Source organism: Numenius arquata, chromosome 8, assembly GCF_964106895.1.
Source record: "Numenius arquata chromosome 8, bNumArq3.hap1.1, whole genome shotgun sequence".
NCBI classification, from domain to species: domain Eukaryota; kingdom Metazoa; phylum Chordata; class Aves; order Charadriiformes; family Scolopacidae; genus Numenius; species Numenius arquata.
Window position 1 is genome coordinate 24,031,110 of NC_133583.1, and position 144,179 is coordinate 24,175,288.

General features: G+C 44.0%; 1 protein-coding gene across 3 annotated transcripts; it reads right to left on the bottom strand.

Moving 5' to 3' along the window:
* Positions 1 to 10,296: 10,296 nt before the first annotated feature.
* BICD2 (BICD cargo adaptor 2) lies at positions 10,297 to 113,515 on the bottom strand. 3 transcript variants are annotated; one of them, XM_074152860.1, is made up of 8 exons: positions 112,949 to 113,515; positions 58,962 to 59,174; positions 34,992 to 35,144; positions 32,035 to 32,487; positions 30,025 to 31,044; positions 28,776 to 28,927; positions 15,654 to 15,864; positions 10,297 to 12,435 (listed from the first exon to the last, which is right to left on the bottom strand). In XM_074152860.1, the coding sequence occupies exons 1-8, from the start codon at positions 113,186 to 113,188 to the stop codon at positions 12,430 to 12,432; spliced, it is 2,448 nt and encodes an 815-aa protein (XP_074008961.1). In that variant the 5' UTR covers positions 113,189 to 113,515; the 3' UTR covers positions 10,297 to 12,429. The 3 variants fall into 3 exon arrangements, with proteins under 3 accessions (XP_074008961.1, XP_074008962.1, XP_074008960.1); XM_074152861.1 differs by having other exon boundaries at positions 10,303 to 12,435; positions 15,699 to 15,864; positions 112,949 to 113,405; XM_074152859.1 differs by lacking the exon at positions 10,297 to 12,435 and having other exon boundaries at positions 15,558 to 15,864; positions 112,949 to 113,389.
* Positions 113,516 to 144,179: the final 30,664 nt, after the last annotated feature.

The window sequence follows — 144,179 nt, forward strand, 5'->3', positions numbered from 1 at the left end:
GCTCCTGTCCTGCAATGACGTGCCTGTTTTCTGTCACACGGAAGATCTTGTGCAGCACCTGTCCCCAGGAGGGCAGGGGAGTAAACCCTGTCTGTTGGCATCTCCTCTCTTCAAGGAGTCGGATGGCAAACCCTCCCAGAGAATGTATTGGGTTGGCTGAATCTTATGTGACCTCTTCAAAAACAGTTTTTAAAATCTAATCTAATTGATATACTTGTAAAAGTCTGTATTTCTGTGAAAGTCAAAATCTGCAAGTGGCTTTTTAGCCAAAGGACTTTTATTCCTAGATCTTTATCTACTGAATTATATAGCAGATGTAATTTTTACCTGCTGCATACATTTTGGATATACTTAATAGGTAAGAGATGTTAGACTGTTTTTCTTTATACCTATATTTTCTTAGATGTCACTGTAATGAGAGAAGTCAGGCTTTAAGGAGCACAGTCTTTATTAGGGATCCATTTGTGAGGCTTAAATACACCAACTATTCTGCCACATGGCTTTACCCATGAGGGAAAAAATACAATTGAAGATGAACTGCAGACCCAAGAGTGGAGTTTCTGGTGGAGTTTCTTTAAATCTCTGAAAGAAATCAAGTCTTTCCTGGAGTGCTATTAGCCTTTAACTGTTGATTAGATAATAGAATTATTTACTACTTTTGATGCAGTAGGTCCATCTCCTGTTAAAAAATGACACTGATTTTAGCAGGTGTGCCACTGGAATTAATTACTGCAGTTTCTACATTAGCATTACGCAGCAAAACTTCATAAACCAATGAAACCAATGAAACTAGGCTTTTCATTTCCATATTTAGCAGTCACCTAGACCTCAATTTGCTCAACATTGTTTTTCTTCCCATTATTATTAATAACTGAGTAACCTATCTCAGACTTTTCTCCACCAGTGTCCAGAACGGAATAAAACATGTCTTGTGTAAATCCTTACTGCAAATGAGGGGAAGACTCCACCTCTGTGAAGACTGAACCATTAAAAAAGGAGAAGGTGGCAGCATTAGCACAAGCCATTAAATTTAGGTCCTTTATGTGTATTTATCAAATTCCCTTGAAACATTCTTGGGCAAATTTTTGCCAACATCTCTATGGACATCCACATCTTACCATGATTCAGTAGGAAAGTTCCGTCCTCTTTTTCTTGCCTTGATACCTTAATGCTCCCCACTGAAGTCCATGTTTTTCCTTCAGTCTTATCACAAAGACGGGCTGTTTGGCACCGGGGGTTGTTTTTTACCAGATGGCAAGAGAAACGATGTGATAGATGCTTTTATGTGAAGAGTGATAGTAACCAAAAAGGTGCAGCATGAATTCAGGTCCAGTGCAGAAGATGGCAATCAGCTACACACATCTTTCTTCATAACTTTTCAGACCAGTTGATCATGTTGTGACCAGACACCGGATTTTCCTGCAGTCATTGAAAGAAGAGGAAAAAATTATGTGTAAGTCAGGAAATTGCCACTGAACACATAATGAGTAGGATGCACAACCAAAACCAAAGCACATAACATCACATAGGCAAAGCTCTCCTATCTCTGAATGAGTGCATGGCAAAGCCCTGAGCTGACGGGAACACCTTGCCCGAAACCTATGTTGAAGCAAGCTACAACAGAAACAGCAAGAAATGACCAATGAGGAGACCAGAGACACAGGAATTCACCACTGCTCCTTAATGGAAAGTAGCTTGGGGGTGGCAGGAAGCCCAACGTACTTCTCCCATCAGGTCTAAATCTTTTCCTGATCAGTTGCACAGCAAGAGCAGATTCCTGGTTCTCTGACTCCTAAAAATAGCGTGAGATCCCAAACAGTGATGGCATGACAGGGAAGAGCGCCAAAGCATGACAGCTTTGATAAAATTCTATATTTAATTGTCTTCTATCTGCCATGCATGTGTGGCCATGCTATCCATTAGGTAATGAGATCTATGATTTATTTCAATAGTTTTAGCTTTGTTCCTCTCTATACCATGGGACTCGACATCTGCTGCAAGACCTTCTGCAGCGCTTGCCCGGCTTCTTACTTTTCACAGAGCCTCTGCACAAACCGGTAACGCCAGCGAGTGGTGAGCTGAAAATACATACGAGTGCTCACTTACTTGCAACCGCCTCCCCCAGAACGGGCCAGAAGCTGCTGTACTCACCCGGGATGAAATCTTGGCCGTGCTGTTGTGAAACAGTGCTCTCGGACTCTGGGTTAAGGACATGCAAAGTGGAAGACGCCAGCTGAGCTCTTGGTGGTTGACAACCACTGTCAAGCCCATTGGCCTAGTGTGCAGCTGGACACGGCTTTTGCTGGTCCACAACCCGCTCCTACTGGGCATTAAAATTAGCAGGCAGAGCAGGTTCCTGGTCACAGCAGGTCCAGCACAAGCCTAAATTTATGTGGTGTGCTGACAAACGGCAAAGACTGACCAAGCTGAGTTACTAGAGGGATCAAAAAAAAAAAAGTAGAAAATGTCTTTGCACTTGTGGTTCCATTTATTGTCTCTCACGTGATTCTTCGGGTAATCAGGTGCAGCGATGGGAGCCATTCCTAAAGCTCTGTGTTCCGAACCTGCCCAGGGAGCAACTGCTCAGAAGAGCAAGAAATAAATGCAAGCTGAGCCCTGAGAAGCCCCGGGGCACACGGGCAAAGCTGACCAGGGGAAGAAACGGGGCGAGGGGGCGCGGAGGGGAGGAGAATTCTTGAGGCAAAAGTCCAATCATTCAGCGTGGAAGAAACGGGCCAATCTTTGCCTTGCTCTCAGCTCCCCGCTTCCCCGTGGGCAGCCAAGGAGGCTGCGCGCAGCCTGCGCCGCGGAACGCGCTGTGTCGCGCTGCCATCTCCCGTTTGCTTGGCAGAACTGCTCCAAAATCACACCGTCCATGACTTGCCAGCAGTGATATTGCATGTTCAAGCGCAGCGAGTGTATCCCTTTGACCTTCTTCACCATTTAGTTATGAATGGAAGTATGTCACATAGAACTGCGAACTGGATACAAAGCTTTTAAAGCGCTCATTGCAGGAATGCACCCGTAACCTGGAATTAAAGAGTTACCAAGGATGAAACAACCCTTTACAACACTGCAGAAAGCCAGAGAGAAGGAAAGAATTACCAGGACATCCAGTCTTTTCCCAGCGAGCTTCAGTGAACTTATTCATGGTTTGCCTTTTATAATATTTTAATGTTCTATAGGCAAGACCGCAAAACCAGCCACTGGCACTAAATTTAAGCAATGCCATTTGGGCTTCTATAGTTTTTTATTGTTGTTTTGTTCTGTACCTCAATATCTGAAAAAAAAAAAAAAAGTTTTTGGAAAGATGGGAAGAAGATTTATTTCCCATCCTGGATTCTCCTCCCTTTGCTTAGACCACAGCCAATCTCATTTTCACAGAACTAAGATTACAACGAGGGCTGTTCCAGACATTTAGCAGTTCTGCAGTTAGCATGAGGGGGCTGAACTGGAAATTTGGTGCTTTCAGCACAAATGCCATGTAGAAGTAAAAAGAGTTCTGATCTTCAGTGGTGGTCGGATTTGTAAAGAATATGATTTAATAGGCACCTTCATATTGGCCAGATCCTCCAGCCATGCTGCATAGACTGATCTGCTAGTTCAAATTTTAACTAATCTGTCCAAAATTATGCCTTGATTTGTTGGGCACTGGGAATGAAAAACAGAGCCAGCAAAGGCCAAAGGACAAGCATTCCTGTCAGGTCTCCAACAGGCAGGTGTCCTGCCCAGCAAGGACTCGCTCTCTTGTCTCCCCTTTAGTCTCTTGAAGCTCACTTGAAAAAATTTCTCCACACTTAGACCAGTTTTAGACTGTGCAGTATAAACCACTATGCACCAGGATAGCCGTATTTGTGTCAGGAGCTCCAGTAGTCTGTCATCACACGAACCCCGGAACCGTTCTTTGTAAGAAGACCACCCCAACAGATGTACAACAGCGTCTGCAACGAACGTGGGTCAAGGAGAGACTTCCAGCAAGGATCTTCCAGGCTCTAAATGAGTACGGCAGAGCTGGGCAGTACGTGGCTATCACAGCTGTGAATATTAAGTTCTAAAACACTCAGGGACTGACTGCCATGTCACCTGTACCAACCCTGTGGCTCCCTCTCCACAGACCTGTCCTGCGCTGCCCGGCTTTCTTGCCTCTCTGCCTAATTGCCCTTCTGTTTCTCTCTGTCCGTGACTTTCTGCACCATTTCCAGAGGGTACTGAAGGCACAGAGCCCCCAAGCCTCCCCAGAATGTCCATCACTAGGTAAGGTATCACACTGCTTCGGCTGTTTTACCTTTGGAAGCTGGTAGGGACACAGACACTGAATTGGCTGGTAGCTTTCCATGGGCAGCAACCTTAGTTATCTTAATAAAACAACATAGAAATGAATTTAGTTAAAACCATGTTTAAAAGCAACCTAACCTGAGCCTAGGCAAATGTACCTGCTCACACTTGATACTGACATTAAGTACAGCTGTATTGAGACTGACTCAGATATTAATTGGAAAAAATATCTTGATATTCTTTGATAGGAAATCATTCTATGAACTGAAGCTTAAAGAAAGAGGATTGCAGCAACCCAGGAGACTGGCATGAGGCATTCTGAAACCACACACAGAACCATTCAAGTATGCCAGGGAACACAGTCCTCTCCCACGTCCTCCTTTTCTTGCACCGCTCCTTCTTTCTGTAGTCACATGTGCCACTTCCTGGCCCCCAATGGCTAATAAATGTGTTAGCTGATCCCTTTAAGATGGAGAAATGCACACTATGCAGTCTGTACTGCCAGACTACACTAAATTACCAGCTGCTTTTTTGGAACTGAGTTGTTCCTGGGCTTTATGCCAAACAATCCCCGCTCAGAGCAGATCCAGCTGCTCCAAGTTGCTCAGCAGTTCATCCCAACCCATTGCTGCCATTTTTTCCTTGCTGCCTCTTTTCATGTTCTTGCATACCTACTTCTTGTTTTTCACTGTTCTTTTTTTTTTTTTTTTTTTTTTTTTAAATCTGCCTTATGCTTACACACTTCCCCTCCCCCCTTTCCTGTTTCTTCTCCTGCCATTGCTGGGGCAGTAGGCTCCGGGGAGACCTTAGAGCCCCTTCCAGTCCCTCAAGGGGCTCCAGGAAAGCTGGGGAGGAACTCTGGATCAGGGAGGGGAGCCATGGGATGAGAGGGAAGGGTTTGACACTGAAAGAGGGGAGATGGAGATGAGATGTGGGGAAGAACTTCTTTGCTGTGAGGGTGGTGAGAGCCTGGCCCAGGTTGCCCAGAGAAGCTGTGGCTGCCCCATCCCTGGAGGGGTTCAAGGCCAGGTTGGAGGGGGCTTGGAGCAACCTGGTCTGGTGGGAGGTGTCCCTGCCCAGGGCAGGGGGTGGCACTGGATGGGCTTTAAGGTCCCTTCTAACCCAAACTATTCTATGATTCCCCTTCTCCTCACCCCCACAGAAACACATCCATTTTTCTATGAATAGGTATTTGGGATTGGACCAGTGGTTGCTTTGCTAGCTTTTTTTCTGCCTCCGTGGTAGTAACACCCCTTCTGAAACAGGACACTGGTGAAAATTGGCCTTCAGAGGAATGAAAGAAGTAGCAATAGCAATTTTCCTCCTACAAATGATACAGCGATGGAAAAAGATATATTTGTTGCCCTTTTGCTAGCAGATGTTCTGTCAGGTTTCTTGAGTCCTGAGCTCCACAGACACAAGGAAGCAGGAAAAGTGAGTCTCACTTTACACCTCTGGGCAGAGCCTTCCAGATGAGAATAAAGAATCACTCCTGAGAAGAATGAAGAGTCCAAACTCAAGTCAGAAGAGGAATCAGGAAAGCTCATGATAACAATGACTCTAAGGGTAATAAGAAACAAAGGGGAGGCGAAAAAGGCGTGTATTCATGCCATACTTTCCACTGCCCAACCAGCTTCTGCAACTGGATTAGAAAGGCAGAACACAAAGAGCATCCTTAGCTCTCAGCCCTTCTCAGCTGTAATTCCAGTTCTGCTGTGGACTGTTGATAACTTAGGGGGGTTGTGAGCATCACCAAGAGCTTAACAGCATATCTCACCAAGTCGATGAAATACTCTTTAGGCTCTGCATAACTGAACTCTTAGAAGTGTTCTCAGCTCTTCCACGTCCTCATTGTTCCAAGTAAAGGCTGAACAAACTTTTAGCAAACTTTTTTTTTTTTGCAGAAAGTAAACATTCAATCAGAAAAAATATATATATTCCTGTGTTACATAAAAATATATCATAGAATCATAGAATCATTCAGGTTGGAAAAGACCCTTGGGATCATCGAGTCCAACCATCTACCCTACACTACAAAGTTCTCCCCTATATCATATCCCCCAACACCACATCTAAACGGATCTTAAACACATCCAGGGATGGTGACTCAACCACCTCCCTGGGCAGCCTGTTCCAGTGTCTGATCACTCTTACTGTGAAGAACTTCTTCCTAATGTCTAGTCTAAACCTACCCTGTTGCAGCTTGAAGCCATTCCCTTTTGTTCTATCGCTATTTGCTTGTAAGAAGAGACCAGCACCAACCTCTCTACAGTGTCCTTTCAAGTAGTTGTAGAGAGTGATGAGGTCTCCCCTCAGCCTCCTCTTCCTCAAACTAAACAGTCCCAGCTCCCTCAATCGTTCTTTGTACGATTTATTCTCCAGGCCCTTCACCAGCTTCGTTGCCCTCCTCTGCACTCGCTCCAGCACCTCGATATCTCTCTTGTATTGAGGTGCCCAAAACTGGACACAATACTCGAGGTGTGGCCTCACCAGTGCTGAGTACAGGGGCACAATCACCTCCCTACTTCTGCTGGTCATGCTATTTCTAATACAAGCCAGGATGCCATTGGTTTTCTTGGCCACCTGGGCACACTGCCGGCTCATATTCAGCCTCTTGTCAATTAGAACCCCCAAGTCCTTTTCCGCCAGGCAGCTCCAGCCACACTTCCCCAAGCCTGTACTGATGCATGGGGTTGTTGTGGCCCAAGTGCCGGACCTGGCACTTGGTCCTGTTGAAGTTCATACCATTAATGTAGGCCCATCGATCCAACCTATCTAGGTCTCTCTGCAGAGCCTCCCCGTCCTCATGCAGATCAACACTCCTGCTTAACTTGGTGTCATCTGCGAACCTACAGATGATACACTCTATGTCATTATCAAGATCATCAATGAAGATGTTAAACAGAAATGGTCCCAACACTGAGCCCTGGGGAACACCGCTTGTGACCGGCCGCCAGCTGGATTTAACTCCATTGAGCACCACTCTTTGGGACTGTCCAGACAGCCAGTGCTTGATCCAGCAGATTGTATGCTCGCCCAGGCCATGTGCAGCTAGTTTTTCCACTAGAATTATATATATATATATACCCAGGCTTTCATCCATGTACTACAGTGGAAAAAAAGTAGAAGTCAAAGATGCAAACTTTTTCTCTTCCCCTACCATTCTAGTATTGTAGCTAAAATCGGTAACTGAAGAAAACCACAAACCCTAAAAACCACTATCAGTGATGCAAAGTCAGGCATGTAGTCTCATTGGCAGCCTATAGGAAGGTGCAATTCAGAGACATCTAGAAGGTGCCACCATCTCTGATGAATTGTCAGCTGCATGACAGAAGGTGGCAGCCACAGTGAACTGCCCTGTAGAACAGCTAGCAGGTCCTGCTAAGTAAGATAGCTTTGTTTCTGCAACTAAAAGCCAAATTACATGGTGCCTGAAAATTGGATTCGTTCTTGTTCCAGCTGGTTCCTAACGTAATGTCAGCAAGGACCAAAACTAATGGCTGCTCAGCAGCTTCCACAAACCCACAGCAGGACAAGAACCTGCAAGAGAAAAGCAGTGCTCTCGTTCATGGCGAGACATGAAGGCATCATATCTGAAGGCCAAAGACTACCTTGTAATGGAGAACACATGGAAGGCGCGAAGCTTGGTCTAATAATTAACAGCAGTGGCACAGTTTTCTTCTGACCCAGCTCTTGGTGCACAGTCAGATGCATTACTGTTTCTCCAGCTGACGTAGGCAGCTGCTTCATCCTGCAACACAACAGAACCTTCAGATACGCTGACAACGATACGCACACTATGCCGAGTCTGCCCAGTTAACCTGGTTTGTTATTCAGGTTAAAGCAGCTGGAGTCAGGAAAGAGTAAACACCAACTTTTTGCTGACAGAGTCGGAGCGCAGGGACCTTCTGGGAGGTCACGCCGTGGGGAGCGACTCTTGGTGCCAAACCAGCAGTACCTGCAGCTGAAACCCTGCAGATGACTCAGGACTGGCTCCTGGGCTTTGGCTCTTCTGGTCATGCTTGAGCTTTCTGCTGTTTGACTCAAGTGTTTGCACTAACCAAAAAAACCCCAAGCCTTAACACCCTAAGCACGAAAAGCACGCGTATACTGGTCATAGCTGATAGCCGGGAATCCTGTCCTATGGAGAACGGGAAAACCACAAGGAACTTGCTTTTATAAAACCTAATCTTATTTTTGAGAGCTGCTACTAAATAACCACATGACTACCAGCTAAAAAGAATTAATGCTTTCCCCTTCCCAATAAAGGCACAAGCTAGACCTATTCTTTAGATCCAGGTAAGAGCAAAAAAAAACCTCTTCCCCAAGCTGTCAACAGCACCAGCTTGTTAACCTGACAGCGATGTTGGTGTCCTAAATGGAGATATTAATGCTCGGTCTCTAAGACTTCGCTAATTGGCTTAATAAAGGCTCATTGTTCATTTGCCGGTAACAGGAAGCTAATGTTCTATTGCTGGATCAAATACTTTACTCTTTATCCCTTGATAAAGCCTTGAACTGCATTAATTTGAATTCCAGGGCAGAAGCCATACACGAAAATAAGATAATAACGTTTGAGATTAGTAGAAGCTACCTGAATGTTTACTTAATATAATTTGTAATAAGGACACAAACTGTCCTAGTTAGGAACAGTCTCATCACTGGAAATTAAGGGGAAAATATTTGTGATTATGAAATTGCCAAATTGAGTGTTTTTCTTAGTTTTGAGTTAGCATGCACCTGGATACTGGGATGCTGTTTTAACCTAAACCACGCCCCAGCCTCACAGGGTTGGACAAGGTAAGACTGGCTGATGCAGATTCAACATACAAGACCAGGTCTCAGATCACCTTGGAGACACCATCCTCCATACACAGAGGGAAAAAAGTTCCCTCTGCAGCTGCAAACCCTGCTCCTTTACTGGGAAAGGACATCAACTGTCTTGGAAGAAAAGAAAGGAATAGGATGAGATCATCTTCTGAGTAGCTTCTGTACAAATGTTTTTCCCAGCAACCACTAAGGAATATTTGTTTGAAGCTTTTATATATAATACTCAAATACAATACACAAAATACTCAGTACAATACTCAACCACATACTCAAAATAATATCAACTGGCTGCTTTGCTTGTTTTTGAGCTCACAGAAGTGATCTTTATAGTTTTTCATGGTTTTTTCTAAGTCCTTGGGTGGAAAAATACCTTTTTCTGCTTTATCACCCTGCAGATAAAGCTTCCGTTACAGCAAATGCAAAACCATACAATCAGGGCAAGTGTCCCAGCAAATACGTTCTGCTGGTTTATTGCACACAATTCAATAAGTATTTTCAATGCCTAAGTAAAAATTATCATATCGCTCTCCAATTCTAATATAAATTGATTAGCTGGTGTAATGCAACTGACTGCTACCAGGTATATAAATGAGCAGCAGAATAGCTCTAGGAATCCAACCTCGGGGTGTTAAAGAGCTGTTAAACTATAGTATAAAACCATATTTAATATTTCTAGAGCACAACATCAATGCATCAGTCCAAGAATCTGCTTGCATTGATGGGGCAAACCTTACCCTCACCCTCAGACTTTAAGCATATTCCTTCAGGGTTTTTTTTGAGAGTTTGTTAATTCTACTGGATAAACATCATCTTAACCCATTTTGGAGAGTGTATGAGAAATTAAGATGTAACTTCAGGAAGACTTGCAGCCACTGCCACCAAAAGACTTGGTCCCGGTCCCAGCCCTCCCCTTCCCTGTACTGGTCTGAGTGTTTGCTCTGTGGTGAGACAGATGAAACCAGTCCGACCGAGGTGAGAACCAACCCAGGAAAATCTCATGGAATGGCACAGAGGATGGTGCTCCCCAAATACAAGCACAAATAACAAATTTTCTGGTTCTGCAGCAAACATAGTTTTAAGTTTTCAGTTTCCCTCAGGTAAAAATGAATATTTACTTAGCCACCCAATTAAAATAGCTTAGGAAGACTAATTAAAATGGCGCCTTCTTAAAACACAAAAACAACAAGCAGAAAACGTTATTCCTTTTCTTTTTTATTGATACTGCCAATGTGACTACCTTTACGCAGGCAGATTGCTTTCCTACATTAGACACTTTTTTATTAATTTGGAAGTAATGTTTTGCTCTTTATGCCTCCTAAGGTTATCCAATTAACACATAGTTATACTTTTAAGAAGTTTCCACATTTTAAGATTTCCCCCCCCCAGATCTGTGTAAAGGTTACTTGGCAAGAGTACATGCATATGACATTAAATGGAGACCAATCCACCACTAAAAGGTAATGCACATAAAACATAATACAGTACTTTGACATCATTTCAAATAAATACCCACATACAAATGTAGTAATTTTAAATGCAACAATATTTCTTATGAATCAATACTGTAACAGAAGATGGAAATATAAGTCCCCACATCTAGGAATAATAATGCTTTTTTTTCCAGCAAACAGAAATCTTTTCCCCGCTGTCAATATTATTTCAATTTGTACTTTTTTTGAGGAGTGGGAAGGTTTCCCCCGAACAAGTACCAATTTAATCATTCGTGTGAGCCTCAACAAACAGTAGAGGTGGGTACAGCTTGTTGATGCCGTTCTCTGTTTCTGTTTCCTGAAATTACAATGGTTAGATACAACATGCAAGAGAAGATATCAATGTTCTGCTGCTCACATTTGCAAACAATACTATGGTTAACTGCATCCACCACCATACGAAGCTAAATAACAGCAATATTCCTGACACCTCCTCTGTAATGTTACCACAAATGCGTTCACACATCTTGCTCATTTGTCCAACTTGAGTCCATTTGGTTCCCAAAGTGTATTCAGGTTCGTTTAGGTTGGTTTTTGTTGTGTTTTGTTTTGTTGTTTTTTTTTTTTCTCTATACCCCTGAATTTGCAAGGCTTTGCATGATGAAATATCTTTGACTAACAGAATTTTTTACAATTCCTTGAATATATAAACTCTATAGTAAGACTACCCATTAAAAATGTGCGAAAGGGGAGTTCACTTTGCACTTATTGCTCCATGTCTTTACTAAATTCCAAAACAGCCATTCCATTTCTCCTAAGTTACAGGACTTAGACGAAGCTATTCTAAAAGTCTCCCTTAAAATGATTAAAGGCACTACTGGCAATAATTAATGACAGAAAGGCGCTGATATATAACACCCTATTACTGACAACTTTAGAATTTTTCTTTCTAACTGTACCATAATTTGGCACAATAAAATGAAAAAGTAACAAAACAATTCCAATTTGGAATTTAACTGGTATAGTTGTATAAAATTCTGTTAATCAATAATACTTCAACTTCCTAAAACCCAGGAATTCTGGAATTTATAGGTAATACTACTTATTTAATATTTTTCAAGTGCCTGTTACTGTTTTAACCAGAGCAAAGTCAAGTTTTCTTCTTGTTACATTGAACTATTCCTAAGAATAATAATACAATATGAAAAAAACCCCAGAATTTGAATACCCTGGATTTCTTAATGAATATGGCAGTTAAAAAAAAAATCAGTAATTTAACATATAAAGCTTAACATTTTATAATAATAAAAAAAAAGCTGCTGAAGCACAGCACACAGTTTAGCAGAGCTCCTGTTTTTTGCTGAAACTCTTTTCTAATCACCATCTAGAGCCCCCAAAAAACCTCTGCTACATGCTGATGTAGAATCCAAAAATCACAAGCCCAAATTGGAGAGACTATGAGCACAAACCACTGCATTTATATAAACTCTTCTACATAAGGAATTAAAGAAGCTAAAGAAAAATATCGAAATATCAAAAGTGCACAGGTTTAACAATGACATAAAAAAATGAGCATCTGCAATGAAATAAGAAATTCCCCCATCTGAACATTTCTAGTAGATCATAAACTAACGTGATCATTACATTTGAAGTAGGTTTCTTCAGCACTTGTAAGTTTTCTTACTGCAGCAGCACTTATAGGTAAAGCTCGTTTGTTTTATAGCTTCAGACATAAAAGGAAAATGTCAGGTAGTATATAGGAAAAGGTGTTTTCAAAAGTTAGGATCAGGTCAGTGGTTTCATTCTTTGTGCAATGGACTACCACTTCTAACCGAAATGAAAGAGGGTAAGAAATGCTGTTGCACTGTTGGAAAGGCCTTCTCCAGGGACTACTCTACAGCTGAAAAATGGAAAAATAAAATAGCATTAGAAAAAAAAATAATAATCAGTGTTTATTTCTCAATTAAAGAACTTAAAACAATGTGCTGCAAAAGCAGGTTAGTTGGTTGAGGGTGTCTGTTAGATTCCTGGGGTAGAAGCAGCCACCTTAGCTCACGGATGCTTTCCAAGCCGAGGAAACAATGCTTTACGGGTTCAGTCTGGAAGCAATAGCTTTGCAGAAAGGCTTCTTACAAGTACTGAATAAAGCTTTGCTGTTTGAGCACAAGTTAACAGCAACGAATGTGCAAGAAACATTTTCAGGGACGCTTTAGGTTCCTTGGAAACATGCAAGTCAGTAGATCATGCAGGCCAACGCAGAGAACAGCACTCAGAAGAGCCTGCTTGCAGAGGTAGGTGATGGCATAAGGAATTTTCCATGCTTTATCCCAACCCATTGAAAGTGATACGAAAGACTTACAGCAAATGTACGTTTCAAGAAATTGTTAATCGCCAAGAATTACAAGACTCAACCTGAAATATTATCTAAAAATATGAACAGCAGGATCATGTCACCTTACCACCATCCCTCATTTCTTTTTATAACGGGTGCTAAAAGAACCCTAATTTCTTTTTATAACGGGTGCTAAAAGAACTTAAACCATAACCTTGACACGCTCAAATAGCAGTCAGGCTTCTCAGCTTTTTGTTTTTTAAAGATCCACAGAAATGAACGAAGATGGAAAGGACTACTAAGACTACCGGGCAAAAATTGTTCATACTTGGAACTGAAAGTGTGAGGCAAGACTGATAGTAACAGTCACTGGCTGGTAACCGGGGCAGCTTTCTATAAAGTTCCAGTTAATTTGAAAAAAACCTAACAATGCATTCAATTAGTTTCTCCATTTTACCTTTTTCCCATTAGTAGTTTGCAAAAATACTGCCATTGGAGACACGGAAGCAGTGAAAACTGTATTAAAGCTCCCTACTAGAGTGGAAGCAAAATTGTAACTGTTTCTATTGGTGCAAAGAAAGTTCGCACTCAAATGACAGCTTTTACAAAGTATTTTTAAATTACACTTAATGCAGGAATGAGAAGAATAAAGGCCTTTTGGAAGATTGTGCAGCAAAGAAGAGAAAGCAGGATTGAAAAATGCTAAAAGATGTCTCGCTTCTAAAATATCAAACCTGCTATTTAGCAATATTAAAGCTCAAATTCAGGAGAATTCAGTGTTTTCTAAAAAAAGTAATAATAGACGCACAGGGCCTGGTTTCTAAAGCCAGAATTGCTCTTTGTTTAAACTTCTCAAGCAGTGACGTTTGAGCAACATATTAGACTTAAATCACTTGTGGATTTTTTTTTTTCCTCCTCTCAATATTGGTAAATGCAATTCTGGCATTGGACTGTGGCATTTTGATGTTTCCCAGCTTGGGAGGAAGGTTTCTACAATTCCATTTGTTTAAAGTCTTACTGTATGAATTTAGGAGTCTCCCCCTTCCCCCTAATATCTGGGAAGCCAAAATCCCCCGTGGTTTTCCTTCACTGGGAAAACAAGCTGTGCTCCTTATTACCTTATATTATATATCACTGTGCTCTCTCCTGACTACTTATAGGCAGAGCAGCAATGCGTGGGAAGCAAGCTGCTGGCCATCTATAAAAAATGGTAGCGAGATGAGGCAGTACCACACCAGGAATATTAGAATGGCTTTATAGAACATCACTGTCAAGCAGACAACTGTGCAGTCTCACATTGCTTTTTAGGCATACAAAATTATTTGAAAGAGTACAAAATGAACAGGGCTTTACATTAAAATAAAGTTTGAGGCTAGGCACTTTAAAACTCTGGTTTAAAGAAAAAAAAGTGTGCCTTCTTGTGCTCCACAAATTTTCCACAATTTTAGAAACAACATTTTCAATCTTTTTCTTTTATATAGGCACCAATTATGAAGTACACTTTTATATTATCAAACACGCTGTAATTAAGTGGCTAAAAAGGCCTCTTAAAAGTTCAAGAGCAGACAAAGGTTTGTTTTTAAAGATTAGTATGTATACTAACCTACTTCATAAGTAATTATTAGCAGGCTGATCCGGTTCAATTTCCTGTGCCTATAATGTAGAGCCCTGTGAAACGTGCTTGCATAAGGAATGCATTATCCTTTGTGTATTTAAAAAAAAAAGATCAGAGCTCTGAAATACTATTCTATTTAGATTAATACTGAAAGCTGAGAAAAACTGTTTTGTGACCGACAATACTAGACCACAGTCACATTAATTCTACACATATATGTTGTGTGGCTACAGTAATATCTAAAACAGATTCTTTTCAAAGTGTTATGCTTACAAGGAGCAACATGAGACCACAAAGATCCTTTCAGGACATGACACTTTTCCACAGCATAACTTCTCAAAGTGGAACTGTCTACCAGGTAGGATCCCAATTCTTAGAATTTTAAGTTATATCAGATGGGGTAAATATTGCATATTTTTAATATAAACGTGCAAGTTTCTTCTGGTTAATCCTCCGAAGGGAGGGAAGCAGAGTGTAAATAATGTACCCTACTGAGTTTTTTTCTAGCTTTTATAGCCTATAAAAGCTTTAGTACTTTGGTCAGTGGTGATGTGACAGCAACTCCTTAATACCTGCCAAAACAGGCAGATTAATTTTGGTTCCAGTTTCCAAATGCTCTGCATTTTAAAGACATACCTCTAATTTTAACATTTGCTTTTCACCACTTCTTAAGCCACAATAACAAGGAAGGTTTTCTGTTTGTTTCTGCCTGTGAAAGCATTTATTGAAGTATGCTGCAACCCTGGAGAAAGGATCACATCTGTGCTATACCAACTACAATTAATAGCACCAGATATACTATATCAGGTGTACTCTTTTAACACTTACCATAAACAGCAAAACCCATACATGTTAATTGTGGAAAAAGCTAATTCCTTTCCACTATTAACTTGTTAATAGCATCCCCATACTTATGAATGAGTTACAGTTAATACCACCATAATACAATTTGTATTACCTGGTTCAACAACATACTAGTACAAGTCAACTCACTGCGACATTAGATAGTGGGGATTTACGCTGATGTTTACAGCATAAAATAAGATGCATAATATGATTTTTCTACACACCTGTCCTAGTCACAATAGATTTTATATTTCTCACTACAAAAAACCTGGTTGTTAAGGACAGATCCTTCTGGCCTGTCTCCGCAGGACCGAATATGACTTACACTAGGGTTACTGCTCTTGGCTTTGGAAGCAGATTTTGTGCGCACCCTTTTGGACTGCTCGTGGTCCAGCTCCAAATGTTCCAGGCGCTGGGTCAGTGCCAGTTTCTGCTGGATAGCCATCCGGAGCAAGGAGTTCAGAGTCTTCTTCTCATCCTCAGCCGCTGCAAGCTGCCGCTGCATTTCATCCAACTGTGTGACATATTCGTCACATCTGCAATGAAATATATCAATCTTTAGCAATCCTGGTTCCATCTATAAAACATGAATCTCTTGTGTCCGGCCGATATTAGCAGAACGATAGCTCTGCAGCTGCTTGCATACACAGTCTTTTAAATAGGAACTTCAACCAAACCTGTAGAAAATCACAATTAATTTTTACTGGGGTTCTTACAATCCCACACTCAGCAGGTACGTTCATGCCTTTGACGATGTAGTATAACGGACAGCAAGCCTGCTATCAGAGTACTTGGGTCCAAAGATTAGCAAGATGTCCTTCCATGGTGAGGAGACACAATGCAGTCAAATTACTTTTGTCTGTGCTCACACAGAGACCACAACCTTCCTGAACTTTAGGGTGGAAAGAGACCCTGAGAGGAATAGCAAAAGAGCTGTGAAACAACCATTACTGAAACTCAATCGGTACTGCTGCTGGAGTGCCTGAACCTCATAGTTTGTTACTTTACACATGGAATCCAAATAACAAGTTTCCAGTGCTGACTGAAGAGCATTGTTAAAAATAAGCATCTTTCATAATTCTACTTTAATCTACTCTGATTCCTGATGTAAAAATTCTACAAATATTATTTTATTACTGTTTTCTCTACAGCAAGCGCCCTTTATATAATTGCTTTCACCATCAAAATTCATTTTAAAACAATTAAACAAAGGAACCAAGTGTCCCCCGCAGGGAAACCTGTAGGAATCTGTATGAATGCCTGCAAGCTGTTTCACCTACAGTCATCGTCACTGAGCTTGGAAGCTACTTAGCTTGCATGGTGCATCTTGAACAACTTAAAAAATTAACGTCTTTACATGTAGATGCATATCTACTGCACATAAAAGAGCGATTATGTGTATGGGTAGAAAAATAAGTATTCATAGGTACCAGCTGGAATTTACAATGCCACATCTGTAAAATACAGCTTCTTCATAAAAGCAAAAATATTAGCAAAGAAGTTCCTTTTAATGTCAAATTGAAAAGTCCCTGAATTTAAGGGACATTTATCATCACTAAGTAATATAAAGCAGACTGGAAAAAACCCACCACAGAACAAAACTGCAATCACATGCAGATTTATCAGCTGTGCTTATGCTAGTCCCGAATTCTGCTATTCCTGCCTTCCAATAGCAGGATTAGGCCTATATTCCTATTTATGTTTGCTTAGGAAGAGAGAAAGGGAAAGGAAAAAAATAGAATTTTATTTTTGAATAGACATGGAGATTAAGCACTAACCCAGAAATATTTATATATGTCAACTACAACCACAACGTATCTCAGCAAACCAGAAGGTTCTGAGTTCAGGGCCTCTCTGTGAGCAGGAACCTGTCCACCCCCCATCCCTCTGCACCCTGTGCTCGTGTCTCTCACAGTCTCTCTCACACCGTGGGGCGCAGGGAAGGCTAGGCGTGAGGGGTTCCTCTTTTTAAAAAACAAACCCAGGAACCTCCACCTTGCTGGAAGCCCAGCGCCTGCCCTGTCCGTGGCCAGATGGACCTCACAAGGCAAACCCCCTCCGTACACCTCTCCAGTGGAAGCAGGCCGAGAGAAACACAGAAGTATCTGCTCCATGTAGGGGTGGGAGCGGGGCAGGGACCCAGGGACCGCGGGGAGGCCTGACGGCTCTGGGGTCTCCCTACAGTTCTTAAACACACTCAAGACGTTCGGGTGAAAAGCGCAAGTCTGGTTCTACCACCACTTTACCCTTCTGCTTCCTTTTCTACCCATGCCCCAAACCTGATGCCTCCAAAGCCCCAGAAACGAGGGGAATGTCCAGAAAGTGTTACCAATTCCTTGAGGAATATAAGGCAATTGCTTCAGCCAAACACAATCTGGCATCGGAGCGACCTGTCCCCATTACCCTTGTTTCATTCTCAATATTACCCTGCCAAGAGATTTGGGCAAGGTGAAATTATGGGGAGGTTTTTTTCCCCTTTCCCAGTTCCTTTCTCGTGAAACAAAATGTGTCCACTTTTTTGGTACAGAACAGGAAGTTCTGTACTGTATGGAGGAATAACCCCCTGCACCAGTACAGGTTAGAGACTGACCTGCTGGAAAGCATCTCTGCAGAGAGGGACCTGGGAGTCCTGGTGGACAACAAGCTGCCCATGAGCCAGCAGTGTGCCCTTGTGGCCAGGAAGGCCAACAGTCCCCTGGGATGCATTAAAAAGAGTGTGGCCACAGGTCGAGGTAGGTCATTCTTCCCCTCTACTCTGCCCTGGTGAGGCCACAGCTGGAGCACAGTTCTGGGCTCCCCAGTTCCAGAAGGACAGGGAACTGCTGGAGAGGGGACAGCAGAGGCTAGGAGGACGATCAAGGGACCGGTGCATCTCTCTGCTGAGGAAAGGCTGAGAGCCCTGGGGCTGTTCAGCTGGAGAAGAGCAGACTGAGAGGGGACCTCATTGATGCTGAGCAGTATCTAAAGGGCGAGTGTCAAGAGGATGGGGTCAGACTCTTCTCAGTGGTGCCCAGGGACAGGACAAGGGGCAACGGGCACAAACTGGAACATGGGAAATTCCATCTCAACATACTGAAAAAAATATTTACTGTGAGGGTGCCAGAGCCCTCAAAGAGTCTGCCCAGAGAGGGTGTGGAGTCTCCTTCTCTGGAGATATTCAAAGCCACCTGGACACGTTCCTGTCCAACCCTCTCTGGGTGACCCTGCTTTGGCAGGGGGTTGGACTGGGTGATCTCCAGAGGTCCCTTCCAACTCCTGCCATTCTGGGATTCTTTGAAGATAATTTAGCCCTAAAATTTTCAGCCCAGTGAAGCCGTGTCAGGATTGCTATGTTCTGTCTACTCGTTTGGCTTCCACCAGAGAAGTGCCAGCCAAGTGGCAGATTTCTCTGCTTCCACGGCCCCATTTAGAAACTAAAGACATGATGGAAAGAAAACAAAACCATTGCAGTAAAGCAGAGTAGGAACTTCCCACAGAGTCTTGTTAGTGTCCCTTAATCCTCTTTTGTAGTTGTTTTTGGTGTTACTCAAATGCCTCTTCATCAAACGCAGCCAGTTGTGCCAAACCTGATAGCTGACTAGTAACACAGTCAATAACTTGTCAGAGTCTAAAAGGCAGTGAAGTCGTTTGCACATGAGCCAAGCTATAATTAAAGCTGTGATTTTTGACTCAAAAAGGTCATTGTAGCAAGTCATTATCTCACCAAGCTTTCTGTTAGCACAAAGGTTTAAAATATCAAATGAATGTCCTTAGAAATTACAAGGCATTCACTATTTCAAATATCTAAATTAGCTTTTTTTTTTTCTTCATAAGAGTCTATGCAGGGAATTTTTCCTTCCTTTCCAACAAAGAGGAAGGGTTATCAGTAGCATACATGCAGCAGCAGTTTTTCCTGTACTTGACTAACTGTTCTCTCGTCTATAGGAGAGGACACGTATACAGGAGAGGACTCGGGGGAAGCAGGACTGGTAGCTGCTATGACTGCAGGCAGTCATGCATCATGGACCTGTTTTCCTGATCTTTAAGTCAAATGAAATGCTATAGCTTCAAAACCAAACCTTCTCTTGGAGCAAGCCGGGCTGTCCGGCTCAGAGGAACCCCACACCATGCAACATACAGCAACTGTTCACTCCGAACTGGGGAGGGTTGGAAAGTTTGCCCAAAGTGGATGTAGGCGTTGCATGGATGAGTGGACTGGGATCTGCCCTACTTCTGTCCTTCATTCCTGCTGTTCACTGACTCCCAGTTTGATTTTCTCAAAAAAAAAAAAAAAAAAAAAAAAGTTAGCCTCCCTAAGCATGTAAAACAACACAGCCTCTAGCATTACTTTAGTGTAATGCAAAGCTAGTAATAGTAGCTATGGCAGCATATTTTTGTGGTATGAGTATTTATATTTTCGCTGCTTTGCAGATATAACAAGAAAAGATTATTCCCTTTTACAGCTTCATTTGCCACGTGCTGAGCTTCTTCCCAGCTGTATATTCAATGCAGAAATCATTAGAAGATCAGAAAACAAAATGTCTTTGTTTTAAAAAAATAAAACTTTTTTATTATTTTTTTATTATCTTTTAAAAAGATAATAATTGAGCTTTCATGCTTTAAAGAAGAATATGAAATTAGCATAAGCCTGTCATACATTTACACATTCGCAGTTTTAAGTGGATAGTGAACAGAAGGCTTTGATGTTGCCTTTCTTAGGACTGGTAATTAACAACAACAAAAAGAGGAGCTTAAGGAAACATCAACTAGAGTTTTTAAAATAACACCAGCTAAAACAAACATCTACACAGATGAAGTAATTATCCTAAATGTTAAATAGAATGATGAGAAATAAAAACTAAATTCTCTAAAACACTATCTGAAGCCAAATTATTGAAAAATATAACACTAGGTTGTCTCGTTTTCAAAAGCTGCGTACCACTGCTTCCCACAGATGCCAGTTGTGCCTTATTTCTGTGCACCATTTTTAGCGTGTACTTTATTTAATAACATTTATAGCTAAATTCACTACTGAATCAAGATGTGTTCCAGGGAAGAAAAAGTGATGTAACCAAATGCACCTGGGTGTAATTATACTTTTTCCCCCTCCTCTGCCATCAGTATGAGGACCGTATGACAGCTTCCAAGAAAGCAAGACAGATGTGACTGGAGGAGGCCTCAAGAGAAGCATCAACCACTTTAATTTCTACCTCAAGAGATTAAACTGTCAACCTACATAAGAAATTAAAATATGGAGGATTAAAATCACAATTTTTTGACACTATTAAGCCAGGAAACACATTAGCAGAGAAGCAGTTAAAATGATATGTAAATGAGCATTGACTGTGTTCGGCCACAAGGGATATTAGCCACCTGCTATTTCAAACAGAATCTTCATACTAGAGATTAGTATTAAAGACTGAATTTTAACACCTTCCCCCATCTTCCCTTTGCTCCAACCCCTGGTGAAAACCAGCTCATCTGCAGAGAAAGCAACAATTTTCTATACCAAAGGAGGACCATCAGGAAGAAAACTATGGCAGGAATAAAGGTACTGAATCTCTCTCACAAGGTGGACTTCCACTGTGCCACTGTGTCATGTGGCAAAGGCAGAGGAGCCCCCGACAGACCACAGAGCTGTGCTCCTCAGCACCAGGGTAAGAGTTAGAGACAGTCCATACACAATCTGGATTTTTAAGTGGAAGAATACTGATGGTTGTTGAAGGTCTGACAGCAGAAAACAGGCACGCCTTCAGAAACTAGACCATAACTATTGTCTCACCCAATCTGTCTGAGCTGGTCTCCTCCAGTGGAACTCACACTGTATAGTTTCATATATCCATAAAACCAAATATGTTTGTTTTTAAAAAGCCGTTGAAGTGGCAGTATTAAAAAGCTTTACCCCAGCTGCAGGCAGGCGCATTTGCCACATGGCCTGCGGAGCTCGTGCAGCCCTGGCCATGGGACGAAGCCCCAGTTCAGCATCCCCCAGGCTTTTGCAGAAAGCCATCTAAGCCCCTTTCTTCCCTTGGTTTGCACAGTAGTGAACTGCGCAGATCCAAACTCCAGTAATGTATTCTTCAAGAATCCCTGAAGCACAAAGCACAAATCCTGAAGAAGGCAGAAGAAAGAACACCCCAAATTTAGGTAGTTTAGGATTATAAAGTTCAAGGGAGAACCTAGGGAAACTTAAGCTAACTGCTAATTTGTAATTATTTCCTCAATACCTTGCACTGAAAACTCAGATGAGTTGTGTATTTGAAAGGAATAAATACTGTGGCCTTTATTTTGATAAATCATTACGATTTTCACTAAGAACAGAGAATAGTTTATAACTAGCTATAGTTTTCCAGAATGTTTATAATCAGCCAGGTGTAATTAATGTCCATTAATAAGAGATATTAAAGAAGGTAATCAGAGCACAAATCTCTCTCATAGTTTGAAACATATGGGAAGAATTATCTCCTGCACTGAGGGAACAATCAGCCCCATGCTGCTGGACACTACAGCTCTTCTAAATTTCCACCGATAAAAATTCTCAAGGAGAGATCATAAACTTTTTCAGCAAGTTCAAATTCAAAATTTTGAATTCCTAGAATTCAAAATAAAACTCTTTTTTTATAAATTGAAACTTTTTTAAAGGTTGAAATTAACAATCCTATGCCACTAGATTAGAAGTAATTCTAAAGCTGTCACACAGGCAGGACATTTTTCCCAGTTCTTCACTGAAGGGGGAAGCAAGGCGTGGAGGATCTAACTGTGAACTCTCCAGCCTCTCTACCCTAAGCCACCGCAGCTGTGCGCATGCTTTGGTTTTGGGCACTGACACTTCTTATTAATTGCCAAATGAAACCAAGACTTGTCTATCTAAAAGAATACAGATACAAGGAACTGCTGCTGCAGTAGTCTCCCATATGAGGTATTTTGAAGTAACTCACTTTCCATTTTGATTAAAAACAAAATGGGAGACAAGCTACATAAGCAGAACTGGTATTGTCTTTACTCTGAGTATTTCTATGGCCCCACTATGATATCACAGGAACATCTGTGCTTTACTCTCCTTACCAGGAGGCATTCAAACGAAGCACCAAGGCACACAGAATTGGTGTGGACATAGCTACTTTGAAAAACACCTGGCAGAAGAGCGTGAACTCATTGTTGCAACCCAGGTCCAGGTTCTATCTACAAGGGACACCTTCACCAAGGTTAACTTTCAATATTCCGGTGTTGTTTGTAGTAGATATGTTAACTGCCAGGCACATTTAGAGTCCAGAGCAGGCTCATCAGTGTTATAAGCATGACTATGCGCAAGACATTTCTGTGGCATGTCCGTAAGAGTCAAATGCACTCGTCCTGCCTGGACGTCTCCCTACTTCCACGTGGGTGCTGGCAGCCCAGCCATTTTTCTCTCCAGACATCATTCATCACCTCTAGATCTAGCACCAGGAATAGGAGGCAAATGCTGTTACTCCTGTCTGGAAATCCCATTCTGGAAATTTTCAAAGTCACATTTTCTGCGTCTGGCTCCTCTGAGCATTTATCCTATGGGATATTTTTAGAGAAGTTGAATACTTACACTGTGTGGGGTCCAGTATGAAGACCTTTTCGCTATAGTTCTCAATCCTGTAAGGACTACGCTGTTCTCTGCATAAATTTAAACTCCTTTATATTCTGCTGGCCTTTGATGTACATGAACACAAGAATATTTTTCCAAATGCTTTGGATACTTGGAAAACTGACAGAGCTTGTATGACCCTGAACTGACAAATGTATTAAATTGAAACACCTCTTCTCCATTAATGAATAACAGCTAGATGCTAGTTTCTTGTGTGTAATCATGGTTTTGTTTCTTTATCACAAGCACTATCTTGCAATTCAATCTCATCTTACAGGCCGTCAGTCTTTCCAGTATGTTCTAACACTGGCCACTTGTCCCCTTCCTGACTTGTAGAGTTTGCCTCTCTCTATTTACAAATACTGGAACATTGATGAAACACTGGAACAAATACTGGAACAGTGACGAAACGCTGGAACATAAGGATAGCCATGATTTACATCTAGGCATATTCGTTGTCTGCTTTTCAAAGCCTTCTGCTTCTGCCAGATTTCTTAATTACTGTTCTATCTTTATTTCAGAGGGATGAGAAATGTCCGTTCTCTTACTCTCCTTGCTTGTTCTCAGGCTTTGGAAAAGAGACCAAAAATACATGAGCAGCAAAGTTGAGAAACCTGTGTCTTTAATCATAGGAGCGCAGATGTACCCTAAGTCACATCTCAGAGCCAGTTTAAGTCTTGAAAGACTTATTAGGGTTTATTAGGACAAATGCAACTTCATATAATTGTTTGGCTTTGTTGCCTGACTCTGAGAAAATAAGGCAGCGAGGAGCCAGCTTGGCTGTTTTCAGCCTGCTTTACTGCCTCTGCTGCAGCAGTTTGGCTGTAAGCTCTCAGACAGGAAGCCATTCTGGAGAGAAGAGGTTACGGTGTCATCCCATGAGTGCACATAGTGCTTAACATGCAAGGTAAGGAGACAAGAAACTTGCAGGCTATGTCAAAAGACAGAAAACCAGCAGAAAAATAACACAGGTAAGAGAAAAGCGAAAAAACGTGTTGTAGTTTTATTGTGTATGGTTTCTGCCATTTTTTATATTTAGTAGAATTTTTGGAAGGATGCTTACTCAAATTCTAGCAAATCAAACTCAAGGAAAAGACTAGCATAACATAATAAAATAACCTTTGCTTTTTAAAATGCAAAATTGTGTTTAAACTCTCCTCCTGTACAATCCATGACAAGCTTTTCTCAGTGCATTCTTTTCCTGGCCGTGAAGCGATGGCCAGACTGGTGTCCTGTCTAACCCTCCTGTAAGGACTTCAACCTGAACTGCTAGTTGGTGAATCTGTGCACCTGTGCTTCATCACCACCTGCAGTGTACTCTGGAAATTGCAGATTCAGAGGTGTTCTCCAAGCAGCTAGCAGAAACCTACAGTTTTCTTGCTCCGTCCTTCCTTTCCAAAAAGTTAAGCTAAACAAGCCTCAAGCTTCAATTCCAAGCTGGATTTTTCTCATCTGTTTTGATACAGTACTTTTCTTCTTCTGTAGTCAGTTTTAAGAAACCTGAGCTCTAATGTGCTTGCAAGTCTGAATGACAAATTGCTTGGAGGCAATCTAGAAAAATACCATGACCTACAAGGCAAGGAAACCGTGCTCTACTCCCACTCAAACCACTAGAAAACAGGTCACATTTGCTTTGAGTTCCCTCAAAGCACTTTGGAGCAGCTCTTTTGTCTAGCAAAGAAAGGAGCCTGTCTTTCTCCTGATGATACTTTAGAGGAAGATTAATTCACGTATCTCAAATTTGCTACTAGCCTCCCCTCCTCACACTTAAGTAGGGATTTATATTGGTTTTTACATATTTATATATATATTTATTTTATTGTTTTATATATATTTATAGATATATATATATAAATAATTCCATTTTCTTACCCTACTAAATGAGAGTTTTAAAAAAAATTGAAGCCTACCATAAAATATTATTGGAGGTTAAATATTTTTGCCAGGAAAAAACAGTAGCAGGTCCTGGCTCTGTGCTCCCTATGCACCACTTTGAAGTGACCTGAATACCACCAGTGATACATACCTCTAGACTGGGAACTCCTGTTCTCACTCACTGCTTTTTCCTTACTTGGCGCTCTTAACATAGGGAGCTGGTCACATTAACCAAAAACCACTTTGAAAGTATCCCCTTGATTCATATATACTTGACCAAAGACCTGAGTGAAATGAGTTTACTGCAAATACGTGCTCTTTATACTTTTTTGTTAACGAGATGCAGTTAAAACTCAGAGACATTTCAAACTCTCTGAGAGTAAACATTGGGTTTTAAAGACTTATTCTGCCTTTTGGAAATTGCCATTGAAGATTTTATTTGAAAACAAACTAGTCATTAGTTTATAACTGTCCAAGAGAAAAATTCTAACATAAATGGTTTGTGTGAAGCCACATTTTCTTTTGCCAATTTGCAAAGATTTATTCTTTAAATTACAGAATTCACCCACCTATATTATTGTAGTACAGTGTTGCAAGTGAGCATTAAAAACAACTGCTTTCTTTACAATGTTCAATCTCATCATGTGAATACAAGCTACTCTGTTTTAAATCCTAATTCCCATGTAAATACATTCATAACTCCCTCAAAACAGTAACCACAGTAGTGCATTTTGTACGATGAATTTTGAGACAGATTATTTTGGGAAAATACACTTTCAAACAGCTGCTCTGGATAGCAGGTAAAACACAGGAGCCAGATGGTTTCCATAAAGAGAAAGAAGTACCACTTCAGATCTTGTAATAAAGCTGGAAGCGGCACCCTAATGAACATTTGCTGCATCATCCATCATCAGGCCTTGTTCATTTACATTTTGCAGCACCCAAGCTGCTCGTTAGCAAGTGCCTACCTACTGGCAAAGTAAAACAAAAAAGATGTTCAGCTTCTCTTTGGATGTTAAATGGAGAAGTGATTACATCTTTTTTTTTCTGTTGAAGAGAGTTTACTAATGAAGCATCAAAATGTTTGATTTTAATAAAGTGTTACGTAAGTACCTATCACAGTCAAATTAACCAGATAAATTCCATTTTCAGATATACGGGGCAGATTTTTATCTGGCTTCCAGCCTGTTTCTACATACAACAGTGATATGTGTGTTAAGAAAATCTGGACTTTAACAGGACAGCTATTGCATGTACGTCTATAATACACTATGCATATCTTGATTTATTCCTTTGTATGACAGCTTAATTTCAGGCGTACCGTGTTGCAGCAGCCCCAGTGCTGGAGGCTCTTAATCTGTGTTTCGCAAGCCTGCCTTTGTCTCCAGGCTGAGGCCTTATTATATTTTCATTACTTATTAAAAATAGCTGGTAGTATTGTCAAATTAGTGGGATTAACCTACTTTAAAAAGGAAATTAGGTCAGTTACTATATTCATGTCCAGCCTTCAGCTCTCATGCATGGTTCCAGCTCTCTTGTATCCTGCAAAACAGGCAGTTCCCTGTGGAAAGCGCAGCGCTGCGTGCAGCCGTCTACTTCATCCTGCACTCCGGCCCAACGCCGAAACAACCGTGGAGGGAAAGGCTCGTCATCAGTCTCTGCTGATACAAACCTCTCGGCCAGAGGAGAAACATCACTCCTTGTACAGAGGTGCTCCATTAGTAGGTTGCTTGCGATGATGAGGACAAATCGGGCTGTTACATACTTCTGATTTGAAACACACCTGAAAATCAGACTCCAAAAGATGTTTTGAGGTTATCTTCACCAAAGTACCTAGGATCACCCCTTCCAATCCTATCTTACCTGAAACAGAGACTGAGGTGGAGCAGTCAGCGTCAGGGCAACACGCTCAGCCAATCACCAAGCTGTGCGTCCCCTCTGGCCAGGGGATCGGGGAGGGGGACAGTACCCTACTGTCAAGGCCTACAGGTCTTGATAGTGATTGCGGCATCTGAAACACGTGGCACACAGGGAGAAAGAAGCAATTCTTCACACTGTGCAACTGCCGCAGGCTGGGTGTCAAATACAAGGCCCAGCTGCTTCTCTGCTGCGCCACGAGCAGGAACGCAAGTCCTCATGAGACGAAAGGCTCAGCGGAACATGTCTCCAACTCACTCCAAACTCAGCTTTTTGAGTCCTCTTGGCCCCTTATTTTTTTTTTTCACTACAGTTACTAAGTAAAGCATAAGTTCAGAAATTGCAATTGTGCATTTACGCAGGGGAGCTCACTCCTGCCAAAAACCCACAACTGCCCCAAGAGCTCCAGCACCGATCTCTTCCGTCTGCTGCTCTCAGAAAAGCATTTTTTCTGCCTCCATTCTCCCCATGCCAAGGAACCTTCATTATTGCCTTCCAGCAAGGACAAGATTGACCTCCAGATAATACCCCAAGAGAAAGGCAGAGAGAGGGTTACCCCTCTGATAATTCCTCCTCTCCAAACCAGTTCACAGTCACACTCTCGCTTTCTCACTGGGGCAGGAAAATCAACATGTAGGAAACCGTACTGCTGCTACGTGTAATTTAGACAGCTAGCTATCTGTATCTAGGAAAAATAACTGAAAGTTAATAGCATGCTTTTTGTCTTTCCTCTCAGCTTCAAGCTCACCTACAGCTAAAAAAGGGACTGCAATTTCTGTATATTAATTACAGTCTAGAAAAGGAGACAGAGAGGCAAGAAAGTAGGACAAATCTACACTGTACAGGGCATTCCTTTCTCTGGCATAATGAGCTGCCACAATTCAACCTTTAGCATTCCTTGGTATCCATTTCTCCTTTCCACGCTTACCCACATGCATAGTTATTGCTGAGAAAGGCTGAATCACCAGGAAGCTTAAGATTACTCAAGGAACATGAGAGTTGCTGCAGAACCATGCCCACAAATGACCATTCAGAAAAGCCTCAGGAATCCTCATAAGCACCCTCACGATTCCTTACCATGGTACTTTTCAGCAGATGACAGAAAGAAAACCTTTTCTGGGATTTTCTTTTTTTTTAAGGTGTCCAGAGCAGGCAGAGAACAAAGCAGCACACAGCACATCCAGACCATCCTGTCCCCTTGGGGTAGCTTAAAAGCAAGTGTCTAGGTTACATTAAACAGCATCCTTTACAGCCTCTGTTCTCCATCTTCTCTAAGCAATGCATGGAATATGCAGGAAAAGGAACATTGCCGGGGCGGCCCCAGTGAATCCCACCAGGCTGGGACTGACAAGTTCTATTTAAAGCTTTTTCTTTTCCTGTTTTCCAGCATCATCTCCACACAGGAGCCAACTGCACATTCCTTAGCTGTGCAGATCTGGATTTTCTAACACGACATTGCTTCGTCAACTTTCCCCAAAAGAAATGTGTAGCCTCAAAGAAGAAATCAATGGCAGCAGCAGTAAGCAACATGCAGATCAAAATAGCATTTATCACTTCTATAGCACGTGATGGTTTTTTGTTTGCTAACTCCACAAAACACAACCAAGAAGCAGAAGCAAGTTCCAAAGACATATAAAACCCAAATCAGCTCACACAGGTAAATGAAATGACAGAGACGCCAACTGCAGGATGAACAACCTGTTTGCAACATCTTTACTTTTTGCTGGGTCATTAGAGTCACATCTTCATTGCATAATAAATGCTCATTTTGCATCATTAAATGTCACTCCTCCTCAGAGGTAATGGTGTCTAAAGAACCAGTGATAATCTCGCACCTGAATTAAATAAATACCACCACAAGTTCTTGTTTTGTAGCAACATACTACATCCCTGGCATTTTCCTCATAAATTGGAACATATCGCAGACAAACACTATAAGCAACGATCTTGGAAGAAGGCAGCCCACCCTGCCACTCTCAGCATGGATGGGTGGGCAGGGTGTTCAGCTCTTCCTCCACAGAAGCAAGAAACGACATTTTACAGAGTTCAGATGTTCTTTACCTTGTAGCAAACATTGCTCTCAGGGAAGAGAAGGTAGCGGCATCCTCTTTCAAAGCCTTCAGCTCGTTTCTCAGCTTCATCATTGTCTCCGTAACCATTGCTTTCTCATTTTCATACTTGCTTTTTAAGTTAGCAAGGGCTACCTCTGCAGTCTATTGTTTACCAAGAAGAACAGAAACGTACTAGTTAATGAAATTCTTCATGAAGTGGCTGGCTAAGAGATTTCTAATCACTACTCACATAATGAAACATTTACTTTGTACTGGAATGTTAAACTTCTGGTCAACTTCTCTTGTACAAATTAAATAAGATTTCATTTTTGAACACTGGCAACAGATCAGACATACGGCTCTCCTACTCCCATTAACCATGCAGCAGCATCTAGGAAGTTACAGAATATACATTTAGTGATGCCTATCTCCAACTACTAAAAGAAATCAAACTTTACATGCTTCAACACAAAGAACAAAATAGTCTATATAGTATCTCTATATTTAAATGCATTCATCAACCACTTGCACGGTTCTCTAACCCTTACAGCATTTTTCCTGTCTCACACTTTGGGACACCTTTTTTAAAATGTACAAAAGAAAACTGAAATTATGTACAGATGTCTTAAACACTATATTTATTTTTTTTTAAGACAACTTCAATTTGCATTATTTTTAACCTCAGATAATGAAGGATGTCACATAGTGTCTTAGCAGCAGTTATTTTCATCTGCTGCACTGCTAATGCATATCAAATGGGACAGCCCAATCCTGAAAGACTAATTTTACCTTTCACCCCTGTTTATTTTGACCATGTTCTTATATCACATCCTTATCTGGGAAGGCTTTCTTTTATTTTGCAATTTGAGACAGAAGAGTACATAAGTTTATGAACTCTTTTAAGGGCAACTACTAGAATTCTTTTAAGTAGAAAATAAGATTTTCCTCTTCATTTTAGCTGTCTTACATTAAATATAATATGATATAATTTAAAAAGTGAGTAGATTGAAGTTACCTTAAGCTTAATAAAATGTCTCATGAGTATGTGACAAGCAAAAGTCAGTTAAAGCCCCAGCACTCAGCTTTACAGTAGGACAGTGCGTGCCCCTAATGAAACAACCTGCTTTAGCCTTAGATCAAACAAGTATCAGCAACAAAAGCCCCACTGAGCTGAGGGTATAGGCAGTATGAGCTCAAAGCCAAATTCTCTTGGGTTTACGAATTAGGTAATTACCTTCATACCTGTAAGACCTGGTTACCTGTTTGTTGGCCTTTAGCACAGTTCTCAGGGTTGCTATCTGTTCTCTCTTGGTGCTCAGCAGGGACTTCAGCTTCAGGATTTCTTCCATGAGAGCTTCCTTGTCTTTGTCCACCACTGGCCCAAGCTCTTGAGTGGCAACACGCTGCCTGGACAACTCAGTTGTTCTGTCCACAGCAGCTTGCAGGTGCTTGATCTGATCCCGGATTATAGCGATCAAGTTGTAAATGTTCATTGGTTCCTTCCGAGGATCTGACACAGGAGATGGTAAAGATGACACTGGAGATGGGCTGCTGTCACCACTTCCATTCTCTGCCTTTCCTAGCTCTATAGTTAACAGCCCTTTAGAAAGAAGAATGGGAGACCTTCTTCCCTTGGTCTCTGGGCTACTGCGCCCGCCTTTACCTTCCTTGTAGTAATCCAGCATCACTCTGTTTGGAGTTTCATTGTTGCACATGCAGACGTGGTGGTATAAATTGGCCAGTTCTTCACTGAAGGCGACTAGTTCATCTTGGGCCACGCTGAGGCTGCCCTGTGTTTCTCCGGCAACATCACTGACTTTCTTCAGCTCCTTCTCCAATCTGGCCACCTGTTCTCTATCATGCCTACTGGATTTTTCTAGTGAGGTGATCTTTTCAGTGAGAGCTTGGCTTTCAGTCTCGTATCTGCTCTTCTCTTCCTCATACTTTGACTCACATTCTTTGTATTTAGCCTTAACATTTTTAAGCTCCTCTTTTAGGTCAGTAATCTCGGCCACAGCCACTTTGTACTTGCACTCCAGGATCTCTGGCCCATTGATGTCAACTTCATAATAATCTCCATCTTCATGACTGTCTCGGTCCTTCTCATTGTCAAGGGCAGACTGACGTTCCTTGCTGACCTGGAGCTTCTTCATTGCGTTCAGGTTTTCTGTGAGTCTGCCAACTTTCTCGTGCTGCTCTGAGAGGGCCCCCCGTGTATTTTCCAGCTGCTTCTGAGATTCCTGTAGCGTCGTTAACAAGTTCACCTTTTCTCTTTCCATCTGAAATGCAGGAACACAGACATCTACTTAAAGGAAACTGTATCGCTTAAATGGTTTTATCATAAGAGAAAGCAACTTAGCCAAGGTCCATATGGTTACAGAAATCTGATCACTTGCACATTATGGAAAAGGCTATTTAATTTATTCTAAAACTATCTCAAGCAGAATGTTCCTTGCCAGTTTTTTCTCACGTCCACTCCAAAATGCACATTCTTACACACTGCTTCCATAGCTGATGGTTTCATTCTGAAAACATCATTTCAGCTGAAGATAAGCTAGAGCTTACTGTTATCTTACAAATTATCAAGTAAGTATTAGAAAACATGCTGCTAGTCCATGGTGGAAGACTGGAGCTTCATGAAAGACTCATAAATACTAAAACTTTTAAAGTTTCTCCTCTGAAAGACCTTATTTTGAAAAAACACAGCATTTTTTTTCCACAAAGGATGGAACACTTAAAAAATGCTGGACAAAATAACTTTAAAGCACTTCTACGCAACACAAATCTATACCTTGTTTCAAACTCTCCAACCAATAGCACAAATACAACACAGAAATGCTTGGTACTGATTAAAATTTCATGTTCGTCAAACTAATTACAGAAAATAGTTACAGTGTACAAAACTCCTTTTCATGAAGATGACTGGAGTAACTATCAATTTTTGAACAAAATATTATCTTCCTCGCTAGTGATATAATGAAGTAGACACAGCATATACTGCACAGATGATGCATTACAACTTTCCTCCAAACACAAGACATGACTGCTCGCTTCTTTGCATAAAAAAAAAACAACCAAAAACCGAGCAGAGCTATGGTTTTCTACTGACAAACATTTAACATTCTCAAATTCCAAATCAATCAGAGCCTTTACAAATATAGTTCATATGGTACAGTGGTCACGTGAGATATTGAAAAGACCAAAATTACAACCCGAATAAACTCTAGCAGCTATTTGGAAGTACACAGTTGTTTAGGAAAGCCATTTACCTGTACAAGCTGTTGTTTCAGCTTCTGGATTTCAGAAATGTTTAATTCACTCAGAAGATCTGAAACCAGACTTGGGGCTGGAGGGAAGCTTTCCGTTTTCTTGGGCGTTGATGCACTATTCTTGCCATTGCTGAGTTTGCTGAGGCAGTTTTGTTCAAATCCATTCATGATTTCATCATTATTAGGCTCTGTGGCTTCATCGCTGAACTTCAGTCCATCCAAAGAGATGTTGAGGTGGCTGTTGTACATGGAGTCATTGATGTTCATGTAGTGAGAGAGCTCCTTACGAAGATTGTTCTTCTGCTCCCGCTCTGTCTTCAGCGTCTCTAAGGCCTCCTCAAGCTGGCGTTCGGAGATCTCCTTCAGCCGTATGGCATCTTCTAGCTGGCTGTTGAGAAATTCTGTTTCCTCTTCAAGCCTTTTGATTTCGTGTTTCAGGCCTTCGAACTCCACCTGGAGACATACAAATGGAGGGGAAAAAAAACCCTAATGAAAATGTTTGCTTGCAAGGCACCAAGTAGTTTTACTTTTGAATGCTTGATTTCACTAAATATGGTGAGAATAGAATGCTTAGAAACTTTATTCCGTGCTCTCTGTGAAGGCAAGTTATGTAAGGATTGTTTGCAGTCATAGTTCCAGAACTAAAAAAATCATTCTATTCTCACCATATTTAGTGAAACAGTTTGCTTAGAAACTTTATTCCGTGCTCTCTGTGAAGGTAAGTTATGTAAGGGGTGTTTGCAGTCATAGTTCCAGAACTAAAAAAATCAAACTGTTGAATGAGCTGATTTATTCCAGCTTAATTAAGACAGGTGGGAGATACAGGGTGTGATACAGAGGCATTACAAAACAGGCTTTCCTAGCACATTATGCAAACTCTTTCTCTGTTTGATTAACAAATTCCTTGGCCAATCTTCCCACAAACTCAAGCTCAACACTTCCAAAAGCCATCATTGCAAAACTATGCCTCTGACACTGCTGTTAGAATATGTCACTGCGCTTAAAACCTAGCTATCAAACTCTGATTTTATACATTCAAAATAAAATGTTTTATCATTTCTGTCATCATCATTTCAGCAAATCTTGAGAGCTATAATTCAGACTCTACACTCAGACTCATAGCACTGCCACATGAAATTTGATGGCATGCTATAAGGTTTTACCTGTAAAATTGAATTTTTAAACCTCTCGCACTCAAATTATGAACACCAACCATGAGTATAAAATTCTGAATCCCTTGGGGGGGGGGGGGGCGGGGAAAAAAGCCTAAAGAATACCTTTTCCTTACCTTGAAATTAAGGAAAAAACAGCACATGATATATGACCCTATGTATTTTTGCCAGCTGCTAAAAGAATCTTAGATACGAACCGCACCAGTCTGGTAGTGCTGAATCACACGTGATTTAAAAACCAGGAACCAATCATGGTAATTCAATTTTGCAAGTTAAGCCTGGGAAAACTTGATTGCTGCTTCTAGTTATGTCAGTGGGATAATTAAAGCTTAATAAAACTCATCACGTAGGATTAGAAGATGGTAGAAAACTAAATAAAGCATTGCCATTAAAAGAATTAGCTCTTATTTCTATATATGTCCACTAAGCTCAAATATTTAAGATTGCACTCTATTTTCAAAGGTTCCAGAACACAAACACAGTAGTCAATAATTACTAGCAACTGACAAGATAGCGTCTGAGGTTAAATTTAGCTCAGCCCAGAATGGCAGCATTCTTTTAGAATGTGAACATGGAGCTGGGAACTTTCACTTGTTCCTCCGAATACAGTGAATGAGACAAAGAAAGGTAAAAAACAAAAGCAGCCAACTCCAAAGTTTGGATTTTACCACACCACTATCTCTTCCAGGCTGTATCTAGAGCGTAATAGCCCCTTCATCCCTACTGCATTTCAGGGCACCCAAACCAGTATAATTAGACCAAATATCTTCAGGTGAGAACAGGTCCAACCTGTAAATATCACGCATATCAGTGAAGCCAATGTGATAAATATTGACATGGAGTGTCACCTGGATATAAATACACCAAGTATCCCAAACACCTCACCTGGTAGCGCAGCTTTCACTCGGAACACTGAAGGAGCTCTGAAGCAAACCCTAATAAGCTTTTGCTAAGTGTTCACTACAACAGATGGTATTAACACCACTGTTTTCTTCAAGAGCTTTTATTTCAGAATTATTACACATTTTTCTCAATTGAGCCTTGCGTTTTACTTATACAATGAGACTGGCAGGCACCTGAAGAATAAAACCAGCAAGTCCTCAATTGATAGATGAAGATTAGTGAACTGTATCAAACGCCACATCTAATCTAATTGCCTCCGCAAATGATAACTCAGGGAAACTCTTGAGTTTTTACAAAAATGCAGTTTTCTAAAATTCTGAAAATAGCTGAAACTGTGCAATTGAACGTGACTTTTCAGATGCGCAGTCACACAGGTCTGACAACATAGAGCTACTATAGCAGCAGTCAAAGGTTAATGAAAGTAGCTGGAAAAAAGTAGTAGTACAGAACTGGAGAGAGAATGTAAGCACTAAGTAGTAATAAAAACATATGCTCAGAAATACACCCAGTTAGAGATACTGTGGAAGACAACGGATGGAAAGTATTGCAAAGAGACACTGAAAAACTACTGTAACAAAAAGACTAAAGCAAATAACAAAGCAGAATGGTAGAGACTTCATTTCCATCAAAGAAAGAGAAGGCAATGGAAGGACCTGGAGGTCAAAGTAGAAGCAATAAAGTCTTGTAACTGAATATAAACAGTCAGAAAGGTCTTAAACATTTTGGCACAACTCTTGGTAATAAAAGATAGAGCTTATAGTCTCAAAAGCAGTACAAACACAGAAAAGAAGTGGTTGGATGTTCAACTGAGACAGAAACATGCTGTAACACAGGAATTAACTGGCACTACCGAAGCAATGCTTACTATTTTGAATAACTCGCCTGATTTTGCTTCAGGACGGAAACCTGTTTCTGGAGACAGATGTTTTCCTCCTCAAGCTCAGTGTAGTCTTGCAGCAAACGCGCTTCTCGGAATTTATATTCCTTAATATCATCTCGCAGACGGGCCCTTTGGATCTCCACGTTCTGATTGACCTGGAAAAACGAAACAAACCCCCAAATGATAGTGATTTGGCCAGCCACAATCAAATTTCAAAATTTTATTGTTCCTTATGTGCACTAATCAATTAGATTCTATTCAAACAGAAATTTTCCTTGCCTCTGCCAATGAAATTACAGAAAAGCAGGTCATTTACACAATAATTAGATTTTGTTTTCTTGCTTCTCTTAGAAACATAAGACTCACTAACTTCTTACTCAAAAGTTAATGAGCAAGCAGGGAAAGCAGCACTCACACCTATGTTGTCTCCCTGGCTGTAAGCAACAGACAGAAGTTTTCCAGAACAGAAGTCAATACCTGAATCTTTTAAAACTTAAACAAGAAGGGCCGTTTCACAAGAGAAAAAACACATTCTTATTTGGACATGTATTTGCTGCTGCTTTTCAACAGACCTTTTCTTTATGTCCTTTTCTTCATGCCCAGTGCAATAATTTGGAAATACGTTCTAATGAATCCTTTTGGAGAGACACACAGAGTTATGGCTCAAATGAAATCCAAGATCCTAGGTAGAAAGAAACAGCAACTATGGTTGACTCAATAGAGTGGAGTAGTAAAACCTTTAGATCTTTCATGAATATACAGAGATATGTAAATAAATTGAGCTAACACATATCCAGCTATGTGAATGGCTCGGTGTACTTAGCTCTATTTTTTCCCAACATTATTTTCCTTCAAGTCACAAGTTCAAATATTTAGTTAAAACAAAGCAAAAAAAATGTTCTAAAACGTTAGCAGAAATATCTTCAGAGATAGGCAAATAGGCAATACAGTTGCCTATAAAAATAGTATTCAGATATTTAGCAGCTGTACCTGTGAAGTGACAGGATGGTTTTCCAAACAGTTCTAAATCAGCTCAAAAAAACCGCAAGCTCATGAAAGAGGCAGCTGAACAGTTCAGCTAGTTAGGTTTTGGTATCTTATTTCTATTTTCATCTATCCAGCAGCCTAGCCAAGAAAGCTTCACCCTCTCATATACAAACTCAGATTCCCTTAGAGTTCTCCGCTTCACATCAGAAAGAAGAATGTCAGCAATGAATAAAGTATGGTCTCAGTCCTCTCGTGAGTGTGCGGCAGGAACACAACATGTATCAACAGGCACCTACAGAAAACTAACAGATGAAGGAGATGTTTGCAGCAGGAGCATATACCAAGACTTGAATCTGGCACACTGAACACAAACATAGGATCACCTGCAACTGTTAAGGCAAATAAATTTAAATTACAGCTCCCTCGCATGTCAGGTAGAGATTAGACTATATAAACTTGTCTGCTTATTTTTAGCAATGAAGAGAAGAGCACTACTTCCCAGAACACTGAGAAGGTAAAATAAACATGAATTTCTGAAACCAGACACTACACTACAACAACGCAAATGACAAGTTGCTACGTCCTGTAGTTCAAGCCTGAGCAAGTGTTGGTTCTATCTTTGCACAAACCCAGGGCCCCAGGGAAAGAAGCACCACAGGGAGCTGAGGGCTACCGGCTGACATGAACTCACATCTTAACTTCTTAACAACTGCAATGAAGACCTCCTGGCTTTGGCAGAAAGAGCCTCCAGCCAGATAATCCAAAGTGTTTAACAGTTAGGATCGCAAAAAGCTCTTGCATCAAACCGAGTTTCATACAAATTAGGAGATCTTATCTGTGATTTTCCCCATTCCCAAATAAGTGAAATGCAATGGAGATCTCCCACAAAGCTACTGGCGAGCTTCTCTCCACACCATCTGGGTTGCTTTGCTCCTCTTCCTCCCTGGGTGATCTTATCTTTCTCTTTGCAGAGGTCGATGCCTGGAGAAATCACTGGAGCCATCTTTTTTGGAGAAAGAATGGTTTCTGTCCAAACCTACCCGTTTAATTCAGAGTAACAGTAAGAACTCATTACTTAATGTGAAAGTATTGTCATGCTCTGTCTGGCACAAGAAAAACTCGTTCTATCTCAGTGTGTACAGGAAGACCAGATTTAAAAATAGCTCCCTTGTTTCCTGACCGGGGAAGGAAGATACAACCCAGACTTACTGGCTGTTTAGCAAGCTGTACATTTAGCTTTCTCTTAGCGTTTTCTTGTCAAATAATTGTGCGTGCTTGCAAGCTGCAAGGTTACACTGAGTGCCACGCCAAATGGTAGGATTTTTTCTGCAGGAAAGAGAAGCTACTGAATTCTTCCTTGACTGGATTTTTCTATTACCCATAAAGAAAGTGGTATTCGTGTATTTGAAGACAGGCAACACATGTTCTCACAGATAGTGTTTTACTGTTCCTCAAGTGCACAGAAGAAGCGAGCTGAGCTACAGATGAGCTTGAACCTTTATGTGACTCTTGTTGCTTCAGTGGCTTCATCCTTCTTCCTCTGCCCTGAGCGACCCCAAGCACAGGGGAGAAAGGGGAGCTGGAACACAAGGGCCACAAGCTGGCCAGGCTCTCAGCTGTATGAGAAGACTCACCTCCACCCAAAGTGAATCATATAGCACTTATAAAATATCATTACTACTGTGTGGAGAATTGATGGACATAAAATCACATTGAGTGTTTGAGACTAGGCTGGATGGGGCAATATAGCAACCTGGTTCAGTGGGAGGTGTCCCTGCCCATGGCAGGGGGTTGGACTAGATGGTCTTTAAGGTCCTTTCCAACCCAAACCATTCTACGATCTAGCTGACAAAACCTCTCAACTCAACCTAGAGAATATCCGACTACGCAGAAGCCTCTCATCCATCCTGCCCAGGAAAACACTGTGATCTGAAAGTGATTTTGCCTGATCTAAAGGCCATAGACCACTCTGCTTCTGCTGCTAGAGGGCTTGTCTTAAGTGTTTTCATCCTCTTAGCTTTGCCTCAGAGTTCTGCGTGGACCCCTCTTGAGTAGGACTGGTGCTAGAAAGGGCAGGGATCTCCTCAGGACCAGTTTGAAGCAATCCTCGCCTGCATATCAAAGCCACAACTACCATCCTTCACAACTGCCAAATGCCTGCACCTTAGCACCTACGTTTCTACTATACCCCAGCACATAAAGTTACATACAATTTGACCCCGAGTATTAAAATAATACAGACAAAAATCTCAAGGTAGCTGGTTCCCTCCTTTCTTTTGGGCATTGCAGAGCCCGACTGCTGTGAGTTTGGGCTCCGGGTCACCAGCCTGAGGCTGGTCCTGCCAGCAAAGCTGTTCCAAGGTTTCTGTTACCTCCAACTCCACCGGATCCTGAGCTCACAGGTCAGTTTGAGCTCCCCCCTGCAGTAAAAATGCTCACACCTTGTTTTACATGTCATTGTTATCATCCAGAGTCAAAACTTAGTTTGCCCAAATTTATTACTAATTCTAGGATTAGAATTAATGCTTCATGCATTAAATATTTCTAGATATGATAATTCCCTCTTGTGTTCTTCACAGGAAGGATTTACAAAAAAGGATGCAGACTCTTGGGAAAAAATACAGAGTGGCTGGAAAGGACCTCACCTCATCTGTATTCTGTTTCTCTGGGGAGGAGAAAATCACAGAATCATTCAGGTTAGAAAAGACCCTTAAGATCATCAAGTCTGTCCTGTTTGAGGTAAAACAGAACCAACATTCTGTTCAGTAATTTTACTTCGTAGCTAGGTCTCCTCTAACTCTCTGAAATTAACAGCATTTTGTGGAGAAAACTGTTAGCTCCCGGAGTGCTGAGACCAATGTTTATAGTCAATGCCAAGGAATGGCGTGCAGAGAGGCTCTTGCTTATCCTTATTGCTTTAACAACCAAGGTCAGCCAATTTCGTTACGTGGGGAGGAAATGGAAAAGCATAGAGGGGTCCCGCCTGTGGGGAGGAGGGGATAGGAGAGGTGACCCCAAACTGACCAACAAGGTCTTCCATCCCATCTGCCCCATGCTCAGTACAAAAGCTGAGGGATCAAAGGGTCAGCCTCTTTTCTCCAGTGGCCGACGTCCAAAGAGGACCTTGTCTGTTCATCTGCCTTTGATCCTGATCTGTGTGTTCCTGAATCCAGAGCTGGAATCCAGTTCCCATCCATCTCTGAGTCCAGTCTGGGACTTCCCCAGTGCCTGCCGGTGACGTGACTGTCATCCTGGGAGCTTGATACAGTTTTGTATATATTGTATCTATGTTGTTATTTCCTTTTTATTTTATTATTAATATATCATTAAAGTAGTTCAGTTCCTTCTGAATCTGTAATCTCTTGACCTTTTCTCCTCTTCTCCTGGGAGCAAGAGGTGGGGGGTGAGCATCTGTCGCATGTAATTGGTCAATTTGGCCTAAACCATGGCAAAGTCCAACTGTTAACCTAACACCACTCTGCTTTCTCATTCACTGCGCCTCCAGCCACATCTGCACCCATGTTACCATGTGTGCACACATACTGGTGCAGCATAAGATGCTCCTTTGTGAGGGGAAAGATTTATAAATAAAACACCTGTAGGCACCATGGCTCAGGCAACCTTAAGTTGGGAAAAGAAGCAGTTTTATTTCCCATACAACCCCTGTATAAAGTTCAGGCTGTATCACAATAGGCACACATCGAATGCTGGGTCACAAAACCAAGTCTGGTGGGGACTGACTGCCAGGTACAGATATACCTATAGCTGCCTTCTACATATGTAAAAACATATTACAACTACCACCCCAGACTTGCGCTCATGACATTTGTTCAGCATTCAACTATGCTAACTGACATGTGACAGTCACTGAGTTACTCAAATGTCACCGTCATAGCTTTTATACTTTCAGTTCATGAGCCACAGACATCTCTCTTCAGCCCTGCACAACAGACATGGACCAGCCTTTGGACGCAAATCTGTGTTTATTCTAATTGTATCCAGCATCTGTGTCCTCTTCTCCAAACACTGCTTGTGAAATTACTAAGAAAACAGTTCTTCTAAGTGACAGAAAAATCAGTGTGCTCTCAGGAGTGTTTTATAACACAAGCACATTCAAAAGAAATATTGCGAAAGGCCACACAACCAGTAGAGAGAGTCACTGCCTGCATCAGTCGGACTGTATTTTCCAGAATTTATAGCAAGTATTTTTGGTGTCGTGTTCACACAAGTCCACTGGAGAAAAATAAAGCAGATATTATGTTAAACTGCAGTTTGGACCCGTCTCCACCCTTTTGTTGCAAGTCATGCCATGCCATGGTCTCTCTGCTGAAAAGCTGCTCCACTTCCTTAAACCTTAGTGTGACTGCAGACAGAGGCTGATACAAATAGGGAAGGAAAGAGGAAGGGGGATCACTGTGGTCACTTAGAAGCAGAAGAAATACTGTTTTGTTTGTGTGTTTTCAAAAGCAAAGTCAAGCTTTAATTGCATTTCATGCAGAAAAAAATTACTGAGCCAAAAAATCCCCAAGGGAGAAACAACTCACATGCCAGTCAAAGTCTCCCTTCCCAGGTACATATCTGAAATATTATTTCTCTCTGGGAAGGGGCTGGGGGGAAGAACCAAACAACAGAAAAATAGCAAGAAAACCCCAGCAGTAGCAACTGCAGCCAAAAGCAGGCGAGAAGCCCCAAGCCCAGCAGTACAGCACTCGTCCCCAGCACCGTGGCAGGAACCTGAACCAGGCTTAGGTGCCACTTGGCCAGGGCTGCCCCACTGGCAGTGTAACACCAGCCCCCAGACACAGCGCCTTGAGTTGTTCTTCAACTAACACTAAAAGAACTTCCTAAAGTTCCTCACGTCACCCCTTTCAAGGTTGTCCTACACCTGGGCCAGATATATCCTCAATTTATGCATTTGGAGCCACTCAGCAAATCTGACCTGGTTTCTCTTTCCTAGCAGAAGTCACAGTCTTACTTTCTATTTTTTGGACTAGGAAACAAGATCTGAAGAGCTCTAATTCACATGAGACACGTCCACTGCTCCCAAGCACAGTCAGGTTGAATTCCATGACAAATATCCTGCAGGGAACAAAAATCAGAGATGGCAGGGAAGAGATGGAATACATGCAACTCACAGCACATTTATTCTCCTGCCGAAAGTGGGAAAAAGGGCATACTAGCTATTTATCATAACTTCTACATAATGCTCCCAATAGCTGTGAAGAGTTAATGGAAGACATGCAGCTACACTGAAACTCTGTTAGCAAATGTGCACAATTGCCTGGTTTTCAGTTGTGTTGTGTTTTTTTTTAACCTCGCATTATCCAAACGCCTACCCCATGTGTTGTTCGCTAACTATCTGTTCAAGTATTTGATCCAATCCAGGGTCAAATCCAAATCACATCCTCCAAACCCTTTCTTTGTCATGGGGAGGGTTAACACCTGCGCACACGTGGCTGGGGCGCTCACCTACTCTTGTTGAAGGTCCTTGTACAAGAATCCAGCCCTACTCCAGTGATTCTCTCCAACTGCAACCTTACAGCCCAGGCAAGGATAAATACACCTCCCCCCGAGCACAGGCTTCAGCTGCCCACCCAAACTGGTGGTCTTTGCCTGGTTGCCCACTGGGCTCTAAACATAATGTGTCTGGCACTGGTGTAAGCCCACGCAGGCAGCGGAGCAATGCCTTCACAGAAACGAACAGGTCAATGGTGTAGAAGCTGGGAGGACTGGAATGAGCCTTGTGATCAAAAGCTGGGAGCACTGATAAGTCTTTGAGATTAGAGGGCAACTTTTTCAGCCCATCCGAAATAAGCCATTTTAAAACTGGAATAAATCAGTTATGCTAACGGTCTCGTTTCCATACAGTGATCTCATCACCTATAAAACTGAGCCATCTGGGAGCGGGGTGGGAGTTTATTACAGACCCCCAAACCAGGACGTAGAAATCGATGAAATATTCTATCAGCAACTGGCAGAGCTCTTGCAATCACTCACCCTTGTTCTCATGGGGGACTTCAACTTCCCAGATATCTGCTGGAAATATAACACAGCAGAGAGGCAACAGTCCCAGAGGTTCCTAGAGTGTGTGGAAGACAACTTCCTAACACAGCTGGTGAGCGAGCCAACCAGGGAAAGCGCCCTGCTGGGCCTGCTGCTAGTTAACAGAGAAGGTCTTGTGGGGGATGTAAAGGTTGAAAGTCATCTTGGGCAGAGCAATCATGAAATCACAGAATTTTTAATTCTTGCAGAAGCAAGACAGGGAGCCAGCAGAACTGCCACCTTGGACTTCCGTAAGGCAGGCTTTGGCCTGTTTAGGAGCATGGTTGAAAGCGTCCCGTGGGAGACAGTCCTGAAGGGCATAGGTGCCCAGGAAGGCTGGTCATACTTCAAGGAGGAACTCTCAAAAGCGTAGGAGAAGGCCATCCCCAGCCATCCCCAGGTCCCATAAAACAAGCCGATGGGGAAGAAGACCGGCCGGGCTAAATAGAGGGCTTTGGCTGGACCTCAGGGAGAAAAGGAAAGTCTACAATCTCTGGAAAAGGAGGTTGGTTACTTAGGAGCAATATCAAGGTGAAGATATGCAAGGGAAGAATTAGAAGGGCAAAAGCCCAAGCAGAACTTAACTTGGCTACCACAGTTAAAGCTAACAAGAAGAGGTTTTTTTCAGTATATCAATAAAAAAAGGAAGGCTAGGGAAAATGTAGGCCCACTGAAGAATGAGGTGGGTGCCTTAGTGGTGGAAGACACAGAGAAGGCGGAGTTGCTGAATGACTTCTTTGCTTCGGTCTTCACTGCCAAAGCTGCCCCTCATGAATCCCAGCCCCTGGAGACAAGGGGGAAGGTCTGGAAAGAGGAAGACTTTCCCTCTCTTGGGGAGGACTGGGTTAGAGACCACTTGGCCAAACTAGACATACATAAGTCCATGGGCCCTGATGGGATGCACCCACGAGTGCTGAGAGAACTGGCAGATGTTGTTGCTGAGCCACTCTCCATCATTTTTGAGAGGTCTTGGAAAACAGGAGAAGTGCCTGAGGACTGGAGGAAGGCAAATATCACACCCATCTACAAAAAGGGCAAGAAGGAGGACCCAGGGAACTACAGGCCAATTAGTCTCACCTCTGTCCCTGGGAAAATAATGGAGAGACTCGTTCTGGATGTCATCTCCAAACACATTGAAGATCAAGAAGTTATTGGAAGTGGTCAACACGGATTTACCAAGGGTAAATCATGCTTGACCAATCTGATAGCCTTCCGTGACGTTGTAACTGGACGGCTGGATGAGGGGAGAGCAGCAGATGTCATCTACCTTGACCTCAGCAAGGCTTTTGACACTGTCTCCCATAACATCCTCATTAGAAAATTAAGGAAGCGTGGGCTAGATGGGCAGGCAGTGAGGTGGATTGAGAGCTGGCTGTGTGACAGAACTCAGAGGGTTGTAATTAATGGAGCAGGGTCAAGTTGGAGGCCTGTAACCAGTTTTGTCCCTCAGGGGTCAATACTCGGCCCAGTCCTGTTCAACATATTCATCAATGACCTGGACGAGGGGACAGAGCGTATCCTTAGCAAGTTCACCGATGATCCCAAACTGGGAGGGCTGGCCGACACTCCAGAGGGCTGTGCCGCCATCCAGCGTGACCTGAACAGGCTGGAGAGCTGGGCAGAGAAGAACCTAATGAAGTTCAACAAGGGCAAATGTAGGGTGCTGTACCTGGGGAGGAAGAACCTCAGGCACCGATATAGGTTAGGGGTGGATCTTCTGGAAAGCACTACTGAGGAGAAGGATCTGGGAGTCCTGGTGGACAGCAAACTTTCCATGAGCCAGCAATGTGCCCTTGTTGCCAAGAGGGCCAATGGGATCCTGGGCTGCATAGGGAAGAGTGCAGCCAGTAGGTCGAAGGAGGTCATTCTCCCCCTCTGCTCTGCACTGGTGAGGCCATAACTGGAATACTGTGTCCAGTTCTGGGCTCCCCAGTTCAAGAGAGACAGGGAACTGCTGGAGAGAGTCCAATGTAGGGCAACTAAAATGATTAAGGGATTGGAGCATCTCCCTTAGGAGGAAAAGCTCAAAGAGCTGGGGCTCTTTAGCCTGGAGAAGAGAAGGCCGAGGGGAGACCTTATCTATGCTTACAAGAACCTAAAGGGTGGGTTGAAGGAGGATGGAGCTGGACTCATTTCAGTGGTTTCCAGCAATAGGACGAGGGGCAACAGGCACAAGCTGGAACATGGGAAGTTCCATTCAAATATGAGGAAAAACTTCTTTCCGGTGAGGGTGCCAGAGCCCTGGAACAGGCTGCCCAGGGAGGGTGTGGAGTCCCCTTCTCTGGAGATCTTCAAGACCCGCCTGGATGCAGTCCTGAGTGATGTGCTCTGGGCAACCCTGCTTTAGCAGGATCTCTAGAGGTCCCTTCCAACTCTGACAATTCTGTGATTCCATTTTTCAGCTGCAGGAGCAGAAGAGGGGACCTTGCTCTCCCTGTGCGTTCCCAGCCGTGCTGTTCCTCCGGAGACCGGAGCTGCTCCTCCTGCAGCACCTGGGCTCTGCACCAGGGCTCCGGCAAGCATGGGAGCTGGTATGGAAAACGTTGACCCAAACCTGACAAGTGTTACGAATGGCACTGTGTTACCATCTCCCCCTTCCTGCACTGAATTGCTTGCTAAGAGCATTTAAACTCCAGCTGCTTTTCAAATCTCAAATCTATATGCTTGGCATTGTTCCATCTCCTTCACTGCCACAAAGAAAACATTTAACTCTTCCAAGGCCTCCCAGTAAGCTTTTAGGTAGCTGCCATCTCCAACCTCATGCAGGGCTGGTGGAGCCAAGCCCAGATCTAAAAGGGGTCATTGCCACCCAAAGCGTCCCCAGGCCACCACTGCCCGCAGAGATGGGCGAAGCTCACTGCTGCACCCAGCACAGGTTGCCCACCGTTGCCTCAGCGAATGGGTTGTGAAGGGATTTCTGCATGCCGTGCTGGGATTTTCAGGTGGTATGAAACAAGCTTGAGGTTGTTTGGGCAAGCCTCCCTCAAGCTGAAAGAAGGAAGAAAAGAGCTGGGTAACTGAGACAACACCCCTCTGCATCCAAGGGCTTGCCCGTCATTGCCCCGGGTTTGGGAGGGCACAGGGATGCCGCCCCTGGGGACAGCTGAGCTTGCACATACCTTAGGAATATCTGAGCTCAGCCTCCAGCTGCAGCAATTCTCCCTGTGGATGCAAACTAGCAAGGGACTGGAAAGATGAAGCACGCTCCCAGAAAAACAAAGTGAACAATAAACCAGTTAGACATACACAAGAAGCATAAAGAGCCTTTGCTGCCTCTCCTGTGGTTTTGTCTACAGCCCACACTCAGAGGAATAAAGTAGTACCAAAAATGTATTTCAATTAGTAGCACGTTTCATTTTTTAAAGAAAAAGAGTATATTGTGACATCAAACATAGTTTTTTATATTTTGGATTAAGATTGCTTATTAAAAGCTAATAAACAAAATCTGTCATCCCCTGTATCTGCATTCCTTAACTGAAAACAGCAATAAAACCTACAAGTGAGATACTGCTCTGTCTGGAGAAGCTGTGGTGCCTCTGAGGAGTCACAGAACAAGAGATCACAAAGCAAATTTTGAATTTGTTGAAATTGATTTCAGATCCTTGAAAGCTCTCAGGGTTTCATTTCCCAACTGAAGCATATGACCTGGACTCCTCCAATGCACCAGGTGTCCTAGGAGAGTCAAACACTCGCAATCTACAGCCTTAATTTGGTACCAAACTCAAACCAGACCAATTTCCCTATCTAGAAATTGGCCCACATCTCTGGTTTCAGGAAGACACTGCTCCTCTCAGGAGCAGCCAAACTGCTGAAATATGGCTTGCAATACATCCACAGCAGCCCTCATCAGAAGGGGGACTTTTGTGGGTGAGGTGATGGGTGGCTGCCTGCTGGCCCTGCGTGTGGTGAACCTCCCCGTGCTGCCCCAGCCCTGGGGATGGTCCCAGGCACCGGGGAGCCTGGGGACAGCAGCGGTGAGGAGCCATCACCCACGGGGGAAGCAGTCAGGAATCCCTAACGCCATCGGACCTTTCCTCGTCATCACCGCAGCCCAGGTCCTCAACAGCCTCACTTGTCCCCAAACAAGATAAAAAAGTCTAATGCTTTAGTATTTCCATAAACCACTTTTTCTAACCCACTGATAACTTCTAATTGATTTTCTTCCTGGGCAAGCTTTTTTGTTGTTGTTACTTTTGCTTCTTGATTTTAACATCCTTCTATTAATCAGTGATAATTAATGACCAAAAAACTCCCACTTCAATGATATTAGAGACCTGTCCTACGCTGTGCTCTGTACCTGTAGCCCAAAACTGCAGTTTTACTCTGCTGTTCCTTTGCAAACCTATGTTAGATTTGCCTCATCAGAAATGTCCACAAACCACATATTTTCAATAATCTTAAGTACAAGTTTCTCTTGTTAATTAAAGCCTGCCCTCCTCTGCTACAAGGTCTGTTGAAGGCTCATTCATTTTCTTACTCGTATTTCTTACTTTAATATTAAAGGCCTATTTTAAAGTTTCCATTAACCATTTCCAGCGGTGACAGTCTCTCTGGGGCAGGTTTAACACCAGCGCTCTGCAGCAGCGGGCCGGGAGCACGTTTATGGTATTTCAGCACTAGATACCACAAATCTGTCAGACTTAAAAGAATTTACAATCAAAATAAAATTGACAAAATGTTGAAGTTAGTACAACCATCAAACATTAGATGTCTCCTACTTACTTTAGCCATAACTAATTTATATGTAAAGCATGAGATGAAAGCTTTGGGTAAAGTCATACTCCCAGCATTAGTGGCCTATTTTCACAAGGTGCCCCACTTCCTGGCTGTGGAAAGTGCTTAGTTTACACTCCCCGATCCTACCAAGATACAATCATCTCAAAACCACTAGCTTAGAGCTCCATTGCTACTTCAAACAGTTTCAATGAATTAAATCCCAAAGGTACTATCTATCTAAATTAATGATACCTATGATACCACTTTATAAGTAGCAGAGGTATATGAAAGATTTTGCTTACATTTAGATTATGGAAGTGGTACTTATTTATAAGAAAATGCCACGGAATAAAGGAAAATACTGTAATTTCTTTTTTTTAATCCAGCCTTATGGAGGCTAGATTAAAAAATACAAAATTGAAAAAAAAATAAATTGAGATTTTTCCCTCTATAGGCATAGTACTCTTTCGGGAGTACAGCAGAGGTGAAGCAGATGCCTGGCAACTCCACAGGCCTGGAGTTACATGGCACAAGTCCTGGGGTGACAGCCATTCCCCCGGAAGGCCCACCAGGTCGACCCGTGTGTGTGGTCACAGCAGTCTTCCCTCCGCTGCCGGGGCCGTCAGAAACTCCCAGCACCCATCAGCCTTAGGAAACCATGCAACCCATGGATGCGGTAAGCTCCATACCATGATCCTGGATGAAAAACATCTCCACTCTTCTTCTTCCTGAGCAGGATCTGCTGATGGTATAGTCCTACCAGTCTTCACTCACCAAAAACCACCAGCTTTCCTCCTCCAGCTCCCGCACACTTCCCGCTGCCGAGCCGGGATTACCCAGCATTCCCAGTGCAAAGCTCTTGTTTCTAACCCATCAGCAACATTTTCTAGTAATGCTTCACACACAGCACACCCACCCGCACACTGCATGAATTGCAAGTGTCCCCAGTGAACATGTTTTTAATGAAGTTGCCATGTGTAACTTGCATTAAACTAGAGGCAGGACATCTGGTGAGAGAAAAGGGTCGGGTGAGGAGGGATGGAGAGCAAGAAGGGAGTAGAGGGAGATCCGTGGGGGCATAACCCCACAGCCTGCATCTGTGTTCAAACGGGGAAACCGCAGGTCACAACAGCAGCAGGACGCAAGCAGCTCGGATTTGCTTTCAGCAGCCTTGTTTACCACTTAGCAGGACAGACTTTAATAACTTTCTGATGACCTAATACAATTACTTCACACGTATTATGACTAAATGATGAAACCTCCTTCCCTTTTCAGAGTGGTACTTCAGACAGTGTGTTACATCTAGCTTGTATTCTACAGAAATAAAAAGATGTGGGGACACAGCAAATTGGATCTTCATCAAACAATGACTAAATGCTGTTTCCAGAAGTTTCCTTTGTCTCTTGACTGTTCTTTTACAGCTAAAAGAGGCTTTGAAAAGCCAAAACCACCCCTGGGTGCGTTGTTCTGAATGTATGCACGCCACAGCAGCCTCTTCCTCACAGGACACACTTTGGGCAGAGTAGCCAAGTTCTCCATGTGGAATACAGTACATTGAGGTTTTATACCAGTAATTAACAATATACTGTTTTGTTCTCAACCACTTGCACTCAAAGTGCATGCTCTGTGCCTATTATAAGGCCACTGACCTATATTTCCATAAAGCAAGGAAAAAAAAATATCAATCTTTGGCCATACAAAAGTAACAGACTGCCCTCTTTCTATGAAAAAAAGGAGTATTTTCTTAGGAACTGTTTTGATAAATGACACTAAAATTATAGTGTATAAAATCTACATGTAGACAAAAGTGGCAACAGCAGAACAGAAGAGTCCTTTTGTCATGAAAAAAGCTATGTTCATCAACTCCATGCTAGTTTTTCCTCCCACAAGAGCTTTTGCCCAAGTTCCTCTGAGCTCAAATGGCTGAGAAATTGTGACGATCAAACAGCTCTTAGAATAACCACCAGAACATACACTGCAATTAGTAAGACACAAAAAGGGCAAGTCTGCATTCTAGATTCTGCGTTTTAGGACAAAATACCATGACAGCGGCAGTGGTGGCATCCCATTCTCTGAAGCAGTTGTTGATGCCTGTACAGCTGGTAGCCACCAGCTGTCCCTACAAATACCGCTCCGAGAGCTACCGATTATTTTCACATTGCCCACACAACTGTAACACCATGAACTTCCTTAGCTGTTCTCAAAAACCAGATCCAAGCCAGTTATTTATCAGGCTGAAATCAGTCATCTTTTCAATCTCTGCAGCAATGGAGGGTCAGGATAACCCAGGTAAGAAAAACCGAGAATACCTCTCTGGCTTCCAGCCCTAAGCCACCCCACGCAGGAGCAGTGTGGGTTTCATTGCACCTGGTTATTCCATTCAGTGTTTCCCTCTCAGTCCTGGCTACACCAGAAACAGCCCAGACCAGCCCCAGTCTGACACACAGATACAGGGAGCTCTGGTTCAGGAAAATGCCTCGGGTTTCTCTCAACGGCTTAACTTTGAGAGCAGCAGATAACCTCCCTTTGGGCAATCAAATGCTAAAAAGTAGCAGGGGTTAATGAGTTAGCTACACTCGCTAATGAAATAAGGAAAGAGAATACTAATCAACATCACTTAAAAAAATCTGGATCCCCTCCTTCATCTGCAGATGATCCAGTGGGCATTTATGGGGAGCTGGGGAGACTTGATACATTACCACCCCAAACCCATTTCACCTAAAAAAAAGGATCAAGAGGAATATCAGTAAAATACATCAAACCTATACTTGAAAACCACAACATAGGGTGAAAGAAAAACGGAGTGGATTTTAATACAGTTGCAAGAGCAGCAACAGCACAGCAATGTTCTTTCTGATACTACAGGCACATCCCCTAGCTGGCTCTTTGTGCTTTTGCCCAAGCCATGTTTTGTCACAAGCCACGTTCTTATAACATACCATATGTGACTTGAAAATAAATCTCAGGGTGCAGTTCTGAGTCAGTGTAGTCACTGCAGAGCTACTAGGTGGAACAAAGGATTTTTATCCCCAAGCATATTACAGTACTGCTTTGAGGCATAATGTAGACACACTCTGTCCTATTTTCAAAAAAAAAAAAACCCCAAAACCAATCAAACAATGTGACCCAAACAAATCTTGTTCAGATAGATTGCCAAGGGCCACCTGCTTTAATGGAAGCAGTGCCAAGAACCGGCAAAACAAAGCAATCTCCCCGCTTTTGCATCTTAAAAATCACACCACAGGCAAAGTGGAAGTTTTCACTCAGCACGAAAAAACCAAAACAGAACAAAAAGGATGAAACCTCTTTAATTAACAGTTTGCAAAGTAACTTCAAGCCATTTTTTCACTGATTAGAGTGCTTCAGCTACTATTTTAATTGATTTTACATCTCTTAAAGGTTACAGCTGCATAGAATAGACTTTCTCCCTCCACTGCTCGTGGTAGTGGGAACCCTGGGCAGAGGAAAGGTGGTCATGAAGGTGGGGAGGGGCTGCGCCTGAAGGGACTCATCCTGCTCTTCCCGCAGCCCCCACAGGCACCCAGCAATTCAACTGCGACAGGACAATGCAGAGATCCCCCCCAGCATGCTACCAGGTTAATTCCCCAACAATAGCGCATCTAAGTGTAACCTTAACTGATAACCCAACCTTTCAGAACCATATTTAGGAGTTTTATAATGTCAGAAGAACAAGGATTTATTTTAATATTTCTTTAAAATCTGAAAATACACAGAGTTCAAATGGTGACTTTCAATGCGCCCATTTTCAGCCTTAATTCATTTTTGGACACTGAATCTCTTAGGCAGCAGCCGTTACAGCAAGAGAAACACTGTAGTTAACATCTTTCCTCTGAATACATCAGTGCACAACAACAAAAGACAAATCACGAGCAGATGCCCCCTTGAATACGTGCAAAGCACATCAACTGACTTTCCACAACAATTCATCTTCTTTGGAATCGATTTTTATTACGTTTCAAATGGCTACAAACACCATGCAGTACTTCCTTTCTGTAAAAATACTCAGAATACTCAGATCTCATCATTCTTAAAAAAAATTTTAAAAAAAGAAAAAAAAAAAACCAAGCACTGTCAGTATAAAAATCAACTTTAATGAAAATAAAAAGGTGGGAAGAAACCAGCTGCCATCTGCAATGTGCCAAGCCAGCAGGCAGCAGCATGTCACTACCACACGTTATCACCGCCTTTGAGCTTCCTGCACTGGACAAAAGACAGTTGGTTTTTCCTTTTTCTAAAAAAAAAAAAAAATAAAAAAAATCAACACAATACTATTCACACTGTGACCCTTCTAATTCTTTCAATACATTGGAGGACAAGCAATCCTGTCCTGCACACTAAATTTGATGGGCTCAGTACCCTCAAGACAGAGGCTCGTCACTGCTTTGCTTTTAGAAACAGAGCTGTACCCATCTGCAAACAGCCACTTCTACGCTTGGAGCAGGTTTATCAGCAGATTTCCAGCCACACCGCTCTCTTCAGAGGTAACTCCTTCAGTGTATTTTAGCATGATTTAAATGTGCTTCTACATGCACAGTTCAAAAAAACAGCAATGAATCAAGGAATATCTTCTACATGCTGCTGTGGGGTCTTGTTTGAGCACCAAACCCAGGCCCAGACGGGACCTAAAAGTGCACAGGTAATCAGCCCTGAAAAAGCCTTTGTGCTTGGGGGCTTTTCCCATTAGAAGTTAAGGGCTGCCATGGGATCCTCAAACAAGAAATTGTGAGAAATGAGCTGAATTTTGCTTCAGCTACTTGGTATATTTCTATTTGTGTGCTCGGTTATAGCATCTAACTAATCCTTACAAGTACCCTGGAATGGCCCAGAGACTCTGGTTTACAAGAAGCCATTTAGGTAAGGAGAACCGAATTGATGGTAGACTGATAAGCGAACAAAGGACAGTAGAAGGTGATAAGTGGATAAAGGCCACCTGGGGGGTGACTGAAGAAAAGAAGGATATGGACACTAGATCAAGAAGATGACCACCAGGATGTTTGTAACTACTAACATTAGACAGTAGATATTAGCAGAACTACTAACATTAGACAGTAGATATTAGCAGAAACTGTGAAACAATGTATTGTTAATTAAAGGTTTGTGTCTTTAGGCGGTCGGGAAGAATGTGAGCTCCAACTTCTCAGCCAATGAGAAGAGAGACAGGTATTCAGGCAGCCGGGAAAGAAAGGTATAAAATATCTAAAAAACTAAAGATGTGTGTGCCTCTACTTTGAGATGCACCCGATTCAGCGCTGCTTCGTACAATAAACCTTTGCTCCAGTGACTTCGTCCTCTTTAAAATTTTAAGTGTGAGCCGGTGTTTCTCACAAAATGGAGGAGAATCATCTTTACCCCGGAGCATTACACTGAAAGCCATGTCACACTGCTGCCTTACCTATTTCTACAAGCTTTCAGGGTGAAAAAGACAATGTGAAAAGGCACCTCCTGCGCTGCTCCCCATACCTGGTGTGGGAATGGCAGGAAGTGGTGGACAATACCAAGCCTGCAGCCACTCCTGCAGAGAGGACAATCACACCCAGCAGAGCCACCTCAGGAGGTCACACTTTGCAACTCACCAGGCAGAGCAGGGGAAACCCTGATTTCTTCTGCGCTCTGCTTTCTTACACAATTGTATGTTATTTTTTTCCCCAGCAACTTGACTGTGGAACTGGTCCCCCTGCCCCTGCGTCCACCTCTCTGGCCACCTCTGAGAGTTGTACCAGCACCCCGGCAGCTTCATTTGGTACACAAGGCTGGAGCCTAAAACCACCCACCAAAGCCCTGCTACAGAGGCTTTCTAGCAAAGCTCATCATATTCTGCAATGAAGAGATGACTTTTTTTGATTTAACTCCTTAAACAAAAGGAGCTCGCTCCTTGCTCTGGGCGGACATCCTACCCCAACCCTCCATCATCTTCTCACTTCTTTCTCCAGACCAACAACCTTGCACCTTGCTCCTGCTCCTTTGGTGACCGGGACGAGTTTCTCTCTCAACTCGTTCTGCCTCCACCAGGTCTCCAACTCTCTATACCTCCTAGAGGCAAGCTTTCTAAAAAAGCCTTTATTTACACCTACCTTCAGTGCAAGGAGACAACAAATCTTTCAGCACTTTCCTTCCTCTAAGCTGTTCACCCATATATGCAGCACTACAGACTAGACACCACTCACAGTGGGGAAGGTGGTTTACTCTACACCATACAAGTGTGTGCAGAAGATAAGTCCTCTACGAGCATACTTTTATTATATGATTAACATTACTTCAAGTTTCTTTGACCTTTGCAATATACCCAGAAATATTAAGGCAATAACATTGGGAATTGTATATGTCTTCGTTGCATTAAAAATGCATTTAATTTAAAAAGGGAAGAAAGAGCCTTCTTGATTTGATACAGCAATACAGGTCAGACTACATAAATCTTAGGACTTCAAATCTAGGATATATTGTAATAAACTACTTGAATACCTTTTGGGCCACTTAGCAGTAGTGCATAGTCTGTAATCTACAGCACAATAAAATGTTGTTTCCACTTACTCTCTGCTATAATGAAACCCACGGCTCCTGACACAGCTTTTAGGAAAGTAAAGGAAATACTGCAAAGCGTCTGTGTCCATTTGAAACATAATAAAAATCCATTCCAAAAAACCTGCTTTAGCAGAGCTCGGAGGCTTTCCTTCCTTGGCTACAGGGGAGGTGTGTTCTGTATTTTCCTCTGTGGTGACCAGTGCATCCAATAGGCAGAAACAGAAAGTAACACAAAGGACTATTCAGCACCATAGCTATAAATCCTAGTGGGAAAGAGAAGTGTAATCATAACTTTAGGAATACTCTTCCTTCACTGATGATGTTAAGGAAACCTGGAGAACTTCAGCAATCAGATTACTGTGTATTTATAGAAGAATTACCAACCATCATCACTCTGAGCAGATAGGGTCATGTCTAACAAAGAACTTAACGGCCTGCCATGGTGAAAACACTGGCTCTGAAAAAACAAACACTTGCTAGTGATTAAAGTCAAATATTGTGAACAGACCGTGTCCTGGGCTTCACAGCAATGTCTCTTCACCTCGACTTACATATTTTTAACTGCAAGGCCCAGAAAGAGGGCACCTGCAACATTGCTATGTCCAAGAAAATGGAGAGATGACTGAGAGCAAAGCATTCTAGCACATGTAAGGCAGTCACGGCCACGGTCAAAGTGGCTTGAGCTAGTGCAGTGCCTCTTAACATTTCCAGCGACTGAAGCTCAGCTCCCATTTGAACCTGTTCTAATAAGAGTGCTTGCAATTTCTGTGTGTCTTTCCGTGAAGCATTCAGCTACCCACAGCCAGAGACCAAGGTCTAGGTCTTAACTGAAGCATGAAGACATCAGGGCTGGTTGGTTAGTTTTTTAGGTTTACTCTGAGACTATGGGTGAACTTCCTAAGCCGTAAACATAGTTAAGGAAATTATCTACAGGATTAGACTAGAGCATGAGGGTTGTTAGAGTCACTTGAGAGTCTGGAAAAACAAACTGATGACCTTTCCTCTGATGTGAGGCAAGAGAAAAGGATGGAGGGATAAAACTGGCAGATATTCACAGAGTATTGGGTGAGCAATACCCAGAGTGCTGGGTATTGCTTTTCTCTAAGGTTAAAAACAACAAAAAAAAAACCCAGGAAAAACAATTGTGCATCCATGTTTGACACAGACCTGAAAATCCTAGCATCATCAACAGGAAAGAAAGAGTCCCCTGCACATAGCAGGGCCAGGATCTGCATGGTGTTCATTATCCTTCAGATTGACACACACTTTCTTCATGAAGCCTACCAGCCAACAATGCAGAACAAGAATGTTTCTTCAGAACGAACCTCAGAAAAACAGCTTCCATTATACAGCCTTGGTGGACTGAAATTACTCATATGCTACTGCTGCATGTTTTAAAAAACCCACAAGTTATTTAGTACATACTATATTGCACCACATCACATCAGCTATTTTTCTTAACTAACGTATAAAAGCACACACACTAAGCTATATTTCTTTCTTTAGTTTACGTAATCAGAACACTTTTTACTCTCCTGGGAAAGAACCACTCATTTATTTTTCAGCTTCTCTATACTGGGCATGGCTGCCTCATGACTTCACAGCCAAATCACCCTATGAAATCTCTTTTGATGCAACTAAAATACAGGAGAGATGAAAGAAGATTAAAAAGAAACAGCAATTAGCAATTACTCAGGAGCAATTACTCCTTCCAGTGACTCTTCCAGGCCATGGGAGCTGCTGAGCTAGCTAATGACAGCAGTAAAACTCATAATCTGTAACCACCCTGTCAGCCTGTCCCAACAGGCCAAAGTTAGATAATTCAACAGACAGTGTCAAAACGACTTGTGTCTGCTACAGCAACTCCAGGTGTACCAAACTCACTCTTCTCCTTCCAAAAACAACTCATTGCTTCTGTGCCAGTGTCCTGAGAAGACATGAAAGGAATGACAGCATCTTAAACGCATCTTGAATGTGCTTCCAACCGATGCGGGTGAACATCTGGCTTCAGCCCACCACCACCACCGCTGGATACACTCAACCATCTTCCTTGTGCCACTATTAAGGACTGAACAGTATTTTCAAAAAAGCCCCAGCAACAGTAAATCTCTGTACCCTATCAGACAGCTACAGAACAGCAGATAAAAACTTTTGCAACCAGCCCTGACATATAATAAAATATGTCCTTTAAAAATAACACAGAGATTCAGCATCAGTTGATTTCCTGACCTTTTCTTTTTTTTTTCCTCCTCTTAAATGTCCTTTTAGTTTTGACAGGAGGCGGCCTCTGTCTGGCCAAAGGACACACAACCAAGCATTTTCCACATCCTTCCTCTTCTCTGGATCAAATTCAGAACGGTTGCAATGGAAGTAAAGTCTCCTGTTCCCCCAGACATCTTGCAAGTCAGTTCTCCTGACAGGCAATAATACAAAAATACACACTATAAAGACTAGATTTGCCTACAAATGCTCTCTACAAGATGGAGAAGAGACACAGGAGTTTTTCTTTCATCAGCAGTCAGAAAAAAGGAAGGAATTTCCACTCTGTCTCTGCGGTATAAAACAGTACATCATATTCCAGGTTCATCCCCACCACTTAGGGACTGCAGCTGCATTCTTCACAGCACAAAGGCTCCCTGCACTAATAGTAACACAAAACTTTCCTGCACAGCAACAGGGACTGGGATAAAGCACACTCCTCATCTTGCTTACTGCCTTACAAGGGCCACAACATGTTCTCCTGGATTCCTCTCATACAAGGCTTTCACATTAAATTTGCTATTAGATCTACAAATCACGACAGGAGGCCTGTGCATATCCTCCTGTTTCCACTTACCTGGACAAAAATGGTGAAATAGCAACTACTTGAACTTGTGCCACTTTCTGATGCAGCATACAAGAGAAAAGCCAAGTCCCTCAAGATGGTCATGTTGACCTGGCTTTTCTGTGGGCCAGGAGAAGGCCGATACCTCTGTTCACACAGTCTGCCTCACTATTCCCTGACAGTAATAAGGCAATTCAAACCAAAATGCAACACACAAATAGGCATCTTCCGAGGAAAAGAATCCCAAACCACACATGGTCAATTGGCCCAGATGCTTACATTTTAACACTAACACTTCTATGCCATTTTTCTTTCCCCCCCTCACCTCTTCATCCCACCGCAATTTACCAGCAGAAGAAGAAACAGCTAGACTAAAAAAAGGCAAGGAAAGAAGAATGCGCACACTGAGATGAAACAAAGTGACCAGCAGAGACACCCCTAACTCCAAAGTTCCAGTTGTTTATCACATTAGGCTTTTAAGTTTATTTAACAGAGTTCACAGAATCATAGAATGGTTTGGTTTGGAAGGGACCTTAAAGATCATCGAGTTCCAACCCCCCTGCCATGGGCAGGGACACCTCCACTAGAGCAGGTTGCTCAAAGCCCCATCCAGCCTGGCCTTAAACACCTCCAGCGATGGGGCATCCACAACTTCCCCGGGCAGCCTGTTCCCAGTGCTTCACCACCCTCACAGGAAAGAATTTCCTCCTAATACCTAATCTAAATCTCCCCTCTTCCAATTTAAAACCATTACCCCTTGTCCTGTCACTACACTTCCTGACAAAGAGTCCCTCTCCAGCTCTCCTGTAGGCTCCCTTCAGATGTTGGAAGGCTGCTATGAGGTCTCCCCGGAGCCTTCTCTTCTCCGGGCTGAACAACCCCAGCTCTCTCAGCCTGTCTTCATAGGGGAGGTGCTCCATCCCTCTGATCATCTTCGTGGCCCTCCGCTGGACCCGCTCCAACAGGTCCATGCACAGGATATGCACAACTCCTGTGTTGAGTTTCTATTCAAAGTGTAAAATCAGTCACATCCAGTTAATTATCAACAGCCTTTAGTCAAGTAACTAAATATATCTTCCTCTGTTCAGCAGAAGAGAGCTTAAAATAAAAAAAAATTTGAAAAAATTAAAATCTTCAGAAGAAACCCGACATCACCCACTTCCCCTCTCCCTGCACCCCAGTTCTCACTGAGGCCCATTTCACACGAGCGTATTTGTGCAAAAGGGAGTGTGGGCAAGGTGGAATGACAAAGCACAAGAAAAAAGATACCCTAAAACCTTGCAAATTGACAGCTCATCCGAGGGCTGTACAAAGCAAAATGCAGCTCCAAGCAAAGGCAGCTGAAACATGGCAGCATCAAAAAGGAAAAATCCCCTTCAGCTGCAGCGAGGCAGGGAGCTGGACTGAAACATGCCCTCTCAACACGCTCTTGAGTGGCATTTGAAGCCCGTTACGGACACAATGCTGACTCTGAGCTGGGGAGCTTTTCTTTTAAGCTGTTCTTGAAGGTTAGGAAATAAAGGCAAGAGTTGCGTGTGTGCTTGCACGGATCAGTTCCTTGCCTAAGCAGAGTCCATGGACTGATTTCAGCTCTGCTATCCCACAGCCGGGACTCATGAAATTAAAGGAGTTCACCTGGGACAGTTTGCCCCACAAATCTCCTCCGTCGTACTCCAGAGAGGAGTACTATTGAACCCCTACATCTCCACAGAAGTAACCCACATTTCCTCAAGAATTTTACCACCAAATATTACCCGCATATTTGTTACTATGTCCTAAAGAAATTAAACGAGAGAATTCTGACTTTTGGCTGTGGCCATTTAGAGTACGCTGAGCTGAAGCTGTGGGATCTTAGCCAAGCTCCCCTCCTGGCAGGGAAGGCCAGCTGATTATCCCACGGCTAGATGACACTAGTACCCAGCACTTCAAAGGAAGGTGCAAGAAAGCTCATGACTAATAATTGCTGATTATTTACCGTGTCTATCTGTGATTTACACTCTGTATTTTACTCAGTCAAAATTTAAGCAATGGTTTGAGCTCTCAGAACAATCTTTTCTGCATCAATGACACAGAGACTCCTGCTGAGCTACAGATTTCCTAAGTAGTTAAACTTTTAAGTAAATTTCTCTGCAATTATTTCCCTTCAGAAATAGGTAGTTTCAATACTAAAACAGTAATAGGTCAAAGGTATTTTGAGACAGTAAGTTAAGCAACCTATGAAAAAGTAAAAGCCATCACTTCCATAAGAGAAAACACAAGACTATATATAAACTTGACTATTACTCCTTTTGTGCAATTCAGTGTTTCGTTATGCTCCCACATCCTTCAAAATGTAGGGTGGAAAAAGTGATAAAAGGGGAAATTATGTCCCAAATATTTTGCAGCAAGAAAATCTGTATTGGGAGTGTGGCAGAAAAAGTACATCCAAAGCACCTCTGTGCTTGGACTAAACAGATTCCTCTGCTTTTTAAGGTAGCAGTTCTGGGACTGAGAGCAGGTGTGTGCAGTGCCCACAGCACCAGCGTGGCCCCTCTCTGTCAAATGAGCTGGGACACAATACAGTGGTTACGGCAGAATTAGCAGGCATTTGAACAAGGCAGAGAGAATTCGTACCAGGTCAAAACAATACACAACAGGCTGGTTCAGTGGATGGAACCAGAAAGCTGGATTTACCGTACTGTTGAATTACAGCTTCGGCTGGATGTAACACCTTGCTGAAGTTTCAGAGAGACTACCCATCCTAGCAGCTGCCAGTTTTAAGCAGATATCGATCAGCTCGAGAACCCTCCTTATTTTGGTTACACAGCACAAGACAATATAACCACAACACAAGCTGTGGTGCACACTGTGCACCTTCACTCACCTCTTTCAGTTCCTGTGCAACAGAATTAAGGCGTTCATTTTCAGACTGGGTGTTGGCAAGGACGTTCCTGAGCTGCTTCAGTTCTGTCTGCAACTCCATAACCTTCTTCATGTAGTACTCTTCCTTGGTAGCCGATTCCTGAATCAAGGTCTCCTCTCTGCTCTCTCCATCTGCTGCCACCTTCTTGTGGTTGGTATGAGCCTGCCCAAAAGCCTAGGACAGTCAGAAAACAAGTCTTCTATTAGTGAACTGAGAATTTTGCGTAAGTAACTTCCATTTTAAATAGTTGAAGCTATTTACCCTTATATTTCTTTGATGCAAAACAATGCAACCTTTTCCTACATGTCCCTCTTCTGGGATCAGACCTTTAGAGTAAAGCCCATCCGGTGCCACCCCCTGCCCTGGGCAGGAATACCTCCCACCAGACCAGGTTGCTCCAAGCCCCCTCCAACCTGGCCTTGAACCCCTCCAGGGATGGGGCAGCCACAGCTTCTCTGGGCAACCTGGGCCAGGCTCTCACCACCCTCACAGCAAAGAAGTTCTTCCCCACATCTCATCTCAATCTCCCCTCTTTCAGTGTCAAACCCTTCCCCCTCGTCCTGTGGCTTCCCTCCCTGATCCAGAGTCCCTCCCCATCTCTCCTGTAGCCCCTTCAGGTACTGGAACGCTGCTACGTAAACACTTGTGGAAGAGAGCAACCATTTATTTATGAGTCTGCTGTTAAAGCGAGACTTTGGTTTCCACCAGGACACCTGCAAGATGACCAGACGCTTTTGCATGTACATAGTCTCTGTGGTTGGGTCAGACTCACTTCTGCAGAAACAGACTCACTGAACACAGATTTAGCATTAGCAGCCCATTCCATTTCTTCAGCTGGGAGCGCAGTTACTCTTCCTGACCTTGCTATACCAAAGAAACACATCGCCACCTGCTCCCTGCTGGAGATTACTGCCCCCTCAAACCTGCTAACCCCCGGCAGCCCCAAGGGAGCGAGGTCAGCAGGGCTGCCCTGTGACCAGGTGAGGCCAACCGGAGTCATTCTGGCTGAAGTAGATCAGTGGACGCTCACCCAGCTCTGCCTCCTGTCCTTGGAGACATCATCTCCAGCAGTGTGCCAGCCCAGGGACTTAGCGGCAGGTCACGGAGATCTAACCTCTTCAGCACAGCATGCCTCTGTTCAGACCTCACATTCTCATTTTTTACCCCCTCCTGCTTCTTTTTGGGTGTCTTCGTTTTGCCTGAGACTCCACCAGGCGATGCTCCTAGCAGCAGTGATCTCCAGCACACGAGCGAGCAGCTGCTGGACCGCAGCATTTAAGAAAGCCATCAGTGGCTTTCACTAATAGATGTTATATAGCAAAGAGTTTAACATTTTAAGTAGGCATATATTTGTAACACATGGCCTAGCAGATGGACCAAAGTCAATGAGATTAATGAATGATATCTTTTTAACTGCTGCATGGGTGTGCACCACAAGGCAATCCAAGATGTATTTGGAGCTTTCCGGTGCCACAGCATCTTTTGGGATGCCCGAGTCCATATGGCAGGTTTTCATAGCCAACATTAATACCAGGCATTAAGCCAGGTCAAGGACAGATCAGCATCTCATAAAACTCCTTGTCTAGTCATGCGTTACATTTTCAACTAATCACCTTTTGCTAGCTCTTCAGAAATACACTGTTGGCGCAGAAAAAAAAAAAGAAAATCTGCTTTGAAGAGAAGCAGATTTCAGTATTTTATTACTTCTGTATATCGCACCAGACACATTAATAGTACAGTAATTATTGAATATACCAGGGCTGAAATAGATGATTGAATGTGCTAGCTCTTCCTACAGTTAAAAGACACCCACATATTGCTCCTATCAGATTAAATTTTATTTCCGATAAGCAAGTCAGAGATACAAGAGACAAATATCCATTGAAAAAATTGTAGCCAGATTCACTGAGATGACCCAAGGGAAATTAAAAAGCATCACATTTCAGACAGAAAGTAAAGCACCATCTGTGCAAGTCCTTGTCAAATGAGTTTCAGCAAAGCAGCTTAAAAGCCTAATACCTAAGATCTCCATAAATGTTAAAGGGATAGCAAAAAACATGTAAGCTTCTCAAATACACTATCTTTTTTCCATAAAGAATTAAGACCCACATTTTATAGACCTGCATTTATTACAAATCTGACATGGAGAAAGGGACTCTGGGCATCCATTTGCCCAGCAAAGTAGCACCTTTGGTAGCAGGATGCCAACGCAGAGCACACAGAAGCTCAGGGTACTCAAAGCCACATCTGAACAGCCAACCATGATACAACTGAGAAGCTCAGAAATACCACTAAGGGAGAAATTCTTGAGAATAATGACTAATTTGCTCTTAAAACTTCTGATGCAGATGCCAGCCTTGGGTTTCTTTAACAGCTAAAAAGAGAATGTCATCGTTTTGCAGAAGCCACTAATGACAGGGAGTATGTGAACACAGAAACTGGCATAGCGGATGAGACTGGGCTTTTTTTTTTTTTTAAATCCACTACCCTGTCTTCTATAGAAGCTAATGCCAGATGCTTCAGGGAAAGGTGCAAGAAACCCCATAAACTCCCAGAGTTGGGATTGCCTTAAACCTTGAAGCAGAATGCTTAGTATATATTTGGAAGAGCTATTAACATTTAGTTACCCATGTAAAATATATTTTTCATGGGTTTATGCATTTTTGGCCTTGATAAAATCCTACAGTAATACATTCTGTGTTTTAAATCATACTCTCACATGACAGTTTTTGGTCAGTTTACAAGTTTCCCACGTTTTCATAAAAGAGAACATATTTTTGTTAGGAGACTTTAAGGTGTGTTGTTATTCCATGATCCCCTGTCAAGCATTCCGTGGTTTTAGATACTTCCATCACACCCCTCTACTCCCTGATGAGGTGAAGTTCAGTAAGTTGTCACTTTTATGTTTGAGAGGTTTTTTCCATGCTCCCTTCTTAGAAACTGCCTTTTATGATGGCTTGTCCCAAACAGCACGACTAACCCAACCAAACAGGAACCACAGATGTCAGCTCACACAGACCAGCTGCAGGAATGAGCTCATGGATCATCCCTACCAAAGGATCCTGCTGTTCTTTGTGGGCCCCAGCTATTTCTGCACAGCAAGGCTGTTATTTGCTCTTAGCCAGCAAGCTAGTTAAGTTTCAGCAGAAACCCTGCCATTACCTTGATGGTATTACTGTCCAGGGTCAGGAAGATGGGTACAGAACCTGAGTAAACCATCTCTGGCACTCCACAGAACACATGAAACCTTCTTAACAGACATGGTCATCAGGACAGGCAGCCTGGAACAATTCCATCTGGGTGGATTTATAAGGCACCACTTAAAAAGCACCTCCATTCTAACCAAGCTTCATTATCTCTCTTGTACGTACTTAGAAAGGACCTCACACATTCATGTTCAAGCCATTTTCATAATTGCAACAGCCTGTGTGGAACAGGAAATTTAACTTCAACAAAATTGTGCAAAATTACAGGGCAATGCAATTACCTTCGATGGCTACAGCCCAGGCCTGTTTTAAATCAAGGTATTAAAAGGAAAACTCACTTTTTGCTGATATGCATGAAACCTATGAACCTTCACATACCCAGAAGTCCAGTATCTACCTACCCACTTTTGCTTTAACATTATATAAAACACAGAAATAGAAGTCAAAGTTACTCTGTTCTTCCTTCTCTTCCAAAACCTCTATTTCTTCCTACTAAGGTACCAAAATAGGGAATAAAAGCTTTCACAGTTATATCAGAATGATACTCTTGGGAGTATAATCTCTTCACAAAATAAATGAGTTTCTGACAATTCATTTGCACCTATGTTGGTGGATGCAAGGGCTGCAAAGCATCATGTTCTGCTGAACAGCTGCCTCAAGGAATTAAAGCAAGACATTAATATTAAGGGACTATCAAAGTTCACTACTTCCAGATTTCCCAAGCTCAGACCAAAAGCAAAATCAAGGAGTTCACAAACCAAAATGTGATCTTGCTCTTTGCTCAGCTAGATGCACTCCTCAGTGCATTGGAAAACACTTTATACACTGCTGGACAAAGGTTGAGGAGCTTCCATCTATTTCTTCATGAGACAGTATCTTACAAGTTTGTGCATGAAACCCTTCACACTGAAAGAGGTTTTCAGATAAAACTCCAAGCTTTGAGAAGAAAGTATTCCCAATTCCTTGAAGATTAGCACACTTGTTAAGGTATCCAGTACTTCTTAACAAGATTTTAAACCTAACCTTTTTCAAAAAGTTCCTTCATGTGCTGATGTTCACTGATCACATGAGATGTGAAGAACCTCTGAAACACGCTTCTTGGAGAGTGTCAAATGCTGTGCTTCTCTCAGAACAGTTGCTGTGATATGGGAGATGCAAAACCTGATCTCAGCCATGCTCAAAAGCAGGACTGTAGGCTTTGGGGAAAATTGGAACACGGCTGCTTTGTTTACTTCTTTCTTTGATGTGTCACTCCAGACCTCTACTTAGCCAGAAGCAGGTCCTAAAAGTAATGAAAGTCACCAAAGTATCCTGGTTATGCGTCTGTATTTTCTGGCACTTCCTGAACTAGACTGCTGAAAACAAGAGGTTCATGGACTACCTGGAGCCTCGTCAGTTTAGCATAGCACAAAATACTAGGATGCCACTATCAAAAAAAAAAAAAAAAAAGTGATGCTGGAGAGAGGTCTTTGAGCAAGAGCAAATCCTCTGCTGACTTCTGCAAAGAGCTGGTGTCCCTGAAGGTCTGCTGAAATCCGATACTAGTCCACATGCTGCACAGGGACTACTACAGGCCTTGGTGCCTCCCTGAGCACCACAATTTCATCTCCACCCATCTTCTTACCCAGTGTATGAGCCGAGACACACACTGAACCACAGCAAGAATGGACAGGCAAAGAAAAAGCCTCAGAGCTGCTTAAAGCATATGCACTGACAAAGAACGAGTCACAACCCCCCCGAGATGTTACAGAGGAACAAAGAGCAGAAATAAGATCTCCCTCTTGCTCAAAATGATGGGAAGGTTCCTGTGCCATGAAAGAATACATCCAAGAAGACAGAAAACAACAAAAATATTTCAGTGAAGGGGTTTCATAAGAGAAGTTGCTTACAAATTCATGTGTCACCTAAAACTGAACTAAAATGTTTTCCCTATAAAGAACCAGGGGAGTAGGGAAAGACAATCATTTCAAGGATTAAGAAAGAGAGAGGAAAATCTTGAAGGAGCTCAGGCCTCCACAATACAAATCAACTTCTGGACAGTATGTGTCATCCCAGTAACATGCAAAATCCGATTCCTTCAGAAATTCCTTTCAGAAAAAAAAAAAAAAAAAAACAAAACACAAAAAAACCCAAAACAGACTTTGGCTTGCAACAAACATGAAAAACAACTTCCCCCTGCCAAAACACATGTTGCTCGTGTAATTCTTCAACCTGAACACAAGCCTAAATGATCTTTTTGAAGAAGAATCTACTTTTTTTTTTTCCCCCCTTTGGTCAGCTTATCTCACATTATTTAGTTCAGAATTAACAAAAGAAAAACCCAACATATTCTAATATATGCATCAGAAACCACGGTCAGGTTCTCAAAGAGTTGCAGGTACTTGCTTAACCAGTTTATACCCAGCCTGGAGCCAATACTGGACATTGGTTACTATTCACAGACAACCTCACTGAGCTTGCTAATGCCTCTTCATATACAGGACCATAAAGGATCATTTCATCCTTTTTGAAACAAGCTGTCTGCTGTTTCATCACAGCTGAAGCACAGAGATTATTCTTTGGAAAACCTCTCTTCGATAAACACATGTTTTGAGTGTTCCTAAAATTTTCCTCTCCATCTATAGATAGAGAGAAGGACAGATGCTTTGGTGAACAGGGACAGTAGCACATGTTCCAGTGAGTGACACGCTGCCAGATTTTCATACTGTGCACCAGTTCTTTCCTTAAATGAAAACAGTTCAAGGCCAAAGAAAAAGGGGGGTAAGGTAAAATTCAAGTAAATCACCTATTTTTTCCCTGCGCACAGCTTCTGCTTGCTTGCAGTCCTTGGAGCACATAGATTTCTGAGTTGGTGAAAACAGACATTGAACAGTCTAAATGATGGTGTTGGGTTTTTTTGATCTTGGGGGTGGGGGGTGTTGCATTACAGTATTTACAAAATCCTTGGATGCTCCACAGTCGCATACATGCAGTACTATATAGAACACACGTTCAGTGATGAGAAGCAGGCAACCAAGCTGCACAGATCCACCAAGGGACAGCAATGGAAAAAAGGCCAAAATACAGTGTAGCTTTGCTCCTGATGCTTCCCAGATCTAAAAATTAATCTGCTGTTTCTAATAAAGGATAAAGAAAGCTTGAAAAATACCAACAGAGAAAATATCAATTAACTTTTGAATCAGGAAGAACATCAGAAAGAGCAAAGTGGCAATATTCGAGCGTAATGTCATTAGTGGGTGGGCAGAGACAGCTGAGAGGTCTGAGTCTCTTGAGGGCTCCGGAGACAGAGACACCTACAGGCTCCCAACACAAATTCCCAAGATAGAGGGCTACATGCAAGCAAGTGACCCTGCATCCCAGTGACAGAGGTGGATCATATGGCAATGTCACTAAAAATCAGAAATCCATGCAAAACCTTGCACTTCAAAAACCTTCATTGCTTTACAAATACATGTTTCAGGGGGATTTGGCTACCAAAAGCCTCAAAAGGAGAGGAGACATGGCATGCCACAGCATCACAATGGAGAGAGCAAGTAAGAAGCAGTACCAGAAGGTAGACGGTGGCCACCCAGCTAGCCTTTGACTTGTGCATTGATCAATCACAGACCTGTTAGATCTGAGGGTGCACAGCCCATCCTCCATATGGGATAAAGAGACACTTATGTGCCACCTTGTGTCCTCTTAACAATTTCCTGCCCAAAGCAATACGCCTGTGGCATTGCCGGTCCAGAACTACAGCTGCCTGGGCCAAAGGGTTCGCTAATACTGACTACAAATACAAGAGGTAAAAGGTGTCGCTGGTTGCAGCTCTTTATCTATCTGTATGTATGTGGAAGAAATGGGAAAATAAGACTCTGAGCATAATGCTAGGAGCAGAGGACAGACACAGGCTTTACAGCTGCAATGCTCCAACCTTGACAGAAACAACAGAGAAGCAGTCAATAGGAAAAAAAGACTGTGCCAAATTCCACCAGCATTGTCCCCAGGTCATCTCAGATAGAAAAAAAACCCAACCAACCAACCAAGAACACCTAACCCAAACCCTTCACAAACTGATTAGGATCAGGGACATAGGAAGAGCCACGCAAATGAGGTCACCTGAAACTGCTTGAGACATAACAAACATCACTGTCTTTTTAGGATTCATACCATTTTTCAAAACGTTTGGTAACTGTATGCCTTTGCTACTAATAAAATTTTATATTTCCCTTCTTTTATAATGCATAATAGCAATGACGCCTGACCCTGGCATCCCCCACTGATGAGTTGGGTGCTTCCCCCAGCAGTCCTGTTTTTTCAAAAAAACCTTCCTGGACAGGCATTACAAACAGCATCCAGATTACAAACCATCCAGCAACTTCAAGCTCCAGCTTGTCTTGCTTTAGACATGACAAAACTCTCATATTGTAGTATTCAAGATTATATACTTTAGAGGCCAAGACTTAATTTTCCCAACTATAAAGAGCCTAAATCCAGAGGTGCCCAACCCTCCTTGTTCTCCAAACTGCTACATTTGAGCCTTCTTCTTTGTACTATAGGTTATTTTGTTCTCTTGAGGGGTCAGATTGATTTATTCATGTAAATATAGAGCTAGGAAAACAGACACAGTTATACGCTCTCTGCTTATCACAGATTGCCAGCCAGCATTAATGGTTGGCATATAAGCTTTGGATAAGATCAACAGCACATAAAAATCGTAAGTCTCTTGCAGACATTTCTTGATATTGATATTGAACTTTGAAGATGTTTCTCTGCTTATTCCACAAACCTGGAATGATAATAAAAAAGCAAAAAGATACTTTAATAAAAAAAAAAAAATAATCAAAGATCAATTCTGCAATCCTGCCAGTCATCTGCAACTGAAAACGCATCAGGGAAAATAGAACTATCACTGCAATGGAAAAGAAAAAGAAACGCTAGCTTCAAGGGAATGTTTAACCACAAATCCTTCAACTGAAGGAGAGTCAAGATGCTAGTAATATATTTCCAGTAAAGCAATTAACATTTTATATCCAGCTTGCAATTAAAGTTATGTGCCTTTCTGGAGCATCTACAAATTTGTTTTTATCAAATGCCTAACCAATAAAAAAAAAAAACCAACCAGAAGAGAGAAGTGTTTCAATAAAAATATAAAGAATAAACTATAGTGCAATGCTACAGGACATAGAATCAGACCACCGGCATGAAGAAAGCAGCAAGACATTGGCCATTTTTGCACATAAATATGTGCACATGAACATTTTGCACAACATGCGAGTGTAGAAGTAAAGGTCAAGAGGTTTTGGAAAAGCTGTTAAAGTTCAGGCACTGAACTTAAGACGGTCTCTAGTCGTTAGGGATTGCTACCTCGTGCTGGCAGGATAATTCTGCATCTTCCTCACGCCTCTTTTCAGATGGTGGTCATTGGTGGAAACATGCTGGACTGAAGAGATGACAGATCTGATTCAATACAGCAATTTATTCGTACTCCCTTGTCCCCTCCCACACTGAACAGCAGCCTTGGCTTTTTGGTGTCAGCGACCAGCTGCGCTTAAAGTCTCACACCCAAGTATGAGACACAGGCAAAAAAATCCCCCAGGATAGCCCCAAAGCAGCACAAGAGGAGAAATGCTTTAATCAAGCCACCTATCTTGCAAACAGGCCCATGGTGACATTGGCCACCGAAAGGCATCACCTGCCTGAGAAGCCTCCGGCTCAGTCCCCAGCCTCTGCCCCCCATGCTCCTTCCCCCCCATTTCATGATTTTGGGGGAGTTTAATCTGTTTTGGGCCGTTTTACCTTCAGAAGTGCAGACTGTAGCTTTTCAGAAGAGCTGTGTAAACCCAGCCTGCAATTTGCGATTAAATATGCCTCTCGCTCTTATTCTGAAAAGTATTCCTCCTCAGGAGAGCTGCCCGGGTGACAGACAAGTCACCGGTACCTTTGCAAGCAGTCTTCAAATGGTATCATGCAATACTGGTATTTGCCATCTCCTACGTGAAAATCCCAGGTTTTCGTATTTTGCTCCTAGCAACTTCATTTTAATTATCAATATGTCTCATCAACATTAAACTAATCAGGATATGATAAAATGCACCAGAAGATTCATTAGCACTAAAAGCCACTTGAATTTTTGTTCATTTTTCTGCATTGTCAGTCTGAATTTAATTACAAAATTTTAGCACCAGTTCAGTTCCTAATTCTTTCTGCTTATTATTCATTATTATTGAAAATCAAAGATGTCTTCCATGCTTCACCAAGCATTGCGTATTTTTCATAGTAGCAAATTCATTATGACCATAATAATCTAAAATAGTGATAGCAAAGTGCAAAGACACTGTTCTGAAGAGACTGATGCCTCTTTACAGAGAGCAAGAAATTTAATAAAAGGAGGTACTGTATTCATATTCCTCTTGTGCATTGCATTCCTATATTTTAATTTTAAATGTTCTTGTAAAGTGGCCATTCATGCATTCTTTGGTTAATAGACCAGTGCTCTGACCAACACCTTCTCAGCTAAGTCCTTAAATGAAGACACTACATTTTATTGGAAGCCTAAAGCTGCCGTGACACAAGCGTTTTTGTGTGCTCCCGTGAACATGACAATCCTGATCCCATGCTCCCACAGACTCGGTCCCTCTCCGCTCCTGGCCCCTGTAGCTGGGTGGCCAGGGCTGACAGCAGCATTGACACGACAGAGGGGATGGATGGACGGAGGAGCACAAACCAGAGCCAGAAGATGCTCATCCCTCCTTCCAGCAACAGCCAGCTCCACTGCCCTGCTGAGACCGAGGTCCTTAGCACCAGCAAGGCTACCGAGCTCCTTCACCCTTCTTCTAAACTGCTCCAGTGCCTGTCACTGGAGTTCTGTGTCATCTCGCGGACCTTGCTGCTCTTAAACCCTCGGCAGCCCAAACAGAATAGGCATTTTATGCCATCATATCACTAGAAGAAAGTGCCCTACAGGAGCTGATGCCTTTAAGAGACTGAAACTCAAGAAGAAAAAAGAAAAGAAAACCTCCCTAAAACAACCATGAGCTTTTGATACCACAATACAAGGTTGAGATAATGTCTGGATCTTGAGCTGCACGCGTTATTCCCGTGCAGGCTCCTCTTTGTTCCCCGCAGAGGTATGGGGCAGCATGGCAGAGAAGTCAGTGCCGCCCCAAGCCAGCAGGTGTAGCAGACCAGAAGAGATGCTCTGGCAGTGCCAGAAAAGAACAGGCCAGGAGGGACAGGCCAGCAGCAGCGTGGTCAAGCTCTGCTGCTCCTCTGCGTCCACCAGACTTACACAAGATTTAATAAGATTTCAGTTCAGCAGGAAGAAATGCAAATGCCTTACGAGATCACAATGTTCTCCCTCACAGATTAGACGGACATTCCACAGATGACTTAGAGGTGGTTGGTTGGTTTTGTTTGGTTTTGTTTTTTTTTTTAAAAAATGGTAAAAACACACTGCAGCCTATATTTAGAATATATTGTTTCAGTGCACTGCTCCTGGGATGAAAGGATTTGATGATAAATGTCTAATTTAGCCTGTCAGCTTAGTTAGCTAGATACTTAAACTATATTAACTTGCACAGTCCAGAGGGCTAAATGCCATTGCGCCTAATTCAATAGCTAAGCAGCAACTCTACATACTGTTACAAGAGCTAGTGGGCAGATGTTGGCCATATTGGACACAGCTGGAAAGGGGCTGTAGTCTCCTCTCCTCCCTCAATAAATAACCCTTTGATATGACTTACAAAAAAAACTATAAATATCTGAGGGATAAAACACAGGCTGAATGAAGGCAGTGGAAATGGCTCAGAGCAATGCAGGAGACACTCTACTTAAAATCACACGCAGTTGACTTCTTTTGTTCACAGGCACGAGTGCCCCAATTCTATTGCTTTATGGTTTGGTATATAGGATCCTCCTACAGGCGTAGGAGGCGTGAACCAAGGGGCCTAGAGGCTCCAAAGGGATTACTGAAGCTGAGAGTTTGGCTTTGAGGGTGGAAATTGCTGAAGCAACAAAGAATCAGTTTGCTTCCAAAGTGAATTCACGTGAAAACGTGTTAACATGACAGCTCTTGAGTCAGGAGGTTTAGAAACACACACAAGATCAAGCATGAGGAGCACCAGCAACATTACCTCCTCCCTTGCCCTCCCTTACGGACCACAGGTCAGGAGTGATCAAGCTGCTCCTCTGCCCAATCTCTCCTCAGCAAGGGCAGCAGCCTCACCAGCGAAGCAAGCTGGAAATTATTCTTAGCCATTTCAATTCTTGCCCTTCTGCTCCCTTATTCAGCAATAAAGCTTGGACTCCATTAGCAAGCCGAGTGTTATCATCGGGACCACCTTAATAAGCACAGGCAGATGAGACAGCATGAGCTAAGCAAGTGCAGGCAGCAGCAGTGAAGGCACAGTCTTTCAATAAAATATTCATCCCCAGAACAGATGTGCAAGCCGACAGCTGCTTGAGGAAAAAGAAAACAACAAAAAACAAACAAACCCCTCACACAACCAAAACCACAATGCAAAAAAAATATAGCAAAGTAGTGAGAAGATTACACTGCAAAATGACCCAGTCATGCTTTTCCAGTGTTTTTTATGCCAAAAGGGTAATAGCTAGATACTTCAGGACTAGAAAAGTGCTATTTTTGAAATTTTTTTTCCCAAGGAAAGAAACTAGAACTTTCTTTGGACACTTGTAGCTGTGCTCCTTTGGCACTGATTCCCCACTAGTCTCAGATACTCAAATTGCTTTCTTAATTTTAAAGTTTTCATGCATGCCCATGCCAAAACCATCCCTTTGTTTCACAAAGGCCACACACCAGGTATGAAGCAGCAACTATTTCTGGACACTCTTGACTCAAGGTGAAATTTCTTGGGCTTTCCCATACCATTAACCCATTGCCAAATTAAAGTTTGAGGCAGCTCCTCTCCTCTTCATGGTACACTTATAAAACATGCGAAGGAGGGGAAAAGGTTACTCTCTGTTGTTTAAAACATCTGCTTAACATGTCATCCCACAAAACAGCCCCACTAGCACCACAGGGACAGAGTGATGCTTTTGCTCAAGTGCAGAGAAAAACAAGTGTCAGCTGGAGCACTGTGTCCAGCTCTGGAGCCCTCAGCACAGGAAGGACATGGACCTGTTGGAGCAGGGCCAGAGGAGGCCATGAGGATGATCAGAGGGCTGGAGCCCCTCTGCTGTAAGAACAGGCTGAGAGACTTGGGGGGGCTCAGCCTGGAGAAGAGAAGGCTCCGAGGAGACCTTAGAGCCCCTTCCAGTCCCTAAAGGGGCTCCAGGAAAGCTGGGGAGGGACTATTTGCAAGGGCATGTAGCGATAGCGATAGATACCTGAGTACTGTGTGCAGGTCTGGAGCCTTCAATATAGAAAGGACATGGACCTGATGGAGCGGGTCCAGAGGAGGGCCACCAAAATGATCAGGGGGCTGGAGCACCTCTCCTATGAGGACAGACTGAGGGAGCTGGGGTTGTTCAGCCTGGAGAAGAGGAGGCTCCGGGGAGACCTCATAGCGGCCTTCCAGTACCTGAGGGGGGGCTACAGGAAGGCTGGGGAGGGTCTGTTTACAAAGGCCTGCAGCGACAGGATGAGGGGCAATGGTTTTAAGTTGGAGAAGGGGAGATTTAGATTGGATATTAGGAAAAAGTTCTTTACCATGAGGGTGGTGGAACACTGGAACAGGTTGCCCAGGGAGGTGGTTGAGGTCCCTTCCCTTGAGATATTCAAGGTGAAGCTCGACGAGGCCCTGGGCAACCTGGTCTAGTTGGGGGTGTCCCTGCTGACTGCGGGGAGGTCGGACTAGATGACCTTTGGAGGTCCCTTCCGGCCTGGACCAATCTATGAATCTATGATAGGACAAGGGGCAATGGTTTTAAACTCGAGCAGGGTAGGTTAAGTCAGACATTAGGAAGAAGTTCTTTACACTGAGCGTGGTGAGACACTGGAACAGGCTGCCCGGATTGGTGGTGGAGGCCCCATCCTGGGAGACATTCACAGTCAGGCTGGATGAGGCTCTAAGCAATCTGATATAGTTGAAGACGTCCCTGCTTACTGCAGGGGGGTTGGACTGGATGACCTTCAAAGGTCCCTTCCAACCCAACACATTCTATGATGTTATTTTAAACTACCCCTGGATTCACCATGTCCTGCTGAAACTGCCCCTTCAGACCAGCAGGGAGTAAGGCACTCTGAACGCATTGAGCCCTTTCCTCCCCGACCCCTGCAGGGGGACACCAGGGGCAGGCTGGTGAGGCAAACCACGCAGAACCAGCAGCAGGACCAGCCGCCAGCCCCATAGAGGGCACACCACCTGCCCAGCATGGCCAACAGATGGGCCTACCGAGGGGTCAGGCTGTCTGCAGAATTCATAGGAGCCTCCCGTGAGCTGGTAGGGATAAGGCAGGCACTGCTGGCCAGTAGCTCTGCGCTATTATGAAGAGTAAGATCAAAAACTGGTAACTGACTCGTCAGACAGGACTGTCCCGCCTGCAACATGTACACCCACAGACAGACGGCAAGGGGCTGTGTGAGGTACAATGCTACAGAGCAGGAAGCGATGAAACACATTTTAAGAGAAGGCTTTTGAGTTTCATGAAAGGTAAGAAACTTCAGGAACATTAAGCATCTCTGAGTGGCCCAGGGAAGAAAAGAAATGAGCTCAAGTTAACAAATTCATGCTGCAGACTTTAGAACCTCAGGTCTGTTTTCTGGGAGAAGACTTGCATGATCAATGCTTGCATTAAACTACAGATGGGTCTCCATTTACTGTAATATACACACATAGCACTAGATAAGGATTTACACATATGTCTTGGATTTCTGTTACTCTCAGAAGATGCTGGAAGAAGCAAAGTAACAGGCGATGAGGCTTTGTATGTTACCTGTAACATTTGTATGCTCTTTCTTATGCTGGAAATTCGACTGTCACAGAAAGGAAGAAGTACCACAGCCCATTTTTCATGAGAGAAACAAGAGCCACAAAGAGGTTAAACACCGTACCCAAGGTTAAATATCAATCAATGAGAAAAGGAATAAACCCAAAGCCTGCAGAGTCTCCTGAGCAGGCAACCTTCAACCCCATTACTCTGCCTCCCTACAAGCAAACACCTACATCAAGAATTTATTCCTGCTGGCACAGTTTAATGCACGGCAGCGTCTAGCTATCCTGCCCATGCGTGGTCACCACAGCATTGAACAGACAGCACTAACATCCAGAAAAGATATCTGTGAGGAAGTATCAAACGGGTTTCTTCAAAATTAAGTCAATACACTTGAAAAAAACAAAAAAACCAAAACACTCAGAAGAAAACCAGGGGGGAAGGAATCACCTGATCTGACAATAAAACTAGTAACATACAACATATGTGGCGATCCAAATTTGGATACAAACCAAATTCCAAAATAGCTTGGTAAAGAGTTCCAGGAAAAAAAAAGAATTCTTCCTACACACACTCCCTCTGTGTGACTTAGTTCAGTCCTATCTTATTATTTGCTTTTGGGGGGTCTTTTTTTGTCTTCCTTGTTCATCAAATCTGATGCTGAAGAATTGATTTGCTTCAGAGGTCAAAAGGCTGGTCAATAACATGACATCACCAACTTGCATAAAACAAGATAACCAACACAAATCTAACCCCAAATTAGCACAAGTACAAATACCTGCACTAGAAGAAGAAAGAGTGGGCAAAAGGGAATGGAGAGGAGAATCCTCCTGTGCTGGTCATGCTGTGTTTATGGACTCTTTTTCCCCAATCAGGTCAGTTGCAGGCACAGAGGAAACCCACAACCTTCATCTACCCTGCCAAAAGAAGCAGAATTTTCCTGTCCTCATCCCAATTTCATCCCTCCCAGAGATGAAAGGAAACATGCCTCAGAAAACAAACCCACAAAAAACAGCCCACAAAAAACCCAAACTATCCTTGCTCGTAAAACTGCTTGCTAATATTAAACTTAGAATCTAATTTTTGCAATTGCTTCCCTTCAGACAGTCTTTTTTAACTAAGACAGTTAATTCTTAACAGCTATAAATCTTCAGAAGACTGGTTTTATTCCCAGCTCTACAGTAAATTTCTCGTATGACTATCTGGACAGCCATTTTGTTACTTTTTGTTTCAGTTTCCTGATTTTTTGTAGGGAAAGAACAGTCCCAATGCCCTATAAGACTCAGGATTGTAGTAAATTTACAAAAAGGGAGGGCAAGAACACAATAACCAAGTTTCGGTTTTATACTTCACCTATTGCACTCTCTCATTATATGAAGCAGCAGGTGAAACCAACCTAAGATGTAGTCCAAAGATGTACCTGTCTCAAGAAGAGATTCATATACAACACAGGAGGAAGGACAAACTTCACCCGTGTTAACGCCCTAGCACTTCTGTGCTTTGCAGCAGTTTTCAGAGGCAATCCTTGCATTAGTAAGTTTTCTTCATTTAACTTTGCTATAAATCCGATTTGCTAGGAAGAGCACTTGCTTGTAGACTTCATAATAAAGATGAGAAGCTTGTGCTCACTCCTGACTTGCACCCTGGGTCATGAATATTGTTTCCCACATATTTCCATATCATCATGCCACTGGCCAAGGGCCATCTCTTCACAATCATAATCTACAGAAGGAGTACATTTACGTTATTACATCCAGAATCAGACGACAAAATGGAAAGCAATTATACAAGAGTATTTTTTCCATTCCGATTTGATCTTCTGTTCTGCAAACAGCACCACAATGCTCATGAAAACCAATGCATTCCTGCTCATCACCAGTCTCCCTAATTCCTCAATTACTTCAATAACCACTTTTCTGAGACTGAAAGGTGATATTCAAAAGCATAAGAGGGGTTTGAAAAATATAATGAAAATAGGATCAATCCAACTCAATAAAGTATGCTGGCAGCAAACTACACAACTCCTGCCCAACCACAAATGTCCTAGAGTCAGAAGGCCTCATCACAGCAGGCCCTAATTAAGCATGATCACTTGGAAGGCAGACTGCCTGGGGCCTGCATACCCTTTAGCCTTTTCATAAAGGAATCATGTGGGGCAAAGAGGACACAAGTGCCCCTCGTGCTCATTTTTGCTCAAGTGAAACCTCCGTCATGGGTGCACATCCCCCAGCAGCATTCTCCCAGCCACGAAGCGCATTTCTCCCCATTTTCCAGGCTGTGCATCCAGCCGTACATGATGCTGAAATGTCAAGCAGTGAGGGGAGGTCTTTAATAAATGCCATGCTGCCCTTTCGCTGCAGTGAAACACTGCTAGATGAAGCTAATTGTACTCAGCAGATGAACCACCATGAGGCATTAACCCTTGCTTTCATTCGCCCAGGGATGTTCAAGGGCTGACACTTGTTATCACAGCCATGTTACCCTGTATCGTGTACCACCACAAGCAGACAACGTGCACAATGTGTTCCTCCAACAGGCATGTTAAAAAGAAGAGGAATCACTTTCAAACTCATTGAATAGAAAAGCAGGCATAGATACTGGAAGAAAGGTGATAAAACGGAGCATGACTCAAAATAATCCCTTGCCTTTCTTAATAAAGTCTGAAAAGCACAGCAATGTCCACATGTGTGCATGCAACAGGAGAGCAGTCTCATGTATGCACCATCACTAGAGCAAACACACAACAGGGGTGCTTGTTTGCAGGTTGGGAGCACTCTAGTAGATGCTTTTCATTTTCTTCTCTGCTGAAAATCAAGCAGGATTTGCAGAAACCGTCCCTTTTAGGAGTCTATCATTAGCTGCGCTGCCACTGAAAAAGGGATTTATCCATCAAAAATTAAATAGAACCCAAACCCCCAAGAAAAAAAGAAGTGCAGTTAATCAAGATGTCATTTTTTTTAAAACATGGATAAAAGTCATGAGACCAAAAATCAAAGTATTTTCTTCAATTGTTCTTTACAACAACTCAAAGAGATTCAAGGCTTTTTTCCCTTCAGAGGGCTTTGTGTCGATTAGCAGAGAACACCACGCATCCTCCCCTCCTTCAGCTTCTGGCCCACAAACATGCTGAGGGCACAGCTGCCCTCCCTGTGGTGCCAGCGAGCCCTGCCAGGACTCATCACCCTCCACTCTGGTTTCCAGGGGGAGGGACTGCAGAGCTGGGAGGCAAAAGCCAAAGGACAGTCACAAGGCATTTCATTCATTACTGCTCCCTCCCACCAGCATCGCCCTCACCACAACACCCTGTCCCTGGAGATGCGAACACTCCTTTTGTTTCACAGCTGGTGCTATTAATCAGCATTCATATCTTCCCAAAATGTTCTCGTCACTCACAAGCACATGCGGCTACTGACATCAAAAATACGTTTCCTGACAGGGTGGAGCATTTACTCAGCCCCCGGCGTCCTGCCCTGGGGACAGTTAGCAGGATGGTGCCCCCATGACCACATCAGAACCTGCCGCTGCCTCCACCATTAGGCATCTTCCTGGGAAAGTCACTTGGCCACCAGCCGACCTCAAAACCCGCCTGCGAGCAGCTAACCAGCCGCTGTGCTAGCTGTTCTCAGCAGCTGCAGTGGGCATCCAAGGTTTTGGGTTTGTTTTTTGGTTTTGGGTTTGGTTTTTTTTGGGGGGAGGAGGGGGTGGTGGTCCTAAGAAAAATTACTGTAACTGTAGCAGGGAAGGAAAATTAGAAGGCCCCAAATGCATTTTTCTGAGCTTAAGATAGAGAGGAATGGCAGTTTTGGTGTGCATACATTTATGCTTTCTTCTAAATAAAAGGAGAGCATGTGAGGACAGGAAGGTAAAGGGGAGCAAAACAGAAGTCTACACAAAAAAGTCCTGCTTTCAGGATTATTTCAAACCTGATGGATAAGGGGAAAAAAAATAAAAAAGCTGTCCTGAGGCATCTTTCTCTGCTCTGCATCGTAACAGATCAATGAACTAATGATCTTGTCTGCTGCAAGCGGACATCTGCACAGCTCAAGACCAGGCCACAAAGAAATGAAAGATGCTGCCATAAAGGGAGATGTGCAGGATAAGGAGTTAATGCTGTTGAACATCAGCACTATTTAGTAGTTTGAGAGCAAAAGAGACTATAAACTTCTACTTGTGAGCTCAAATGGTGCCCTTCACTGCCCACTGGGGAATCAAAGCACAGCTAAAATTCACTCACTCCAAAATCAGATTGTAGAAATTTTGATCATCAATTGCTGCATTTTAAACCCTTCTGCTAAATTTGACAGAATGCTTTATTTGTACAGGCCAGTTCACAACATCAGTTTGATCCCGTTAAGCAGGCCATTGGGTCTTCAATTTGCCCTGCATATGAATCAAGAACTAACTGCAAACAGATTATCAACAGTCCCATTAGACTGCTGCTTTGCTACAGGCACTCGAGCTGAGCAACTGTCAGGACTAGGATAAAAAACAGTAGTGCAGAAATCTGATGCAGGTATTCTCTACAATGAAATCATTTTTAAAAACTGAAAACCAAGATCAGTGACCTATAAATATTACACGAGATCTCTGGCAGCTGACCAGAGATAAGTAACATTGACCAGCGTAACTGAAGTCCATTAATAGTCCCAAGAAGATACGTGATGAACCTTCCAAGGGTGTGATGGACACTAAAAGCATTAGAAACAGCCCACTCCTTCTTAAAATGTTAGCTCTTTACTTAAAAGTCAACAAGATCATACTGAAATTACACACTTCATAAAGGACAATATAGGGTTATCTTGAGTACATGCCTCACACAGCCTTTATGGAAGAGAAAACTTTCATCAAGTGCTATTAAACACAAAGAGAGTCATTGCTGCCGAGCAAGCACCTGATCAATAAATCACTGGAAACTAAGCAAATGCATCATGGAGATATCTCTGCTGACAGTACCACGTTCCTTCTCGTTCTTACCTTCAACCTAAGAACATAACTTGTCAGTGAGACAAGCATTAAGTAATATTCAATACCATTTGCACCAGTGCTCCCCCCCACACACATGTACCTTCAGTTGCTCTTTTATATTTAGCCTGATGTACCACAGCATGATGCTATTCCCAGAGTCAGCTGAATTTTTGTTACAACTAAAAACTTCTGCAAGTAGAAAAAAGAAAAATAAAATGAGAAGTTGGTTCTCTAAACACATGTGACTGTATTTAAAGTTAGGAGGAGTTATACTTAGCTGACAAAGCAAGTAGATGCATTAAGTCCTTCACATTAGGCCAAAACAGAAATAGTATAATTGCCCCCCCACACAAACACACCCCTAAGAAGAAAAATCTTTTTTGTTTATATTTGAACATCTGCAAACAGTTTGAGTGCAGCCTGGGGCATATGCAGTGAGCACGTGTGTGGCCCTGTGGAAGCAGGAGTGGCCCAGTGCCCCCAATGCAGCCTCTGCTCTCCAACCCGGCACCAGCACCAGTTTCCTCCGAAGCCCCAGCCACCGTGTGGGTGTCACTACAAGCCCAGGGACAGATCTCAGCTCCTCATTTGTTCCTTCCCATTGTGAAAGCTCTCATGTTTCCCCAAGTCTGGGAGCAGGCTTTTTCTCCCACACTCAAATATCCCCAGGGGCCAAACGAAAACCCTCACTAAGCAGCAGGAGCAGACTCACAAACACCAGCCCACCCTTGATACCAGGACATACCAGGACATCATGAGGCTTTTCAAAACAACACATCACTTCCTGTCATGCCAGCCCACCCCACACATGGTCACCAAACTCATCTTCCAAGAGGGAATGCTACGGCACACTCCAGGAAAGAGTCCAGCCCTTGATATGGCTTCCATTGTGTTAAAATAACAGTTTACGCTTTCTTTGGTGAAGGCCCAATTAATATACAAAATAATTCTAGATTGCCTTTCTATAAAAATGTTGTGGTTTGGGTTGGAGCAGGATTAGTCCTTCCGGAGCATCACTGCATCATCTGCGGAGCAGCACAGCCCTGCCGCAGAGCTTGCTTACCATTAGGTGCCTGTTAAGTAACAGACTGTAACCGTGAAGAAACAGTGACATTGCAGAAATTCAGGGTATCAGGCTCCTCATCTGTTCCTGTAAAAGCCTGCTGAATGTCCTTCAACATGATGGGCAAACTTAACAATTGAGAAATGTTGCTGCAATATTATGAACTACTTTTCTATAAAGTTAGCATAAAAATAAAATACAAGACATAACACCTCATTCACACACAAGAAAGATTACCTATTAAATATGAACACAACCCACTTATGCAACCAATGTTTAACCACAGTTCTAAAGAAGTCAACCAAAAAATTGAGTGGGTGCAGAGGCAACTGCTCTGTGGCACAGCACCCAGTCCCCAGAAATTAGACTTCTCTCACTTCCTCTGCCCCAACCCAACATTTACAATTGGGCAGCTGAGAAGACTATTGTTTTAACTGGGAGCAAGTTTGAGCATTTAGGGATGAGGAGACGCAGCTTCCACTCACTCTTTAATTATTGGTAACCAAAGGACCACCCGCATGCAGAGTACAGCATTGGAAACCTCATTCTACTCTCTTCAGTACTGAGACTTGGTGCACTGTGGAAGGCTCCGCTCGCCAGCAAATGAGCTTTTATCTATATGTCTAACAGTGCGCATGAGGTTCTGCAGTAATACTCATGTAACTTCCCCCCCGGCTTTTTTTTTTTTTTTTTTAAATATAGTAGTTAATGGGCATCAGCATCTCATTGCATGAGAAAATCTCCTGAGTAAGAACAACACTTCCCCACTGAGCAGGCACCACCCACTCAACAAACAAGAGGAAGTTGCATCCTGCTAAACATTTAATGTAAAGCTCATTACCCTGCTGCTTATTGAACAGGAGAGTAGCTGCCTCTGATGTGGCAATAATAGAGGCTTTGACGAACAAACCCTGGGCCACAAGGAGTCAGAAATACGGTTGTGTAAGTACAGTCCAACGCATGTAAATACCTCTGAGTTTTTAGTACCAGAATTAACATGAGGCACTTTGGGGGAAAATAAAAAAAAAACAAAAACCCACAACTCAACCTCAGGCTACTTATTTAAAATACCTAAGCACACTTTTAATCACTGTAGTAGTAAAGGAGACTGAATAACTGTGGAAGCACTTACTGTGTATGTTAAAGTTACCTGTGCTCGTGTGAGCTTAGTTGCTCATTTCCCTTGTACACAGAGAGCTTTGTAAAACCAAAGCTACCAGTCCGGCTTTTTGGTCTTAGTGGTCGTCAATCATTCTGACATACGCACACAAGGCTGCACAAGGCATATCATCAAATATACCATTAGTAGCAATTTCTGCACTACAAAAGCAGACTTATTCTTGTTATCTTAATAGCCTTTTCAGTAAAAACTCCTTGCACCTGAATAGCAAGTTTATTTTCCACTTGGAACCTGAGCAAAGTCCCAGAGAATTTAATTCAACTACAGTTACATAATCTTTTGTGTCCAGCTAGTACATACTGCATTTACAGCAAACTCCAGATGAGTCTCTCGATTCCATTTCACGTTTTTTGCTTGCAGCCTACATCCACCAGGCTTCCCACCGACCTACAGCGTATCTACTTACCATTGCCCGTAAGGGCTGTATATTGTTTAAAAAAATAAATATTAGACACAGACACATTTGACCCTTTATTTTGAGGTTTGAGTTAAAAGCAGGAAGGGAGAGTGAAAAAACCCCAGCCTTCTCCTCGTAAGAGAATTTCTACAACCAGAGAGCAGTGAGAATTGCTGGCTGTGCTCACACAGACGGCCAAGCCGCTGGTGTGCACCATTTCATCCCAAACACGCAGCCAAATCAGTGCTCAGCACTGCTCGAGGGAGTGCTGCCAGGCTACTTGCCACCCTGCTCAGATGGCTCCCTGCTGGGGATAGCACTGCCAGAAATGGTTCAAGGGCAGGCTTTTCCCAGGATTAAGAAAAAAAGGAGTACAAATGTATTTAAATGCACAGAACTCCACAAGACACTTTCTGGAGGAAAGGGAAGGATTAGGGAAGACCAAACTACAAAACACATGGGAAATCAAAGCCCCGGTGCGTTACTGTGCCAGTGGCAAACAGGAAGCGCAGGCTTCCTTCCTCCCGAGCCATGGCTCCCCGCCGATCCCAGTGGCAAACCGCAATGGCGCAGAGGAAGCTGCCCATCACACCACATAACGAACATGCTTGTAGCTATTTTTACACAGCCCCATCAGGGTTACAGCAGTTGCTGCTTATTTCAGAACAGGATGCCCTGTTCACAGACAGGGCGAGCCAGAGGTTTTGCTAAAATGGATAGGACAAGAGGCAGACCCGCACACAATCCCGTACCTGCCGAAGCCTTTAGGGATTCCACCCTGCACAGAAGCAGCACCCACAGTCCCAGGGATGGCACCCAGGCTCAGTTACCCCGGGACACGTCTGCTCCGTAGCCATCTAAGGAGTTCCGAATCACCAAATTCTCCCCACACTGTATCAGCAGCAAAGCAAGCGCCCCCTCTTTCTCTTCGTACATTCAAGTATTTCTCATACTTCTCATGATTTAAGTTCATATTTTTTTTTCCACCTTACAAGCAAACCTATACTCTCCAAAGCCCAGACTTGGCAGCACCATGGGCTGCTTTGGGACCTCTTATGGAGATTATTTCAAGTGCTATGTAGTTTTAATAACTAGAGAATGTCTACAATTACTATAAACAGAAAGATTCCAGCTTGCTTTTTATGCCCCCGGGCCATTACTTGGAATAGCTAGAAAGTAAATACTTATTCTATAATATAAATTGAAAAACCACAAACACTACATCAGTTTCACATTCATTTTCATCAATTTTGTAGAGACACAATCACTGTATTTCCAGGTACTTATTTTCCAAGTACTTGAGGAATGATAATCAGGTACCCCCCCTACCTTGTGTACAGACCTCACACTTCATCACAGGCTCCACTTGAATGATAAAGATGTCCGCATTGGGCACCAAATAACAAGGGGTGGCTTCATTCCTGTCATCATACAGACAACCACAAACAATCCAACCTTCCAGCACTGGGCTTTGCTCATTGATGTCGAGTTCCTCAATTATGACAAAAAGCTGCAATTCTGTAGACTTTTACAGAACTGTTTAGGAACACCAAGACATTTTAATACATTGATTAAATCAATATCAACACAGGCCCATTCTTTTATTTCCTTGACACCAATGCTTCAGCACCTTGATGCGTAACAGCATCAAGAGGAGCCACAAAATTCCATGTGAAGCTGGAACAAAAGGCATCCATAACATTAAACGCCTTGACATTCCCAAACAAAACCTGAGGTCTTTTTTTAAACCACGGATAGTCCACCTTCCTTCTTTGTGAATTCCTGGTGGATGTCAGAGCCACACAGTGGTGCCACAGTATGAAAGGTATTTCTCTTCTGCCTACTGAGTAACTCCAAAGTCACAGGAGCAACTTAAGGACCTCTGTAGTTAACTATTGACAAATACCATTCTTGCCATTTCCAGTTACAATTCCTGGCTCCAAAACACAACTTCAGAACCAAGTCTTTCCTGTTCCCACTACCTGCCCTAAATTTTTACACCAATGGTTTAAGCTCTGCTTTCATTTGCAGCAATATAAATGGAAGATGGTAAAGATTTAGACTGATAAAAACAAGTATAGAAAATAGAGCATATCAAAAGAGATACCTAGTCTTCATACATGCTACACATTTAGATTCTGTTTTTATCACAGAAAGAAACAAGCACTCAGTACATACTTTAAATCTTTCCCAGATTTGCAAATACGCCATTCTGGTAGTGATTTCTTGCCACTTTTTGGTGCCATTGCTGGTTTTAGTAAGACAACTTAAATACACCCAGGAAGACTCACTCAATACATATGTTAATTTTTTCTATGGTCAGTGCTAAAAAAAAAATTAATCAAAACAAAGTCTTCATTCTTCAGCTCTTAATGATTTTAATAAGCATCATGTGTTGTTCAGACTAATAAAAAATTACCACTCACAGGCAGAGGTCCTGCTGCTGTGAATTACAGATGCCCGTTAAAAGCATCAATCCTTTAGCCCTTGCCAGCCTTCCAGCTATGCAAGGCCCTTGTGTTTAAAACTTTGAGCATTCCCTAAATTAGGACTCTCCAGATGACTGAAACCAGATTGCTTTATAGAATCTTGCAGCCCCTCTGGCCAACTCATTTTTCTTCAGTTAGGTCTAAATTTAACACAGCCAACCTCAGGAATCTTCAATTTCTGTATTACCCCTAAAGCGTAGACCTCTCCTCGCAAGGCTATAGTCTAACATGAGTGCACAAAAGAAATTGCTGTTGTTAACAAAAGGGAATCTTCAGTAGTGCGGGGCTGCTGCATAAGCAAAGCCCTTCAACATCAGTCCTGCAGTCTTAAGCCCCTGCTAAGTGAGCAGAAAAAAGGTGACAGACAAGTTAGCATGGAAACAAGGAGAAGGTAAATGAAAATCAACAGACTCATAGAAATTCCATGACAAAGGCCACACAGCCTTGATTTCAGGAGAAATTTAACAGTGCATGCCAGCACAAAGATCACCAGAACTATGATTATTCCTGGCAACCACTTTTCAGAGCTGCTCTTCCCCATATTTACAAAGGAGGGCATGTCTCCCTGAAGTTCAGTCCCACAAACTGCAACTAACAAAAGTAATTTCTGGCACTTCAGCTGGAAATTGCTTACATTGCACGAAACACTATAATTAAAACTGATGAGAACAAACCAGATCCCATTCCTCAAAACTGGCCAATTTCTCAGCCAAACATGAGTGTCTGCACAAGTTGCATGGCAGAATTTGTTCACTTAGATACTTCCCCCTTCCAGCAAAAGATAGCAATGGGGAAAAAAAAAAAATAAAATCCATCTCCTCAATGGCTTTCCAAATTCCTTTCATTTATTTATTTTTAAAAATAAAAGACAGACCAGTCAGCATGGTACATGCACTGGAAGTTCAAGTCCCAGAGTTTACTCAGCACAGTTGGTTTATATGTATGTGACTCCACTGATCACACCAGAGAAACTGATTTGCCCTCACGCAATTAAACCCCAGATCATATGTGTAAGACAGTCCACACCTTCCAATGGGCTCCTGTGCCATTGGCATTGGCAAGGAGGACATCGCAATTTCCACTCCTGGCCAAACAGCGCTACTTCCATTGCCATTGCCAAGTGGCCAACTATGGAATGTCATTTAAGGACAGCCACAGACAAGGATTTACACATTCCCATCCACATCTGTGGATGCCCAGAATTCAACAGGTTCAAGCAGACTGTAGAAGAATGAGAAGATGACTGAATGGTAAACTACTTTTTATAACATGTGGGGTATGGTCTAAGCTTCCACCTGAGAGGAACTACAGCTCTAAGAAAAACGAAAGCCTATTATGTATTTCAAGATTTAAAAAAAAAAAAAAAAAAGCAGTTTAGAACACAGACTTTTTCTCATACAGATTCCTCTGAGTTCTACCAGGACAGATTTAAGCTTTGCTCAGGGGAGGGGAGGCAGTGAACGAGTCTCACCAGTTGAGAGACCGAGCTAACTGCAACAGGAGACTCCTTGTCTTGCTCCCTCATCACATTAAGGCCCAGTGTCTGAAACAGGATAAACTCCAAATTCTCCAAATTGGAGGTAACCTGAGAAACCCAGAGAAGGCCTGTGAACACGGTCTGTTCCTGACTTTAAAAAAAAAAAAAATTTCAGAGGAATTTTCATTTTAAAAAAAAAAAAAAACCAAACACATCAAAAGCCAAAAGGGGTCTTCAGGATAAAAAAAACAAAACAAACCAACAGTCACTAGCCTGTCCTTGCCAGCAATGCAGCAGAAAGCAATAAGAAAGAGTCAAGAAAAAGCTGTCTTCAGACTGCAAATTAGTTGTACACAATCACAGGATACTGAGAAGAGACCAGAATTATTAAAAAAAAAAAAAAGACTGAATGATAAGAGGACAAAGGAGGTTTTTTATTAATTAAAAAACTATATGAAAAGAAAACTCATGTAGGTTTTTAAATTATTGGCTGAACTGTAAAGCACCACAACGGAAAAGCAAACTGTTAAAAAACAAAACCAAAAAAAAAAATCTTCAAAGTTAAAAGATGCATCGAGACTTGCAGGATTCAACACAGAAATGATAGAATTACCAAACTCTTCAGAGAATTGCTCTCCAGATATTTACAGCATGTAAAGAGCATTTTAAGTACAGTTAGAAAGCAACAAAAATACAGATCACTACAACAAGTTCCAGAAGAGTGTCTTGAAAACCTCTGTCTTGGGAGCCCAGAGCCAAGGCCTGAAATGGCACTAGTGCTACAGAGGATCCACTGCAGAGCAGCAAAGATGCTGAAACAGCATGAGGGATTTATACACCCTGAGAAACTGCAAAAAACATTAGAGAGGAGTGTATCAGGCTTTAGCAATCTGTTCAAGATTATCAAAGGACAAGAAACCTGAATAATCTACGTTATTACTTTATTGCAAAGCTCCAGACATTCAGAAATAAAAGGCAGTAAATTAAGTCCATAAGTTTTGGAGTCTTTGAAAGCAAAACACAGTTGGAGTTCCTAAAATGGTGGAATACATCTGTTTATAGCTAAGTTAAAACATAAATATCTTGTATTTCATTAAAGAATTTTTTTCCAACTAAGACGACTGAGACTTCATATATACATCTAGTGAACTGATTTTCTTCCCCCTCCAGACAAATTTAAAAATAATTGCATGTGTTCCATCACTTCAGGACATATAGAATCTCGTTTTTGCTGCCTTGCTCTATGGATAATTATTTCCAACTGTACGCTTAGGTACGAAGTGCTGCTTTGCAGATGCAGTGTGATGGTACATCCCCTGTGCAAAGGTGTACAGAACTCTGTGGTTTGCATGGGAGACTGCAGATATAGCCATGATGGCAAACGCAAAATCCTGACCACAAATACCAGATCTCAAAATGCTTGTTAAACAACAGAACTGCATGCACGGAAACCCAATAAAGAGAGGTAAGAACTAAGGTCATAGTATCCGTTTTTAAGCAGTACTAATGTAGTGATGGCAAAGTATTGTTTAAAAATAAAAAGGAAATCTTTTTCTTCTTGTGAATGAATCTAATTTTATTTTCTTGTGCTCACAAGTTCATCACATGCCTGGTTTCAGCAGGGCAGGAGACTGTAGAGAAGCAGAGCAGCATGAAGCACAGAGGATTGTTTACATTCCTCAGCAATGTTCTCACCGACCTCCATACCCACTAAAAAGCAACAAATGTCATTATCAACTTAAAAAAAAATGCATACAGGAAACTTCATTTAGGATTCATGGGAGGGAACTTCATTTTTTTTTTTTAACTGCTATAAGGAGTAATGCAAAAGCCACTTCTCACCAGCACAGCTGCTCAGCCAGCTCTTCAGTTTTGCTTATGTTTTTATTTTCCAAGACAGGGGATGCCTGTTAAAGATTTTTACCGTATCTCCAGCCAGAGGCCCTTCACATGGGTGCAGCCCACTTTCTGAATACTTCCTACAGATGGTGGCTGCTAATCGAAACCCCATCTTTAAACAAGTAAACACATCTGTGGAGGCCCCATCCCTGGAGGGTTTCAAGGCCAGGTTGGACCAGGCTTTGAGCAACCTGGTCTGGTGGGAGGTGTCCCTACCCAGGGCAGGGGGTGGGACTGGGTGGTCTTTAAGGTCCCTTCCAACCCAAACCATCCTGTGATTCCATGATCTCAAGTTCTGAACTCGCATTTAGTAGGAACATAATGCAAGCTTCATTGCCATTAATTATAATCACAGAAATGAATCACAGAATCATCATGGTTGGAAAGGACCTCCAAGATCACCAAGTCCAACCACACACACACAAAAAACCCCTACAGTCTCAGCCACTAGAGCATGCCCTGAAGTGCCACGTCTACACATTTCTTAAATACCTTCAGGGATGGCGACTCCACCACCTCCCTGCGCAGGCTGTTCCAGTGCCTGACCACCCTCTCAGTAAAGTAATTCTTCCTAATATCCAATCTAAACTTCCCCTGCCGCAACTTCAGACCATTTCCTCTGGTCCTGTCTTTATTCCCTTGGGAGAAGAGGCCAACACCCACCTCTGTACAACCTCCTTCCGGATAGTTGTAGAGGGCAATGAGGTCTCCCCTCAGCCTCCTCTTCTCCAAACTAAACATGCCCAGTTCCCTCAGCCTCTCCTCATATGAGTTGTTCTCCAGGCCCCCCACCAGCTTGGTGGCTCTCCTCTGGACACGGTCCAGCAGCTCAGTGTCCTTCCTGTAGTGAGGGGCCCAGAACTGAACACAGCGCTCAAGGTGAGGCCTCACCAGTGCCGAGTACAGAGGCACCATCACTTCCCTACTCCTGCTGGCCCAGCTATTCCTGATACAGGCCGGGATGCCGTTGGCCTTCTTGGCCACCTGGGCACACGGCTGGCTCATGTGAAGCCGGCTGTCCACCAACACCCCCAGGTCCTTTTCTGCTGGGCAGCTTTCCAGCCACTCTTCCCCGAGCCTGTAGCGTTGCCTGGGGTTGTTGTGACCAATATGCAGGACCCGGCACTTGGCCTTATTAAACCTCATCCCATTGGCCTTGGCCCATTGATCCAACCTGTCCAGATCCCTCTGTAGAGCCTTCCGACCCTCAAGCAGATGAACACTCCCACCTAGTTTGGTGTCATCTGCAAACTTACTGAGGGTGCACTCAATCCCCTTATCCAGATCATCAGTAAAGATATTAAACAAGACCGGCCCCAAAACTGAGCCCTGAGGGACACCACTGGTGACCGGCCGCCAACTGGATTTCACCCCATTAATCACAACTCTCTGGGCATGGCCGTCCAGCCCGTTTTTTACCCAGTGAAGAGTACACTTGTCTATGCCATGATTCGCCAGCTTCTCCAGGAGAACGTTGTGGGGGACGGTGTCAAAGGCCTTACCAAAGTCCAGGTAGACAACGTCCACAGCCTTCCCCGCATCGAGCAGGCGGGTCACATGGTCATAGAAAGAGATCAAGTTGGTTAAGCAGGACCTCCCTTTCATAAACCCATGCTGGCTGGCGCGGATCCCTTGGCTGCCCTGCACTTGCTGTGAGAGCTCACTCAAGATGATCCTCTCCATGATCTTTCGCGGTACCAAGGTCAGGCTGACAGGCCTATAGTTCCCTGCATCCTCCTTCCGTCCCTTCTTGTAGATGGGCATCATGTTAGCCACCCTCCAGTCATCTGGTACCTCCCCTGTTGACCAGGATTGTTGATAGATGATGGAGAGGTACTTGGTACCCTGAGTACCGTTGGGTGAATCCCATCGGGCCCCATAGACTTATGCGTGTCTAGGTGCAGAAGAAGATCATTAACTACTTCCTCCTGGATTATGGAGGGGTTGTTCTGCTCTCCATCCTTATCTTCCAGCTCAGGAGGCTGAACATCCTGGGGGTAGCTGGGGTGACTACTAAAGACAGAGGCAAAGAAGGCATTAAATATCTCAGCCTTCTCCTCGTCTTGGTTGCAATGTTCCCACCCACATCCAGTAATCCAAATACCTCTATAAAGGTTCAGTTGCACAAGGTCACCTGCCTGAGGACATTATGCCTTTTAACCAATCTGTCTGATCTTTGTAGGAATATTACAGATATTTATATACCTGGTCATAAGTGAACAGGAAGAAAAAAATCTTATATAACAATAGAGGATTTTATATAATAATACTTTATAATACTGCAGGATTTCATATCCTGTTGCTGGAATCACCCTGTTGAAATTCCCCAAATCATTTTTTTCCCTAAGGAACTTGTGTTAAAACATGGAATAAAAGCAAGCTTCTGGATATGTTTTACAATAGCACATTTACTGATGAGCTGGGCACCAATTTCTGCCCCCTTTCTTGCTCCCTTCCTCCTTATTATGCAATTGCATTTCCTTATTTAAGAATCTTTTTAAAAACAAACCTACATCTTTATAAGCAAATAAACTTTTGATTGCAGACAGAGTAGTTCACCTAAAAAGAGGCATGAAAGCCTAGTGTTACTGAGTGATCAAAAGGCAGCCTCCTCCTTTCCCCAAGGGTGAAATTTGTAGCATACCATGTTTGTTAATCCTGATCAGCAATCCCAAAAGAGAGGTCAAAAGTTAACCCCCCTCCTCACTGATTTATGTTGTGGCAGTAGCCTTCTGTCAAACAACAATCATTTAAACTACAGTTTTATGCACACAGTTGCCTTGATTAAAACAAACCAACTCATGCTGCCAGGACTGGTTTCTGCCAGCCAAGGCACACCACACGGCCAATGGCCAGGAGCTGACGGCTGCCAGCATGGGCCTGGCACCAGTGGCCATGGGGAAAGCCATCTCCCCACCGCAATGGCAGCCAGGGCAAGGACTTCAGTGAGCGAAAACTTCTCCCAAGTTTCAAACCAAATGCAATACAAGGAAATGGTGAATAATCCCTCTACTTCTCCACATCCCCCCACCGGGGATTGCTGAGTACGATCTACACAGACAGACTGACCAAAAAAGTTTGAGTCCTCACAACAGCTGAATTATCCAGACTATTGTTGTACGGGTCAGCTGGACAGTGGCCCAAACAATAAGCTCTTTTTAGAAAACCAAGGATTCATCCTCTTATGTGGCATGAGGGAGGGATTTAGCCTTAATTTAGCACCATTTTAAAAAGATTACCCTTTAATTGCAATAGGAGTTGGCAGACACTGGCAGCAATGAAAAGCCTTTATCCTGCAAAGCTTTCAATCAGCCAGCAACAGCTCCACGGCCAGAAGTAGAGAGCCACCCCGGGCTGTCCCCAGCTAGCCACTGGGAAGGATGGCCACCTCGGGGCAGGACGGCCACTCTGGGCTGTCCCCAGCCAGCTGCTGGGATGGGCAGTAGGGCGAGGGGCAGCCTGTGGCTCTGCAGTCAATGGTGTGTGAAGGAAGACACAAACCCCTCATTCATCGGCACGTGCATCCGGCAGAGCCTGCGGTGCTGAGGGGCAGAGAAGGCACCACAAGGCATGGGGAGGAGCCGCAGCCTCATGAGGGGCTCAGGCGCACAGAACACACAGGGCCAAGGCCGCCTGGGGCTCTGCTCAGGGCCCTGACTGGTTTGGGCAGAGATCACGTACCAGGGAGATTTCTTCCATTCTGGTTATCGGTCTGTCCAGGTCAGAGGCCCATCCCTGCAGACCTCGTCCCGCAGTGTCACTGCTGTTCCCTGGCGACAGGGTGAGCCAGGCACTGGGCTGTGTCTTCGGGCAGCAAGAGCTCTGCCGGAGCCAACGCGTGACATGCCTCAGGTGTAGGGTTGCCATATCCCTGCCAAGATCCAGTAGCTCACAGCCACTCGGTAGCCCGTTACAAATGTTATCTAATTAGGAGCAATTCTAATGCTCTTCCAGGACGGGGTCCAGGAAAATTAAATTCTTATTCAAACAGATTTTGCTGCAGAAGTAACACCTGTCTTATGCCTGTGCTCAGACGGTAAACTGGAATAATCCCAGTTTAGGCTGGCACAGGACATCCTGGAGCCTACTGCACAGTTTCACTCAACCCAACTATATTTTTATAAGTTCAGTGAAAAGTGGTCATTTCTATGCATGGACAAGGCCTTAAGCCAACATTAAACCTGGCCCCCCTCCACTTCTTACCTGTGCTTGGTGCAGTGCCTGGCACTTCTGATGGCCACAGGCCTGAGAGATGATGCTACTGCCCAGCTGGCTGAGCCATGGGAACAAGCATCCTGGGAAGCAGGGAAGGGAGATAGGGGCTCTTCAGCAAGGAAGCCGGGGAAGAAAATTGTCAGGAAAGGACTGACTAGAAGAACCACAAGAACTACTAGTGTCAAGGGAGAAAGCCAATCTTGTAAGGAGGAGGCAAAGAGCATGTGTCCACAGGAAAAGATAAGATCAAGGGAACCTGCATGGCAGAGACTGCAATGGAGTTCAGGAGGAAACTGAGCAAGAGGAACAAAACCAAGGGCAGGAGGAAGTAGGAGGGGGAAGAAGAGACGCGACCCATATTGCCCTTCAGATACGAGTGGGCAGCCAACTGTCCTCACCCACCTTACATGGTGACTGCTTCCAACTTCTTGGCCCTAATGCCATGCTGGTCTTCAAGGTAAAGATCGAAAAGCATGGTCTCCAACAGAGCTGTGTAAGAGTCCTTAAAAACAGCACACATTAAGCAAATGTAGCTAACCAGCAACTGCCAGAGACACAAGTCTATTCAAGACATTATTTCAGTCTAAGTCTTTACACAGGACAGGGAAATCATCCTAGCCAGGATAAGGAACTGTGCTGTTTTAAATTTATCAGTATGCGAGAACTACACTTTTTGCCTGGTTTTCACACATGCAAGCAGACCATTTCTCACCTTCTTTCAGCTGCACCAGAAGCTACAGAAGAGAAAGTGGATGACCAAACTTCTGTTTCAGCACTTACTAGTTTGAAACCCTGTGGGTTATTTGAGAACAATCCCTGACTTGAGTAACTTTATCATTTGCCCAGGGCATTCTTCCCTAAACATTTAAGTTCCCTTCCACACCAAGTAGCCTGGCACTGCACTCAGAAACACCTTGGAAGACACTTTAGAGGAGCAAACAGTAGTGGGATTTTGACTTGCTTGGTCTTGTTTTTTAACGAGGGATACATTTTTGCAGTTACATATTCAGGGTGCTTGTATAATATTATCTGACTGAATAAACCCCTGCAAAGTACCACATTCTTGGCACACTGATAAAAGAAAGTCATTGCTCTGCCACTCTCCCCAGGACCAAATGTGAAGCAATTCTGCAGCTCATGGATGCCGAAGTTACTGCCAACAGATGATTGAAATCATCTAACTACATTTAAGTTGTAGCAAGCTGTAGATAGAGAGCGGGCCTGGAAGGAAAGCAGAACCCAAATATGCAAGACATATTTAATGCAGCCGGGACAGAGCAGATAAACTGCAACGTTTACAGTGCCATGGAGTGCATTAAGCTACACCTCTGTGTTCAGCTTCACGAGCTGCTGTAGCACATCTGCATTCATGTTTGCCCTACCCTGGTGACAAAGAGGTCAAAAGTACATTTTCCCAGATTTAGAAGACTAAGCAAGAGACTGTAGTAAAAGAGCAAAGTCAAGACTGCAGTAAGTTTTAAAGCTACATTCTTCAGCCTTGCAGAACTAAACGCACAGCTCTTCTTAAGGGCATCCTTAACAGCATGCTACCCCACCTCACCATTTCCTTGTGTATTATATTACTTCTTTGCATTCACTGCTACCACTGTTCTTGCTGTTCATTCTCAAATGAAACATTGGGTACATCTATACAGGACTAATGTCTAAAGCATGATCAATTCAAAACCAAACTATGATCCCAACACACAACTGAGAGGAAGCAAAGCACCCCATCTTGTGCTCAGTGACATACTGAAGCAGATCAGTTTTAATTTTTAAGACTACAAGGAAGAATTCTCTGTCTCTCCAAGAGGTCATTTCACATTTAGAGCTGGAATTTGAGCAAGTTGATTTGCTGTATTATAAATAGATACCGTTTTCAGGCACGTGAAAGCCTCAAAGTTAAAGAAAAACTAAAGAAATGGAGTAAAAGGAATTCTAGCTTTCCCCTAGATGTTACTCAAATTCCTCAAACATTAACTTTTCCATTATTAGAGCCCCACAAAGAAAGAGAAATAGAAATATGCACATTATCTACAGTCTTGAATTTTCAAGACACACACTAGATCAGTATCAGACTTACTGGAAAAACACCATAACTATTCTGCTGCAACACTGGTTCTAAAGGTAGCATTAAGACTAATCTTAAAAGACAAGAAGAAGAGTTGAAGAATCCAAGGCTGTGCACTGGGGAGTATTCACGTGCACACAGTCATCAAGTACTGGGCTGTTCTTGGTAGTTCTGGCAATCTTATACAAGTAAAACCTAGCTTTAGAGCCTCACTGAACCAAAAGGCATGGAACAAGACTGAGATCTGCATAAACCCCACATCTTGAGGAGGCTCTATTCCCTCCCAGTGCCCACTGAAGATTAAGGCCACATTCTTCACACAAAACTTAATATTATGTGCAGTGAGACAAAGCTAACACATGACTAACACAGCATGGTACTTACACAGCAAATAGAGGAGCCCAGGGCAAGAGAAATACTTTCATAAAATTAATCACTTTCTATGGAGATGACCTTGCCAGAGAACAATGACAATAAGATGAGAAAATACATTCCTTGTGAAGCACACATAGAAATACAGTGTCAACCTTAATGCTATTTCAGGCCTATTGTGAGTAAGAACAGGACAAGCCTGTTGTGAAAATAAGGGCATACACAACCAGGCTGATGAAGAGACCACAGGGTCGGATCAATAAACGCTCTTTGAGGCTGGTTCTCACAATTCCCAGAGCCAAGAACCTTAAAAGTGAACAGACGCCTTGCAGGGGCTTCGTCAGCCCCAAAAGCCTCCCTGGATGAGCCAAATTCCAAGAGAGGTTCCCCACCTGCAGTCCCACACGCTGAGGAGCATGAAAGGAATGAATGCCTTACTATGCTCCCTGCAAATCCTAACAATGGAGAGGTCAGAGGGAACATCAGACCAATTTTGATGTTAACAGGCTTTGTGTCACGTTAAAAGGGTCCATTTGCTTCAGTCCCAATAACTCATTTATATTTTAGGGCACTTGGCCACACAGGCTAGATTAGAACCAGCTACAAACCAGTATAGTAGCTAGTGTAAATCCACACAGCTTTCATTCTGTGCAGATATATCTGCAGATATTAGCACCTCTCTGTCACCACGTTTCTTACTGTACTCCTGTTGTTTCATTTCTGCCTCTTTCCTAAGTCAAACAAGCAGGCAACAAGGAATTTTAGAGACGTTTCTCTTCCTTGTCTCCTTCCACAGAAAGGATAAGATCAAGCTGATTTATTAGTAAGTCCTTGTGTGGGGTATCTCAAACATGAAACTGCTGGGAAAGCTATGCTTTCCCTCTCTCAATGAGAGACTGAAATACAGAACGTTTTGATGGGAAAGTTTTCCTCCAAACTTCCAGGCCAGCCTGCTGTTCAAGTCTACTCTCCCAACAACAGCCCTGATGCAAAGCCTACATCCCAGCCCTCAGACGCTCTCTTATCTTCCCAAAAACCTCCCAAAATTCAGAAAGGAGGAGTCATCAGCTAGGATACGTACTTCAAGCCTGATTCTACTGGCCATGGACAGTCCTAGGTACAGTTTCCCTCCAGTTCACCACCGTGCTTAGCTCCACTGCGGACCCAAGAGGACAGGAAAGTATAATCAACCATGGCTTACTTGAGTCACAATTAATCCTGGAATACAGGATTTTTCCCAACCCCAGAACCCCACAGAAGTTAAAGGTGACCATGATTCATGCACACTGTTCTAGGAGTTAAATAGCAGTTTGCAAGGATAGAGGGAAGGATGATGCAGAATATATGAGAGGGCTTCAAAACTCCTGAACATGAGAGTGATTAGTAGGATGACTGCAAAAACATAAATGCAGGAATGAAACTATAAAGCCTGTGAAAGGCCCCACACTGACAGAAGGCGACGGCATCTCCGCATTCCTTTCCTAAGTGGTAATGCTGCAAGTGTCACAGCAGTCAGCATTCCTACAGCCCTCCTGAAATCCAGTCAAACAGCTAACATATCTCACATGCTCCGCTTGCTAAAATCTAGATTCAGCTACTCGATCCTTCAGCAAGTATTCACTGCCTAATAATGGCTGGAATCATAAAAATGAATTCTAACTTCAGAACTGTATCCCAAACTATGGGGCATGTTATAAAACACAGTATGTAAAACATAGATATATAGATAGATACAGCTATATATAAGCAGCGGAATAGCAGAATCAGAGAATTCTGATTAGCTGATAGCTGAGACTGGAAGGGACCTCTGTGGTGGTTTAAAGCAGGGCCACCCACAGCAGGTTGCTCAGGTCATTCTCCAGTTGGGTTTTAAATGCCTCCAAAGACGGAGGCTCCACAACCTATGGGCAAAGAATAGCAAAAGAGAAAATAAGTTAAACATGGTATGCTGTGTCTGTGGTTACGCATGTATGTGCTATGGTTCAGTCTTTAGTTTTTATGGACTGTTCTGTAGCAACACAAATACACTAGAGGCTGGAGCTAAACAACTCCACAGCTGGATTTCTTCCAAGTGACTCAAAAGTGCTCTTAAAATATTTCTATGATTACTGAAGGATCTTAGAACAAGACCTCATTGTAACCAGTGGAGGAGGGGAGAAAATGTTTTAAAACACCCCTACTCCCCAAACTCTGCTCTAATATAGCCAGTTAAGTGCAAGCGGTCTCATTTCCCAGGGATTAGTTTGGGTATTTTGGCTTCAGCCCACCTTTAAATAGCTTTCCAAATTGGACTCACAGTAGAGAACTCAGGCTGCACTTCTGCCAAAAAAAAAAAAAAAAAAGTACTAGCTGCCTTATATTTCACCTATTGTGTCTGAGTCAAATGTCTCTGAAACGAAGCCACTGACAAAGGTGCAGGTGGGAGCGAGCAGATGTGATATTCCAACCCCCAGATTGCACCCCAGAGCCAGGAGAGTCCAGCGCACACACACGTTCCCACTGGTGGATGCTCCTCACCAGCATGGCCTGAGCCCTTCCCATCCCTCCCAGTCTGCAACTCTTGCGAGGTCATTCTCACCTATTCTCACGTAGAAAGTACAGTCTCATGGCTCACCCCAGATAAACCTTTGTCAAAAGACACACAAGCACCAAGCTATTAGCATGCAAATCTGCTGTAAGATCACCATCAGCTCTCCACCAAACTACCATTTGAAGTTGGCAAGTATTTAGAGATGGTCGCAAGAGAGACAGCTCTGCTGGCTGGATATTACTCGACCCCAGGCAGAACAATGTTCCTTCCTGCTAACTATGCTTTAGACAAAGCAGCCTGAGCCAACGCTTACCATTTTCTTTTTAACCCACTTGTGGATATACTTGTACACCTGGCATTGCTATAATATTAATGTAGCGGATACAGAAACTACCATGTAATGTTTATTATATAAATAAACCCATGCAGGACAAAACATGGCATACATGCACAACTGAAAGCAACAGTTACACGTAACAATTGGTAACATTTTAAGAAAAATATGGCAGACTTACAACAGATTAGTAATGCTAAATTTCAAATAAAACTCCTAAATGTTTTTATTTTACTCTAAGCCTTCAATTTTGAAGGCCCTTTGGTAAAAATCTTTCATGAACAGAAAAAGGAGAAATTTTTTATAAAGTTAAGTAAAGTACTCTGCACTCCAACTGTGCGATTTCACAACCAGCAGCAGTAACAGAACAAACCCAAAGCCCTGTGGGTTCACAGAAGTACACAGGAGGGAAGGCAGAGGGAAGCTGGAGCTGGCTGGTGTCTGTCGAACCAAGCACTGCAGTTTCCCCTTGCAACGTGGGGAGCCCAGGCAGACCTGCCTGCCACTGCCCGGCTGTCCAGCCTGTCCGGCTTAGGTTACCCCCACAGAGATTCCCTTTCAAGTTCACGAAGAAGACTGTGGCTCTTGAGTGCACAATATATCTAGGGACCAGGCAGGAGGGCGAGAGAAGCGGCATCCGTTGAGAAAAACAATACCAAAAGAAAAGTGTTGTCTTTTCCATGTATTCCCTTTTATCTTCTGAAAACAAAGAAATTTTAAGATCAAACTTAATTACCAAAAAGATGCATATTAAATTAGGAGACTGAATTCAGCAACCATGATCAGAGGGGATTTTGTCAACCAGAGGGACAAACCATGCAGTGGCAAGCATCGAATGATTAGGAGCCAGAAAACAAGAGAGGCAGCTTTACAACTACCCAACTCACTTTTGGAAAAGAGGCCTTCATAAATCCTTTCACAGATCCAGTGAAACTCTCCTGGAGAGTTTATTTGGAAAGCTGACACAACATCCTTTTCAAAACTTTAGAACAGGGAGGGGAAGGAAGAAAAAAGAAAAAGAAAGAAAAAAGAAAAGAGAGAAAGAAAGTGAAAGGTATTAGATCATCAGACAGGGCTGCACACCTCCAGCTGCATGGCTCCCGGAAGGGGGTTTCTGTTGAAAAGAGTGCTTGGGCAGTCATGGGGAACATTTTGATAATGCTCACTGTAAAGAAGGATCTACAGTTACAAGCTCAGTTGCTAGCTCATATCTCATTTTTGTTCTCCTTACCCTTTCCCCCTACTTAACTGGCAGCTGCCAAGATCTACGTAAGAGAATGATTAACACACCCTTTCATTATATATATAAAAATGTGAAAGATCATAAACAGCTTTCAAAATACATTCTTAAAAACAGCAGCAGATTGAAGGTCTTTTCCTCTTGTATTTAGCTATTGTATGCAAAAAAGAAAGACTTGAGCTTTTTCAGTCTTCTCATAATGCTAGAATTTGCCAGACATATGCATATGTACACAATGAAAGCAAGGAATAAAAATATAAGTAGCTGCCTCCTGTTGCAAGATACTCAATATACATCTATGCTTTATTAATTTCTAATGTAATACAGAAATCTACATTGTGTTAGTTGTGTGTCATTGGGAAATTTGTGTTTACAATTAGGTTTGATGTGTTCAAAGAGATTTCTCAATGCAGCTCACCAAGGTCACATTAAATTAGCCAAGTCCATCCATTCAGTATTGAATTGCCTCTATTGTAGCACAGATGTGAGAGAAAGCGCTAATCTCATGGACTGTATTTAAGGGAATTTTATCAAGAATTGCTTAAGCACATTAAGCTGTACTTGAAAATAGATTTTTGGAATTTCACGATGTATTTCCTTTCTCAACAAGGATAACAAGAATTAGAAATTCAAACCCCAAACAGAACGAAAGAAGGAAAGAATGTTAATTTCAGATTAAACTCCAGCAGTAAAGCATAAAATCTAAAATCCCTTCCCTTCACTTTATTTTCTCACAAATTTAATGAGGTAAGCATTCTTAATAGCCTCATTGACAGAGTGAGGAAACTCGTGATGCTGTAAATTAAGGATCCAAAAGGTCGGTTTAAAAACTAAGTTTGCTTTTTCAAAAGGCAAATGAGCTATTCCGATTGCATGAGGCTTTTGACCGTTTCTGAAAGGAGAGAGTCCAACACCCTTCCACTGGTTTAAGTTTATTTAAAACAGCTGCGCTTACAAAACAGCCATTCCCATTTCCTGCCCATAAAACATTTCCAACCCATGTAAAATAAAGGAGGGAGAAAAACAAGACAAAAATCCAGTGCTGCAACTGCAGTACAAAATCCAAGTATTTAGGAGGGTGTCTCACTGAGTGTCCCCGCTGCAGCGTGCATGTTCTCCCACCAAACACTGAGGCACAGCTCCAAGGAAATGGTAGCACATAATTTTCCTGTTGTCGGGGAAGAAAGGTCATTGCAGTCCTGGTGATTAGGTTTCAGGGTCTGTCTGCATTCCCATTAAATCTCCCATTTTGTAAGTAATTAGAGCACAACATAGACTACACTTTTCTGATGTTTTTAGAAAAGTTGCAACAAAGGCTCTTTGAGCACACAAGCTTTAACTCACACTAAACTCAAAGCAACTACAGAGTCCAGGGCATGATTTTGTGCATGCATTTGTTTATATTAGGGGCTTAGGAGTACAAACATCTGTACAAGGTTAGATACACAGTTAACACTTCAGACATGCAAATACAAAACCTTCTCATGAGTATGAGAGGTCTTAAACTATTTGGCATTTAAAACTCAAGTATTGGAGCCATGGAAATCGCTCTCTTCGGGAGAGCAGAAGTGGAAAATGCCACACAGTTCAGGTACTTTCTAGCCTCTGTAGGTGTGCAAAAGAAGGAAGTCAGCCTAGCTCTCAATTCCTCCTTCCACTATCATCACTTCAAAGAAAATTGTAGGCATGATTTTTTTTTTTTTTAAGGCACAATTCCTGATAGCTTGGCATTTAAGATGGCAACACTGCCAATAAATAGGCAGGTGTGCAAAGCCAAGATTTTGTCTATGAAAAACTATTCGACTCTAAAGGGGCAGCTTTCTCTCGTTTGTCTCCCCTGAACAAGTTTGCTGCATGAGGAAGGACACAGATCAGGGCACATCCCATGCGAGCCCAGCACACAGAAGAACAGAGGGTTTAATGTTCTCTTGTGTCCCTCACTTCCATTAGTTTTTCTGGCAAGACTGTCATAACTCACTTAAAAAACAAAGTTATAATGGCCTAATCTCTGTTCCCACTGAAGTCCCAGAGGATCTCATCACAACTGAATACTCAGATGCTAGTGAGATCTTACTAATTATGAACAGTAAATTACAGTTCTGCCCTCATCAGCTCTATGTAACCTCTGCAGTTGACACGAGGAGACAGGTACAGTGCCTTCCTGCCCACCTGGAATGGTTTTGATCACAAAAACTCCAGGAGGAAAAGACCATTATATTCTAACACAAGCACACTGAAAAATTCAGAAACGATTACCAAAAAACAATGACACAAAAGTCAGAGAAGATTGGATTTAAAGTAAAATTCTTATTAAAGCTACACAAGGAAAGAAATTGCAAGGAAAGATTAAACGTAAGCGCAGTGTAATACTTGAAACTGCAGTCTACTGTATCCATCTCCTCCACCCTATCAGGAAAGAAAGGCCCCACAAACACACAAGCAATGCCTAATAAACTGGCCATAGCAAGGGGATTTTCCAACTTAACAAAATGTTCTGGTTTTCATGGACTTGAAGTTAACTCATTTATACTCTCATTTAAATGCAGATTCCGTGTAGCTTAACAGTGTGCTAAAGATCCCACTTTCATGTTAGTCTTACTTGTGATGTACACATAAAAGAGATTTTTACATGACAGGGTCTCATTCATCTCAAAAACCAACTAGCCATTGAAATTAAAAAACAACCATCCATATTGTTATGAAAGACCAGAAAGCTGGTCAACAAAAGCTAGCAGCAGTCAGATTTATTTAAGATCACAAAGCTTATCATTCCATTATAATTGGGAGAAAATAAATCAGCATATTTTTCTAGAGAACAAGGCCAGGACAAAGCCTTCTAAGTGTACTAATGCTTCAGAGAGCACACAAAGGTTTGCATTTTTTTATATATTTCATCACACTAAATATGTTGTTGTTTTCAAAATGCAAATTCTTCTTTAAAACCCTCTGTCTACCGCCGCAGCTGTAAGATGTGGGAGAATAACCCAGTGCTGCTAAGTGACAGAATGAAAACCATTACCAAATGTGTGAAATGGACTTTTGCAATGAGAAATGTGAGAGAATGAAGTCACAAAAGTTTGAGGAAAAAAGAACCACATGGAAGTTCTGGGTTCTAATGGGGGTTCTAATTGACAAGCGGCTGAATATGAGCCGGCAGTGTGCCCAGGTGGCCAAGAAAGCCAACGGCATCCTGGCTTGTTTTAGAAATAGCGTGACCAGCAGAAGTAGGGAGGTGATTGTGCCCCTGTACTCAGCACTGGTGAGGCCACACCTGGAGTATTGTGTCCAGTTTTGGGCACCTCAATACAAGAGAGATATCGAGGTGCTGGAGCGAGTGCAGAGGAGGGCAACGAAGCTGGTGAAGGGCCTGGAAAACAAATCCTATGAAGAGCGGTTGAAGGAGCTGGGACTGTTTAGTATGAGGAAGAGGAGGCTGAGGGGAGACCTCATCACTCTCTACAACTACTTGAAAGGACACTGTAGAGAGGTTGGTGCTGGTCTCTTTGCACAGGTAACTAATGACAGAACGAGAGGGAATAGCTTCAAGCTCCAGCAGGGTAGGTTTAGACTGAACATTAGGAAAGAATTTTTCACAGAAAGAGTGGTCAGGCATTGGAACAGGCTGCCCAGGGAGGTGGTTGAGTCACCATCCCTGGATGTGTTTAAGAGCCGTTTAGATGTGGTGTGAGGGGATATGATATAGGGGAGAACTTTGTAGTGTAGGGTAGATGGTTGGACTCGATGATCCCAAGGGTCTCTTCCAACCTGGACGATTCTATGATTCTATGAAGAATAGGTATTTGATGAAGGGAAAAATAACACCTCTTCTTACAGGTCAAGTCTCACTGTTATTGACATTACAGCTGTTAAATTACGTACATTTATATAAATTTGAAGGGGACAGAAGAAAATTTGAGCTGGAAATAACTAGATCAATCCTTGTTCCTCACTTCAAGAGAAAATTAATGTGAAAAGTGATTACCTGATTTAAACAGCTGAAAATATTTGATTTTAACCACTTCTTGCTTAAAAACACTTTATGAAAGCATCACCAAAAGACAGCCAAGTGGAATTGCTTGCACAGCTGTTGAACACAGTGAACTAAGACATGAGTTACACTGGAGCCTTTATTCACATAGATACAAGCATCAGAAAGCTACTGGATTGAACCATGCCAGAGAAGAGTTTAAATCAGGACCACTGCTGAATGATTTCAGCCAAATAAGAGACGAAAAATTTATTTAGGGAAGTACGTTTTGGCAAAATAATCTTTCTTCTTTTGATAATATGTACCAAACCTGAGGGCACATGCTATGCAACACCACTTTTTTCTGCTCATTGCCTCTCAGGGACAGTCCCCATTCACCCTACAATAGCCAATTCCCATTTCAAAGGCAGAATGTCCTCTCCAAATGACATTAGGGAAAACCACAAAGTAATTATATACTGACTGCTTGAAAATGCATTCTCTCCCTTTCCTTCCTGACATCATACTGTTGAAAAGTTTCATTCACTGCTACTGGCAGGGCACCCACTGCCAAGCTCCAGCAAGGGCTGGAGAGCTGGGCTGGACTACAGACAGGTCACAGTACCAGCCACGCTGGGCATCACGACCATCTCTCTCCCTCAGAACACAGACAGCTTTGTGTGCAGGGAGTGCTGGAAAAGCTCTTCTGCTTCAGAGTCATCTGTTCATGCAACAGAACAAGCTCCAAACAAACATCATCCCTTGAGCGTTTGAACACAAAAAGGATTCGGACCTTGGGAAGAGACTAAAACCAGATGTAACAAACTCTCTGTGCATAGGAAGCAACGAAACTTGTTTGGCTTCAGCAGGTTAGACGGCAGTTCAAACATCTTTTTGGGTTGTAGCAATACTGAAGAAATAAGCTTATTCATCCATCAGGTCAATACAAGTCTCTGCCTCAGAGCCAGAGCTAATGGCAGGACCGGTTCTGCGCAGCGCTGACAGACAGGACACGCAAAGAGACTTCTCATGAATTTACCTTAATTAATACCGCCTCGCTGCCAGCAGCACAGCGCCCAGCACCACTCTCAAAGCCCACTAAGATCCAGACAGCACGTTTGCAGCACTTAAGTGAAAACAAAAGATGTAAGGAGAGAAAGGCCTGTGGCATGGGGCAGAGGCCAGGCCCTGCAGCAGGAAGGCTGTCCTTGCACTGGTCCTGACATGGCCATCCCCCACCCAGTGCAGAACGTGGCCACGGGACGGCAGAGAGACCACATAGAATCAATAGAATGGTTAGAGTTGGAAGGGACCTTAAAGATCGAGTTCCAACCCCCCTGCCATGGGCAGGGACACCTCCACTAGAGCAGGTTGCTCAAAGCCCCATCCAGCCTGGCCTTAAACACCTCCAGCGATGGGGCATCCACAACTTCCCCGGGCAGCCTGTTCCCAGTGCTTCACCACCCTCACAGGAAAGAATTTCCTCCTAATACCTAATCTAAATCTCCCCTCTTCCAATTTAAAACCATTACCCCTTGTCCTGTCACTACACTTCCTGACAAAGAGTCCCTCTCCGGCTCTCCTGTAGGCTCCCTTCAGATGTTGGAAGGCTGCTATGAGGTCTCCCCGGAGCCTTCTCTTCTCCAGGCTGAACAACCCCAGCTCTCTCAGCCTGTTTTCATAGGAGAGGTGCTCCATCCCTCTGATCATCTTCGTGGCCCTCCGCTGGACCCGTTCCAACAGGTCCATGTCCTTCCTGTATTGAGGACTCCAAAGCTGGACACAGTACTCCAGGTGAGGTCTCACGAGCACAGAGTAGAAGGGTAGAATCACCTCCTGCGACCTGCTAGCCACACTTCTTTTGATGCAGCCCAGGATGCGGTTGGCTTTCTGGGCTGCCAGTGCACATTGCCGGCTCATGTTGAGCTTCTCATCCACCAACACCCCCAAGTCCTTCTCCTCAGGGCTGCTCTCCAGCCATTCTCCGCCCAACCTGTATTTGTGCCTGGGATTGCCATGTCCCAGGTGCAGGACCCTGCACTTGGCCTGGTTGAACTTCATGCGGTTTGCATGAGCCCATCTTTCAAGCCTGTCCAGGTCCCTCTGGATGGCATCCCTTCCTTCCAGCGTGTCGACCGCACCACCAAGCTTGGTGTCATCGGCAAACTTGCTGAGGGTGCACTCTATCCCACTGTCCATGTCTCCGACAAAGATGTTGAACTGCACTGGTCCCAGTACCGACCCCTGAGGAACTCCACTCATCACTGGCCGCCAACTGGACATTGAACCATTGACCACAACCCTTTGAGTGCGGCCATTCAGCCAGTTCCTTATCCACCGAGTGGTCCATCCATCGAACCCATGACTTTCCAATTTTGAGACCAGGATGTCGTGCGGGACACTGTCAAATGCTTTGCATAAGTCCAGGTAGATGACGTCTCTTGCTCTGCCCTTGTCCACGAAGTCTGTGGCAGTATTGTAAACATAAATTTTTCAGGCACGATTTGCCCTTGGTGAAGCCATGCTGGCTGTCTCCAATCACCTCCTTATTTTCCATGTGCCTTAGCAGAGATTCCAGGAGGATCTGCTCCATGATCTTGCCAGGCACAGAGGTGAGGCTGACTGGCCTATAGTTCCCTGGGTCTTCCTTTTTTTCCTTTTTTGAATATTGGGGTTATGTTCCCCTTTTTCCAGTCAGCAGGAACTTTGACAGATTGCCACGATTTCTCAAATATTATAGAAAGCGGCTTAGCAACTTCGTCTGCCAGCTCCCTCAGGACCCGTGGGTGGATTTCATCAGGTCCCATGGACTTATGCACCTTCAGGTTCCTTAAGAGGTCTCGAACCTGATCTTCTCCTACTGTGGGCAGTTCTTCATTTGCAGAGCCCTTGTTTTTGCCTTCCGTGACTTGGGCAGTGTGGTTAGAGCCCTTGCTGGTGAAGACTGAGGCAAAAAAGTTGTTCGGTAGCTCAGCCTTATCCATATCCTGGAAGGCCAGGTCTCCCGTTTCCTTCCGGAGAGGGCCCACAACTTCCCTAGTCTTGCCTTTATCCCTGACATATCTATAGAAGTTTTTCTTGCTGTTTTTGATGTCCCTGGCTAGATTTAGTTCTGCCCGGGCTTTCGTTTGCCTGATCTGGTTCCTGGCCACTCGGACAGTTTCTTTATATTCTGCCCATTCTACCCGTCCCTGCTTCCACCCTCTATAGGCCTCCTTTTTGGTCCTGAGCTTGTCCAGCAGTTCCTTTTCATCCACACAGGCCTGCTGGCTATTTTGCCTGATGATTTCTTTTTTGGGATGCACCTCTCCTGAGCTTGGAGGAGGTATCCTTGAATGCCAACCAGCTTTCTTGGGCCCCTGTCCCCTCCAGTTCTTTCTCCCATGCTACCCTGCCAATCAGATCTCTCAGGAGACCAAAGTCTGCTCTTCTGAAGTTCAGGGTAGCGAGCTTGCTGCACACCCTCCTCGCTTTCCTATGAATCTTGAATTCTACCGTTTCATGGTCGCTGCAGCCGAGGCTACCCTTGAACTTGACATTCCCCACCAGTCCCTCCTTGTTGGTAAGGTCAAGGTCCAGCACAGCTCCTCTCCTCGTTGGCTCCTCGATCATTTGAAGAAGAAAATTATCATTAATGCATTCCAAGAACTTCCTGGATTTCACATGCCCTGCTGTGTTGTCCTTCCAACAAATATCGGGGTGGTTGAAGTCCCCCATGAGGGCCAGTGTGTGCGAGCGCAATGCTGCTTCTATCTGCCTATAGAGGGCCCCATCCTCCCTGTCACCCTGATCTGGTGGTCTGTAGCAGACCCCTACTGTAACGTCACTTCTCCCTTTAATCCTGACCCATAAGCTCTCTGTCAGATCTTATCCCCAGGTGGAGCTCCACACACTCCAGCTGATCATTGACGTAGAGGGCAACACCCCCACCCTGTCTGCCCAGCCTGTCCTTCCTGAAGAGTCTGTAACCCTCCATTCCAACACTCCAGTCATAAGAGCCATCCCACTACATCTTGGTAATGCCAATAAGATCATAGCCCTGGAGGCTTGCGTACGTCTCTAACTCCTCTTGCTTGTTCCCCATGCTGCGTGCGTTTGTGTAAAGGCACTTCAGCTGGGCGCCCAATGGGGCTGACTTACTGGCTGGAATGTCTCCATTTCCTTTGTGTCGCTCTTCAGGTGGCCTTCCTTTGTGGTGCTTTATCTGTGTTTCCAGGATTCCTTTTGCCTCAGGAGCCTCGAGGACAGGCCTGATGTTATCACTCCTCTCCCCCTTCACATCTAGTTTAAAGACCTGTCAATCAACCCCGCAATCTCTTGGGCCAGAATATTCTTCCCTCTTTGGGAGAGGCATCTTCCATTTCCTGTCAACGAGCCCGGTGCCGTGTAGGCCAACCCACTATCAAACCCACATCCATTCCCACCCCATGCTTCAACTGTGTTTGGGCCATACATTCCCCATTAGGCTACGTCCTGGTACATGGGGCCAAGCAGTTTTCTGTTTAAAGAGCCCTCTAGACACTACGTGGGTCCCTGCTTCCCCTGAGCCCCGGTGGCCACGGGGCGAGACGGAGCACAGCTTTTAGCCAACTCTTCGGGCAGGTCCCATCAACCCACTCCAAAGTGACATTTGTCTCAGGGCAAGCCTGACACTGGCCAGGATGTGGAGGCATGGAGGCAGGCTCCACTGTGGTGGGCATTTCAGCCAGAGCAGGGAAAACAGCTGGGGAGAGGAGGGGAAAGAAAGCAGGAGGAGGAAAAAAAGCAGGCAAGAGCCAGAGGAAGGGGGAAAATAAGAAAAAAAAGCCACAGTTCTGCAGCTGCTATACTTAAAACTTCATCTGTTCTCTGAAATGGAGGCTCCTGCCTTCATTTGGATGGCAAAATTTATTTATGTCACTTCCCTCCACTGAGATTTTGTGGATCATATTTCAAACCCACGTTATACTCCTCTGTTGCTAGGTTACCAGATCTGAACAAACAATTCTCCACAGTCTGCCAAAAGCAAAGAAAGCAAGCAAATGAATGCCTGGAGGATGCATCACCCTCTGGAAGTCATCTTATGGCCCCACGCTGCTACAGATTAGTCACAACCTCACGTACAGTAGAGCGAAAGAGGAAATGGTGAATCCATTAACTCTGGGGCACCGCACAGACCTGAGAACTGCCATTCCCACCCACTCGCCCCCCTCCTAGGGAAACCAGGCAATTTTCCAAATCATTAGAATTTTCTTTCAGATTAGAAGAAAAATGGTCCTAAATTCAAAGGGATAAATTGGGTATTAACACCCCTGAAACTAGCGAGTTTGTTCCAGCAGATGTTGAAATGGCAAGCGAGAATTGTAATTTGAAATGAGTACACGGCGGTTATCAGCGCAGCAGGAAAGCCCCCACGCGACAAAACACTGATGACTGTAGGTTTGCGACTTCCAGTCTCCAGGCAGGATGTCTGCCACCTCAGGGATGGCATCAGCTTCTGCTCGGGGGGTAGGAGGACACAGCAGGCACCCATGCGGCAGTGCCCATCAGAGGCCCCCGGGGGCTCACCCAAGCCCTCAGCAACACGGCCTTGAAGAAACCTTCCCCTGCAGCAGCTGCAGAGAGCAGCTCCTCCTGCTGGGACCCGCTGCTGCCCCCGCTGCCATCCTCCCCTCCATCCCGCACACAGAGCCCCAGCTATAAAGTGCCCTCAGCCGGGAGGCCAAATGTTGGTCTCTGAAAGGAACACTTTATTTGGGTACAGACAGAAAGTGTTGCAAGAGAGACCACATCCCAGCAGCAAGACTGGCTTCAGGTGCTCCTCTTTATCACCTCTTTGCTGCTGCTATAATGGGCTCTGGGTGAGGTGGTACCAGCACAACCACCTGCAGCATGACAGTGACCCAAACAGGGGAGCTGACCGCACTCGAAAACAAAGAGAAGTTTGCTAACAAAAATAAATAAATAAATAAAAAAAAAAGAAAAAAGAGGACAATTTGGCTCAGTTGCACAGTGCAGTTCCAGTATCACAGTGCAGTATCCCCTCCACCAGGACAGCAAACACCCAGTGCTGCCACACTTCCAGGGGAAAAATACACAGCAAATGGAACTACTGCTGCCAAACTTCTGTTTCATGAAACCTTGGGTTTAATCTAATGTAGAAAATTAAAACCAAATTATCTAATCTTTGCCAGAGGGTCAGGGACAGCCCTCACTCCAGGCCAAGGCACAGACAAGCATCACGAAAGAAAAATAAAACATCCCTTTTCACTAAGACCCAGCTCTCAGCTGATACTACAGCAGTTTAAGAAAACCACTACTGCGGAAACATGGGGGCCTTGTAATAATTTAATTCCACAAGAAGGTCCTTGCTATCCACCCAAATATTTATGGCTGTTCTATTACATAAGGTATAGTGAATTTTATCAGAAAAAGCCCAAGAATAAAATTTGTCAATTTACAAGAAAATAATTTGAAAACACCACTTTAAGAATATTATTATTTCTGATTTTTAAGAAAGGCAGTTCGAGCAACACTGGCAAAGAAAATGAAGTAAGCAACATGAAACCTTACAGGTTACTATTTCTAGTACAGCAGGAAAAACTGGAATGTTAAACTTTTCAGGCTTTGTTTTTTCCAAAATAAGGATATGTAAGAAAAGTAGCTTTTCCAAAACACAGTACTAAGTGTCCCTACCACTGCAGACATCATATTAAAATTACAGGTGGCTCTATTCTTAATGTACACCAACTATGATTTATCAAAATATAAGAAGCTTAGTTTACACAGGAATATTTTGCTTACCCCAACCACAGTTTTCAGTCTGATTTCACACTAGAGACAGCAATTCTGTTCTCTTCTTACATTTTAAGTGTGGCAGGTGTTGGAGTCCAATTAACAATCACCATTAAATCCACAAGACAGCTTCACAAAAGTATTACTATTTTCCATTAGCATGTGCAGAACTGGTATCAGTTCCACACCATCAATTTGTATTTATTCTAGATTCTTATTCTAGATTTACATATGTATAACCAGAATTAAATTTCACCTGAACTGGTCTACTTAAAAAAACATTTCCTTTATTTTATGCACAAAACCTTTTGGTTTTAAGAGCACTGGAAGGTTACAGGTAATCTCAAATGTCATTAAGGTTCTTCCTTTTCAGCAGAAATCAACATTACACCCGAGTATTTGTTAGGAGGGGGCTGCAGAGGTGTACCTGAGACCTTAGAGGTATTACTATTGAGTATCATTATTTACTATGATTAAATGGAAAGACCTGGTCAACCCAGTACTGAACTACGAGCACAGAGGAGTTAATCCCAGTCTGCCACTGGCTTGTTAAGTGACTTTGGCCCAGCCATTTCTTCCCTCTTTGCCCGTCTGTTCCTACACACAAAACGAGGACAGGAGTGAAGCAGCACAATTGGTAAAACGCTTTGAAAGTAGATAAATCCAGTGAGGAAAATCACTCCTACTTCAGTAACAGCTTATATGTCTCTCTCTAAAGTATACAGCATTATATAAGGTATACAGGCAAACGAACAGTTTCCCCTTCACTTCTGAAGGTGCACAGTTGAAACATTAAACTAGTCTGGATGAAGTATTGCATATCCAATTAACTGTTACATATGTAAGTGAATTAAGCAAAGCAAAACTTCCATCAGTGATCACATATACTGTACACTCCACCCGAGCAGCACATTCAAACAAACAGCACAAATATTACAGCCCAGGATGAATCACCTCAGTTGCACAGTACACCCCAATTCAGTTTAACGGGAAATGAAGAAGCAAGGTGTTATTTGAATGGTTTTTTCAAAGACAGCCAGTCTTTGGTAGACTTTTCAAGTCTACCCAGAAATCCTCTACAGAGAATTCATGTCATGGCACAAAGTCAATAAGTGATCCTGAAAGGCAAAAAACAGAAACAAGAGCCGCTGCCACCCTACAAAGAAATCAAGAGGCATGTACAGATCATTGCCACTCTTCTTTGTAAGCTTTTTTCCCCCCTCCCTCTCCCTTAAAAACTATATACAACCATATACATCACATTAACTGTGATGTAGTGACACATGACTTTTGGGAGAGCCATGATCTACTTGCATACTTTTACATTATTACAGAAATAAATAATGCATAATATAATATCCATGGGGGATTTTCGGGGGGATTTAAATGCAAGTCTACCACCACCAATACAAGATAACCACCTAATCAGAGAGGAGCTTTGGAGAGCAGCCAGTTTCATAACTGAACTAATAGTTAGTTATAAATCTAGTTGACATCTCAAAAGCAACTCTAAAGTACTGAGCAAAGCAGATAACCCCTTTTCCAACCCAGCCTTCCATGCCACATTCCCCTGCAAATCATCAGGAACACCAATAACTGAATCCCTAGACAATCACTTTTGTGAGCTGCACAAAGAGCTGATCCTGCGTATCTTCCCCGTAAGTACAGAAATCCCAGCTCAGGCAGGTAGGTAGCCCTGCAATTTATACACTTAGCATCATTGCAGACAAAGGCTCACAGGATGACTTACTAGTTGAACACAGCCTACAGAAACAACTCTTTATTACTTCATCTCCTAGAGGGGAAAAAACCAACAATAAAAATTATATGCATACAATGTGATGTAGTATTTCACTACAAGAAAGACAGTAGCTTATTTCTCTGAACTAGGGAAAATCGTGTTATTTATCTATAAAAGTTTGAAATTAATTCTCTTGCACAAAAGCAAAGGTCAGACTCAAGATAAGCAATAAGATTACCTGGGGAGACAGTCTGTATTTAAATTTAGTTCTCTCAAATGAAAGCAACAGAAAAAATGCAGCACAAATGATCATAAAAGATATGAGATCAAGTCAGCACAAAAGCAGGTAAAAGGACACTTTATCAAGGACCCTGACTAAAGAGAGGTTGGTGTGGAGCCAGAACAGGAGAGCCCCCAGCTTCAACACGAGAACCTGAATTGCAAATACGTGTACACAGACACCTTTACAAATGGGGTAGAGCTCTGAGGATGCCATCTCCACTTACTGAAGGGATAAAACTGTGGAGGTTAAGGCTATAAAATTCTGCCACAGTTGGGGGGCACGTAGGAGAACCTGGCCAGAAAGCTATGGAAGATCTGATGACTGTGGCAGAAAAGCCTGTGCTTTCAACAGACTATACTACAAAGTTCCCACGCTTGGAACCCATTTACCTACAGTATGAACAGGGCCATGATATGGGGTGCTTCATAACATTAAACAAATTGAAAAGTCTACCCAAATCTACAATACCCAGCAGCACGGGAAACTGCTGTGTGCCTGCACAGCACTCAGCATAACATGGCCTTGTGCTACTGAGGTCTCCAGATGTAGCAGAGAACAAAACATTTATATGGACTAGAATTGCTGTATTTGAAAAGGCTGCATTAAGTCATAGTTCAGAAGCAAGAGATGAAAAAGCACTCCCCTTCAAGTCCCAACTGCCACCATCAATCTCATGCCTTCCCCAAGAACAACCTCAGGTAACCCAAGGTGGAGTCCCTTTTGGTTGGAGCTTGACATGTCACAATCCTGGTATGTAAGGCTCCTCTAACTGTGCCTGGGAAAAGCAAGGAGTTGCATAAACAGCAAAGAAAAACTCCTCCTCTGAGAGCACACTTCATGCATCTGTGAAAGGTTTACTAGATCTAATGCAGACCAGATTCCTCCACAGCATAACAAGAAAGCTGGAGAAGCAATGCTTTTTCCCTGTGTAGGCTAACTAGCAGAGTCCTCAAGCTGTTCCCAGAATTGTTTGCCTCCCAGGTTTTGACTTAATTACAACGGGACACGTACACACAAAGCAAATCCTTCAGAATGTTAAAAGCAGAAAGGAGTGAATCATTGCTGATCCTGCCATTTTTTAAAAAATCTTTTACAAACTTCTGAAGTGTTGCAGCGCTAAAAGAATGAAAAGAAAACGTCTTCAAGCCTTTTTCCACCTGAAAGTTAAAACATGTAATGCCCAAGTTTATGCAGCACAGCCCAGCAAATAAAGCACTGCTTGTGGCTGAGGCAACCTGGCTTCCATCCGTGGGTCAGGCGCTGGCTTGCCAAATGAGGTGTGGCCAGTGCCTTCACCTCTCAATGCCACGTTTCCCATCCCACCTACCAAACGGGCTTACTGACTTTTCACAAAGCACAACTGTCGCTCTCACCTTCTTGTCAAGACTGCCTCTACACTTGACTCATACAGCATCCCTGCTGCTGTATGCTGCTGGAACCCTGTTGGTCTCAAGTGGCTTTAGTTATAGCTGTTGGTTCATCAGTTCAGCTTGCATATTTATTTAACAAGTTTAGAGCCATGTAATTTAAAGTAATTAACCTCTTTTGATTATGCCTGTTTAACATAATAAAAGCAGAATAAAGCTTTGTTTACAAGACCAAAAAACACAAGGGATACAGGAAGTGAGGGCGTCCACAGATTCAGATTAATTTGTACCAGTCCATTTACAAGTATTTACTTTCCCTTTGAAATAGCATGTTTTGATGTTACTTCAAATCCATTTCCAACTGAGTGAGCTAAACCAAAGACCCATAGGATACAGTTTGCACTGGTCAAATCCACATATATTCACCTCTCAGGCTGCATCAAATCTTTTGCAATCAAGGCAAGGCCTAAATCAGCTGAAAAGCAGCACAGGGTTTGCCTACACAGAAACAGTCACCAAAATAACGAAGGGTACAGACAGGCAAACAAGTTCCCCTGGGACACAGTATGCAGTAGACTGGAAGGGGGCCAGTGATGCTCTCATAAGGAGAGCTAAACCACGCGTCTACGCATTCTGGCCAGCCAGTGCCACTCTCTGCACGGGCTCTTCCCTGGGCAGTGGCTTCCCTGTGGTCTAGACCTGGAGATCTCGCACAAAAAAACCCCTATGCCAGTTGACCTACAAGAACAGCATTTCTTTTGACAAACCTCCTCCACTGTACAGATTAGATCTGAAGTTTCTCTTAAAGAAAAGAAAAAAAAAAAAACAAACCAAAAAACACAAGGCCATTACAGGGAAATGCACCACAACAAAGCTGTGTGAACTGAAGCCCGCTATATCGTTTCTGTGGTGGTCCGCATTAAGGGGGAGTCGTTAACACCAACGCAGATGCCTCCCCCCACACCACAGCAGGCATGTGACGCCCCCCAGCACCCCCGGACTCCCCTCCCCGCTCGGTGCCCGGGCTGCTCGGGGCCAGCGCCGCGCTCCGCTGCCCCCCCGGGGCGGCTCCGCTCCCCCGGCAGCCCGGGGCCGGCGGCTCCGCTCCCCGCTGCAGAGCCCGAGGGGAAATAGGACGGGAAGGGAAAGCAGAGCATTTCCCCGCTTCGAAACGGGCTTGGGGCAGAAAAGCCTTTTGGATTTTTGGCTTTTTTCCCCCCGTTCCTGCTCTGAAAGATAAAGGCAACTCTCCCCGAGCGCTGTCATTCCGCAGAAGGAGGGTTTAACCCCGCAGCAAGCCTGGTCTCCCCCCTCCAAATTCTGCCGGGGGGGCGCTGACCCTCCGCCCCCCCCCAGCAGCCGCAGGGCCCCGCAGCCCACCCCCCCCCACGCCCCGGGGACGGCCATCTGTCCCGCCCCGCCGTCCCCAAACCGCTCGCAGCGGCCGGGGCCGCGGCCGCCCCGCAGGGCGGGCACCTGCCGCCGGGCCCCCCCGCCCTGCCTCACCTCCTTCAGCTGCTCCATCTCGGTGCGGATGGTCTCGTACTCCAGCTCCAGCTCCTCATATTGCTGCTTCAGCTGCTGCTTCTCCTCCAGCACGGCCAACCCGTACTCCGCCGCCTGGATCTTCTCCCGGGTGGTCTCGCCCAGCTCCTGGAAGAGCCGCTTGATCTCGCTCCGCAGCCACTCGGGCTCCGACTCCATCACGAGCCTGGCGTACTCCTCCTCCTCCATGGCTAGCGACATGTCGGCGGGGACGGCCGCCGGGTCCCAGCCGGCCGGGCGAAAGGGCGAACGCGCAGCCCGTCTGCCGCTCCTAACAGCGGCGCGGCCGGCGGGCGGCCATGGCGGAGCCGGCTGGGGCTGCCATCGACGGGCGAAGCTCCCGCTGCGCTGCACCGCCGATCCCCCAGCGCCGCCGCCGCCAAACTCGCCCCAAGCGCCGACCGCAGTGAAATCATTCAAAAGGAACGGCCGGCCAGGCGCCCCGCGGCACGCTGGGGCTGGTAGTCCGCGCCCGCCGCCAACCCGCGGGACGCGTCGCCCGCTGCACTACAACTCCCAGCATGCACCACGACGGGGCGGTGTCGGGGGTGAGAGCGGCCCCTGCCGGGCGGCGGCGACATCACGGCGGGGCAGGAGCAGGCCCTGGCGACGGGCTGGTGCGGCCTGCAGCCACCGCGGCCTCAAAAACACCGGGCATCCCGGACGGCCGGGAGCCAGGAGGCGTCGGAGCACCGAAGGGTGAGGGCTGCGCCAGGGAGGTCTGATAGCAACCACGCCTGGGGACAAAATCACGGACCTGCGGTGGGATGGCTCAAGAGGGAGGGAGCGGTAGGCACCACCAGCATGGAGAGAAGGTTAATGTGCCAGTGGTGCCAGCCCCAAGCCCCTGTGCCAGAGCTGTGAGTGTGTTTCTGGTGTTTTGCATCCTCAGCACAGTTCCTGCTTCAAGCAGCACTCCATCCACAGCGGGGACTGAACCCTGCGTCATCCCGAGTGTCCTGGGTTGAGCAACACAGGACTAATTTCTAATGCTTGGGAAAATGGCACTTTTGGAAGACTCTAGTGTCTGAACTTGTGAAAATATTTGCTTTATAGCCAGCGCGGCTCTGTGGGATTCAAGGCCTCGATGTTTTTGAGCTCCCCAGGCAGGGGGACAAGGAGGACTTGACCCAAGCTGCCAACAGGGTTATTTCATTCCACGAACATCACACTCCATATAAATTAGAGAGTTCGCTGAGAAGTTCTCCCTCTCCCTTGATGGTGGTACGTCCAGAGAGGCCCTTGCCTGGTGCCAGAGCCCTGAGCCCTTCCCTTCCTCCCAAAGCCGCAGTGCTCGCAGGGTCCCCCACTGGCTGTCCCTGTGGGGAGGGCACGGCTTCCTGCCAAGAGAATGGGCTGGGGATGGTCCTCATGTATTTTATATTGGTATCGGGATCAATACTGGTTCTTTAGTATTATTAATGTTGATTATTTAGCCTTATCCTAATGCATCCATTTATATTTCAAGCCTTGTGTTTCCTTGTTTTTTCCCGATTCCCCTTCCTGGGTGGGGAGGGATCATCGGGTGAGAGAATAATTGTCTAAACAACAATAAATTGTGGGTTTCTCAGACCATAACACTGAGGGTAAGAACATCCATGGAACAAGATGCTCATGTACCGCTGGACTGCCCTGTAGAAGGAGGGAAATGTCGCAGCCAGTTCAGCTGGCATAAATAGTTGTGAGACAGTAATATTTGGGCAACTTCACCATGCCACTTGAAAAAGGAGTTGCCAGTCTGGTAGGAAAATGTGACCAGCTGTTGCTACAGGTTACACCATTGGGCAAGTATGGTGGCAAAGGCACAGAAATCGGGTAGAATTAATTTCTAAAATGTAATGAAGGCTGAATAGAGCCAAACACCTCTCTTAGTTGGACCATTGTCATTCCTAAGCAGCTCCACAGAGGTGGTGTGAATGTGCCCCTGCTTTACACCCCGCAAGGGAGCCGACTGCTCCCCTGCTGCTTCACCCTCCTTCCATGCAGCACATGCAGCTCAGGATTTCTTCCAGTGTCCAAAATAATTGGTCATGAACTGGTAAGCAAATGCCAAACATAATAAAAACAATTACATGTTTGAGCACTCCACAAGGTCTAGAACATAAAGCAATATATTTGCTCACAGCTGCAGGGTTTTTTCAAGCTACTTTCAGCTTCTGCCTGTGGTCATCACGCTCTGTCCTGGTACATATCCTAACCCTTGAATAAACCGTATAATGGCTGAATACTGCCTTAGTCATGAAACTGCCTCAGCCAGTTTTTCTTCAGGGCCCTAACACTGCCTGGAGCTCCCTGTGCCTCACGTGCAGGGATATATTTGTCCCATGAGCACCGATGTGACACTCAGTCACCTGCATCTAAGAAGTAGCAAGTCGATGTCCTCAGCCTACAGTGTGTATGTGAAATTCCTTTAGCTTTTTATTTTCAGAATTCCGCAGGAAAGTTCTTTTTCTAATAGCAAATAAATATCTGGTTAGCCTAAGCCAGAAAATACATACCCACTCTGTAACGAATATATCGGTATTGGTACGGTGTCAGGTTTTTATGTTCCTCTGAAGCCATGTTGGCTGCACATGCCAAAGCTCATTTAAAATCTGCATCTGTTACTTTTAGGCACTACCTGGGGCTGCCTGTGATCTTAAATAATTTTCAGCTGGTGCAAAACACACCATTGCCCTCAGTAGGTTTGGACCATACAGCCACAGGACTGCAAAACCGCTAGCCAACCCCATGTCATGTGAAACTATTAGAAGATGCTTCTTCTCTGTTACCCCCTAAAAGAACTGGTAGGCTGGCAGCAGCTAAGGACATAGAGGAGAGCATCTCTGATGGAGAAGAGGGGTGGCTGGAAGGCGCAACTGCTGCATTGGGCTTTCCTTTCTAACTTCTACCCGAAACCTGAGACTTCAGCTGTTTTTTTTTCAAGGAATGTGCTGTGTTGGCAAATTCTAGTATTACACCCCAAAGGGATCATTAAAATTCAGGTAGTTACTTCATCATGAATCGTGCAGATTTGGATTTGGATACTGAGAGGTACCTCTGACAGGTGTCCTCAGTGGGAGAAGGTGCATCTGATGAAGTGAAGGTATGGGAAGAGTGTCACTGGGAGTCACTTAAAGTCAGTAATACTTCCTCAGAGTTACTTTTAATTCCTCAACTCAGGTGTCACTGGGAGTTAACATGCTGTAACCAATGCGCTAGGAAGGCAGAAAAATATATCATAAATGAGGTGTAAATTAACAAAATCTCCTTCTTCCAACTCAAACCATACTACAGTTCTGTGGTGGGAATCTTGCACCAGCTCAGAATACCTTGAAACCCATGAGGAGGGTGAGTGATGCGGAGACAGCCACCGGCCTGGGAGGGGACGTTCGTTTGACCTCACCCCCTAAAATCCTGCCCCAGGCATGCTCAGCTGAGGTGGCAGAGCCGTCTCCTGCTCCTGTCTGCTCAAGCTCTGGTGGCTGTCAAAACAGTGCCTCACCCATGGATTTATTGAGAAATGCCTACATTAAAATGGCAGTAGCTGGAACTCACTGTTTTCAGATGAAATTAATGCGAAAATAAAAGTTTAGTGCTATTTATAGAATCACAGAATCATCTAGGTTGGAAGGGACCTTTCAGATCATCGAGTCCAACCATCAACCCAACACTGCCAAACCCACTACTGACCCATGTCCCTCAGCACCACGTCTGCCCGGCTTTTAAATACCTCCAGGGGTAGCAACTCCACCACTGCCCTAGGCAGCCTCTTCCAATGTTTGATAACGCTTTTGGTGAAGAAATTAATAATACCCAATCTAAAGCTCCCCTGGCATAACTTGAGGCCTTTTCCATAAAGCTGAATCCTCATGTAAAGGCATCTTCACTCTCTTGCACTGGATGTATGCTGCTGTACAAACATGACTGTCACTGTGCAACCTAGAATGTTATTAGGGAGTTTAAACTTCATGATTTTTTTTTAAACCCAAGTGAGGAAAATCAAAACATTGTCTTTTGGTTTCTCCTCTACACTATGTGTTTAAGTATTAGGATTTCTTCTCAAATCTGTTGCCTTTTGTTTTTCTTTTGTCTGCCTCTGCTAGGTAGCATTGCAAATCCTACGGATTCACAACTCATTCATCATTTTTTAATTTTTAATTATAAATGCTGGCTTGTTTTCTTCTGCCTCATACTTTCTGAGCCTTCATTGTGCTCAGGTTTTTCTCTGCAACCCTGGGCTTGAACAAATTAGCTACCCTTCAGTGCTCCTCCCTTTCTGAAACTGAAATCTGCATGTAATTACTTGCTCTCAGGACACAGAGCTTCAGTTCACATCCTGAGCTTACAAGTCAATTGTGAGACCTGACCAGTTTTGGGGATTAATAGAGATGAGATGATCAATTCGTCATAGCACAAGTGAGTTCATTGGGTAATTATTTGTTTTCTAGGTCATTCTTAAAACTGAGATCTGTTGCTAGGTTCCACACTTTGTTATTTTGATAAACTGCCCAAGATGCAAAGGCAAATATCCAGCAGCAACTATAAATACGGCAATAGCTATTTCAAAAGGATTTCTGCACCGTTTTAGAAAACTGGAGCAGCTTGCCAAAGCTAAGGTTCCCGTCACTGTTCACTGTAACGATGCAGCATAATAAAAGGGGCAGAGAGTAACCTGATGTACTTCAATAAAGACAAGTGTAGGGTGCAGCACCTGGGAAGAAATAACCCCCTGCACCAGGACAGGTTGGGGCTGACCTGCTGGAGAGCAGCTCTGAGGAGAAAGACCTAGGAGGCCTGGTGGACAATAGGATGACCATGAGCCAACAATGTGCCCTTGTGGCCAAGAAGGCCAATGGCATCCTGGGGTGCATCAGGAAGAGTGTGACCAGTAGCTCAAGGGAGGTCATCCTCCCCCCTCTACTCTGCCCTGGGGAGGCCCCATCTGGAGCGTGGGACAAGAAGGACAGGGAACTGCTGGAGAGGGTACAGCAGAGGGCTACAAAGATGATGAGGGGCCTGCAGCATCTCCCTTACGAGGAGAGGCTGAGGGACTTGGGTCTTTTTAGTCTGGAGAAGAGAAGGCTGAGGGGGGATCTGATCAATGCTTAGAAATACTTAAAGGGAGAGTGTCAAGAGGACGGGGCCGGTCTTTTTTCAGTGGTGCCCAGGGATAGGACAAGAGGAAATGGGCACAAACTTGAACATAAGAAGTTCCATCTAAACATGAGGAGGAACTTCTTTCCTGTGAGGGTGGCAGAGCACTGGAACAGGCTGCCCAGAGAGGTGGTGGAGTCTCCTTCTCTGGAGACATTCAAAACCCTCCTGGACAAGTTCCTGTGCAACCTGCTCTAGGTGGACCTGATTTGGCAGGCGTGTTGGACTAGATGATCTCCAGAGGTCCCTTCCAACCCCATGTGATTCTGTGATTTTGTGATTCTGTGAAAAGATTGTAATGAGTGCAGGAGCACAGCCTGGCCTGTGCCCATCGCCTCCTCCTGGGCACAGCCAGAGGCCACTGCCCCTTCCAGGTGCTGTCCCCAGAGGCCATTAATGCAAAGGTTTAGCTGTTACCCTGCTGACTGAAGGTGTCATGGCCAAGCGCGCTTACGGTGCTGTAAGCCTTGCACAATAGATAGAGAAGGCAGACTGTTTGTCTTTTTTTCCTGCCGAGATTTTATAGCTAACCACTGTGCACAAGGTGGTAGAATCACAGAGTGATCTTGAATACTAAAATGAAGTTGGATAGTGTTTCTTCTTGTGGGAGTTGTTTACACATAGAAGATTTTTTTCCCCAGTGGAAAAATCTCAGCAAAGGCAAAGCCCTGCAATGTTAGTTTTATTTAACCTGCGTCCAAACCCCAAAGCCTGTAGGCACTCTAATCCAATGCTGCAAAATGTTTGGGTATCTGCAGGCATGACCAGCTTTGAACAAGCTGAATTTTCTGATAAACCTTGTTGAATGAATGTGGAAAGCCAACCTAACCGGAGCCTAAAATTGGGATGACTGCAGATGTGAGAATCTTTAGAAATGCCTTTCTTTTTATATCTTACTTTGGATTAATTCAAGTGTACCGAAATGAGGTGGTACAGCACATCATTTTTCCTTTTATTCATTCTCCTTTTATTCACTGCATTTGTGTACAGCTCAGCTATAGCAAACATCAGAACAAAAAATCTTTAAAGTGGCCGTGAAACAGCCATAAGAAACCCTGACGAGCAGTCCCCAATTCCAACTCTTGTTTTCTATTTAAGAAAAAAAAGAATACTTTAGGGGCAAGAACACTTTGGGACTGCCTGGATGTTTGGGTAGGGTATGCAATTGTCTGTTCTTAAGCATGCTTCAAAATAAGAACCTGAAAGGCTCAGGTGGCTTGTAAATATTTATTTTCAAGAGTTTGGCGAGTTCCTGGCTGAACTGGCTGCAAAAACTGCTGTAGGTAACATCTGCATGCAAGAAATGAGCAGAGGAATTAAGAGCTGTTGTTGTGGTTTCGGCCGAATTTACCAAGACCAGACTGACAGATGACCCTTTCCCCCCTCTCACCCCGCCAAAAGAGAGAGGAGAGAAATAAATAAGGAGATTCAGAAGTTTAGAATGAACTAAACTACTTTAATGAAGATTTAATATTAAAATAAAAATAAAGAAGAAAATAATGAAATAGATACAATATATACAAAACCGTATCAAGCTCCCAGGATGACAGTCACGTCACCGGCAGGCACTGGGGAAGGCCCAGACTGGACTCAGTGACGGATGGGAACTGGGTTCCAGCTCTGGAGTCAGGAACACACAGATCGGGATCAAGGGCAGATGAACAGACAGAGTCCTCTCTGGACATCGGCCATCGCAGAAAGAAGGGCTGACCCTTTGATCCCTCAGCTGTTATACTGAGCGTGGGGCAGACGGGATGGAATACCCCAGTTGGTCAGGTTTGGGTCACCTCTCCTGTCCGCTCCTCCCCACTAATGTGACCCCTCTACGTTTTTTCCGTTTCCGACCCTCTAAGGGGGCAAATAATGAAATTGGCTGCCCTTGGTTGTTATAGCAATAAGTATAAGCAAGGGCCTCTCTGCACACCATTCCTTGGCATGGAGCACAAACATTGGTCTTATCATTCTGAGAACGAGCAGTTTTCTCCACAATATGCCGTTAATTTCAGAGAGTTAGAGGAGGCCTAGCTAGGATGTAAAGTTACAGAACAGAAAATTGGTTCAGTTTTACTTCAAACCGGGACAGCTGTTTGTCATGAAATTGAATTCTTAAGATATCTAAGCATCAGAAGAAAGAGGCAACTTAACTTTGGACATTTGATGGAATGCCTAGGCTGGATTTGGGAGTGTACAACAACCGCGAGGATTGCACCTTGACCTGAGCAGTTGGATATCCAGCTGAAGCGCCTGGCCCACTGCCAGGAGCTGCAAAGAAGGCATGGCTAGAGGGTCCAAATAATGGCATGTCTGGCACACCATCTGTGAGGCGTAGCAGGGAGCAGATGCTCAGGATACTTCTTTACTCTGCCAGGAGGGAAAAAGCCAGAGAGGAAGGGAGGATTTTTTCCCCCGCAAACATCTGCATTTTCTTCTCCTCCCTCCTGCACTGCAAGCCCAGCACCTCCCCCAGAGCCACTGACAGCTTCTCTAGACCATGCTGTGCCCTCTTGCTTTTCAGCATTTTACTTCCTTGGTCTCATTCACCTGAGGAAGACTCTCCTGTAGGTCTGCAGAAAGGGCCAAGTCACCCCAAGTGGTTGACTTCTTCAGCTGAACTGCAGGAAAGGACCATGTTTGGCTGCTGAAAATGTTCCCTTTGCAAATCCGATTGACGAGCAGTAAATGAGCTGCCATTACTCATTCTCTTTGATGAGGTAAACACACCCTTATTTGGATTTAAACCAAGCCTGTTTCATTTTAGATAAATCATTTAGGCACATGTTTAAACTGAAGCCGAACAACAGCCCGCACAGCGAGATGTACCAGTATAACTAAGTGGATCATTGCAATGCTAGTTCTCTCTCTCTCTCTTTTTTTTTTCCACCTTCATTTTCCTACTATAATTCAAAAGGGTCCCAGGTGTCAAAGGTCACCTACACGGGAGTCATATAGTTAAGCAGACACACAGAAATGCAGCATGTACTTTGGCAGGGACAGATTTTGCTTTTCTCAAGTAAGAAATATTTCTACTTCCACCAGTGTGAGAAAAGATGCTTGTATATTTTCCCTCTTCTCATAAGCTCTGAAGTGAGTCAGGCATAGCTAGAGCCTGCATTGTTACATGCAGCAGGAATTTCACTGAAGTTAGTTAAATTACTCCAAATTGATGTGACATGGGTAAAATCAGTGAGTGAAAGTTTTGGCCCCAGAGAGGATGCTCTTAAAACACCACTGGGACACAGCAGCTTTGGTGCCTTTGAAGAAGAGTGTCTCTGCAACCCACTGCAAGGTGCCGGAGTCCCAGGATGCTGCTGGCACCTTCTCCTCCATCATTTTTGCTGAAGAGCTAACCTGGGAGAAACAGCAAGGCAGCATTTCTGCAGTTGGATGATTTTCTCACCGCTAGAATATCTTCCTGGCAATGCCAGTTTTCCTAGTATAAAGCAACCCTCTGGGAAGTGCATCAGATCTGCCTTAGATTTGAGATAAGGCTCATGTAAAAGTCACTTTCAAAAGTTTCTCTCTACTTCGAAGAAACGCACTTCTGTGGCACCTCACGTCTGGGCCAGAATTTGATCTATTTTGAATGACTTAATGTCACTCAATAGATGACGCATAAGTTTAAAATAGAGCATTTTCCCCACATCAGGGAAGTCAAACTGTAAATTACATCTCTTGCTGATGCATTCACATGCCCATTGCTCTGCTAAGTAGCTCAACACGGCGAGAAATGGCCGTTGGTCCTCTACTCATTTTGCCCTGTTCTAAACATAGTATTCCTCAATGCCAATTTTCTATATTAGATTAAGGAAAACCTTAAAAAAACCCAACACCCAAAACCTAACTGTGGCTTTAATTTCATTGATTTAAAAGCAAATCAACTAAATAATTCATAGTAGGCCTAAGCTCAATGTTATTTTCCTCTGTTATATAAATATAAGGGCTCTCAATGACAAGAGCATCAGGTTTAAATAAAGAAAAATCACAAGGCTGGTGAAGCTGCTTAGGCTGGTAGCGAAGGAAAGTTACTGCATTTTGGAAAGAGGTAGAAGCACAGGGAGAGGTCACAGCGTGCGGGGACAAAGCTGCCAGCTCACTGATGGCAGTATCGCGAAGGAAACAGGGTATGATCCAGAGCTCAGCTGAATTAGTCTGTGCTTTTAGCACCAAACTAATGAGTTATGGAACAGAAAGGTGCTAGGTTTTGGAGAATGTTATTTCCACTTACATGTTTTGGGAATTCACTGGCACCTGCTATAATTCCTGTATTAATTACTAACAACTTGAATTCCTATTAAATTCCTATTATCCTAATTAAAAAGTTTTATGAAAGCAAAATGTATCATTGTGGTCAATGTCAGCAGCTGGTGACTGAGACAGGGCTCAACTTTAGCACTTGGGAATACTACTGTGTGGTTTTAAGATTGTAACAGTAGGTTCCTATTTTATATATCTAGTTAGAAATAAATAGACTTGTACCTTAGTCTTTGTCCTTTGATGTCTATCCCTCTGCTCTGGCCTTCAGAAAATGCTCTTTCCAGAACTGATAAAAACACCCTCTATCAAAAGAAACCAAACCCCAACCAAACCCCAAAATCCAAAAGAAGGCAACTCCAGGCAACTAAAAAAAATCAGGTGTATAAAAAGGGATAATACTAATGTGTTGATATGGGCAGTGTTTTCACTGGAGAGTATAAAATCCACAATTACAATATAGTAAAATGCCTCACTGCTCAGTTCAGAGCCCCCACGGGAGGGTTCAGTAAAACAAAGAAACAGAGCGCCAAGTTAATTGCACCTTGTTAAATGTAGCCATTTAAACAACTAGACCTTAACAGGGTACTTTCTGTAGCTACCGCAGTTTTATATGTCGAGTTATTTTCCAAAGCGGCTTTTGTGTACCAGCAAAGCAGAGGCAGGGGTGTATCAGTGTAGGGTGTATACTCACAGGCTGTGCAGCAGCAGCTATTCACACTAGTTATAGACAAATACGGCTGATACTGCTGGTGCACAGCAAGTCAGGTCCCTTCTACAGAGACTTGTTGAAAAAGGAAGACTGAGCCTACATTTACACTGATAAAAACCCCCAGAGATGCAGTACTTCAGAAGCACGTGCCTGTCCTCAGCAGTCAAATTCTGTGCTGCTATAAGAATAGCTAATTCCACAAAAAGATAAAAGCAGACGCTCCACAGCTTTTCCTGAGCACTGTCTGTGGGACTAGATGCCTCCATCCATAGTGTCAGCTCACCAGACTGGCCACCATGCAAGGAAAGAGATGAACTTTCTTCTTGGCACATGCCCCATTTCTTTTGGTAGCTCCTTGTATGATGGTAGGCTGTCAATAACACACAAAAAAAGAAAGCTGTTGGCAATAATATGAAGAAAAATAGACTTTTGGTTTCTTCTTCTGTCAGGAAAGACTATAGGCTGGCCAAAGCAAAATCTACATCTTTCAGTACCATATCTGGAAAAAGCCTTGCAGGTGGAGGAAGAGCTGGAACCCAGAGACAGCCTGATGTAAAACCACATCCAAAGAACTGCAAGCCTCTATCACCCTGTCATGAAGAAATTCACACTATTAAACAGGTAACATCATTCAACATGTAGCACAAATAAAAGAAATTTATTCGGTCTTATTTTTGACTGGAATACTTGCAATTCTTGTAGGGATATGAATGCAAATTATATGGCAATTATAGCTGCTCATTTCAATGAGACGGACAATGACAAAGTGCTACCAGAACCGAAAACCCACATTGCATATTATGCCAGGAACATAACCAGCATTCTCCTGTTTCCATCTAAGCATACCTTCCATGCAGATCTCCCATACATATCCCAGCTCTATCACATTTGAAAAAGATGCTCCATGTATTTCTCACTTCACTGAAACTAGCTGTATTTTTTATATCATTGTGGCTGTTAGTTTTTAAGAGTACAGCATTTATCAGTATTTTACCCATATGTTTTGCTCTTGCAACCTCTGTTTCTTTCCCATCTTCCCGAACTCTTCTTGCTTCCCCTGCTCAGCTCAGCTCAAGGGACCACGTTTTGGTCACCTGGAAAGCTCTTCTTTGTCTCAAGTTGCATGGTCCCTGGCACAGTGCAGTGCCACTCACAACATTTCTAAATCCATCAGCCTCGTCTTTACCTGTTAGTGCTGAATATTAGACTCCCACTGCTGTAGACCTTTTGCAGATGGGGAAGTAATGTCACACATTGCTTCCTGAAGACATTCTTATGGAGAGAAGGGTAAACCAAATATTCTACTTGGCCACCTGATTGTGTACTCTATGTAACTTCTTTAAAATGGCATTTTTTTTCTAAGTATAGAATCGTAGAAACATTTAGGCTGGAAAAAAACCTTAAGATCATCAAGTCCAACCATAAAACTACCACTGCCAAGTCCACCACTAAACCATGTCCCTCAGCACCACATCTACACGTCTTTTAAATACCTTCAGGGACGGCGACTCACCCACTTCCCTGGGCAGCCCATACCAATGCTTGACATTATCATTCCGTGCAAAGAAATAAACTTTAAGAAAAACTAAATAAACCAACTGGAATCATCAAGCTGGACTTTGAACATGGATTTAGGAATAAGGAGATGTCAGAAATAGGCCAAAGCTAGGACGAAAGAAAGCAGAGTTTTGACCAGAAGTATCTGTCTCACACTGCAACACTGGTTAGGCAAACCACAGGCCAACTTCTGCAAACAGTTCTGTTTCTGAGTAACTCCAAAGATCTTATTGACATGAGTAAAATCCCTTACCTCAGTGTCTGCATGATCATGCAGGAGCCAGGAAGGCTGGGGAAGTGTTTTATTTTGCTCCTTAACTATTGCTAGTCGAGTGAGGAAGGGGATACCGTCTCCCAGTTCAACATAACCAGATAAAAGCACATTAACTGGACATATGTCATGGCATTTAACTTAAAACTAAACCAGTCTAAAGGAAATTGTATAACTCAGTGTACCTTCTTTTATTACATCACACACCCAAATGAAATGTCACTGCAGGACCGATTTTATTGTTTGGATGCTAGTTCTTGTGGGCTTCACAGCACGTGCTGCACATTCTGTGCTCATATAAGGTAACTATTTAGGGAAGGGGTTGTTCTTCTTTGAAAGCATGAAAGAGTCCCTCTTACATCGTAGGAAATTTGGGTTTGAGAGTGGCCAGTAAGTACACTTTGTCTTTTGTGGAAAAGGTGAGTCAGACCCATGAAATACAAACTGCAGGTAAAAAAGCCCTGAAAACAATTGACCTGCTGAAAGGTATGTTTTGCATTTGTGTAGCAGTCTTCAGATAAAGTTCACAAAACTACATAATGATTATTTGAATGTTTGATATAGATAACTACTATTTATATAACTTGACGTCTATATGGATAGCCGCGTAACAACTATGAAATATAAAACCTTTCACATAAAAGTATATATTCATTTCTGGGAATGGCTCTGGATTCTAGATGCTTTGTGCTTGGGATTTCCACTTCTTCTCTGGATGTTCAGTAGTGTTAAAGCCAGTGGGAGCTGCAGATATATGGTAAATCCAGCGAGTGCAGGGACATGTACTCATGAGCCAGGTACAGAGAACACGTTTTGAAACTGCTTTTTGGCAGATAGTCACAATGCCTTCAGCTAGGATGAGATCCAAGAAAATAACAGTTTCCTATTATAATCTTTAGAATACTCTTCTCATTAATAAATGTATTATATTAAAAAAAATTGTGACTTGTTTCAAAGACAAGACTAAAATTTCATTTAATTGAACACTTCAAATAATATATCCCCTATCATCTCTAGGAGTTGCATGACAGCTTTCTGTAGAAGGAAAAATACCTCCTTTGCCTTCTCTACAGCACAACACATTCCCCACACAAAAATCTTTTTTACTTATTGTGTTTTTGGTCTGGTGTAAACAGTCAAGCAGTAACTCAAGGTGATGCTCACCAACAACTCACCCACTTGGGCATTGCAACCCTGGTATCTGAGAGGAAAGCTGGCCAAAGCGAAGATCCTGCTGTTATTTGTATTGGGTGACCCAGACACCCCTGGAGCCTGTACAGTAAGAGAGAAAGGTTTCAGAAGTAGAGGGAGAAATGGGACCTCGTGCAGTACCTTTGAAAATCTCTCCCTCAAGGCATAACTCAAAAAGCCATTAATGGGGTAGAGAGCTTTCATTATTCGAAGCATGTTTATTGCAGCACTTTCCCCAAGGAAAATAGCACCCGGCTGTGAAATGGAAGGCAGTTAATGGATTGCAGCAGCAGGAGCAGGAACTAAATATATTCTCTTCTATAAGTACAAAAGAAAGAAGAAAAGGGCCGGCACAGGCACTACCCACAGAGGCTAACTGCTGCTCCAGTTCCCCGGCCACCACATCAGTTTTACAGCTTCTCAGAGATTTGCATGTAACCAGTGCAGATGCTCTGCCCTGGGAGAAGGATTATTCCTCCCTACGTGACATTGGCTGAAAGACTCGCACCAAACGGCTGTGCACAAAGGTATATGAAGAGGCTGGAGGAAACTAACTGGTCCAGGAATAGGGGACTTGTACAGACAGAGGGTCTCTGGGGTGCAGGCTGCCCCTCTAGCCTCTCCTGCAGGCACAAGACCTGGGCCCATCCCTGAGTCACGGAAGGACAGCTTGGAAGGATTCACCTGGGGGTCCAACATCCCACTGGAAGATCAGGTCTCCCATAGCTTGGTTCAGCTACTCCCAGCCTCTCTGGGTAGCATCTCTCACTTTGCTGCTTCCCCCCGTTTAGGCAGAATTGCTAGTGTGCAATGGCCTCTCTACCAATTGCCCAACTGTGATTACAGATCATCTACATCCCTATTAAAGGCACCCTCAGGCAGCACATTTCATTGCTTCGGCTTGCACTGTGCAGAAACCTGCTGCCGCACCACCCCAAACTGGCCCCTCAGATCAGCAAATCTGCCCCTATGCACAAGATGAGCTCTGGCCATTAGCGAAGAGGCACGGCAGGTTGGAGGCTCCCAACTGACCTACTGAAGTTCTGTAGCTCTTGCCAGCCAACTCTATTGCCTGTTGACCTAACAGGAAAGAGCAAACAGAGGAAAAATTATCGTGAGCCTGGCACATACAATTTCTGTATCTTGTTCTCCACAGCTGCTTTCCAGCAGAATAAAGCCTGGATACCCCCTGAATTACTCACGTGGCTGTGGCTGTTATCCTGATGCTGCGGCACAAGCAAACAGAAAATACTGAAGTGGCAGTGTGGGAATTAGAAAGGAGAATGGATTCACCACCCAAGTCTTGGAAAGCAAGGCAAAGCCAGGAGGATTCCAACTTTTAGAAGATTCATACACATTTTAAACAAACTAGCATATACAGGATCTGTAATCAGGTATCTTGAGTTCTTCTGCTGACTTAGAAGATATTGACCAGAAGGTTACAATTTGCATAGAGATGTTTGCATTTATTCCCTTTAGAAAAGAGCTGAGATGATTGAATCATGAACATCTTCAGCTTGGGAACCAACGTCACTCCGAAGGAAATACTGAGGGATGAGTTAGAAGGAGACAAATTGATTGAAAAAATATAAACCCCATGGCTTTTATATGCAAAGTTAGAATAAAATATGAAAATGGAAACATATGCTGTATGTACTACATGGTCCAAACCCTTACCATGTGCCAAACTCTCCATTCAAATAAAACATTTGTGGGGTGATAGGAAGGGTCTGTTTGTTTTTACTGCTTCTGTAAACAAGCAAATACATTGTCAACTCAAAGCTCCCTAGAATGTATGTGCTGGCTATAGACAGCTATGTCTGCACATCACTGTTACAGATGTTTCTGTGCCAGTAGATTCAGTGTGGACAGACCTGAAACTTCCACATTTCCACAAATATTGATAAATAAACATCAAAAGAAAGGGATCATTTTCCCCAGCTTTTTCACCTAGTTATGCAGCAGGCTCTGGTTACAGGGTAATTTCCCAATGAGAAGAACTGAGGTTAGAGTGAGAATTAAGAAAGTAAATTAGAAAACTGAGATTTGTGAGGTACCCCTTGTTCCCCTACTTCAAGAGTCTGTACTCTACTAAACTATTTACAGTGTACGTAAACTAAGGAAGAGAGGAACCAGAGTGTTTTGAGAAACAGATGCTGAAGTTGCCCTTTCCTCCTTCTCCACTCCTGGCAGATAGATGATGTTTTCAGCGGGGCTCACCTCTGCAGCTATACTTGTGGGGTTGAATTTCTCTTCATTGTTTTTTTCTGCCATTCCGTCATGCGCTTGCCTGTCCAGTAAACCTTTAAATAGCCCAACCCCATAGTTGGATTAAACACTTGCAGCTGACCACAACCTCCTTTGTCATCAAAGCCCTTAGTTCAACTCCTGCCATGTTCTTTCTCCTGCATGGTTACATTCCTCATATTCCCACTTCAAACGCTTCACTGTACAGCCCCTGCTTTGTTACCATACCTAGGCTATACAAATATCTCAGGGCATTCTTATTTTTTGCAGGTTTTCTGTCTCCCTGTCACTGGATGAGCAGGAGTGGCTGGGCAAGCAGGGCTCACCTGCCCCGGCTGGCCTTCCCATGGGATCACTGCAGCCGTGCAGCACCCTGAGATTTTGAAATACATCCTCAGCGCTTTGCTTGGGCAGCACGGGGAGGATTGCTGCCTTGTGCTATATGCAGTCAGACCTTTTGGACTTGTGTATGTGGACAAAGTAATGTTTTCAAAGCTGCTGTGCTCCTGGGAGCTGGATCATCTCTCCTTGTGACATGGCACTCATTTCCCACTCTGCTCTCTGTGCCCTCTTTTCATTATGCTGATGTTACAGTAGGAAAAATGAGAAAAAAAGAGAGTGAAAACAGCATTTTTGGGGGCAAATTGGGTGGCCCAAGAATTTGGGCAGTAATTAGGAAATCTGCAAAAGGCAGCAGCTGGTGGTGGGATCTCACCTGTTTCCCTTTGTATTTGGGTACCTTGCACATGCTCCTAAAACCCTTTTGCTGTTGTTAACATCGTTGTTGCCAGTATCAGAGCTTCTTTGTTTCACTGTTACTCCAGCTAAAGCTCATTCACCCACTATCTTGTATTCATTATGATGTCTATTAGGAAATACGCGTAGAGCGACAGCGGTTCCTGTCTCAGTCGGGACAGGTCTTCCTGAAGCTGCCAGCTAATCCAAGGTATTAGAAGGTGAGAAAGCAAACATCAGAGAGGACAAACCCTGGTGGGAAGCTGCAGCTGGCTGGGAAGACCTGTTATCATAGAGGGAAAGCGTGTGAAAAGACGGGGCTCAGCAGAGCAGCATGGAAGCGGAAGGACCCAACCAGTGAGCAACAGCTGCGTTGGAACGGAGATGCCTCCACACCTACTTTGTTGAAAGCCAGTAGCTCTTGCATCACTATAAATGGGTTTAATCATATGTTCAAGTGCCAAATGATTCAGGTACTTTTGCTCTGAGGTACTTCAGAGCAACGTCACTGAAGTTAATCCTCACCAACTGTGATGAGGGCAAGCCTTTTTTACCAGTGCATTGTGAACCTTCAAAGTGTTTTGCTAACATTCTTGTCCTATTGCTTAATGCTCCTCTCAGACAGTTGCATGTGTTCTGCCAATAACTAAGGAAATAGGAGCTATAACAAGAAGGCTACCTTAGATTGATGACGGTGTCAATTGTACATGGCTATGGCTCCTTATCCTATCATTTTTTTCCAATCACGACGCTCATATTTCCTATTTCAAGCAGAATTTCAGCAGTTCTTCTGTAGTAAAAAATGCAATGCAGCAGCTTGCCACAAGCAGAGATTTTTCTTTCCTAAAGACAGCATAAGACTATAAGGGATTTATCCAGTTTTTTCGACCTGGATATTTATCATATTTGAGGATGATTTTATAAAGGCAAAGATGTCATATAGTAATTCTTCCCTCTCCCTATAGCATCATTAATTCAATACACATTCACCTGGATTCTTAAGAACATTATTAACTGTAACTTCATAAGAGTAATGAGATTTAATCATGCCTTTCATAATTACACGTACTCCCTAGCCTCAGGGCATTTCCAATTGAAGGTAAACATGATCAGACCTGAGACAAGAACACAGGAAAAAGAGGGTGTGGAAATTATTAACAAGGAGACAAATATACGAGCAATTGCTTAAAGAGCCAAGCTTTTCTGGAAGGATTATCAAAAATGCAAAATAATTTAAGTGTGGGAATGCAGAACATGCCAGGAGAGCGCAGGGCAGTTATGCCAGAAGGAGCAACTGGGCAGTTCCCAGACGTGGCTGTAATCATGAAGACAATGTTTATGCAGTGCTTGATCTTCTGAAAGACAAAAAAAAAAAGAGGGCAGGAATAAAGAAATAATTGGGGAGACAATGGCAGAAACAGAAAAAAGGGAAAAATAACTGTCTCTTGGATTTCAGGTGATGACTGTAGCAGGAAAAGCTGAAACAGATATTGTCTTCTGTTTGGTTTTTACTGACTATTGCCCCTCTACTCTGCACTGATGAGGCCACAACTGGAATACTGCATGCAGTTCTGGGCTCCCCAGTTCGAGACAGGGAACTACTGGAGGGAGTCCAGCGTAGGGCAACAAAGATGATTGAGGGATTGGAGCATCTCCCTTATGAGGAAAGGCTGAGAGAGCTGGGACTCTTTAGCCTGGAGAAGAGAAGGCTGAGGGAAGATCTTATTAATGCTTACAAGTATCTAAAGGGTGGGTTGAAGGAGAATGGAGCTGGACTCGTTTCAGTGGTTCCCAGTGACAGGATGAGGGGCAACAGGCACAAGCTGGAACATAGGAAATTCCATTCAAATATGAGGAAAAACTTCTTTCCAGTGAGGGTGCCAGAGCCCTGGAACAGGCTGCCCAGGGAGGTTGTGGAGTCTCCTTCTCTGGAGGTCTTCAAGATCCACCTGGATGCAGTCCTGAGTGATGTGCTCTGGGCAATCATGCTTTAGCAGGGGAGTTGGACTAGATGATCTCTAGAGATCCCTTCCAACTCTGACAATTCCGTGATTCCATGATTCCCTGTCCTCACTGTCAGCCAGTACTACCTGAGACTCTGTGCAGGTTTTATAATACCAGGACAAAAAGTCCCACAGTTGCCAACCATGGACAAATGAAGGCCTTAAGTGTGCTGCAGGTCCCCCTTGCTGTGCTTTGCTCAAACTAGGGCTGAGTGTGCTGGTGGTGGGCGAAGGCAGACAGTAAGGGCCTTCAAGATGGGTTTTTGTGGCCTTTCAAGTTAGTGTGACATTTCTGTCCATGCAAAGGACGATCCTGTACTTCCCATGCACAGGGGCCGGATAACACTTCCATCTAGTGGACAGTCTGGCAGATCTATGCTATTTTGTACCAAGGTCTGGGCCACAGGCTGCCTTTACTTCTCACCATTTTATAAAAAGTTCCTTAAAATGGTGGTATCCAATTCTTCTGCGTCAGTATGGTGAGGATCAGCTCATCCGGTAGAAAAGCTCTCAGGTTTCTACACGGATATTCAAATACAAAAAGATCAATTTGCTAGCATAGGTCGCCATGGATGTGATGCCTCGGAACACAGATATTTCATCCAGGAATGCTAAGGTGGAGTTTAGGTAGGGCTTATAGGCTTGAATTGGTTTTAAACTTAAGCTAGATTGTTTCCAAACCTAATTCCAGTTCCATTGAAGCTAATTCAAAATTTAGATTAACAAGCAGATCAAGGAAAATTCATGACCTACAGGGGAGGTAAAAGTGAACTTAAAATATTCTATGCTATTCCGTATATGCAGCCTATGTCAGAGAAAAAAACCAAACAAACCCATTTTTCAAAGTGTTAAAACTCATTCTGGAGAAAAAAGGAACTGCCTGATCACCTTGGAAATACCCAAAGGGGGTTTTGGGTGGAGAGAAGTTTCTCCTATCTCTCCTACAAAACAACCACAGTAAATTCCTGAGAAACAGCCTGTCAGCATCAACACACTTAATGCAGATTGCAAGAATGAGTTGGATGTTCTTTCCCTGTTTATCGCAGCTGTGAGGATTTAAATTTAACATGCTGTTGCTAGGTGCAGTACGTCTTTCCGAAGTCCTCTTCTGTTTCAAGCCTCTGTACACAGATTGTCAAAAGAAATTAAAAAAAAAAAGCCAACAAAAAACCCAACCAAAACCCCCAAATACTCAAGTCCCAGTCCCCAAAGTGAGCAAATGTCTCTATCCTCTGCTTCCCAAATGCCTTTTATCAGGGTGAATCTGAGAGTTAACTTAAGGTGACCTCTATCATCTGCAAGGGAAGTTCCCAAGCAAAGAGCTGAATCAACTGATGAATTAGCACAAATGCTCAGATTACTCTGGCTTGGGGGGAAGAGAGGAAAGGGAGGGAGTAGAGAGAGAGAGATATATCTCTTCAGATTTCAGCTTTACTCCATTATTCAAATCCATCTACATAGCCCTCAAAATTACATTTGCTAGAGCTTCTACCCCCTTTCATTTTGACCACTGCCATTTTAAATGCTGCTCTTTTACAGCCAGCCATTGCTCTTTCCAGCAGTATGTGAAAGACAGAAAGTGGCTACAGCAAAGGAAAGACAACTTCCATGTGGCAAGCTGCCATCCCCAGCAAAAACAGACCTCAGTCCCAGGCTCCCACAGCAGAGCTGCCACGTCCATCACTCTGCCTGTATGGTGCCGTCCCCCATGGGCCACACACCGCTGCCTTTAGGTCTAGGGGACCAGAGCTTTAAAATAGCAGGCACATACCCCACTTGCAAAAGCATAGACACATAGGAACTGCAGTGCTAGTAAGGGCAGTGCCAAGGGGGTTGCAAAGGTGAGGCTGAAATAAGATATAAACAGGGAAACATCCCGAGCAAGTTGTATGGACCATGTTTATGGGCAGGCAAGGTGGTGCACGGCACGGAGTGATTCCAGCTGGCAGATTGCTACAAGCTAAAATAAACATACCAGTGTTTCAGACTGGCGGGCTGGCACCATCTGGGGATTAAAACAAAAAAGAGCTAAACTGAGGTAAATAGCAATGGCAAAAGATTAATAGGTTCCATGTGGATTCATGACCCTTCTTTCTCTGGTATGTATCAAGATTGTCCTGAAAATTGCTGTGGGCTTGAGCACAGAGTTTAGCAGCTTCTTATTCTGCCTTCAAAATAAGCCAGGAAAGCCCAAAAGGGCAACTGGGGATCATGCTGGCTGGAGTAACTTCCCCAGTGTTTTAAGCATGTTTGCCCTGGTTTCTATACTGGTGGGGAAAATAGGAACAGTGTATATTTAGCATTTCCTTAAGCAAGAAATTATCTATTGTCAAATTTTGAGTTGATTATTAAAATTTGAAGGCTATTTACCAAAGCAAAAATCTGGAATAAGTGATTTTAAAGCATGATTGAAACAGCTCCTGCATCTTTTCCCAGCACTTCAGCTCCCAGACCATGCTACAGACAGCCTATGTAAGTAACATCAACTTAACAGCCCTCTCTGAGAGATTTCAATAGGACCAGAAAATAATGAAATAGAGAAGGCAATAAAGAGATGGGTAATTTGGCCAGCATGGATGAGTTTCCAAAATCCAGGCCAGAATTAACCAAGTTCAGATGATTTGTAGGAATCAAATGACACAAAGATCACGGGGTCCAGCAGTGTGGCTGCTCCTGAGAGGAGCAGTGTCTTCCTGAAACCAGAGATGTGGGCCAATTTCTAGATAGGGAAATTGGTCGGGTTTGAGTTTGGTACCAAATTAAGGCTGTGGATTGCGAGTGTTTGACTCTCCTAGGACACCTGGTGCATTGGAGGAGTCCAGGTCATATGCTTCAGTTGGGAAATGAAACCCTGAGAGCTTTCAAGGATCTGAAATCAATTTCAACAAATTACTGTTTCAAAATTTGCTTTGTGATCTCTTGTTCTGTGACTCCTCAGAGGCACCACAGCTTCTCCAGACAGAGCAGTATCTCACTTGTAGGTTTTATTGCTGTTTTCAGTTAAGGAATGCAGATACAGGGGATGACAGATTTTGTTTATTAGCTTTTAATGAGCAATCTTAATCCAAAATATAAAAAACTATGTTTGATGTCACAATATACTCTTTTTCTTTAAAAAATGAAACGTGCTACTAATTGAAATACATTTTTGGTACTACTTTATTCCTCTGAGTGTGGGCTGTAGACAAAACCACAGGAGAGGCAGCAAAGGCTCTTTATGCTTCTTGTGTATGTCTAACTGGTTTATTGTTCACTTTGTTTTTCTGGGAGCGTGCTTCATCTTTCCAGTCCCTTGCTAGTTTGCATCCACAGGGAGAATTGCTGCAGCTGGAGGCTGAGCTCAGATATTCCTAAGGTATGTGCAAGCTCAGCTGTCCCCAGGGGCGGCATCCCTGTGCCCTCCCAAACCCGGGGCAATGACGGGCAAGCCCTTGGATGCAGAGGGGTGTTGTCTCAGTTACCCAGCTCTTTTCTTCCTTCTTTCAGCTTGAGGGAGGCTTGCCCAAACAACCTCAAGCTTGTTTCATACCACCTGAAAATCCCAGCACGGCATGCAGAAATCCCTTCACAACCCATTCGCTGAGGCAACGGTGGGCAACCTGTGCTGGGTGCAGCAGTGAGCTTCGCCCATCTCTGCGGGCAGTGGTGGCCTGGGGACGCTTTGGGTGGCAATGACCCCTTTTAGATCTGGGCTTGGCTCCACCAGCCCTGCATGAGGTTGGAGATGGCAGCTACCTAAAAGCTTACTGGGAGGCCTTGGAAGAGTTAAATGTTTTCTTTGTGGCAGTGAAGGAGATGGAACAATGCCAAGCATATAGATTTGAGATTTGAAAAGCAGCTGGAGTTTAAATGCTCTTAGCAAGCAATTCAGAGCAGGAAGGGGGAGATGGTAACACAGTGCCATTCGTAACACTTGTCAGGTTTGGGTCAACGTTTTCCATACCAGCTCCCATGCTTGCCGGAGCCCTGGTGCAGAGCCCAGGTGCTGCAGGAGGAGCAGCTCCGGTCTCCGGAGGAACAGCACGGCTGGGAACGCACAGGGAGAGCAAGGTCCCCTCTTCTGCTCCTGCAGCTGAAAAATGGAATCACAGAATTGTCAGAGTTGGAAGGGACCTCTAGAGATCCTGCTAAAGCAGGGTTGCCCAGAGCACATCACTCAGGACTGCATCCAGGCGGGTCTTGAAGATCTCCAGAGAAGGGGACTCCACACCCTCCCTGGGCAGCCTGTTCCAGGGCTCTGGCACCCTCACCGGAAAGAAGTTTTTCCTCATATTTGAATGGAACTTCCCATGTTCCAGCTTGTGCCTGTTGCCCCTCGTCCTATTGCTGGAAACCACTGAAATGAGTCCAGCTCCATCCTCCTTCAACCCACCCTTTAGGTTCTTGTAAGCATAGATAAGGTCTCCCCTCGGCCTTCTCTTCTCCAGGCTAAAGAGCCCCAGCTCTTTGAGCTTTTCCTCCTAAGGGAGATGCTCCAATCCCTTAATCATTTTAGTTGCCCTACATTGGACTCTCTCCAGCAGTTCCCTGTCTCTCTTGAACTGGGGAGCCCAGAACTGGACACAGTATTCCAGTTATGGCCTCACCAGTGCAGAGCAGAGGGGGAGAATGACCTCCTTCGACCTACTGGCTGCACTCTTCCCTATGCAGCCCAGGATCCCATTGGCCCTCTTGGCAACAAGGGCACATTGCTGGCTCATGGAAAGTTTGCTGTCCACCAGGACTCCCAGATCCTTCTCCTCAGTAGTGCTTTCCAGAAGATCCACCCCTAACCTATATCGGTGCCTGAGGTTCTTCCTCCCCAGGTACAGCACCCTACATTTGCCCTTGTTGAACTTCATTAGGTTCTTCTCTGCCCAGCTCTCCAGCCTGTTCAGGTCACGCTGGATGGCGGCACAGCCCTCTGGAGTGTCGGCCAGCCCTCCCAGTTTGGGATCATCGGTGAACTTGCTAAGGATACGCTCTGTCCCCTCGTCCAGGTCATTGATGAATATGTTGAACAGGACTGGGCCGAGTATTGACCCCTGAGGGACAAAACTGGTTACAGGCCTCCAACTTGACCCTGCTCCATTAATTACAACCCTCTGAGTTCTGTCACACAGCCAGCTCTCAATCCACCTCACTGCCTGCCCATCTAGCCCACGCTTCCTTAATTTTCTAATGAGGATGTTATGGGAGACAGTGTCAAAAGCCTTGCTGAGGTCAAGGTAGATGACATCTGCTGCTCTCCCCTCATCCAGCCGTCCAGTTACAACGTCACGGAAGGCTATCAGATTGGTCAAGCATGATTTACCCTTGGTAAATCCGTGTTGACCACTTCCAATAACTTCTTGATCTTCAATGTGTTTGGAGATGACATCCAGAACGAGTCTCTCCATTATTTTCCCAGGGACAGAGGTGAGACTAATTGGCCTGTAGTTCCCTGGGTCCTCCTTCTTGCCCTTTTTGTAGATGGGTGTGATATTTGCCTTCCTCCAGTCCTCAGGCACTTCTCCTGTTTTCCAAGACCTCTCAAAAATGATGGAGAGTGGCTCAGCAACAACATCTGCCAGTTCTCTCAGCACTCGTGGGTGCATCCCATCAGGGCCCATGGACTTATGTATGTCTAGTTTGGCCAAGTGGTCTCTAACCCAGTCCTCCCCAAGAGAGGGAAAGTCTTCCTCTTTCCAGACCTTCCCCCTTGTCTCCAGGGGCTGGGATTCATGAGGGGCAGCTTTGGCAGTGAAGACCGAAGCAAAGAAGTCATTCAGCAACTCCGCCTTCTCTGTGTCTTCCACCACTAAGGCACCCACCTCATTCTTCAGTGGGCCTACATTTTCCCTAGCCTTCCTTTTTTTATTGATATACTGAAAAAAACCTCTTCTTGTTAGCTTTAACTGTGGTAGCCAAGTTAAGTTCTGCTTGGGCTTTTGCCCTTCTAATTCTTCCCTTGCATATCTTCACCTTGATATTGCTCCTAAGTAACCAACCTCCTTTTCCAGAGATTGTAGACTTTCCTTTTCTCCCTGAGGTCCAGCCAAAGCCCTCTATTTAGCCCGGCCGGTCTTCTTCCCCATCGGCTTGTTTTATGGGACCTGGGGATGGCTGGGGATGGCCTTCTCCTACGCTTTTGAGAGTTCCTCCTTGAAGTATGACCAGCCTTCCTGGGCACCTATGCCCTTCAGGACTGTCTCCCACGGGACGCTTTCAACCATGCTCCTAAACAGGCCAAAGCCTGCCTTACGGAAGTCCAAGGTGGCAGTTCTGCTGGCTCCCTGTCTTGCTTCTGCAAGAATTAAAAATTCTGTGATTTCATGATTGCTCTGCCCAAGATGACTTTCAACCTTTACATCCCCCACAAGACCTTCTCTGTTAACTAGCAGCAGGCCCAGCAGGGCGCTTTCCCTGGTTGGCTCGCTCACCAGCTGTGTTAGGAAGTTGTCTTCCACACACTCTAGGAACCTCTGGGACTGTTGCCTCTCTGCTGTGTTATATTTCCAGCAGATATCTGGGAAGTTGAAGTCCCCCATGAGAACAAGGGTGAGTGATTGCAAGAGCTCTGCCAGTTGCTGATAGAATATTTCATCGATTTCTACATCCTGGTTTGGGGGTCTGTAATAAACTCCCACCATGATGTCTGCCTTGTTGGCCTTCCCCTTGATTCTAAACCATAAACACTCTACACTGTCATTCCCATTATTAAGTTCTAGGCATTAAACCTGTCTCTGACATAGAGGGCCACCCCACCACCTCTCCTTCCTTGTCTATGCCTTCTGAAGAGTTGGTAGCCATCGATTGCAGCACTCCGGTTGTGTAAGTCTTCCCACCACGTTTCTGCGATGGCAACTATATCATAGTTTTCCTGATGTACAATGGCCTCCAGCTCCTCCTGTTTGTTGCCCAAACTGTGTGCATTTGTGTAGATGCACTTTAGCTGGGCTAAGTTTCCTGCTACTTTTATGGGGGGCCGAGCCCAATTACCCCTCGACCATGCCCAGACCCTTCTGTGGTTGTGTTGTGGTTTGGCCTCAGATGGCAACAAAGGACCAGGGGGCAGCCGCTTGCTCAGATCGGGCCCCCACCGCCAGCGCGGCCGTGAGGGGAGAATCAGAGGAAAAAGGCAAAAACTCGTGGGTTGAGACAAAGGCAATTTAACAGAACAGCAAGGGGAGCAAGAAACAACAACAATAATAACACCGACAGAGGAATACACAGCCACGAGTACGATACCACCGCTTGCCGACCGCACCCGGGACGCCCCCCCGACTGCTCTGCTCCCCCGGGGGATGACTTCCTCTTCCCCCCCCTCGACTTCCTGCCCCTCCCCTTCCCCGGCCAGCTCCAGCTACCCCCTGGGCATGGCTCACATGGGATGTAATCCCTGTGTCCCTGCTAGGTCCTGGGGAGAATTAACCCTATCCCCGCCAGACCCAGGACATCATCCACCCCTTATTCCATACCATTTCATGCCATGCCCAGATCCTACAGTTTCCAATTAAATACTATCAGTTTCCCCTGACATATATATATATATATATATACATATGTATATCTCCATACAGGCGAAATGTCCTTAGTCTGTGGGCCATCACTCTAAAATGTCCGTTGAGTTCATTTAGTCCATGACTTCGAGCTCCATCTGTTAGAACAGTCCCTCAGGGCATGCAAGATGGTGTGTGAGGGGCTGGACTGTCACATGCTGTATTTTTGGGGCTTGTGGCTGATGTATCCGGTGCAGCTCATGTCCATGGTACATGGGTTGAAGATGTTCATCTCAATTAAGCTGCTGGACGCCAGCTGCTGAGGTCCCTTCTCAGCAGGTCCCTTCTCTGCTGCACTTTACTGGGTTTTTCATCAGAGTCCATTTGTCATTAGTTTGGGTGATTCTTACTATATTACAACCAATAGCAGTTACAGAAATGAGATGTACAGTGGGAGGGTCATTTAGCAATTAACATCATACAGTTTCATTCATTGGCTATTTTCACCCAAAATCAGGTCCCCGTGTGGTACACATCGAACTTCCCCATCCTTCCGCATCACCCACCAAGTGCACCCGGGTCCTTGAGCAAAGGCAATCCCACGGACGGGTTTGCCTTTGCCTGAGGCAGGACTAACCCAGACTGTCTTCCCTAACATATTCTTCATGTGCACTACGGGGACTTTATCTCCCTCCACACTACGTGGAGGTTTTGATTGGGCAGGGCCAGCTCAGTTGGTAGACCCCCTGGTGTTAACTAGCCAGGTAGCCTTTGCTAAATGTGTATCCCAATTTTTTAAAGTCCCACCACCCCTTGCTCTCAGTGCAGTTTTTAACAGTCCGTTGTACCATTCTATCTTCCCAGAGGCTGGTGCATGATGGGGAATGTGATAGACCCATTCAATACTGTGCTCTTTGGCCCAGGTGTCAATGAGGTTGTTTCAGAAATGAGTCCCACTGTCCGACTCAATTCTCTCTGGGGTGCCATGTCGCCACAGGACTTGCTTTTCAAAGCCCAGGATGGTGTTCCGGGTGGTGGCATGGGGCACAGGGTATCCAGTGGTTGCTTCCACCATTGTGAGCACATGGCGCTTGCCTTGACGGGTTTGTGGGAGTGTAATATAATCGATCTGCCAGGCCACCCCATATTTGTATTTCAGCCATCGTCCTCCATACCAAAGAGGCTTTAATTGCTTGGCTTGCTTGATTGCAGCACATGTCTCACATTCATGGATGACCTGTGCAATAGTGTCCATGGTCAAATCCACCCCTCGGTCACAAGCCCATCTATATGTAGTGTCTCTTCCTTGATGGCCTGAGGAGTCATGGGCCCATCGAGCTATGAATAATTCACCCTTATGTTGCCAGTCCAGATCCACCTCGGCCACTTCAATCTTAGCAGCCTGATCCACTTGCTGGTTGTTCTGATGTTCCTCAGTGGCCCGGCTCTTGGGTACATGGGCATCTACATGACGTACTTTCACAACCAGATTCTCTACCTGGGCAGCAATATCCTGCCACAATTCAGCAGCCCAGATAGGTTTGCCTCTGCGCTGCCAATTGCTCTGCTTCCACTGCCATAACCACCCCCACAAGGCATTTACCACCATCCATGAATCGGTGTAGAGATAAAGTACTGGCCATTTCTCCCGCTCGGCAATGTCCAAAGCCAGCTCAATTGCTTTCACCTCTGCAAACTGGCTTGATTCACCTTGTCCTTCAGTGGCTTCTGCAACTTGTCTTGTAGGACTCCACACGGCAGCCTTCCACTTTTGATGCTTTCCCACAATCTGGCAGGACCCATCAGTGAGCAGGGCACATGTCTTCTCATTTTCTGGTAGTTCATTATACGGTGGAGCCTCTTCTGCACGCATCACCTCCTCCTCTGGTGACATTCCAAAATCCTTGCCTTCTGGCCAGTCCATAATCACCTCTAGAATTCCTGGGCGACTGGGGTTTCCCATTCGAGTTCGCTGCGTGATCAGTGCAATCCACTTACTCCATGTAGCATCCGTTGCATGATGCGTGGCAGGGACCCTTTCTTTGAACATCCAGCCCAGCACCGGCAGTCGAGGTGCTAAGAGGAGCTGTGCTTCTGTACCAACCACTTCCTAAGCAGCTCGAACCCCTTCATACGCTGCCAGTATCTCCTTTTCTGTTGGAGTATAGCGGGCTTCGGATCCCCTCTATCCCCGACTCCAAAACCCTAGGCGTCGACCGTGTGTCTGCCCTGGTGCTTTCTGCCAGAGGCTCCAGGTGGGGCCGTTCTCCCCGGCTGGGGTGTAGAGCACGTTTTTAACATCTTGTCCTGCCCAGACTGGCCCCAGAGCTACTGCATGGACTGTTTCCCGTTTGATTTGTTCAAAAGCCTGTCGTTGCTCAGGACCCCACTTAAAATCGTTCTTCTTCCGTCTCACTCGATACAGAGAGCTCACAATCAGACTGTAATGTGGGATATGCATCCTCCAAAACCACACAATGCCCAGGAAAGCTTGTGCTTCCTTTTTACTAGTTGGTGGAGACATAGCTGCGATTTTATTGATCACATCCATTGGGATCTGACGGCGTCCATCTTGCCATTTTACTCCTAAAAACTGGATCTCCTGTGCAGGTCCCTTGACCTTACTTCGTCTTATGGCAAAACCGGCTTTCAGAAGGATTTGAATTATTTTATTCCCCTTCTCAAAAACTTCTTCTGCTGTGTTGCCCCATACAATGATGTCGTCAATGTACTGCAGATGTTCTGGAGCATCACCCTGTTCCAGTGCAGTCTGGATCAGTCCATGGCAAATGGTGGGGCTGTGTTTCCACCCCTGGGGCAGTCGGTTCCAGGTGTACTGGACACCTCTCCAAGTGAAAGCGAACTGTGATCTGCACTCTGCTGCCAGAGGGATTGAGAAAAATACATTAGCGATATCAATTGTGGAATACCATTTGGCTGCCTTGGACTCCAGTTCGTATTGAAGTTCTAACATGTCCGGCACGGCAGCACTCAGCGGTGGAGTGACTTCATTAAGGCCACGATAGTCCACAGTTAGCCTCCACTCTCCATTAGATTTCTGCACTGGCCATATGGGACTGTTAAAGGGCGAGCGAGTCTTGCTGATCACTCCTTGAATCTCTAGTTGACGAATCAGCTGATGGATGGGGATCAGAGAATCTCGGTTACTTTGATACTGCTGCCGATGAACTGTTGTGGTAGCGATTGGCACCTGTTGTTCTTCGACCCTCAACACCCCCATAACAGAAGGGTCCTCTGAGAGACCAGGCAAGGTAGACAACTGTTTAACTTCCTCCGCCTCCAAGGCAGCTACGCCAAAAGCCCACCAGTACCCTTTTGGGTCCTTAAAATACCCTCTCCTGAGGTAATCTATACCAAGGATGCATGGAGCGTCTGGACCAGTCACAATGGGATGCTTTTGCCACTCATTCCCTGTTAGGCTCACTTCAGCCTCCAGTACAGTCAATTCTTGGGATCCCCCTGTCACTCCAGAAATACAAATGGGTTCTGTCCCTCTATAGCTTGATGGTATTAGGGTACACTGTGCACCTGTGTCCACTAAAGCTCTATACTCCTGTGGCTCTGATGTGCCAGCCATCAAATCCACACTGTCCAATAAACCCAGATGTCCCTTTCCCCCACCTGGCTGGAGGCAGGGCCCCTCTAATAGTGGTCATAGTATCCGTTACTCGCCTCTTGCAGAAATGATCAAGGCACTTGATCAAGGCACTTGATCAAGCCTTCAAGGCACTTGAAGGAAAACAGAAGTAGGCTCAGGCCTTCTATTCTGTCTGGGGAACTGCACATTGGAAACCGGGGCAGCACTTTTCCTGGGGAGATCCGCTTTTGTGGTTGTTCTTCCTTGCAATTCCTGTACCCGTGCCCGTAGGATTGAAGTAGGTTGTCCATCTCACTTCCTCATGTCCTCTCTGTGGTCACGCAAGCAGAACCACAGGGTGCTTCGTGGGGTGTACTCCCTGTATTCTCTATCTTGAGTGGAAAAACGTCTGTTCCTAACAGCTGAGATACTGGCTTGTACAGGTGGGGAGGACATATTCTCTTCAAGTTGCTGGACCTTCCGGGACAGTTTCTCCACAGCTGAGACGAGGGGAGAAGAGAGATTTTCTTCATATTGCCGAAGTCGGGCAGCCACCTCATCCACTGTTGGTCCCTCTTCGCCTTTCCATTCCATCACTGCCAGTGAGTTGGCATATGACGATGGTGTGCTCCGTACAAACTTCTGCCACATGGACCTTGTGCATTGGATCTCATCAGGATCTGTGGGAAACTGTGCATTGTTCAGGTCATAATAAATCATCTCCCGCACGGCTAATTCTCTCAGGTACTGAATACCTATTTCCATGGTGGTCCACTTGCTCGGATGACATACAACATCTTCACTGAAGGGATACCTTTCCCTCACGCCTGACAGGAGTCACCTCCAGAGGATGAGAGCTTGTGTCCTTTTCCCAATTGCCTTGTCAATGCTCCCCTCTCTAGACAGAGATCCCAGCTGCCTGGCTTCCCTACCCTCCAATTCCAAGCTACCGGCTCCATTATCCCAGCACCGGAGCAGCCAGGTGACAATGTGCTCACCTGGAAGTCGGCTGAAATCTTTTCGCATGTCCCGCAGCTCACTCAGGGACAGGGATCGAGTGATTATCTCTGGTTCTGCCTCTTCCTCTTGTTCTCGTGACAACCCTGGATCATCGTCATCCTTTACTGACCGAACTGATTTCTTGGTGTGTTTCTTCTTCTGGATAGGGGCAACTGATATGGGCACAGGTTGGTTTTCTGGTTCAGTTGCAGTGCCTGCCACTGGGGCCGGAGCAGCCACTGCGCCTGCCGCAGGGGCCGGAGCAGCCACACTGCCTGTCGGCCTGGTTTCCATCTCTTCCTCCTGAGGATGCTGCGCAACATTGAGCAATGCTTGGTAGATACTGGCCAGGGCCCAGCACAATGCAGTGAGTTGTGCCTCTCTGGAATAGCCACAGCATTTTTCTTTCAAATATTCTATCACTTTATCAGGGTTCTGTAATTGTTCGGTGGTGAAATCCCAGACCATTGGAGGTGAAAAACTCTCTAGATACCTGCCCATGTTCTCCCACATGCCATGCCATCCATGACTCTCCAGCCTTGGGGCAGGTAGAGGCCCCGAGGCAGATCTCGGGGTGGTAGTCTTAAATAGTTGCTTAACTCTAAACAAAAACTGAAAAAAATTCAGGAGACCTGGCAATAGGACCAAGCTGGTCTGCGTGTCAAAATTCTCAAAAACTGGCATATCCAGCACAAAAGAGAAAAGGGAGGTGAAAGAGCTGGGAAAAGTATCCCCCCCCTGCTTCCCCCATAGACTCAGTGTGTTTATTAATAAATTCCCCGAGATATGGGCAGGAAAACAGTGCCAAATAAACAACCCAACATAACCATCTGAACAGTGATGCTATCATATCATAAGTTGATATCGCACAGGACAGCAAAATTATAATCCTGACCCCTCTCCCAGAAGTGATAAACATCATCACGGGGAGTACATAGAGCATGTAAGAGTTTACATAACACAGCCATGAAAACAAACGAAGCAACATTGTCCCCAGTAAATAATACAATAAATACCGATAACAAATTCCTT

Excerpts from the sequence above, each read along its gene's own strand:
- BICD2 (XM_074152859.1), bottom strand. The coding sequence starts at position 113,188 with ATGTCGCTAGCCATGGAGGAGGAGGAGTACGCCAGGCTCGTGATGGAG. Across the intron at positions 31,045-32,034 it reads TGAAACAACAGCTTGTACAG|ATGGAAAGAGAAAAGGTGAA; the intron begins GTAAATGGCTTT and ends CCTGCATTTCAG. Across the intron at positions 15,865-28,775 it reads AGAGCAATGTTTGCTACAAG|ATGTGACGAATATGTCACAC; the intron begins GTAAAGAACATC and ends ATTTCATTGCAG.